Raw genomic sequence first — 129,566 nt, 5'->3', positions numbered from 1 at the left:
TTCTGCTAGAGGGGTGAAGATCACATTTTTGAACACAAACTTCTTAAAATACAGACAGAAGGTGATAGCTTCCTAAGAACGATGGTGTTCTTGGAGGTAGGGCACAGAGCGGCTTATGCAAGGATTGCTTCTCCAGACTGTACCTTCAGTCCATTCACCAAAGGTTTACTGCCATTTTGGAACACTTAAGATATTCTTGCTTACAAGGGTTTTCATATCGTTGAAGGACCATTTGGTTGACTTTACTATGTGTGATGGTTAGTTTTATATTTCAGTTTGACCAGGCTGTATTGTACTGTGTTATTTAAGTGAAGACGAATCTAGATGTCGTGGTGGTATTTTGAAGGTGTTGAAAACATGTGTAATCAATTGGCTCTACATAACGGCAGTTGCCATCAATGAGGGTGTGCCTCATACAAACAAGTTGAAGGCCTGTATTTCAAACTGAGGTGTCTCAAGCAGAAAAAACGTTCCTCCGCGCAGCATCGATTTCCATGTCCCCAGTCTGCAAATTGCCCTACTCGTGTCAAGTTGATAGCCCCCACAGTTGCATGAGCCAGTTCCTTAAAACCAATTCCTCTCTCTATCTGCCTGTCTATTTAGGTAAATAATAATATAGACTTCTAACAGATCTCCCTCCCTGTCTATTTATCTAAACATAGATACATCTAAAGATAGATAGATACGGGTATTTACATTTTGCCTGTGTCTGGAGAATTGTGTTTTCTTTTGTGTATGTTCTTGTTGTTAGTACCATTTCTTTTCAGTTTATAGAAGTTCCCTTAACATTTGTTAATTGCAAGACTTCTTTTTTTTCAAAGGTTTATTTTATTTTTTTATGCATATGTAGGAGCTGGGGTGTAGGCCAGCAGTGTGGGGATGGGGAGGGGGGGAGGTGAGAAGATTCACCAGAGACAGAGTGGGGAGCAGAACAGGCAGATTGACTGAAATACACTGCTGAGGGGAGCAGCGGGTGAGACAGGAGAGGACTTAACCCCTTGCACCACCAGGGAGGCCCCCAATTGCAAGACTCCTTTAATGGCAATGACCTCCTTTAGTTTTTGCTTATCTGGGAAACTCTTAATTGATTAAACCTTCAACTCTGAATTTTTACCCTTGCTGAGTAAAGAATTCCTGGTTGGAAGTTTTTTCCTTTCAGTGTTCAGAGTTTGTTATGCTATTTGCTTCTGGCCTGTAACGTTGTCTTATTGTGGACCTCTTCGGGTTACTGTTGCTGGGAGCTCTCAGAGCATCCCCAAATTAGAGATGTCTTTGGCCATCATTTTCTCAAATACTTTCCTGGATCTTTCTTTCTTCTCCTTTTGAGACCCCTGTAATGCAAATATTGTTCCTCCTGATACTGTCCCCACGGCTCCTTAAGGGTGTGTTTGCTTTTTAAAATTAATCATTTCATGTGCTGCTCTGTCTGCATGAGTTCTAGTCCTTTGTTTTCCAGCTCATTCGTCCACTCTTCTATCTGCTTCATTCGCTGTGCTGTTGGACCCCACTTCTGTCATTGTATTCTTTAACTCTGTGACTTCTGCTTTGACCTTAAATTTTCTAGTTCTCACCCATCCTTTTCCTGATTTTGTGATCATCTTTTTTAACCTTTATTCTGAAGTGTTCATCAGGTTGTTAGCTAGTATTTGTTTCTTTGCAGTCTTTTGGGTTTTTTGTTTGTTGGTTGGTTGGTTGCTTTGTTTGGTCTTGCTCTTTCATGTGAGATCTCTTCCAGTGTATCCCCATTTGCCTGATTCTCTGGCCTTGTTCTGTGTATTAGTCAATTCTGCTATGTCTTCTGCCCTTATAGCAATGGCCTTGTGCCCGTGCTGTCCCATGGGAGCCAAGAGCATAGTCCCCCATGACCAGCCAAGCTAGGACTCCAGGTTTGTCCCCGGTGCGGGCTGCACCCACCCTCCTGCTATGTTGATGTGGCACAGAGCCTAAGACTGTTGGACAAGCCTGGCTTTAGCGGGGTGTGTGGTCACAGCCAAGGCAGGTAATTGCGGTGTGCTCAGTGTGACAACCGTGGACCTGTGCTATCCAGAGTGTACGGCCCATGTGCAGTGGATTGGAGGAGCCACTGACCCTGATTTGTGTGCTCTGTGGTGTGCGACTGTGCCAAGGGAGCGTCAGTTGCTGGTCAGTGACCACAGTTACATTGCAGGAATGGGTAGAGCTCTCAGTAAAGCTCATCCACAGTCCTCGTAGGCTGGGGAGAGGTGAACCCCTAGATTTTGATCAGTCTCTTTTTGCCAGTAGAAGCAGTCTTCCCACCCACTTGAGGCAGTTATCCCTGTTTGGCCTGAAAAAGCTGTGATGGCCTTCCCCAAGGAAGTTTCCTGATTCTTTTCAGGAGCTGCCCTTTCCACCCTTCTTTGCTTCTAGACCTATAATTAGATCCCGTTCTAGCAGATCTTCAAGGGTGACCTACAAAGCGAGACCAATGATGAGGTAAGCTACGGTCTCAAAAAGCTGTGTGATTAAAAAAAAAAAAATATATATATATATATATATATATTTCCTACGGACAGTGTTGGCTTAAATAAATTGTGGCAAACAGAAATTAAGTGAGTTTATTGAAGACTCAAGACTGAGGACTTGAGTCTGGGAGCAGCCTTCGGGGAGCTCTGGGAAAGCTGCCTCAACTTTGAGCTCTTCAATGCCAGTTTTATCCAACTTGCAAGGAAAACATTTCAAGGACCCCAGTGGGTGCCCAGTTGGTCTATCTATTTGATGTTGTCTGAGCATTGAGGGCAACAAAGAGGGTTGTTAAAATTTACCCTAACTCCTTGGAGCCTTATCTTCTGGACCCTCACCTCTCTGAGGCGTCAGTCTTCTTTGAAGTTGCTGACTCTTCTGGAAGTGGTAGTTTCAAACATGCTTCTTTTCCTCAGAGACGACATTTTCCAGAGCCAGGTTTCTTTATAGGGTCAGACCAGCTGCATCCTGACCTTTTGCTTGTACCTTTTGTTGGGACCAGGGAGGGGGTACCCGCTTAATTACTCGCTTTGGTGAATCATAGAAATCTGGGGCATTTGTGTGAGAAATGGATATGAAGGGTGTGGGGCTAATGGTAGAAGGGACTTAATATTGGATCAGACCAAAGTTACTGATAGAGGATCACTGGAGATTCTAGATTCACTGCTTTAACTTGAGGGACTGAAAAGGACCAGCCATGTGGTTGGTGACTGAAACGTGAACCAAAATGTGGCAAGACTAAATGAAGGTGAAATGCCAGACTTGCCTTGGTACACTGTGGAGGAAGATACCCAGCAGTTGGGAAGAGGAGAGTAGATTGATTATGCAAGGCCAGCTCACCCACTCTGGCGTGGAACAAAGGGGATGGCTGTCTTTCACCAGGACCATGAGAAATAAATTTGTGAGGGAAGTCCCAGCATCTACAAAGAGCTCTCTGATCGCTCTTTTCTGTGGCTCAGAAACAACAGTGAAATTTCTGACTCTGAACCGGAGATCCTTCAATACAGTGAGGATAATTGGAAATCGGGCAGATATTCCAGACAGACCTATTTTCTAAAAGGCTGAAGAGAGCAGCCAGAAGAGAGGGCAGTTGAAGTGCAAGAAAGAGAATAGCGCTAGGAAAACACAGGGACAATGTGTTGGAAAGACTGAAGAGATCAGATCTGCAACACCAATAGAAGACTGCCCTTTGACTGGAAGGACAGATTATTTTTTGAAGGAGGAGTAAACAAATTCTGAGATGGGTGTGGATGAAGGTAACTCTGGAAGGGAGTGGTGGTGCTAAATTGAGAAAATTCACTCTTAATGAGTTCACTCATTTCAAAAGGGGGGAGAGCTTCATTTAATTATTTTTACCTTGAGCCGATATTTACTGAGCGCCTCCCGTGTGCCATCATCCCGCTTTTCTTCTAGGCTCCAGAATGCAGCAGTGAAGTAAACAGGAGAAGTGCCTGTTCACGTGGGAGCACAAGTAGTAAAATAAATATCTAAATAAATAAACAAAAAAAACACACAATCAAATAAATCAATAAGACAGAAGGCTAGAAGATCAACGCCATGGAGAAAAAAAGAAACAGCCAGTTTAGGAAGGTTGGCATGCCAGGAGGGAAGATTGGGGAGGATCAGGAGCAGTGTTGCAATTTTATTTTTTTATATTTTATTTAATTAATAATAAATTTTATTTTTATATTCCCCATACAATTTCAGCCCCCCCCCATTCTGACCCCAGTCCCTCCCCTCCTGCCCCCCACCCCCAAAAAGTGTCTCTGGTTCATAGTGTTTTGTTGATTTTGTTTTTCACTTTCTTACAGTTATTCATTTTCCTGGTCCCTTATTTGAGTTTTCTAGATTCCTGCTATGAGTGAGACCATCCGGTATTTTTCTTTTTCTTTCTGGCTTATTTCGCTGAGCATGATCCCTTCCAGCGCCATCCATGTTGCTGCAAATTGCATGTGTTTATCTTTTTTGAATGCTGAGTAATATTCCATGGTATATATGTACCACATCTTCTTGATCCAGTCATCTATTTTTGGGCATTTGTGTTGTTTCCATAGCTTAGCTATTGTAAATAGCGCTGCTAAAAACATAGGGGTGCAGGTGCTCTTTGGAATTGATGTTTCTGTGTCCTTTGGGTAAATACCTAGGAGTGGAAATGCTGGATCCTATGGAAACTCTATGTTTAGTAGGTCCAGAAATCTCCACACAGCTCTCCATAGTGGTTGGACCAGTTTGCACTCCCACCAACAGTGCAGGAGACTTCCTTTTTCTCCACACCCTCGCCAGCATTTGTTGTTGCTAGTTTTTTTAATATGTGCCATTCTCACTGGTGTAAGATGGTATCTCATGGTAGTTTTGATTTGCATTTCCCTGATTACAAGTGATGTTGAACATTTTTTCATATGCCTGTTGGCCATTTGCATTTCCTCTTCAGAGAAGTTTCTTTTTAGCGCTTCTGCCCATTTTTTGACTGGATTATTTCTTTGTTGTTGTTGAGTCTCATCAGCTCTTTGCAGATTTTTGTGAGCAGTCCATTATCATTAGTGTTGTGTACAAAAATTTTCTCCCAGTTGGTGGGGTTTCTCTTTGTTTTTGTTATTGTCTCTTTTGCTGTGCAGAAGCTCTTTAATTTGATGTAGTCCCAGCTGTTTATCTTTGCCTTCACTATCACTGCTTTGGGTGATGTGTCTGTAAAGATGTCTTTGATGTGCAAATCACGTAGTGTTTCGCCTATATTTCCTTCTATGTATTTTATGGTTTCAGGTCTTATGTCTAGTTCTTTAATCCATTTTGAGTTGATTTTTGTGTATGGTGTGAGGTAGTGGTCAAGCTTCATTCTTTTGCATGTAGCGACCCTGTCCCGACCCGCGGGATTCATAGGCACAAAAAGAGAAGGGCTGAGGATTGAAATGAGGGGCTTGAGACAACTTGACGCTAGCGTTTGCTTCTTTATTTTTCCTTTACCTTTCTTTTACTTTTCCCTGTCTTTCTACCTTCCCTGACCTTCTCTCTGCTCCTCTCGCGGTAACCTCTCGCAATAATAATAATCTCCTGACCTTCTCGTGGTTCTCTTCTTATATCCTAGTAGCTCCTCCCATCGTACCTCCCAGTCTCATTTGATTAATAGGAAAAACCTGTGGTTTCTCAGCAGGCGAAACGGTAAAGCGAAAACTAATTAATGGCACGTGTGTTGTGCAACACGGCGCATGCTCCAGGCGGCTCCGGACACGACCCAGTTTTCCCAGCACCACTTATTGAACAAACTTTCTTTGCTCCAATGCATAGTCTTTGCTCCTTTGTCAAAGATTAGTTGACCATAAATCTGTGGGTTTATTTCTGGATTTTCTATTCGATTCCATTGGTCTGTATGTCTGTTCTTGTTCCAATACCATGCAGTTTTGATGATTATGGCTTTGTAGTATAGTTTGAAGTCTGGGAGTGTGATGCCTCCATTCCCTTCTTTTTTTTTCAAGACAGCTTTGGCTATTCGGGGTTTTTGGTGATTCCATATGAATTTCATCAATAATTGTTCTATTTCTTTGAAGAATGACATTGAAATTTTGATTGGAATAGCATTGAATCTGTATATTGCTTTTGGTAGGATGGCCATTTTAATAATGTTTATTCTTCCAATCCATGAGCAGGGGATGTCTTTCCATTTCTTTGTGTCTTCTTCTATTTCTTTTAACAGTGTTTTATAGTTTTCTTTGTATAGGTCCTTTACCTCTTTTGTTAGATTTATGCCCAAATATTTGATTTTTTTTTTGTTTTGATAATAAAAGGGATTTTTTTTTTTATTTCTTCTTCTTCAGATTTATTGTTTGTGTATAGGAAGGCTACTGACTTTTGCGTGTTGATTTTGTATCCTGCCACTTTACTGAACTGATTGATGAGTTGAATAATTTTTTCTGTGGAGTTTTTGGGGTTCTCTATGTAAATTATCATATCATCTGCAAATAGTGATAGTTTGACTTCTTCTTTTCCTATTTGGATTCCTTGTATGTCTTTCTCTTGTCTTATTGCTCTGGCTAGGACTTCAGTATTATATTGAAAAGCAGTGGTGAGAGTGGACATCCTTGTCTTGTTCCAGATCTTAATGGAATTGCTTTCAGCTTTTCACCATTGAGAATGATACTGGCTGTTGGCTTGTCATAGATGGCCTTTATGATGTTGAGGTATGTTCCTTGTATCCCAAGAATTTCAAGGGCTTTTATCATGAATGGGTGTTGCACTTTGTCGAAAGCTTTCTCAGCATCGATTGATATTATCATATGGTTTTTATATTTCTTTTTGTTGATGTGTTGGATAACGTTGATTGATTTTCGGATGTTAAACCATCCTTGTGTCCCCGGAATGAATCCCACTTGGTCGTGGTGAATTATCTTATGGATACATTGTTGGATTCTGATAGCTAAACTTTTGTTGAGGATTTTTGCATCAGTGTTCATTAGGGAGATTGGCCTGTAGTTTTCCCTTTTTGTGTTGTCCTTATTCGGTTTTGGTATTAGTGTAATGTTGGCTTCATAGAATGTGTTTGGTATTGTCTCTTCCTTCTCAATTTCTTGGAAGAGTTTGTGAAGGATAGGCACTAATTCATCTCTGAATGTTTGGTAGAATTCATTTGTAAATCCATCAGGTCCTGGGCTTTTGTTTTTTGGGGAGCTTTTTGTTTACCATTTCAATTTCGCTGCTTGTAATTGGTCTGTTTAGGTGTTCTATTTCTTCTTTATCTAGCTTTGGGTGATTGTAGAGTTGTAGGAATTTGTCCATCTCCTCTGGATTGTTGAACTTGTTTCCATATAACTGTTCATAGTAGTTAGTGATTATTCTTTTCATTTCTGCTGTGTCCGTTGTGATTTCTCCTCTTTCATTGACGATCCTGTTTATTTGTGCTTTCTCCCTTTTTTCCTTTGTGAGCCTGGCTAGGGGTTTGTCTATTTTATTGATATTTTCGAAGAACCAGCTCTTGGTTTCATTAATCTTTTGGATTGTTTTTTTAGTTTCAATTTCATTTATTTCTGGTTTGTTTTTTATTATTTCTTTTCTTCTACTGGTTTTTTAGGTTTTTTGTTGTTGTTGTTCTTTTTCTAGATCTTTGAGCTTCGAGATTAGGTTGTTTCTTTGAGTTCTTTCTTGTTTCTTGATGTGAGCTTCTATTGCTATATATTTTCCTCTTATTATGCTTTTGCTGCGTCCCATACATTTAGGATATTGGTGTCCTCCTTGTCATTCAATTCAAAGAATTTTTTAATTTCCTCTTTGATTTCCTCATTAGTCCAGTGGTCTTCCAGTAGTGTGGTTTTTTAGTCTCCATGAGGTAGGAAAGTTCCTGGCCTTCTTTTTATGGTTTATTTCTAGCTTGATGCCTTCATGGTCAGAAAAGATGGTTGGTATGATTTCAATCTTGGTGTATCTGTTGATGTTTGTCTTGTGCCCCAGTATGTGATCGATCCTGGAGAATGATCCGTGTGCGCTTGAGAAAAATGTGTACTCCGTTTTTTGGGGGTTTAGTGTTCTATAGATGTCTGTTAAGCCCAAATGCTCTAGGTCCTTATTTAGAGCTTTAGTTTCTTTACTTATTTTTTGTCTTGTTGATCTATCCATTGTTGATAGTGGTGTGTTGAAGTCTCCCACTACATATGTGTTTTCTCTGATGTCTGTTTTCAGAGAGGACAACAGTTGTCTGATATATTTTGGTGCTCCTTCATTTGGTGAGTATATGTTAATGAGTGTTATTTCTTCTTGAAGTATTGTCCCCTTGATCATAATGTAGTGACCATTGGGGTCTCTTTTTATCTTTTTGAGTTTGAAATCTGTTTTATCTGATATAAGTATAGCTGTTCCTGCTTTCTTTTTTGGCCCATTTGCTTGTAGGATTGTTTTCCATCCTTTAACTTTGAGCCTATTTTTATCTTTTGTAGCTAAATGTGTTTCCTGGAGACAGCAAAAGGTTGGGTTTTGTTTCTTAATCCAGGCTGCAACTCTGTGTCTTTTTATTGAAGAGTTTAGTCCATTTACATTTAGAGTTAATATTGATATGTTAGTATCTGTATTTGCGATTGTGTTTGTCTTTCCTTTGATTTTATTTATTCTTTTAAGAACTTTTTTTTTTTTCCTTGCCTTCTTTCGTTGTTATTCGTCCCTCTGAGGTTTTGGCTTTAGGACTCCTTGTAGTATTTTTTGGAGTGGGGGTTTAGTCGTAATGAAATTCCAGAGTTTCTGTTTGTCTGGGAAGGTCCTTATTCTTTCTTCATAGAGGAAGGAGAGCTTTGCGGGATTGAGTATTCTTGGTTGACATCTGTTTTCTTGGAGTCTGTTGACTATGTCCCTCCACTCTCTTCTTGCCCGTAGTGTTCTTCAGAGAAGTCTGATGTCAGCCTGATTGGTTTTCCTTTGAATGTTATCTGTTTCTTCCCTCTTGTCAGCTTCATTATTTTTTCCTTGTCCTGGGTTCCTGGGAGCTTCACTATTATGTGTCTTGCTGTATTTTTCCTTTCGTCGTGGAAGTTTGGTGTTCTTCTTGCTTCTTGTATATCAATTTTCAGCTCCTTCTTCACATTTGGGAAGTTCTCTTCAATTATCTCTTTGAATATTTTCTCTGTTCCTACATCTCTCTCCTCTCCTTCTGGTATTCCTATAACTCTTATATTTCCTTTCCTCATGGAGTCAGATAGTTCCCGAAGTCTTTCTTCGTTCTTTTTCCTTCGTACTTCTCTTTCCTTTTCTGTTTTGGTTCTTTTTATTTCTGTGTCTTCAAGAGTACTTATTCGTTCTTCCATTTCATCTATTCTGCTTTCATTGCTTTTCCCAGAGTTCTTTAGTTCCTCCATTAATTCTTTGATCCCCTGCGTTTCTTTCGCTTCCCTCTTTAAGACTCAATTTCATTCTTCTGAGCATTGTTTTCCCTCTTTAGGGACTCAATTTCCTTCATGAGTTCTGTCATTTTTTTAATCATGGCAAATTTAAATTCTCTTTCTGGAAGGCTCAGAAGTTCTTCCAAGTTACTGTCGTTACAATCTGGGAGGTGGTTTTCTTTTTGTGGTGTGCTTTTTTCCTGAGGCGTTGTTAGGTTGCTTGTGGTTCTTCTACTGTCTGTTTTCTAATTTGTCGTATGCATTGGGATACTGTGTTGCTGGGACTGGCTGGCATCTTGGGTGAGCTTCTCCGCTCCCCTCTGGCTTCTCCAGGAGCCATCTGTCGGTTTCAAGCAGTCTTTATTGAAGAAGGGTCCCTGTTCTAAAATGCCGATGTGGGGACACACTCCCCTATGTGCTTGGTCTGCCCCGGCAGTGGGTTCCCGTTCCCCCTCTGGGTTTGGACTGCAGGCCAGACGGGGCCTGGCGTGGGCGAGCTTCCCCGCTCACCTCTGGCTCCTGAGGGAGCCTTCTGCGGGCAGTCTTTACTGAAGAAATGTCCCTGTTCTAAAATGGCGATGCGGGACGCACTCCCTGCGCGTCCGGTCTCAGGCACACTCTTCTGCGTGCCCGGTCTGCCCTGGCCGTGGGTGCCCGCTCCTCCTGTGGGCTCAGACTGCTGGTCTGAAGGGGCCTGGGGTGGGCTAACTTCCCTGCTGGCCACGGGCTCCGCCTTCTGCTGGTCAAGTGGTCTTTTCTGAAGAAAGGTGTCAGTGACTTTTTTTCTGGTCGCTAGGTGGCGCCAGAGATCTCAGCTAGAGCCCTTGGGGAGCTGTGTTTTTCACCCCGTGTGGCAGGGAACAGAGTGGGAATGGTAAGGAAAACCTCAACGGCTTTGGGGTGCTGTGTCTGCCGTGTGCCCCACCGTCGTGGAGAGCCCACGCCCCGATATTCGTGCCCCGGGTCTCAGTTCCAAAGCCCTCAGGTCCAGGATTCGGGCTGTAGCCCAGTTCAGTGGCCGCAGCAATGGCGCCTTTTGCACCCCGCTCCCGTGTCTGGGCGCCTGGTTTCTGATTACTCAGTGAAGGACTTTCACCTCAGTGAGGGACCCCCGCGCGTCTCCCCGCAAGCCTAGGTCTCAGGCGCGGGGTCCTGGGCAGCCGCGATCCCGATCCGTGTTTGCTTTTCCAGCGCGCAGCTTTTCCGCGCAAGCTTACCGGCCGGCCTGGGCTGTGTGTGCGGGTCTCCCGTGGTCTCTGCTGTTCTCTAATGGCGCCTGGAGCTCACCACAGCGCGAATCCTGCAGGGTTCTCCACAGCTCCCGTTCACGGGGTGTGGTGGCTGCAATAGTTCCTTTCCACTGCACAGTCCCGCTTGCCTTCATTTGAACTGACTTGGAGGAGGCAAAGGAGTAAGCAGTGCAGTTACCTAGAGATAGCCCGTTCCAAGCAGAGGGAAGAGCTCATGCAGATTTCCTAAAGCAGGAACTCTGTTGGCATGTTGGAGCAAAGTGAGCAGGAAGCCTGCAAGTAGGCAATGTATTCCGAGAGGGAATGGGGGCAGATTATGTAGGGCATTTTAGGCAATTGTAAATACTTAAGCTCTTACTCTAAGAGCTTATTGGAGCGTTTTAAACAGGGACACATGATCTAACGTATAGTTTATTTTACCCTCACCTGAAAGTAAAGTATATGTTAAAGTATAAGAACCTTGGGGAGACTGGGAAAGATGTGGAATGGAGTCTTTGAAAGGTTGGAAGAAGCTGATCAGAACTATTGTGGGTTGTCACACAGCATTCAGAGCCTTTCTGAGATAGAATGATAGATCGTCAGAGTTTGCTGGCGCTCAGTTACTCAGTTGCGTGGGTTTTGTTAGTGTCCAGCTACAGAGATGTTGTCGTTAAAACAAACAAACAAACAACAAAACTCTGCTCAAGATTAGGTTTTGTGGTCTGGGCTTTCAGAATGACAAAGATGTAATTCATAGCATCAACCCTGGATAAAGACTTCAGACCAAAACCAGGAGGACCTGTTAGATGTGAAGGATAAACAGGGAGCTAGTCTGGGGCAATGCCCTAGAACTAGAGTCCTGAGAATGGAAGAGCTTAGAGGCTGCAAGTAGACAAGGCTGCCAAGTTGGGGTAGTGATTTTCAGGCTTTCACTTGTAGAGCGGTATCAGGTGATGTCAAGGTCAAAGATAGGACCAGTGGAGTCAGTTGCAAAAGAAGCTGGGGTTTTGCGTGCCTCACCCAAATGGCTAACGTTTAGATGAAGGAAGAACGTGAGGTTGGTTTGACAAGGCCAGCAGATGAGAAGACAATAGGGAATATGAAGTGCTAGATACTCACATACTTAATCTCACCTAATCATCATAAATATCACATGATAGAAGTGTAATTATCCTGCTTTTGGTGATGAAAGAAAGAGCTAAGTACAGCGATGCCAGAAAGGATTAGACTTGGATCTTTTTGATTAAGAAGGCTGCATTCTTCCCATTTCAATTGCATGACTCCCGGCCAGTGAAAAGCAGGAACGGTGTGGAAGTAAAACCATGTGGATTCTGGACTAATGTTACCGTTACAGACCATTGTAATGTAGGTTATGTGAGAAGAGAGAATGGTAGAAACATATTGTGTAAATGAAGATATTTAACAAAGTAATTTTGGGAAAAGCATTGATTTTCTTTACAAGTGACACTTCTGAAGACTGCTCTGGAAATCAGTGAACTACTAATGGAAGCTCATGGAAGTTGACTGGGGGGGCATACTTTAACCTTCTAAAGATTGAGAATTTAACACTGGCCCCATCATTACCCACAGCTAGTTAATATGTCTTAATTCTTCGATGACAAAGAAAGCGCAGAAGGAGACCAGATGGCGGGAGATAGACTGTAGAGTAGAAATGAATTGAAGCCATCAGTTGTATCAGGGGGCAGGGAATTACAAAGAAATTGCATGCCTTTACTTTTTTTTCTAAGCAACAAACTAAATTTGAAATGATTAAGTGGAAATATTGATCTATTAGAAGAAGAAAGTATGAATTTCCTCCTATTTGCTGATAATTTACAGTGCGTATATCTAGAGGCAATCCTTTTCTTCACTTACCCCTTTCATTGTATTTCAACTGATGAGTACACTTCAAGGTAAATCATACTGTCATCCAAAGTGATAGTTCCCTCTTGTATTTCCACTAGGAGTGAATGAGAGTTCCTGTTGTTCCAGATATTAAGTGTATGAGATCTGTAGTTATGCCTCCTCTGTCATTTTTGATATTGGTGATTTGTGTTTTCTCTCTTTGTAGAGATTTATCATATATGCTGATTTTTCCCCCCAAAGAACCAGATTTTGTTGGTGTTATAATCTTAAATTCTTTCCCTTTCAGTTTCATTGATTTTTTGCTCTGACACTTTTTTCCCCTTTCTACTTGCTTTAGGTTTATATTGCTATTGTTTCTCTGATTTCTTAAGGTGGAAACTTAGCTTATTCAGTGTAGATCATTTTTTCTTTTCTAGAAATTCACACATTTAGAAGTTTCCCTGCAAAGGCTGCTTTGCTGCTTCCACAGATTTTGATAAGTGCTGCTTCCCACTTTCACTTTTTTTTACTCAAAATATTTCGAAATGTCTTTTTTAGACTTGTTGGCCTTGTGGAATAATTAGAAGTTTGTTCAGGGCCAGGTACTTAAGAGTTTTCCAGCTATCTTTTTGTCGATGTTAATGGTTTCTAGTTTAATTCCTTCGCTCTCTGAGAACAGCATTTACATGATTTCTATTCCTTTAAATTTCTTTAGGTGTATTTTATGTCTAAGAACATAATCGATTTTGTTGTGTGTTGTGTAAACTTGATTAGGTGGTGTGGTTGGAGTATTCTGTCAATATCAATTAGTTCAGGTTGACTAATGGTGGTATTTAGCTCCAGTACAGCTTACTGATTTTCTGTCTGCTGGATCTAAGTACTCAACAGAGAGATGTTGATGTCTGCAATTATAGGGGACACGTCAGTTTCTCCTTTCAGTGCTGTCAGTTTTCATCTCATATATTTGATCCTCTCTTTTAGGTTTTTAGGATTGTTGCGTTTTGCTTAGATTCTGTGACAAGAGATAAAGATAGAAACATAGAGATACATCATAACATTATTGTGAAATTACCCTCTTGTTCGCTAGCAGTTGAAGATTTTCTGTTATCCTCTGCCTGATACGAATAGAACTATTCCAGCCTTTGTGAAAAATACAGTGTTAATGTGGTATGTCTGTCTCTGTCCCTTGACTTGTAATTTATCCGAGTCGATATTTAAAGAGAGTGCTTTTTAGACAACATATAGTTGGCCCTGTTTGTTTAATCCATTCTTACCACCTTTCTTTCAGTTGACTCATTTATACCATTCACTTTCAAAGTTTTTACATTGTTGCATTAATATCCATCATGTTTGTAAATGTTTTCAAATAAATTTTCTTCTCATTGCCATTTGCCTTTCCCCGGTGTTTTCCTGCCTTCTATGGTTTTAACTGAGCATTTTGTGTGATTTGATTTGATTCCCCTTTCAGTGTGTCATTTACAGTTTTTAAGTACACATTTTAGTGTTTCCCTGGTGTACATAATATGTACATTTTTATCTAATTCAATTCTACCTTCAAATAATACTCCTCAGCTTAATGTGTACTTTTAAGTACTTCATAGGTTACAGTGCCCCCTCTCCTGTTTTTGTAACAAAACTGTTTCACTTATTCATGTGTTATTAATCACTTAATACATTGTTACCGTTGTACTTTAAAGTTATTTTTAAATTAACTAAGAATAGAAATAGTTTTTTTTTTTTTTTTTTTTTTTTTGGTGGGACCCTTACTGGTGGTGGGGGAATGAACAGGTGCTGCAGAGGCTGCGGGCTCTCAGCCCAGCACTCAACCACTGCGCCACCAGGGGAGGCCCAGAATAGAAATAGATTTAACTCTGCCTTTACTGATTTCTTCTCTGGTGTTCTTTCCTTTTTTATGTATCTCTAACTTTCTCCTGAGTTCCCTAAATTTTTTTGGTTTTTTGATGAATGTTTTTTAATTTTAATTTTCAGTGAGGTAGCATTGGTTTATAACCAACACAGCTAGATGAGACCAGCTTATAGAAATGTTTGCAATGCCTTTACAGATTTCTACCCTATATTCTTCCTTCCTTATGTAGAATTTATTTTCTTTATTGTCTTTCTAGGAATCCCTAAATTTTTTTGTTTCTTTGATAAATGCTTTTTTAATTTTTATTTTCAGTGAAGTAGCATTGGTTTATAACCTTATGTAAATATCAGGAGTATAGTATTATAATTCAATATCTACATATAGTGTACTATGATCACCACCAAAAGTCAAGGGTCTACCCACCACTGCACCAGTGACTCCCTTTATTCTATTTACCCACCCCTTCTCCCCTCACCCCTCTGTTTTAAGAATATAATGTATAATGTATTATACATTATATTCTTAAAATTCTTAAAATCTAAGAGTTTTTTTTTTTAACTTGTTTTTTTTTTTTTCCCCACATGAGTGAAATCACACATTGTGTTTCTCTGACTTATTTCACTTAGCATAATACCCTCTAGGTATATCTATGTTGTTGCAAATAGCATGGTTTCATCTTCTTTTGTGTTGAATAGTATTTGTATATGTGTGTTTGTACTCTACATCTTTGTTATGCAACCATCCCAGGCCATGTAGGTTCATTGTCAGTTCTCACAGACAGAAACAGAATTTGAGCTTTCAGTGGATTTTGCAGATCTTTGCTGCTGAAACAGGGGACCATATATATATATATATATATATATACATATATGTGTGTGTGTATATATATATATACACACACACACACACACGGGCAGTCAGAGATCCCAACTCAGAGAGCCAGAGTAGCCACTTAACTGCCTAGCCCCCTTTATATTATTCAGTGCCCATAGCCATGTAACTGATATATTATTGCAAATGTAAGGCCCGTCTGTTGTTTTTTTGATGTCAGAGTGGTGGAAAACAGCATTTCAAGGTATGTATTATCTGTTGTGTGAGAGGTGAAAAATAGCCTGATTTTAATTCACTTTCTTTATCCTCCACCCCATCAGGGATTTTTTTCACATTATAATCTGTGTCAATCTTTTGCAAGGTTCTCTTGGTGAGGAATACAGGACACTGTACTCATAACTTGGGAAAACAATAAAAACTGCAACAGAATGCAACTGAATACAACAGAATACAACTAACCCCAATCCACTTGTTTTCAGATGTGTCCAGTGGAGAAAGACAGCTTTTCCAAATCTACAAGTGTCATTCGTCAGTAAAATGTCATCATTATAATGGTAGAAGCACACTGATGATGGTCTCTCCCACCCAACCAAATCTGCTATCACCAGCCCATGCACAGAGTAGGACTATACAGGTATCCCTGCCTTCTCACATGAGGGCAAACTGGTCTTGACACTCTGGTGCTAGGGCAAAGGAAAAGAAAGCATTAGCTAGGTCAACTACACAGTGATACCTGCCCAGCTTGTGCCTCATACAGTGCATTAAGTATGCCACTGAAGACACTGCTGCACGCAAGTTGGCATCCACTTTATTCAACTCACAGTAATCCACTGGCATACACCAAGAGTCATCAGGCTTCTTCACTGGCTACATGGGCGAATTATAGCGGCTGTGGATAACATGTATAATACCCACATTTTCCAACTCTGCTATTGTGCCCATAATCACTTTGTGGCCACCTGGCAACCGATACTGTTTAGTTTTGGTCACTCACCTAAGGACTGGCAGTTGTATTGTTACAGAGCAACCGCAATATAAAACGGTTGCCTGACTGTGGGTCCTCACCCACACACTTAAAGGGGACTTATTGATGCTAAACTAAACTGCAGACACACACAAAAGGTTGATAAAAGGTTTATTTACAAGGGAAGGGGAAATGGAAAATGAATAACTCAGGTAGAAAAAGAGGGAGATAAGTTTGTAAACCTGCCGAGCTGGTGAAAAACCAAGTGTGCCCTGTGGCCACATGGCCTGTTAAATACTCACACAGAGAACATAGTTGCTTAACTTTGCCCTCAGGTCCTCGCAACCTTCCCTTTGGTGATCATGGGATTTGTAGTCCCCAATGTCTTGATGGAGTGGGGGTGGAGTCCACAAAGCCTGTATAGAGTTTGTTTGTTCAGGACATCCTTCCCCCCTAACAATATGAATGGATGCTCAGCATGTCCACGCAACACTGCCTTTATCACATGTACCCTAAGGTGAAACTCTCTGGCTGTGGTGTGCAGCCACTAGCCACTTTATACATCCACCCCTAGGACATACTCTGGGATTGGCAACACATACTTTGTATTCCGTTGGGGGTAATCACCCAATCCCCAGGGATACTCTCACTGTGGTCACCTTGACACTCTGGCCTCCTTTGCTGTCACTGTAACAAGCAGGCCCCTGAAATTTGTGTGGGTTCCCATATAACGGAGTATACTCTACCTTGTATCTGCTATGGCCAAAACCTCTTGGACCAGGGTCAGCAGCAGGTGTCAGGTGTAGGGCACATGCCTGGGGACTGGAGTGCCCAGTTTTTCCCTTCACAGCAGCCCATCTTCTCATGGAAGTGAACCTCTGAGGGTCCTCTTGCAATTGTTTCCATAACTTTTAACAAATATGCATTGGGTTGTGCATCTATTTTGGCACGATTTGCACCTGCTCTCAGTAGAGCCACTCACATTTGGGCATGGGTAACTTTAAGAGGCTCTCTGATCTTAAGAGGTTTACTTGCCTTTTTGGGTTAACTCCATCATCTGGTGGCCCTGTAGCCTGACTTCCTGGGGCTATGAGCTGCTGGTGATTTATCTTATTTGTCACCACTGGGTGAGCCTGGAGCTTGGGGCCAGCCGCCTCCTCTCCAAAGGAGGACTCTGGTGTCTCTGAAGTGGTAGGTTGGTCTCTCTGGATCTCTTCCTCCAGAAACCTCAAACATTTTTGCAAGGCCTGTGTCTCACTTTGATGTGTGCCTGCAGTTTTGCATTAAATAAGTCTCTTTCAAGCGCGGGTGAGGACCCACAGTCACGTAACCCTGTAACACTAGCAGTTGCCAGACCTTGGATTCTTTTCTCAACAAAGACTCTTAGAGCTGTGAGAAATACCCATCCCACTGTCCTGCACCTTGAGGACACTATATCTGTCCAAGGTCTCTTCTATTCTGCACAGGACCGGTTCCAACTGCCACAGGGATCCATCTACCTCTGGCCATTCATGGTGAGGTGCCCATTGGGAAGGAGGCTAACCACTGGGTACCATCTACTTGTGGCTGGCTACCCCTCAATTCTTCCCCAGGTCTTAGAGGGCTCCATATCCATCTGTGTGGGACTGTCCAACCGTCTACACCACTGGTGCAACCATCCCAGGCCGGGTAGGTTCATTATCAATTCTCACAGATGAAAGAGAATTTGGAGCCTTCGGTGGATTTTTCAAGCCTTTAATGCTCAAATTTGATCATACACACAGGCAGGTAAAGAGAGAGTCCAATTCTGACACAGCAAAATAGCAACTCAGCTGTCTACCCCCCTTTACATACTGTTAAGTGCCCTTAAGCCTGTATCTGATACATTGTTGCAAATGTATGGCCCATCTGTTTTTTAGCTTTCAAAATGGAGGAAAAGAGCATTTCAAGGCATGGACTGTCTGATGTGTGGGAGGCAAAAAGCCTGATTTTAACTCATTTTCCTTAAAATCTTATTTATCCATTCATCTATTGATGGGCACTTAAATTGTTTCCATATCTTGGCTATTGTAAGTAATGCGGTGATCATAGTGGTGCATATATCTTTTCAAACACATTTTTTTCGTATTCTTGAGATAAAAACCCAGAAGTGGAATTGCTGTATCATATGGTATTTCCAATGTTAATTTTTTGGGGGGAGTCCCTGTAATGTTTTCCACAGTGGCAGTATCAATTTACATTTTGCCCCCACAGTGCATGAAGGTTCCCTTTTGTCATCTCTTTTTGATAAAGCAATTTTCAGATGTGAGGTAGCACCTCATTGTGGTTTTGATTTACATTTCTTTAGTAATAGGTCATGTTACACATGTTTATTGGCCATTTGTATGTCTTGGGAGGGTGTGTTTAGCCCCTCTGCCCATTTTTTAACTGGGTTGGTCTTTTTTGTTGTTGAGCTGTATGAGTTCTTTATATATGTTGGATATCAACCCTTATCAGGTGTGTAATTGTGACTATCTTCTCCCATTCTAATAGTCATTATTTTCTTCCCTTTTTTCCCAAATATTTATTTTTTTATTTGTGCATACAAGAGCTGGGGTATGGGCCAGAGGTGCAGGGGGTGAGAGGATTCACCAGAGACAGAGTAGGGAACAGAACAGGCGATTGACAGATACACTGCTGAGGGGAGCAGTGGGCGAGACAGGAGAGTTCTGCTGCATCATGTGCAATAGCTCCCTGGCCAGGGATCAAATTTGTGTGGCAGTGACTGCTGATAGCTTCATAGTGCTGAGACTTAATCCCTTGCACCACCAGGGAGGCCCCTATTTTCTTCCACTTTTGATGGATGATATTGCTGGATATAAAATCCTTGCTTGGTGGTTCTTTAAACATTTTAAATACATTACTCTTCTTTGTCTAGATTCTGGTGAGAAGCCAATGCTAATCTTACTTTTCTTGTCCTGTAGATAAAGCATCTTTTCCTCTTCTGGTTTTATTCAAGATTTTCATTGTCTTAGGTATTTTGCAGCTTAAATGTGATATGCCTAGATATGGACTTAAGATTTTTATTCTTCTTGGTGTTCTTTGAGCTTTTTAGTCATGTGGCTTCATGTTTATAATTTTGGAAATTGTTTAGCTGTTATTCAGTTATTCTCCTTCTGGCATTCCTGTTATGTGTATGTATACCTTTAAAAATTATCCCATAGAGCATAAATATTTTGTCCTCTTGTTTTGTTTTGTTTTGTGTCGGGGTGGGGGGGAAGGGTTTGGGGACCGGTTTCCCCTCTTTGCATTTCAGTTTGAGAAGTTTCTATTGAATTCCTTTCAGGCATTCATTGATTCTGTCTTTGGCAGTGTGAAGTCTGTGTCCACCATGAGGTTATTGAAAACATTCTTCTTTTCTGTTAGAGTATATTAAGTTCCTAAAACTTCCCACACTGAAGATGGCATATCAATTTCATATCTATTGGAATTAATTTGAATGTTTTCAAAAGTGACTAGTTGTTGATGTTCACAGAACTGAATTTTATTGAGCACATATTTTTGCACATATCGTAAGGACAAACTGCCCTCCGTGACCATAGAGTTCACATAGACAAAGAAAAAGAAGATTCTTTTTATATTTTTATAAATATATTTGATATATTTGATATATTTTTAGTGGCATTGCCTATGTAGCTTGTGTGGCTCACTGGCTTCAGAAGGAATTAGTGCCTGAGTTGTGACTTGCAGAAAAACGGCAGTTAGATGAAGAAGGATCATTATCTACAAAGAATTTGTCAATGTTTTGATTTTGTTTTCATGGTTAGGGCTTCTGTGACTGTGCCACAGGAATTGGAGGGAGTGGGGACTCTTATTTTAACTTGAGCAACTTTGCTTTCATTTATTTTCTGTGTTGGACTTCCAAATAAGATTTTGTTTGACAAAATAGTATTTACTGCTAGTTAAACTTTGGCTTTTTTAAGATTTATTTTATTTATTTATGCATACAAGAACTTGGGTGTAGGCCAGCAGTGCAGGGGGTGAGAGGATTCACCAGAGACAGAGTGGGAAGCAGAACAGGGGGACTGACTGAAATACACTGCTAAGGGGAGCAGCGGGCAAGATAGGCGAGGTATGCTATACCACGTGGGTTAGCTCCCTGGCCTGGGATGGAACTCAGGCCAGATAGCTTGATAGTGCTGAGAATTTAACCCTTGCGCCACCATGGAGACCCCATTAGTAAAACTTTGAATTCATCCAACAGAGAACCAAACCTTGTTCTTTGTAATTTGTTGTTCTAACTCTCTATTTAGCCTACAGGTTTTTATTTCTTACATAATAATAGAGTATAAGTTAATCATACTCAATTGCACTCCATTGTAGTCCCAAGTGCTCGAGTAACTTAGACTTCCTTGTTGTGAGGAACAGACATTCTCATATAATCTTTAGCAATACATATTTGGTAAGGATATAGGGGGAAGAAAGGAATCATATGAATGGACTCATTTGGCTTAACGAAGCTGGAATTTTAGGACATAGCTGCTCTAGAGCAACGCTTGAATGAATGTGCTGCTTTCTTACTGCTTTTGTTCCTGTCCATTCTACCTTTCCCTCCATTCCTTTAACTCAACTTCTCTTTTTTTTTTTTTTTTTTTTTTTTTTTGGTTCCCACTGTTTTCTTGTTACTTTACTATTAATTGACCACTCTGTTCTCATCCTACTTTTGCAACTCAGGACTGCTACTTGAGACTCCTAACTTTCATACACGTGTATTACTACTACTTCATGCCTTGACCATGGTCTATCTCTAAGAGACTGGATATTATTGGATTGATTAGATATGTCAACTGATATAACCAATTTTCTGATGCAATTCAGAGAGAAATTTATTAAAGAGGTTATTCAGAGCAAACTGAGGATTTAAATCTAAGGAGGCAGCATCAGATGTCTGTTGAGTGCTGGTCCTGCCCTCCAGGTGTTTAGGTCTGTTGTGTACAGTTTGCAGGTGAACTATGGGCACGAAGGAGATACATAATTCTTAGCAGAGATAAAGGAGACCTCTGGCTACATTCTGTTTAATGAAAAAGGCACCCTGTTTTGATGTTATATGTAACATCAAAAACCATCTCTTAGTCGGGTTATAATGGGAGTAGCATGAGAACTGAGTCTTATGAAGATTCCTTTCTATCCTAGAGTGTGCTTCTGCATATGTGAAGGCCAGGCTCCATACCTTATCTCTAGTTCCTTCTTCCAGCTTCTCACAAAGTAACAAGGCAGGTGAGGTGTGGGGGTCACCTTGGTGTGTGTTATGGTGGCACAGCGTCTTCACAGCAAAGCTTTTTGGTTAGTTTTCCTTCTTTTTTGCTGACTTTACACCTTTGTAGCTGCCAACTCAGCAATTTCCCAGAACAGTGATGTCTCTAACAAGCAGTAGGAATTTTCTTTCACTCTTTTTTTTTTTTAATAGAGGCATGTTATTTATTTGTTTGTTTGTTTGTTTATACATGCACTGGGTACAGTCAGAAGCACGGGAGGGTGAGAGAATTCACCAGAGCCAGAGCAGGGAGCACAGCAGGCTGAAGGACCGAAGTACACTGCTGAGGGGAGCAGCGGGCGGCAGGAGAGGTCTGCGCGCCATGTGGGACCCTCCTCTGGTGGCTGGGGAGCAGCCGGGGATCGAACCGGCTCTGCAGAGGCCGCGGGCAGCTTTGCAACCCAGCGCTCAACCGCTGCACCACCTGGGAGGCCCTCTTTCACTCTTTCAGTAACAATTTCGTAGATTTTTTTCAGGAGTTGTGCTAGACCCATCCAAGGCAACTGTTTGTCCTATAGAATCTCCCTTTGGTTCATTACCTGATGTTCAGGCTGTTTTACTGGGAATAAGGGCAACAGACTACCATGCTTTCTCATAATAATAACATTTTCTGAAGATTTGCTATGTGGTAGAAATTTTACCTATATTTATCTTATCCTCACAACAGCCCTCTGAAGTAGGTGCTTTATTAACTCCATTTTACCAATTAGAAAGCAAGGTACGGGAAGGCTAATTTTCAAAGGTTACAGAGTTCATATATACTGTTTTCTGAACTGTAACCCTGCAGTCTGACCACCCAGATTTCAAGCTCTCTGTTATTAAACTGCACTACCTGTCCATGAAAATTAAGTCATGACAGAATTTGATTTTACTGAAGTTATTCATTATGTCCCTGCCATAGTGGGAAGGGTTATATACAGAGAATCAGCCATCATTAATAATTTGCCAGGTCCATACAGTGCTAAAAGGTTATAACTTAATTCTAATGTATAAAAGCATAGCCACAACAGCTGTGTAGTCCTTTTATCTGACTTGTGCCCAGTGATGCATTTTATCATTTGTAACTGAAATAATAAGCAATTTAAATATTACCTCATCTATGGATATGAAAATTTCATACTTTTGGGACAGAAAAATAGCAGGTGACTGGTGTAATATAAAAAACTAGTTACAGAAATTATTGTATTTCATTGAGGAGGGAAAAATCAAGATAAACTTTCTATCACTGCATATTTTCCATTTGTATGAGAGACATGTCAATGGCCTGTGAGTTCACAACTTCTTCAGGTTTACTCATCCTGTCTAGATACATTTGATTTGATCTGGGTAGGGTTTATGAGGCGTGGCTACTCAGTCATTAATCAGTAACCAAAACCTTTTATCTTTACTTGTTAAGATTAGCAGATTAGTAAAATAGAGAAATGGAAGCTGATTGGGGAGCTGAGGCCATTATACTTAGGTGCTTGCTGTGAGACAAGATAATTCTACCTTGACTTGGTTTTCTGTTATTCCTAAAGCCTATTTATTTCACAATACTTGTGCTACTACTCAGTTTGTACCCCACTCCTTTCAACTTGCACTCATCTAAAATAAGTTTATTCCTTGAAATCTAATGAGTCTTACTATGTATAACATCAGTATTATGATGAACTTTGGGAGCCCACAGCTGCCATTATCCATGTGTTGCCAGTTATTTTTTACTTTAAAATGTAAGACTCTTATTTTGGGCCCATTTGGGCCTTATGTGCTTTAAGTCTACTGAAAATTGGTGGTGTTTCTTCTTTCTAGAAGTGGCTATATATCAATAGATGAGTGACCCAGCATGGGCCTGGGATCAAACTAGATTTGAATCTCAGCTCTTCACTCACCAGTTGAATGACATTGGGCATGATATTTCTCTTTGTGCTTCAGTGTCCTCAAATATAAAATGGTCGTAATAACCCTCCTACATGAGATTGCTAGGAAAATAAGATGAATTAATACACCTGAAGTGTTTACAAAGCAGTCATCACAATCATTTCTCAACCTTTTGCCTATGAGGTTTAGCATCTGTTCTTAAGTTTAACAAAGCACTTACCCATATAGTAGGGACTAAAAACATCATTGTGATTATTGTGATGCTGATGTTTTGATGATAATAGAAGATATCTTTGCCACCAGGCTGCCTCCAGCCCTGAAACCATTTGCTAAGTCTAGAGAAGTGATCTCCAAATCCATATTGTCAGCTGTGACCTATCTGCTTGAGTTTTTGATTTATTAGTTCTAGATGGAGACAAGGAATTTGTATTTTCAGATATTGAAATATTATGCTAAATGAAAGAAGCTGGTCGCAGACTAATTCCACTTACATGAGATGTCCAGAACAGACAAATATAAAGAAACAGAATTTAGGTTAATTGTGAATGAGGGAATTGTGAGTGCTAGTGATATATGTTTCTTTTGGGAGTGATAAAAATGTTCTAAACTTAAAATTGTAGTGATGGTTACACAATTGTGAATATTCTAAAAATCATCAAATTCGGGCCTCTCCTGGTGGTGCAGGGATTGAGCGCTGGGCTGAGAAGCTGCCCGCAGCCTCTGCAGCGCCGGTTCGATCCCCGGCTGCTGGCGAGGGTCCCACAGGACATGCAGACCTCTCCTGCGCCCGCTGCTCCCTTCAGCAGTGTATTTTGTCAGTCTGCCTGTTCTGTTCCCCACTCTGGCTCTGGTGAATTCTCTTATCCTCCCACGCTTCTGGCTGTAACCAGTCCTAGTATAAATGAATAAACAAATCTTTTAAAAAAATCATCAAATTCTATACCTTAAATGAGTGAATTGAATATTGTGTGACTTATATCTCAATAAAGATGTTTTCTTAAGAGGCATTAAGAAATGGGAGGATGAAAATATTTTTTAAAAATTGGGCAGAATTAAGTAGAGAAGCTGAGACAAGGGTGCAAACTGGAAACTTAAAAAGAAATTTTCTTTAAAAAATGCTTTTATTCTCACACACAAACACATAATCTAATGATCTGAAAGTTAGATCTCTGGGAACTTCAACTCCTAGAAACTGCCCTTTATAGGAGATAGATTTTTTTTTAAAAAAGATTTATTTATGAATACAAGAGCCAGAGGTACGAAGAGGTGAGAGGATTCACCAAAGACAGAGTTGGGAATTAGAACAGGTGGACTGACTGAAATGCAGTGCTGAGGGGAGCAGTGGGCAAGACAGGAGAGGTCTGTTGTGCATGTGGGTCAGCTAGAACTCCTGCTGCAGTGGCTGCTGATAGCTTCATAGTTCTGAATCTTAACCCCTTGCACAAACAGGAAGGCCCCTATAGGAGATAGATTTAAAAGAAAAAACTAAAGCTTTTGAGTTCAGAAAACACTTGCGTTAAAATCGCAGACAGGAATTATTTTTTAACTCACAGATAATGGTGTTGGAAAAAAGCCTCAAAATAAATCCAATTAAAATAGAGACCAAAAATTAATAGTAAAAGAATCAAAACAAAAGAAACCTCTTTGTGAAAAATTAAGCTAAACTTTGTCTTTGACAAATTTTAGGTTATGGTTCCAACTTAGCTGGTTTTTAGTTTAAACAACCATTTGTGTTGTCTTACCCTCCCCACTCCCCACAAAAGGGAGCACATCATAGATTTATAAAGATACAATAGATTTATAAATTGTAGGAAAGCACAATTGGATAGCCTTTACATAATGCTCTACTTTCACAACTAATACATTAGTTTTGTAAAATTAACTAAGAACTTAATTTTTCTCTATGACCTTTCTTAGGCATTTAATATTGTAATCATTCTTTATTTGGATGCCTGTCATTATCTCTGTAGCTTTTTCTCTTTGGTTGTTACCTGGTCTGTTTCTTTGAATTGTTGCACTGGCTTTACTTTTGTTGGCAAGCAGTCTTTAGTGTGACTTTTAAAGGTTACTGGGTCCTATTTGTTTTGCAAGACTGGTGGCTTCATTTTGCAGCTGATTTGTACTGTGCTGTTGAATTATCTGTGAGAACCTGATAGGAACTGATATTAATTATTAGCAAGGGAGAAGTCAGGGGATTAACTTTATAGGTGAACAATTTATTGGTGGATATTTTTATTTGATGGTCAGCTTTGTACTCTAGATAATGAATATTCATGTAAAATGGAATATCTGTATTTGTTGGAGAGCTATTGTACTGGATGCTAAGTCAAATCTCGTTGACTCTTTAGTATAAAATTTTAAAAATAAGATCGCCTATATTCAGTGAACTAGAAGTAGTAAGGTAGCTAGTTCAAGGTGGGAATAAAGATTGAGGTTCAGGTGATACTGCCTGATGTTGAAAATAGGAAACTGATTTACTATATAGTAATGCAGACTATAATTCTGTTTTATCAGTGGTGAAATCTGACAGTTATGTGATACTCGTTACTGTACAAAAGCACTTTTACATTAGAAATTGCATGTAATTACTGTAGCAACCCTATAAAGTATTTCTCATTTTACTAATGAACTTGAGCTTGGGGTCTGAAAGGCAATAGAATTAATTCCTCAAAACATAAGAACCCAAGTCTTTTGCATTTATTTATTTATTTATTTTTAAAGATTTATTTATGTTTATAAGAACTGGGGTATAGGCCAGAGGTGTGGGAGGTAAGAGGGTTCACCAGACAGAGCGGGGAGCAGAACAGGCAGATAGCCAAAGTACACTGCTGAAGGGAGCAGCGGGCGAGTCAGGAGAGGTCTGCTGCACCATGTGTGTAGCTCCCTGGCCGGGGATCAAACTCACATTGCAGAGGCTAAGGACAGCTTCACAGTGCTGCGCTCAACCCCATGCGCCACCAGGGAGGCCCCAAGTCTTTTGCATTGAGACCTTATGATGTTTCCATTGTAATATGCTGCTTCTTTGTAGAAAAACAGAAACCCTACAAATATCTCTTTTGTACTAGTAAAGTAACCTCAAAACACTTCCTTCCTGGATGACTGCTATGCTGAATTACTATGTCATATTTAAGTGATGTTTTTTCATTCTCTAATGTTATGAAACAACCTAAGATAGCTTTGAAAATGAATAAAACTATATAAACAGTGTCATAATGTTAATTTTCAAATAATTACCATGACACATACCATGTCATACCATGTATCACATAGTGATATTTGAGAAAAATAAAGTAAGTTTGCGCTTTTTAAAAAATGATGTGTTTTAATGACATTTTAAAATTGTGGTATGCTAGAACTTAACATTAATTTTTGTGGATCTAATAGCTGTGTTTGTTCTTTTACTTACTAAGAGTGAATGAGTTTTTTTTAGTGAATTTGCTTAAAATAGAAATCCAAGTATAATTTAACTGTCTTTTACTCTAGTCTCTATAGAAGCCGAAATCCATCCATCTTCATTCTTCAAAATGCAATGGAATATGCCAAGGACTGTGTTCCACCTGGCACATAGGACATGCATGGAACCACATAAAGCTGGTCTTTTTGGACATTGTCAAAACATAAAGGGACCGTTATTTTTGTACAATGCTGAATCCAGAGTAGTTTTGGTTCAGGGCTCTCAAAAACAATGGTTGCATGTATCTGGTGTCCAATGTGTTACAAAGGAAAGGAAACCATATGATGCTCATCCATCCCTACCAGGGGTCCTTCACTGTAAAGAGTGGGAGCAAGACACTTTATCCAAGAGGGTTATATCGACCAATTCCACATCTTCAGGAACGGCTTCAGAAAAAAAGGAAGAACCTGATCCTTTACAAGACAAATCTATTAGTCTTTATCAGCGATTTAAAAAAACATTTAGACAGTATGGAAAAGTTTTGATTCCAGTGCATCTAATAACTTCGGGTGTTTGGTTTGGAACATTTTATTATGCAGCCATAAAGTAAGTTTTTCTTGTTTGTTATCTTTCTGTTTTATCAGAATGTAAATTTTCTTGATTGTGTTAATGAAAAGTTTTGATAGTTTTTTGTTTTAATGTCTTTAATTGATAAAGACTACTTTTCATAGCTGTTTTTCACATTTTATTAATAGGTGAGGTCTTTACCACTGAGTTAACTGAAGAAAGGATGACCATTTGCTTTGTGGTACCTAGAATGGCAGGAATACTGATTGTCAAAATGACAAAATGAGGGAAGTTTGTGAAGCATAGTTTGTCAGGCTGTGGAAGCTTTACAGTAAAAAGTAGATATTACTATTTGAATCAGACCCTCATTAACACTGTGTTGTTTTAATAGAATTATCTTCTTATCTAAGAGATTTAAGAACTAAAGGTGGAAGAAACAAGGTTGGACTTGTAGTTGATTTTTTAATTTAACCCTTGTGAAGGTTTCTTTAGTTATCGGTTTCCTCTTGTTTTAGATAGTAGGTAATTTTACTTGATGCTGAACAGCCATATCTCTTAATAATAGGTATTAATATTAGTTTAATATTAATAATTTTTAAGTTAAGAAATTTAATTTTTTGAATTTATAAATAAATTAGATGTTTGCAGTTACCACAATAATAATAGATTCAGGCAAGTTTCTTTCCTAATTACAAAGAGAAAGACTACATGTACAATGGAGCAACCTTGGACTGGCTTCAACCAAGTCAAACTCACTGACACCAATAATGGAAAAAGCTGACATTTATGAACCCTGTTGTGATTCACTGACACCAACACAGAATCAACTGTGCAGTTTTCCTGTTGAGAAATATTTAGCCTTAATCTATTATTGAAGTAATAATCAGATGAATCCATGTGGAGGGATATTCTACTGCACAGATGACCTGAAGAGTTCAAAAAATCTCAAAGACTAAAAAGACAATCTGGCCTTAACAAAAAATGGTAGGCTAGAAGAGCACTTCTAGAGATAAGGAGATAGACTTGACAAGATGTCAACAAGAGCATACCGGACAATTCAGAAAATTTCAATGTTACATAATATATTATTAACTATGTACTATTGTATATGTTAAATTTTTTCAATGTGATGATTACATTTTGTAAAGAAGAAGCACAGAACAATAGCCTTGTTCTTATTTAAGGATGAAGAGTTAGAGTCTGCAAAACTATGCACAGTAAGATAGAATGAACAAAAATAACTAATAACTCAATTTAGAGACTTTGTCTATCTTTTCATCCACCTCTAAACATTATTTGCAATTTATGGCAACTGCTTCTTCACTTATCTTTAATTCTGAGAATAGAATGCCCTGTTAGAATAATCAACATTTTCACTAAACCCATAGAATCATTTATTCTTTGCACAATAATGCAGTAAGTGGTGTTACATCACTTGTTTTTTACAATACTAGAGTTTGACATGCCATCTTAGAAGTTAAAGAAAAAAAAGTGCTAGTTAGGTCTTGAAGATTGAGTTGAAGTGTTGTAAGGAAATGGTGTTTAGTTGAGGAAAACTAAAATCATAAATGATTCTTATTCTTTTCTCATAGGTTACTTAAAGCTGTTAGTTTTGCTCTGATAAATGCCTCTATTTTTCAAAATTTGCTAGTTAGGGATAACTGTGTGTAAAAACAAAGCAGAAGTTGCAGAGTGTAAAGGCAGCACAACACAGTGATGTTTGTATATGTTGTTCTTTTAGAGTGAAAATAAGTACTTGATAATCCAGAATTGACTTTTAAACAAAATTTGGACTTGGTGTTTTCAGATATTCTTTTGAAAATATTTACCTCCAAAAGTTTGTGTATATATAAATTACTTTCTGTTTCTTTCTTAGAGGAATGAATGTCATTCCTTTTCTAGAACTCATTGGATTGCCTGACAGTGTAGTAAACATCCTGAAAAATTCCCAGAGTGGAAATGCACTAACAGCATACGCCTTGTTTAAGGTAGGTAAACTGTTATAAATTGTTCCTTACACTTCACCAATGAGCAGCTCAGTTCACCATAAAACTCCATGTTAGCTCCAATAGTTCTTTTATGACTTAAAATATTGTATTTTAATCTGATGACTACAGTTAATTTTTTTAAGTGGAAATAAAATTTTTTAGGAAGTATGTCTTGAATATAGGTAAATCATTTATAACGTGATCAGATGAATAAGACATGAATTTCTAGGGTAGTTACCTTTTTGACATTTCTTTTGATAATATATTAATTTTCTATATTCAGAGAGCCACACATTATCTGACTTGTCAGTGAAATTTAGCATTTTATTTATATGTTATACTATATATACATATATACATATATATTACTTATGTATTGTTTATACATTAAATGCATATTTTATTGATATCAATATATTTATAACAGTTCATCTTTTTAATTGGTAAAGTGGTAAAGTTCAATAAACTTTGACTTTGTTTTATATGATAAACCTTAATTTTGTATGTTTTGCAAAATGTAGGTTTCATTTTAGAAGTTTATAGTCTTTATAAAAACTGTTCTCTGAATTCAGATAATGACATCTTTTTAAGTAGTTTCTACACCTGTGGGTCTATATTTTGAAGAGGTAACTCATTAAAAATTGTGGAATTTAGCCATTAGTCTTGTTTTTCTCAGTTAACAGATTCTTAGGAGGGGCTATGAAGCTTATCTCCAGAAAAGAAACAGAAAGAATTTGGTAGCTAGATGTTATTTTTACTTATATTGTATAAGAATATTTAGAATTATAGTTTATAGTAAACATAACATTGTTTTATTGTCATCCTCATTAGTATTCTCTGTAAAGAGAATATTTATTATATTTATTATAGACTTTGACTAATGGCTAAAGCTTAATTGCTGGGTTTTTCAGCATTAAAACTTACAAAATTCATAAATTATCAAATTTCTAGCCATAGTGATTAAACTATTTTCTTAATTATACTTGCTCCTTAACCCACGTTCCCTAAACATATATGACACTTCAATTCATATCACAGTGTCTTAAATGCTCCTATTGATAGTTTTTTAATGTTTGTTTTCTTTATTTAAGTGTTGTTGGTTACCAATACTTAGAAACTCAGAATCATGCCTGATACTGTGATGTATAGGCAAATCAGTGCTCAGTTTGTGTTTGTTGAGTTACAACTGATATATAAAGCTGTATATGTAGCTACATTAGTATCAGCTAATGTAGCTTTTTTTCCTGTTTCCTGTTCCTCTGCGAGGTGGGAAATGTGGAGGGAATTCTCCTGGGCAATGAACTCTGAGATTTATTGCCTCAATAAGGCAAAGTCCCAAAATGAGGTGTGGCAAAAATTAGAATAACCTGTGAGTATGACTATGTGGCACTGGCTAGATTGTAATCATTAATTCCTACAGCTGTCTTTGATATACACCATTATTGAGTTGGCAAAAATTTGTTGAGCCCCTACTGTGCTCAACAGTGCTATTCTTGCTACTGGGAATAATATTAACTAAATAAAACAACACAAAATACCTGCCCTCATGGAACTTATATTCCATTCTGGTGGTGGGAGGCAGTCAGAGAGACAAGGTAAAGTTTTGTTTTTGTTTTTGTTTTTGTTTTGACAAGGTAAATTTTTAAAAACACACACACACAAATGGTATATTTAGATGACAGTAAATACTAGGAAAAAAAGAACAAACCAGCAGTGGGGATGTATTTATGGTATTATTTGGGCTTTTCTTTTTTTTCCAGAGGCAGGGCTGCAGTTTTAGAGGGAAGGTCTCACTGAGAAGGTGATAGAGTTTATCAGGTAGCTGTTTGGGAGAAGAGGCAGGGCTGCAGTTTTAGAGGGATGGTGTCACTGAGAAGGTGATAAGAGTTTATCAGGTAGTTGTTTGGGAGAAGAGCATTCCAAGCAGGAAAAACCCTAAGTCTGCATGATACCTGGGAAAGGTGTGACTGGAACGAGCAGGCAGCAGGTGACCATCTGGCCAGGTCAGGGCAAGCTTGAGGAGGTGGAAAGTCACTGGGCAGTTTTGGGCATCTGACTTGTTTTAACAAAATCACTTTGGCTGCTGTATAGAGAACAGTCTGTTACAGGGCCAGGAGGTCAGTCAGTGGTCTGGGTGACAACAGATAATCACAGGACCAAGGTGGTAGCAGGAGAGGTGGTAAGAAGTGGTTGGTTCTGGATACATTTGAAGGATGGGATTTTGTAATGTGTTGATTGGAAATTGCTTGAGAAAGCTGTTATCCAGGTTTTAACCAGAAGAAATGAAGAATAGATTTGCTGTTTTCTGAGATGCAGACAACTTTGAGAGGTAGCAGATTTGGTGTGGGGGCATTGGCTAAAAGGTTATTTTGAACAAATGATATTTTGAGATTCTTAGACATGCAAGTGGAAATGAGGAGGTGGTGGTTTATACAGAAAACCTTGGAAAAGGCTCAGTCTGGAAATTTAAATTTAAGAATCACCAGTGTATAGATAGCCCAAGACATGACTGGAAAAGACTGCCAATGAATGAGGGAGGTGGAGAAAAGAAGTGGTCCAGGGACTGAATGCTGTCCCACCAAAAGTTAGGTGACATAAGGAAGAATCAGCAAGAATGCCTGGGAAGGGGGCAGGCAGCCCAAGAGGTAGAGGGTACTAGGGACACAGAGACCTGGCTGCTTCATGGGAAAAGCTGGCCCAAATGTGTGATTCTTCAGAATCATACTTGTGGATTGGGGGTCCCTACAGTGACTGACAAGAGCAGGTTTTGTGGAATGGTGAGGATGAAAATTTGGATAGAGTAATCAATTCAAGAGAAAATGAGGGGGAAATTGGATATAGGAGCACAGAGAACTCTTGCTAAGAGTTTTGGTGTACTGCACACCTTCTATAGGACTGAATTTTAAAACAAAAAGCCTCAAAATGTGATGCAGCCCCTCTCTTTCCCTCCCTCCCTTTCGCCCTCCCCCCCCCCCTCAATTCTCTATGATCAGTCCATCTCCTGTTTAGTTTTGGTCCTTCAGTCTCTGGTCAGAGTTAAACCTGTACATATCTGCAACTATATACAGTCTCTTTGGTCCAATGGAAGTTCCTGATTAGGATTCCGTACGCAGAGTGGGAGTGGATAATATGAGAAGGTAACATAGGAAAAGTCAAAGGGAAGAGATTGGAAAGTGAAATTGAACTAAATTTAGTAAAAAATAAACATTTGGCCATCCTTCCCTTTCACCATCTGGTTCTGGTTTAGTTCTAGATATGCAGTGTTTGCAGGTTTGTGATGGAAGTGCTCCTGAGTGCTTCCTGATTCCCACTGAACCTACTGCAGGTTCACTAGCTCATGATGACAGACTTCAGTGCCACCATTGTGAATATTCTGCAACCTAAGGTTCAGTGTCTAAGTGACAAACATTTCTAGAAGGAGTTTATATACAGCATCCCTTTTAGGAGGAAAGCCATATAGGATAAAACTACTCAGCCTTGTGAAATAATAGTCATTTATACTGTTGGTAATAATCAAATAATAATTTGAAATTGTTTTTTGCTTAAGATGATAGTCATGATCAGGTGTTGATCTGCCCCTGTTTACTCTCTTTAGATTGCAACGCCTGCCCGATATACTGTGACTTTGGGAGGAACCTCTTTCACTGTGAAGTATTTACGTAGTCGTGGCTACATGTCAACACCACCTCCAGTTAAGGAGTATCTACAGGACAGGATGGAGGAGACAAAGGAGCTTCTCACAGAGAAAATGGAAGAAACAAAAGATAGGCTCACCGAAAAGTTACAAGAAACCAAAGGAAAAGTTTCTTTTAAGAAAAAAATAGAGTAGTGTGCCTTATTATATAACAGGTTATGAGAAATTCCTGCACTTTAACCCTTTAGAGACTACGGACAAAAATATATGTTTCTGAATTTTTTTTTTTTGGTTGTCCAAATTTATCAGTTGTCTGAGGGTTAAAGAACTACCTTTTAAAAGTTAAATATTACTAAAAAATCAGTGTTTTTTGGAAAGGAAGATATGAACCCATTGTCTTTCACATCAATAGCATCATTAAGCTTCAGAATCATACTTGTTTTATGTTTTATTGAAGCTATAATTTATGCAGACAAGGCAGTTGACTCCTTGAATAACCCATATGGCCCTAGACAAGATGTTAACACTAGGTTATTCATAGAGGTTTTAACTATATTCAGTTCTCAGTGTAGAGACAAACTTACCAAAACTGCCTGTGAATAAGAGATGAAAACAGTATGTAACAGTTATATACCACGTAAAATATAGACTTTATATGAAGATAGCTGAATAAAAATTTTCATATATATATAAATAAGATGTATTGGTTATATATTAATGAAAAAATTGATCCTTTTAAAATGATTTGTACCGGAAACTTGTCATAATTACATTTTTCAAAGCACACATATTTGGTCATAATACTTTTTCTCCTGGGACATAAACCCTCCTGTGAATCCTTTATATCCTCTTCAAGCTAATTATTTGGAGCAAAAGTGAAAAGAATATACTTTAACTTCATTGTTGAATTCGAATATTCTTAAGTAGCATCTTATGCTTGTGGTTCTCAGGTAGATACAGCTTTGGGAGGATGGAAAATGGTATCAGGTCATCACAGAGCTTGCTCAAGCTCCTGGGCACCTGGTGGGGCCTTCATCTTCACAAACTAGGGCTCCTTACCGACATCTTCATTTCAGAACTACTGAAGATTTCATTGTGGAATAAATTTAAAAATTGTAGCTACTGCATTTTCCCTTATATTGTAATCTCCTTGCATGAATATTGTATTTGAATTTTTAATAGCAAATTTGCTAGAAATTTAACAGCAAATTATCTGTTTAGAATGAGATTTTAGCCATTGTCAAGTATAAAAGCTGCTATGATTTGTATGTGTGTTTGAGGATCTACCCCTCTGTTTGCTTTTATTCTTAATTACTTTTTTTTATCAGTTCTAACCCTTGAAAAAAAGGCTATTTGGAAGAGAGAAGGGTCTCTTTCTAGATTGTAATTGCTTTGATTTATCTGATAGGCAAAAGGATGTCAGATGTCAGAGGGATTTGCAGAAACAATCCTGGGGGGATCGTGTCTGTTTGGCAGGATTTTTGTATGAAGTACTTAGTTTGCCCAAATTTAGAGAATACTTTAAAGGGAAAACATTTTATATTTGAATCACTATATTGGAACACTTTTTTAATTAATATGCTATAACTGGACTCTCTCGGGGAACGTGAAGTGGTGAGGGAGGGAGCAGGTGCTCTGCTGACTGGCAGGTTGGCTTGTCTTCTGACACAAGGGTGACTGTAATTAACAATAGATTTTAAATCTTAAACACAACATGTTTTAGCTTCTTTATTAAATAATTTACATTTTTGCAGAAATTAAATGCTAAAATATTTCCAATTTCTTTATTTTTTCCTTATTTTTTTAACCACTTGAGATTATGCCCAAGAAACTCTTCTAAAACAATTTCCCTTTACTTTTTGCATTGCATAGGGTATATTTTCCAATGGGGATCAATTGTAGGTTCTTACTCCTGAGACTAAAGTTGCTTATCCTGTGTATCCACCTTTTGTTCACTCCATTTTTGAGTTGTTGCCATCCAATTTCATAACTGTTGTGTTTCTCCAGTTATAGAAAGTGAGGCATTGATTGCTTTGAAATTCTCTAGTAAAAAATTCTCTAAAGGTGTGAGAAGTTTCTGTCATTATTTGGCATCAGGAATGATATTTGTATCATATATCAAATACTGTTGCTAGCACATTGCTAATCTACTCCTTAAAGCAAACTATAAATAGCTTGAAAGGGACACCTATAATATAGTAACAGGTAACAAGTGAAATAAATGATCAAGATTTGTTGTTATAGAATCTACCCCCATTTACTAATGAAAGCTATTACTATAGTTCTTCATACTCCATGATGAAGTGAAACTATTGGCTCTTATTTCAGTGATTTTAGAGAAAATTCAAGAAATCTTAAAAATAATAATAGTTTGAGCAGAAAAGGAGTTTGATGAAAAGAAAACTATATTAGACACATAGCTTTTTCCTGCATTCTTTCCACTGGGTTTAGGTCATCTTTAGGATTTCTTAACCAGTTCAAATATGATTAAAGCCACTATAAAATATGGTGACAGTAATGAAATAGATAGGTGATTTTAGCAAACAAGGCAGAAAAAGTATGCATTTTTCCTGATGTTTTTGAATTTTTCACAAATTTGTTGAGTCTCACATTTCTGAATTAATGATTCTTGGCAAAGTGTATGTTTATGGTAATAGCATATTCCTTTTGTTTGCTACAGTTGATTTTTTTTTTTAAATAGGGACCTTCATTTATTTCGGATTTTCAAAATCAAGTTTCCAAAGGCCTAAGTTAAAATATGTTAACCAGTGTTGGTTTGATGTATTTTTCACTATGAAATGCTTACTACCTAATTAACTTTATCTGTGCCCCAGAATTACAATGCATTAAATCATAATGGCCTAGCTGCCACAGCACAGGAGTAGTCAAGTAGCAAAGTGTAGACCTCTTTTTTGCCTTGGAATTTAACTACCTGAACCAGCAGTTACAGAACAGAGGGAGGTCAGTAATTTATCGTACACATTCTGCAAATATGAACTTGGTTCTGTCTCTCTTCGTCCATCTGTGAGGGTACAAACACACACACACACATACAGAAAACTGTATTATGTAGACTCAAGTTAGTATTAAATGGGATTCCAAAAGATTTTGCATTGTGTCTCTGAAGATACAGTGACTTCATTCTTCTCTTGGAGACTTGAATCATCTAGGGGACCCACTCCTTCAGTCAGGAATTTTGGCCTGGCTTTCTAATTCCTGAAAGATATTTTTCTTGTACTTTGGGCTTATATTTGAGAAATGCCAATTTTTATATTTTTGTATATATATTCCCTCTCTGAGGGTTTTTCCTTTGTGATTTCTGTGTCAAAATGGTTCATTTCAACTGATCAAAACAGGGAAATATGGTGGCAGAGTGAAGACACCAGACCCACCTCCAGACTTGCACAACAAAACTGATGCAAAACAAAGCTAACCGGCCCCTCCCCTCCTCCCCACCCCCTGCCCCTGCCTGGGGACAAACATTATCACTCCCAATAGGAGCATCAACCTGACTAAAAGAGGTAGAGAAAAACTAAGTGAACTTTGATTAAAGTAGTAATGGGCTACCACAACACACAAGATGGTGTTGTGGCTGTGGTACTACTGACTTACATGCCAACACTGGCACTCCCAAGACCTGGGACTGCAGAACAGAGGGTGCATTGCAGAAGAATTACAAAGTGAGGCCTACTGTCTTGAATCAGGTTCAGTACAGAACAGCTGTAACTGGAATCAGGTCAGAGCACCTGGTTCCTTATAGAAAAAAAGACTACTAGAGTCCAGACTGAGATACCTGCCACCTCCTATTACAGGCTTAGACATGCCATAAACCTCCTATCCTTTATTCCGTCTGGGATATCTAGAACACTTGCTGTCTTTCCCTCCCACCCTAAAAACACACAAAGAAATGCTTTACAACAGGAATCTCAAATTCCTGAGCCTACTGGTGGTAATCCTTTGATGCCTATTGCCCTGATCCTCATTTAAGCCACTTCCCCTCATTGGTACCAGGCCCACAAGTACTACAAGTACAGAAAACAGTTTAATATCCTTACTGACACAATGAGACAGAGGGACACAACACAAATGCCAGAATAAAAAATCCTTGAAGGCGTCCATGACTGAAGTTGCTGAGCATGACAGAAGGGAATTTCAGGGAAAGGGTTCTAGTAATGCTGATGGACTTAATAAAATAAAGGAGGATATAAAAAAAAAAACAAAGGTAATGAAAACAGGTGATTAGAAATATGGAGTTTAATGCTATAGTTGATTTTAAAAATACAATTAAGTGCCTTCATAGCAGGCAAACAAGTGAGGGACAGAATTAATGAACTTAATACTAGAGAACAAAAGGACAAAACAGTTTTCATTAAAAATGAAAATATAAGAGCTCTCTGGGACAACTTCAAGAGAAATTACATCTGCAACATGGGGATCTCAAAAGGAGAAGAAAAAGAAAGGCATAGAAAACTTATTCAGAAATAATCACTCCCTGGTGGTGCAAGGGGTCAAGTCTCAGCACTATGAAGCTATCGGCCACCACTGCAGCATAAGGTTGATTCCCAGCCATGGAGCTAACCCACATGGTGCAGCAGACCTCTCCTGTCTTGCCTGCTGCTCCCCTCAGATGTGTATTTCAGTCAATCCACCTCTTCTTCCCACTCTCAAGTGAATCTTCTCACCTCCCCCCCCACACACACACACACCTTGGCCTATACCCCAGCTCTTGTATACATAAATAAATAAAAATAAATCTTTTTTTAAAAAAACTAAAAAAAAGATCACTGAAAACCATCTCACCAGAAGTTAGGATGAACCAGAAGTTAGGATCCAAGAGGCCCAAAGAGTTACAAAGAAAATAATACCAGATAGACATACACAAAGACACAATAAAAAAGTTGCCAATCACCAATGCTAAAGACAAAATACTCAAAATATCAAGAGAAAAAAGGGCAACATATAAGAGAACAGCAATCGAACTATCAGCAGATTTTTCAACAGAAAAGGACTGCAAAGAGAGATTCAGAGAACTTAAAAAGACCTCCAATCCATAATCAACAAGATGGAGAGTAACGCATTTCACTGAAAAGCAAAATGTCAAAGATTTTATCAACACCAAATCACATTAAGAAAGAAATCCTAAAATATATACGGAAGGTGGTGATCAACATGGCGGCGAGGAAACGCTGCGAGTAAGATCTGCCATTAAAAAAAAGTTAATAGGAAGGAAAAGCGGCAGGTCCCAGTGAGAACTGGGACACGGAAGATAAACGGACGACTCCAGCAAACTACCCTAAGAAGAAAGTTGCCATAAAAGAGGACTAGAAGGGAGGGAAGCTCAGAACATTGGTACCCTCACCCACCCACAAAGTCGGCACTCTCTGACCAACAGAAAGGAAGAAAAAAACAAAAACAAAAAAATTAAAACAACCAACAAGAACAAACTACACATCAAGCAGGACTGTGAGTGGAAAGGAACTATTTCAACCACCACACCCCGTGAACGGGAGCTGTGGAGAACCCTGCAGGATTCCCCGCGGAGGTGAGCGAACAGCTCCAGGCGCCATTAGAGAAAAACAAAGACTCCCGGAGACCTACAAACAGCCCCAGTACAGCCGTAAGCTTGTGCAGAAAAGCAGCCCGCTTGAAAAGCAAGCGCGCATCACGGCTGCCCAGGTCCCCATGCCTGCAACCTAGGCTTGCAGGGAGACGCGCGGGGGCCCTCACTGAGGTGAATGTCCCTCACTGAGTAATCAGAAACCAGGCGCCCGGACACGGGAGCCGGGTGCAAAAGGCAGCATTTCTGCCGACACTGAACTGGGCTACAGCCCACGTCCTGGTCCTGAGGGCTTTGGAACTGAGACGCGGGGCATGTAATTTGGGGCATGGTTCCCCACGATGGTGGGGCACAAGGCAGACACAGCACCCCAAAGCCGTTGAGGCTTTCCGCACCACTGCCACCCTGTTTCCCGTCCCATGGGGTGAAAAAAATAGCTCCCCTGGACACAAGGAGGGATCTCTGGCGCCACCTAGCAAACAGAAAAAAAAATCACCAACACCCCATAGAACAGTCTTTCTTCAGAAAGACTGCTTGAAACCAGCAGAAGGCTCCCTGAGGAGCCAGAGGTGAGCTGGGAAGTTCGCCAACACCAGGCCCCTTCTGACCAGCAGTCCAAGCCCAGAAGGGGAGCGGGCACCCACGGCCGGGGCAGACCAGGCACGCAGGGAGTGCGTCCCGCATCGCCAGTTTAGAACAGGGACATTTCTTCAGTAAAGACTGCCTGAAACCAGCAGAAGGCTCCTGGAGGAGCCAGAGGTGAGTTGGGAAGTTTGCCCACGCCAGGCCCCTTCTAGCCTGCAGCCCAAGCCTGGAGAGGGAGCGGGAACCCACCGCTGGGGCAGACCAGACGTGCAGGGGAGTGAGTCCCCACATTGGCATTTTAGAACAGGGACCTTTCTACAGAAAAGACTGCTTGAAACCGACAGATGGCTCCCGGAGAAGCCAGAGGGGAGTGGAGTTCACCCAAGATGCCGGCCAGTCCCAGCAACACAGTGTCCCAATGCATACAGCAAATTAGAAAACAGACAGTAGAGAGTAGAAGAACCATACACAACCTAGCAACTCCTCAGGAAAAAAGCACACCACATAAAGAAAACCACCCCCCAAATTGCAACGACAGTAACTTGGAAGAACTTCTGAGCCTTCCAGAAAGAGAATTTAAAATTGCCATGATTTAAAAAATGGCAGAAGTCATAAAGGAAAACAATAATAAGGGAAAAATAATCAACAATCAGAAGAATGAAATTGAGTCCCTAAAGAGGGAAGTAAAAGAAATGCAGGAGATCAAAGAATTAATGGAGGCACTAAAGAAATCTGGGAAATGCAATGAAAGCAGAATAGATGAAATGGAAGAACAAATAAGCACTCCTGAAGACACAAAAATAAAAAGAACCAAAACAGAAAAGGAAAGAGAAGTACGAAGGAAAAAGACTGAAGAAAGACTTCAGGAACTATCTGACTCCATGAGGAAAGGAAATATAAGAGTTATAGGAATACCAGAAGGAGAGGAGAGAGATGTAGGAACACAGAAAATATTCAAGGAGATAATTGAAGAGAACTTCCCAAACGTGAAGAAGGAGCTGAAAATTGCTATATAAATAAATAAATAAAATCAAAGGAAAGACAAACACAATGGCAAATACAGATGCTAACATATCAATATTAACTCTAAATGTAAATGGACTAAATTCTTCAATAAAAAAACACAGAGTCACAGGCTGGATTAAGAAACAAAACCCAACCTTTTGCTGTTTTCAGGAAACACATTTAGCTACAAAAGATAAAAATAGACTCAAAGTTAAGGATGGAAAACAATCCTACAAGCAAATGGACCAAAAAAGAAAGCAGGAACAGCTATACTTATATCAGATAAAACAGATTTCAAACTAAAAAGATAAAAAGAGACCCCAACGGTCACTACATTAGATCAAGGGGACAATACTTCAAGAAGAAATAACACTCATTAACATATTCACCCAATGAAGGAGCACCAAAATATATCAGACAACTATTGTCATCTCTGAAAACAGACATCAGAGAAAACACACACGTAGTGGGAGACTTCAACACATCACTATCAACAATGGATAGATCAATGAGACAAAAAATAAGTAAAGACACTAAAGCTCTAAATAAGGACATAGAGGTCATGGGCTTAACAGACATCTATAGAACACTAAACCCAAAAAAAAAACGGAGTACACATTTTTCTCAAGCACACACGGATCATTCTCCAGGATCGATCACATACTGGGGCACAAGACAAACATCAACAGATACACCAAGTTTGAAATCATACCAACCATCTTTTCTGACCATGAAGGCATCAAACTAGAAATAAACCATAAATAGAAGACAAGGAACTTTCCTACCTCATGGAGATTGAAAACCACACTACTGGAAGACCACTGGACTAATGAGGAGATCAAAGAAGAAATTAAAAAATTCTATGAATTGAATGACAAGGAGGACACCAATTTCCTAAATGTATGGAATGCAGCAAAAGCAGTAATAAGAGGAAAATATATGTCAATAGAGGCTCACATCAAGAAACATGAAAGAACACAAAGAAACAATCTTATCTCAAAGCTCAAAGATCTAGAAAAAGAACAACAACAACAAAAAACCCAAACCCAGTAGAAGAAAAGAAATAATAAAATCCAAAGCAGAAATAAATGAAATTGAAACTAAAAAAAAAAAATCCAAGATATCAATGAAACCAAGAGCTGGTTCTTCAAAAAAATCAATAAAATAGACAAACCCCTAGCCAGGCTCACAAAGGAAAAAAGGGAGAAAGCACAAATATACAGGATCATAAATGAAAGAGGAGAAATCACAACCGACACAGCAGAAATCAAAAGAATAATCAGTAACTACTATGAACATTTATATGGAAACAAGCTCAACAATCTAGAGGAGATGGACAAATTCCTACAACTCTACAATCACCCATAGCTAGATAAAGAAGAAGTAGAACACCTAAACAGACCAATTACAAGCAGCAAAATTGAAATGGTAATCAAAACCTCCCCAAATACAAAAGCCCAGGACCTGATGGATTTACAAATGAATTCTACCAAACATTCAGAGACGAATTAGTACCTATCCTTCACAAACTCTTCCAAAAAATTGAGAAGGAAGGGACAATACCAAACACGTTCTATGAAGCCAACATTACACTAATACCAAAACTGAACAAGGACAACACAAAAAAGGAAAACTACAGGCCAGTCTCCCTAATGAACACTGATGCAAAAATCCTCAATAAAATTTTAGCTATCAGAATCCAACAATGTATCCATAAGATAATTCACCACGACCAAGTGATAGCTTTACGATGCTGTGCTTAACCCCTTGCACCACCAGGGAGGCCCAATTTTAAACATTTATATCTCAATGATCACCTTAAATGTAAATGGCTTGAAGGGTTGAATGGATTTCAAAACAAAGGGCAACCTGCTATTTACAAGACTCACTTTATCAACAAAAACAAATTCAAAGAAAGTTTGGAAAACAGTTATACAAGCTAATGGTAACCAAAAAATAAAAATCAGAACCAGCCATACTTTGATAAAATACTTTCATTAAAAGAGGTAAAAATAGGTAAAGGACACTATTATGATTAATGGTCTAATATAAGAAATAGCATAAATACACATGCACCCAATGATGGAGCACCAAGATAATAAAGAATAATAGAACTTAAGGGAGCTATTGATAATCATAATATTAGGGGACTTTAATATTCCACTTAGAACAATGAACAGAGCAATAAAATAAATTATAAATAAGGAAACAATAGCTTGCATGACCAAATAGGTCTAAAGACATCATTTGAACACTTAACCCTAAAACTGCTGCATGTAGATCTTTTTCTTTTAAAGATTGATTTATTTATGCATACAAGAACTGGGGTATAGGCCAGAGGTGTGGGGGGTGAGAGGATTCACCAGAGACAGTGGGGGAACAAAACAGGTGGATTGGCTGAAATACACTGCTGAGGGGAGGGGGGCAAGACAGGAGAAATCTGCTGAGTCATGTGGGTCAGCTCCCTGGCCAGGGATTGATCTGATGCTACAGTGGCTGGTGATAGCTTGATAGCACTGAGACTTTATTTAACCCCTGCACCACCAGGATGGCTCCCATGCAGATCTTTTTCAACTGCAAGAACAGACCTTATGTTGGAAACACATCAATTGTCAATAGAAACACAATGAAATCATACCTACATTCTTTAAAAAAAATCTAAAATATGTGTATGCAACTATTACTGAACCATCCTTTACATTCATTGGGCTATTGGTCATGAAATTTATATTCCTAAAACTTTGTAATAAGTAATGTGTGTTAGTACAAATTCTCCAACAATGCTTTTCAAGATAATATTGGATATTGTGATGTATTTATACCTTAATAAATTTTCAAATGAAAAAAAAAATCATACCTACAACTTTCTCTGACCACATGCCATAAAAATAGAAATAAAATACAAGGAAAACAAAATCAGGAAAAACTATGAATTATGAATACATAGAGATTAAAGAATGTGCTGCTTAAAAGATAAACACATGCAATTTGCAGCAACATGGATGGTGCTGGAAGGGACCATGCTCAGCGAAATAAGCCAGAAAGAAAAAGAAAAATACCAGATGGTCTCACTTATAGCAGGAATCTAGAAAACTTAAATAAAGGACCAGGAAAATGAGTAACTATAAGAAAGTGAAAATCAAAATCAACAAAACACTATGAACCAGAGACACTCTATGGGCAGTAGGTCGCGGGAGGGGAGGGATTGGGGTCAAAATAAGGGGGTTGCAATTGTATGTGGAATATAAAAATAAAATTTATTTAAAAAAAAAGAAATGGGTCAAGTTTTCAGCCATCTATACTTTGTTTACAAGAGACACATTTAAAACTGAGAGACAAAAACAAACTAAAAGTAAAAGTTGGAGCATGTTTAACAAGCTAATAATATACACAGAAAAGCAGGAACTGTTATTCTCATATCAGATAAACTATACTTTTAGGACAAAAATGGACACTGTAATGATCAAGGAAATGATTCACTAAGCAGACAGAACTGCTATTAATATTATGCACCTAGGGCCTCCCCTGGTGGCGCAGCGGTTGAGGGCTGGGCTCCAAAGCTGCCTGCAGCCTCTGCAGGCTGGTTCAATCCCCGGCCACCAGCGAGGGTCCCACATAGCGCGCAGACCTCTCCTGCCGTGCCCGCTGCTCCCCTCAGCAGTGTACTTCATCAGTCTGCCTGTTCTGCTCCCCTCTCTGGCCCTGGTGAATTCTCTCACCCTTCCGTGCTTCTGACTGTACCCAGTGCTTGTATAAATAAATAAATCTTTAAAAAAAAATAATGCACCTAAATCAGGAGAAGCTAGCTATATAAAGCAACTGGTAACAGACCTGAAACAACATATTGAGAAAAATACAATACCTCAAAACACCAATGTCATGAGGGACAGATAATCCAGACATAAAATCAACAAGAAAATAAAGTCTTTAAATGAAGTGTTGTATGAGATGGCTGTAATGGCCATTTTAGAGCTTTACATCCCAGAAAAAATGAATATACTTTCTTTTCGAGTGCACATGGAACATTCTCAAGAATAGATCATCTATTGGGATACAAAATATGTCTCAGAAGATACATGAAAATAGAAATTATATAAAGCAACTTCAGACATCACAGTGCTATAATGCTAAAAATTAACCACGGAAAGAATCCCAGAATAAATCAAAACACAAGGGGACTTTATGTTTCTGGGCCTCCCCGGTGGTGCAGCGGTTGAGCGCTGTGCTGCAAAGCTGCCCTCAGCCTCTGCAGCGCCGGTTTGTTCCCAGGCCTCCGGGCAAGGGTCCCACATGGCTCGCAGACCTCTCCTACTTTGCTGCTCCTCTCAGCAGTGTACTTCGTCAGCCTGCCTGTTCTGTTCCCCGCTCTAGCTCTGGTGAATTCTCTCACCCTCCCACACTTCTGGCTGTACCCAGTGCTTGCATAAATAAATAAATAAATCTTAAAAAAAAAATGTTTCTGAACAACTCTTGGGTCAAAGAAGAAATCAAAAACTATCTTTCCAGACTAAATCAGGATAAATAGACTGCTTAAGAAGTACAATCACAAGTGCAGAAATTGAAAGAATAATAAAAGTCTCCCTATGAAAAAAAGCCCAGGACTGGACAGCTTCTCCTGTGAATTCTATCAAACCTTCTAGGAGAACCCAATTCCTTTCCTTCTCAAACTCTTCAAAAAAATTGAAGAGGGTGGAAAACTCAACACATTCTATGAGGTCATTACTCCCAACTCCCAAAACCAGATAGTACAATAAAAAAAAGAAAGTTTTAGACTAATATCTGTAAGAAACATAGATAATCTTCAGCAAAACCTTAGCAAAGTGATTATGGAGATATATATATATATATATATATACACACACACACACATATATATATATTTATGTATATATATACACAATTTTTTACTTTTTACATCATTGTTCATTTTTTTCTGTTTTTTTATTTTTTAAATCTCTCATTTTTATTTATTTTTCATCATTGTTCATTTTTTTAAATAAATTTTATTTTTGTATTCCCCTACAATTGCAATCCCCTTATTTTGACCCCAATCCCTCCCCTCCCCACCCCCCACCCCCCCATAGAGTGTCTCTTGTTCATAGTTGTTTGTTGATTTTGATATTTTCTTTCTTATAGTTATTCTTTTTCCTGGTCCCTTATTTAAGTTTTCTAGATTCCTGCTATGAGTGAGACCATCCGGTATTTTTCTTTCTTTCTGGCTTATTTCACTGAGCATGATCCCTTCCACCATGGAATATTACTCAGCATTCAAAAAAGATAAACACATACAATTTGCAGCAACATGGATGGCACTGGAAGGGATCATCATTGTTCATTTTTAAACAATATTTGCTTCCCCCACCCTTTCAGGTGTAGTCCCCATAGAGTTTCCTTTACCAATGTACCCATGCACCATCATCAGTCCCCTGTGCGCCTCCCTCCCTCCCTCTAATCCCTTTCCCTCCTCCTCTCCTGCATTATGTCTCTGATTTAAAATTGTCCGTTTTTGCTTTGTTGTGTTTTGTGCTAGACCACTACCTTTCACCATGCACAAAAATAAACTCAAAATGGATAAAAGAACCAGACGTAAGACCTGAATCCATAAAATATATAGAAGAAAATATAGGTAAAACACTACAACACATACATTGCAATAACATCATTGTTCAGTTTTAAACAATATTTGCTTCCCCCCACCCCCCCAGGTGTAGTCCCCATAGAATTTCCTTCACCAATGCACCTGTGCATCATCACCGTAGTCCTGTGCTCCTCCCTCCCTCCCTCTGATCCCTCTCCCTCCACCTCCCCTGCAGTATATCTGATTTATAACTGTCTGTTTTTGCTTTGTTGTGTTTTGTATTGTTACTATTTTTTCATACTGAGTCTTATTTGGTTACCTATATTCCTGCTATAAGTGAAACCATAGAATATTTTTCTTTTTCCTTCTGACTTATTTCACTGAGCATAATACCTTCTAGCTCCATCCATGTTGTTGTGAATAGCATGAGTTTATCTTTTTTGGTTGCCGAATAATATTCCATTGTGTGTATATAACACATCTTCTTGATCCAGTCATCTATTTTTAGGCATTTGGGTTGTTTCCATTGCCAGTAAATAGTTCTGCAATAAACATAGGGTACAGGTGTTCTTTTAAATCATTAATTTTGTGTCCTTTGGGTAGATCCCTAGGAATAGAATTATGGAATATATTAAGAGAATCATTCACCATTATCAAGTAGGCTTCATCCCGGGGATGCAAGGCTGGTTTGACATATACAAATCAATGAATGCCATTCACCAGATCAACAAAATGCAAGACAAAAATCACATGATCATTTCAATAGATGCCAAAAAATGTTTAACAAGATTTCATACCCATTTATGATAAAAACACTCAATAAAATGGGAATATATATATCTAAACATCATAAAAGCTGTATGTGACAAATATACAGCCAACATCATACTGAATGGTGAAAAGCTGAAGGCATTTCCACTAAAATCAGAAAACAGATAACAATGTCCACTGTCACAATTATTGTTCAACATCATACTGGAAATCCTGGCCAAAGCAATTATGCAAGAAAAAGATATTAAAGTAATCCAAATTGGAAAAGAAGAAAATGACATGATCAGATACATGGAGAAACTAAAGGACTATACCAAAAAAACTAGTAGAAATAATAAATAAATTAATACAGTAATGTGGCAAGATACAAAATTAATACACAAAAATCAGTTGCATTTCTTTATGCAAACATGGTATCAGAATAAAGGGCATTAGGTAAACAATGCTATTCACAATCACTTCAAAAAGAATAAAGTACCTGGAAAAAACTTACCAAAGGAAGTAAAGGGCCTGTATATTGAAAAGTATAAGACTCTGTTAAAGGAAATGAAAGAAGACACAAAGAAACAGAAATGTATCTCATGCTCATGAATTGGAAGAAAAATATGATTAAAATGGCCATATTACCTAAAGTAGTTAGGTCAAAATTCCAATGACCATTTTCAAAGAAATTGAACAAACAATTATAAAATATATGTGGAACTACAAAAGGCCCTGAATAGCAATCCTTAGAGAAAAGAAGAAAAATGGAGGTATCATTTTTTAAACTGTACTGAATTAAAACTGTACTACATAGCAATAGTAATCAAAACAGTATCATATTGAACAATAACAAAAATTCATATCAGTGAATAGAAAAACCCGGAGATAAATCCACACAAATATGGACAATTAATCTTTGATAAAGGAGCCCAGGCATACAAAAAAAAAAAGCCTCTTTAACAAATGGTGTTAGGAAACATGGACAGCCACATGCAAAAAAAAAAAAAAGAAATAAGAATCATATTTAGCTCTATAACCCCAAATTAAAAATAGATTAAATATCTGGCTAAAGAACAGAGACTATAAAATACTTGAAAGAAAACCTAGCAGAAACACTACAGGACATCTACCATAAATATGTATTTGGGGATTCAACTCCAATGGCAAGGAAACCCAAGTCAAAAAGAAACTAAATAGCTTTTAAACCACAAAAGAAACCATCACAAAAACAAAAGGCAACCTACAGAATGTGCAAAAATATCTGCACATCACATATGTGACAAGAGACTGATTTCCAAAATTTACTAACTTTGGGAAGTAACAATACAAACCACCACCAACAAAAGACAGCCCAGTCAAAAAACTGGCAAAAGACCTAAACACACACTTTCCTAAAGAAGACATTCAGGTGCTCTACAACATATGAAAAACACAGCAAACATAAAAATCACTTATGAGAGAAAGGCAAATCTAGACTACAATGAGATATCACCTCACCCCTATGAATATGGCCCACATTAAAAAAAAAAATGTTGTCAAGAATGAGATAAAAAAGGGGCCTCCCTGGTGGTGCAGGTGGTTGAACGTGCACTGTGAAGCTATCCGCAGCCTCTGTAGTGTGGGTTTGATCCCAGCCGGCAGGTGAGAATCCCACGTGGTGCAGCAGACCTCTCCTGTCACACCTGCTGCCCCTCTCAGCAGTGTATTTCATCAGTCTGCCTGTTCTGTTCCCCACTCTGTCTCTGGTGAATCCTCTCACCCTCCCATGCATCTGGCCTGTGCCCCAGTTCTTGTATAAATAAACAAATCTTTTTTTTTTTTTTTAAAAAAAAGAATGAGTTAAAAAAAATTCTTATCCACTGTTGGGGGAATGCAAGTTTGTGTAGCTTCTATGGAAAACAGTATGGAGGTTTCTTAACAAAATAGAAATGGAGGGCCTCCCCTGGTGTCACAGCGATTAAGCACTGGGCTGCGAAGCTGCCTGCAGCCTCTGCAGCGCCAGTTTGATCCCTGGCACCTGGCGAGGGTCCCACATGGCACGCAGACCTCTCCTGCCGCACCTGCTGCTCCCCTCAGCAGTGTATTTTGTCAGTCTGCCTGTTCTGTTTCCCGCTCTGACTCTGGTGAATTTCCTCACCCTCCCGCGCTTCTGACTGTACCCAGTGCGTGTATAAATAAATAAATCTTTTAAAAAAACAAAATAGAAATGGAAATTCTGTATGATCCAGCAATATCTCTATTAGGTATATATGCTAAAAATGTGAAAACGGATACAAAAATACCTATGTATGCCTATGTTCATAGCAGCCCTTCCACAATTGCCAAGTCATAGAACCAACCTAAATGCCCTCCAACACACAATTAGATAAAGAAATGGTAGAACATATACTCAATGGAATACTATACAGCTGTGAAAAAGATGAAATAGTGCCTGTTGGGACAAAATGATGGCTGTTGAGGTAATTACATTAAGTGAAATAAGTCAGGAAATGAAATATGTTGGATTGTTACACTCATCTGAGGGATATAAATAACCAAAAAACATACACAGGAAAAATATAGCAGGAATAAATCTTTGACTTAGTGAAAGAGTTTAATGTTTATCAGAGGAAACAAGAGGGAGGGAGAAGTGAGTGAGGGTGGGAAACAGCTAGGATATTGGCATTGGTGATTTGGTGGATCATGTGTACATATGGAGGAGCAAAATGTAACCCCCAAATTAAAACAAACAAACAAAAGAAATAACCATTAGGTTTCACCAAAAGACATATCTTGGCATTTATGAATACCATGGAAATGGCCATCCTTAGCACCTGTATTTCACAAAGAGAATAAACAACTTTGTAGTAGTTCATGTGTTGAAGGAAAAGCAGCATCCTTCACAATGTCTTGCCACATGCTTTTTGAGCAGAGGCCAGTGACTGATGGACCCAACAGGCTGTTTCATTTTCCTGTGTCCCTCTACCCCCTCCTTTGTGGATAGCACATGTGCACAAAACACTGCACTAAGAGGGTGTCAGGAATTGCACGTGACCACTGTGTGAGTGTGCTGTCTCCCATCCTTTAACTGTTTGCTAGAAGCACTTGCCAGGAGAGTCTAGCAGATGTTGAAGGAAATGTCAGTGAGAGATGCTCAGCTGAGGTGTAAGTGAGGCTGTCAGCAGGCAAAGACTGAGTGCTTGCGAATGGAATTCACAGAAAAACAACTGCGCCATGGCAACAGAGAGAAGCAGACATGGGTCTGAATTCTGGATGCCGAAAGTTAGAGATGCCCTGAGACTTGGGCACTTGGAGCCTGAGATTCACCCTGGGTCTGTGGGAAGCCTACACTGGGCAGTGGAGAGAAGTAAGTAAGTAAGTAAGTAAGTAAGTAAGTAAGGACGTTCAAGCCAACACTAGTTCCCCAAGTCCTACACAGAAAGAAAGCCAGAAGGGAGGGAGGGCGAGAGGGAACACGGCAAGGAGGATAATCATCTTTTAAAACTATTTGTTCCCACTTTGAATTTTTATATTTTATTAATCATTAGGGTTTAAGAACCACTCCAACCCTGTCCCCACAATGTGGTTTATTAACTGAAACATCTTTATATGCTTAGAATAATGGGGCATGAAACAGAGGTACTTTGCTTACAACCCATGGAAAACAAGTGTTGGGCCTGTGATTTAGTGTTTATCTTGATTGGGTCCAATCCTACATTGTTGAAGCATTAAAATCAGGCCCCAGTTATTTCACTGGCATTTAAAGCTGCAGTTGCTCAGGTGGAGAGCATTCCAAATGCAGAGTACTGTTTACAGCCTGTAGCAACAGGGGGATGTGTTTTAAAAATTAAATCTAGAATAAGAAAGTTATTGCAGCTCCCTTTTTAAAAATTTTTTATTTTTATATTCCCCTTACAATTACACCACTCTTATTTTGACCCCAATCTCTCCTTCCCCCTGCCCCATAGTGTGTCCCGGGTTCATAGTTGTTTGTTGATTTTGATTTTTTCTTTCTTATAGTTATTCTTTTTCCTGGTCCCTTATTTAGGTTTTCAAGATTCCTGCTATGAGTGAGACCATCCGATATTTTTCTTTTTCTTTCTGGCTTATTTCGCTGAGCATGATCCCTTCCAGCGCCATCCATGTTGCTGCAAACTGCATGTGTTTATCTTTTTTGATTGCTGAGTAATATTCCATGGTGTATAGGTACCACATCTGCTTGATCCAGTCATGTATTTTTGGGCATTTGGGTTGTTTCCAAAGCTTAGCTATTGTAAATTGTGCTGCTATAAACATGGGGGTGCAGGTGCTCTTTGGAATTAATGTTTCTGTGGCCTTTGGATAAATACCTAGGAGTGGATCATATGGAGGCTCTATGTTTAGTAGGTCCAGAAATCTCCGCACAGCTCTCCATAGTGGTTGGACCAGTTTGCACTCCCTCCCACCAACAGTGCAGGAGAGTTCCTTTTTCTCCACAACCTCACCAACATTTGGTGTTGCTAGTTTTTTTAATATGTACAATTCTCACTGGTGTAAGATGGTATCTCATTGTAGTTTTGATTTGCATTTCCCTGATTACAAGTGATGGTGAACATTTTTTTCATATGCCTGTTGGCCAGTTGCATTTCCTCTTTGGAGAAATTTCTTTTTAGCTCTTCTGCCCATTTTTTGACTGGATTATTTTCTTAGTTTTTGTGGAGTCTCATCAGCTCCTTGTAGATTTTTGTGATCAGTCCTTTATCATTAGTATTGTGTGCAAAAATGTTCTCCCAGTCGGTGGGGTTTCTCTTTGTTTTTGTTATTGTCTATTTTGCTGTGTGCAGAAGCTCTTTAATTTGATGTAGTCCCAGCTCTTTATCTTTGCCTTCACTGTCACTGCTTTGGGAGATGTGTCTGTAATGATGTCTTTGAGGTGCATGTCATGTGTGTTTCACCTATATTTCCTTCTATATATTTTATGGTTTCAGGTCTTATGTCTAGTTCTTTAATCCATTTTGAGTTGGTTTATGTTCATGGTGTGAGGTAGTGGTCAAGCTTCATTCTTTTGCATGCAGCGACCCAGTTTTCCCAGCACAATTTATTGAACAAACTTTCTTTGCTCCAGTGTATATTCTTTGCTCCTTTGTCAAAGATTAGTTGACCATAAATTTGTGGGTTTATTTATGGGTTTTATATTCAGTTCCATTGGTCCATGTGTCTGTTCTGGTTCCAATACCATGCAGTTTTGATTATTATGGCTTTGTAATATAGTTTGAAGTCTGGGAGCGTGATGCCTCCATTCCCTTCTTTTTTTTTCAGGAGGGTTTTGGCTATTCTGGGTTTTTGGTGGCTCCATATGAATTTCAGCAATATTTTTTCTGTTTCTTTGAAGAATAACATTGAAATTTTAATTGGAATAGCATTGAATCTGCAGATTGCTTTTGGTAGGATGGCCATTTTGATAATGTTAATTCTTCCGATCCATGAGCAGGGGATATCTTTCCATTTCTTTGTATCTACTTCTATTTCTTTTAACAGTGTTTTATAGTTTTCTTTGTATAGGTCCTTTACTTCTTTTTTTAGGTTTATTCCCAAGTATTTGATTTTTTTTTTGTTTCAATAATAAAAGGAATGGTTTTCTTGATTTCTTCTTCTTCAGATTTATTGTTTGTGTATAGAAAGGCTACTGATTTTTTTCATTGATTTTGTATCCTGCCACTTTACTAAACTGATTGATTACATGAATTAGTTTTTCTGTGGAGTTTTGGGCTTCTCTATGTATATTATCATATCGTATCATCCACAAATAGTGATACTTTGACTTCTTCCTTGCCTATTTCGATTCCTTGTATGTCTTTCTCTTGTCTATTACTCTGGCTAGGACTTCCAGTATTATTTTGAAAAGCAGTGGTGAGAGTGGATATCCTTGTCTTGTTCCAGATCTTAATGGGAATGCTTTCAGCTTGTCACCATTGAGAATGATATTGGCTGTGGGCTTGTCATAGATGGCCGTTATGATGTTGAGGTATGTTCCTTGTATCCTGAGAATTTCAAAGGCCTTTATTATAAGTGGGTGTTGTACTTTGTCAAAGCTTTCTCAGCATCTATGGGTATTATTATATGGTTTTTATATTTTTTTTTGTTGATGTGTTGGATTACGTTGATTGATTTTCGGATGTTGAACCCTCCATGTGTCCCTGGAATAAATTCTACTTGGTCGTGGTGAATTATCTTGTGGATGCATTGTTGGATTCTGTTTGCAAGGATTTTGTTGAGGATTTTTGCATTATTGTCCATTAGGGAGATTGGCCTGTAATTTTCTTTTTTTGTGCTGTCTTTGTTGGGTTTTGGTATTAGTGTAATGTTTGCTTCGCAGAACGTATTTGGTAGTATTCCTTCTTTTTCAATTTTTTAAAAGAGTTTGTGTAGGATAGGCACTAATTCACTGCTGATTGTTTGGTAGAATTCATTTGTGAAGCCGTCTGGGCCTGGGATTTTGTTTTTGGGGAGTGCTTTGATTACTGCTTCAATTTCGCACAGCTCCCTTCTTGAGGTCCCTTCAGGGGAAGCACACTCCCTTTTCCAGTCTTCCCATCAATGTCCCTGTTGTATATTGACATTCAATGGCCATTACCCCTCAGGGACATTAACTTGAGGTGAAGCCTAATTCTTGAGTCACCTGGGTCTGTAGGCTTCAAAGTTTTCAACTCTAAGGGAGAAATAAAAAAGAAGTGGGATAGATGTTAAGTCACCTCAAAGTCCATGACAGAGTTGGGGGGTGACAAGCAGTGCCCGTTTGGATAGAAGCAGAGCAGATGAGGAGATGGGGTGGTGGGCAGCCACTGAGAGGAGCATTTGTATTTTGATTTCCAAGTGTGCCTGTTCTATTTGATGGGGCATTTTGTGCTTACAGTTGCCCTGTACCATTAGTGAAGTAGAGCAGTATATATGCAGATGGCTTTGTTAACTAGGTAAGTTATACAGGAGCTACTCTAAATACTGCAAATTTTTCAGGTTTGTAACTATGCAGGTACATGCACAGGTAGTACCCAGTGAGGCCTTTTGAAAAGGTGTATTTCAGTCACCACATGCTATGCTCAAATCATTGAAATTAGCTCTTACAGTTCTGATTTGATTTTTTAAAAAAGTGAGTGTAGGGCCTCCCTGGTGGCACAGTGGGTTGAGTTCAGCACTGTGAAGCTATCCCAGCCAGCCAGGGAGATACCACATGGTGTGGTAGAACTCTCCCGTCTTGCCCGCTGCTCCCCTCATCATTGTCTTTGGTCTGTCTGCCTGTTCTGTTCCCCACTCTGTCTCTGATGAATCCTCTCACCCTCCCATGCCTCTGACCTGTACCCCAGTTCTTGTATAAATAAAAATAAATCTTTAAAAAGTGAGTGTAAAGTTGGGTGAATAAAGCTTGCATTATTAAGGCAAAAGCTAAAGTCTGGACAGAAACATGACATTAAAACAGAACTATACAAATGCAGTTTTAATTTTCTGGCTGCCGTCTTAAAATGTGTATCTTAATTAGAATTCGCTCAGAGCAAAAACAGATCAAAATGGTGTAATGAAGAAATCTAATTATGTTCTAAATAATAGGCTCACTGTATTTTGTTCTAGACTATGTATGGGTTACTGGGAGATTCTGCTTCAGCGTTGGCAGCACTTTCACTGACAAGCTAACAGACAAAACAAGATGTTCAAAGAAAGGAGGGGTGGGGTTGCTTCTGACTGTACCCAGTGCTTGTATAAATAATAAATAAATAAATCTTAAAAAAAAAACCAACACAAATTAAAAAAAAAAGGAGGGGTGGGGTCTGCTGTGGATGAGTGGGTTAGCACTGAAGTTCAGTAGAGAGTCTCCTTTTCCCCACTCCTTCCAAGGTCAAGGTACAAAGATGCCCAGGCAGAATCCCACTGTCATCCTGGAGAGGTTGCTGGAATCTGTGTGCCTGGGCCTGTGTCAGCCTCTCTGGGAAATCAGTGGGATTAGAAGCTGGCAGTTCTCTCTCTGGCTTGTAGTTCCTGGAGCTTTAAGCATCCACCTGTGTGTGGGGGTGGGGGGCGAGGGGGGCACTGTCAAAAAAGCCTGAAAGCCAGCTCTATACTTATTTGTCACTGTCACTTCAGCCCAAGGGGGACAACCTCTAGTCACTCATGGTGTGTGTGTGCCTCAGGACTTTTGGTCTTCAGAGCTTGCTCTGTCCAATGCCTGGGGCTGGGATGATAATCCCAAAGGGTCCTCCCGACAGTGGAGAGGTGTTCTTGCCTCCTATCCTTCTGTTCTCACACCTGTGCCCCATGGCCCAGAATGGAGGCCAGTGCCCATGTACAGACTGTTGGCTCAGTCTTGTTTTCAGGGAACCTCACAATAAGGTAGCTACCATGGAATCCTTGGCGTAGACTCTTCATGGTGGGGGCCAGGAGGAAGATGCTGCTTGTTTTGACAAGTGGATCCTAGGGTTAACTAAATCAGCCATCAGTAGGAATCTAAAGCCCTGAGTCTGCTCATTTCTTTGGGCAGAACTTTATCTGTAAGATAAAGTTTAAAAAAGTTTGCTAATCTTCACTCAGAGATAGCAAATTTTGAGAATATGCAGTATTTCTTGAATGATGTGCTGCATAAGAGACTTTTTACAGAGCATAGTGTGATTTATCAGGGGCTATTTGCTGTTTTAAGGGAAAGAAATTCTTTTCTGATAGCTCTTTCACTCCTTACTAGCATTTTAATCCCCTTTCCAAAGTCTCAATTCAGAACCTAAATCAAGTGCTATGACTAGAATTTTGGGCCTATGCAATTATTTAGCTGGTATTTTTCAGACTTCATTTTCCAAAGTTCATTGGCTTCCATAGTCCATTGCTAAAACATAGAAATGCAAAAATAAATGGCATTTCTTACTACCATGCTAAAGATTGTATGAGGTTTTATACATATATATGTCATCTGTGAATCCATACACTAATTTGTAGCCTAGTGATATTATATTGATCTCTCAATGTAGGAGATTTAGAGTCCTTTTGCTACTTTTTATGGACTGAAAATCTCCAATGCCAAGGACTTTACCCTTTGAGGCTCTGTTGCATCACCCAGTAGTTCTCATTGTTGGGCCCTGATTATGTTGTGGGCTGAGTCTACTTCAGCTTCTTTGGGGCAGTCACTCAGAAACATGAAGACAACCACAAACTTCATGGAGCCTCAGCACAGGTGAGGCAGTTTTCAGTTCCTCCTCCCATAAGAACCAAAGATAAACCCTGCATGTCGTATAGAATGGAGAAAAGAATCCTATAATCTGACATGACCAGTGTTGTTCATAGCTAATATAATGATTTTCCAAAAGACCAGATGAATAAAAGTTGAATGGGAAAGCTAGCTAGGGAATCAAGGAGACATGTTTCTGTGAAATGCAGTTTAATAAACACATGAAATTCCCCCCAACCCAGGAGTGCTCTGTTTTTGAACCATTACCAAAACAAAACAAAACAAAACAAAAAACCCAAAAAACCAACCCAGGAGACAAAAATGTCATTCATTATTTTTAATGATTTTGAGCTATGGTTTGACCACAGCATTAAGAACAAGCCTAAAAAGCTGATTTCATAACTAACAAACAGCACTTAGAGCAACATCTTTCTTTAAAAGTATTGCAATTACAGACCTTAGGTCTAAGAACTACCTCACCATTGCTCAGTTAAAAGAGGCAGATACACAACAGTTGGAAAATCTTCTTCCGTATGTAACTGGGAATTATGTTGAAAAGTGAGCACAAATGGCTGTTAAAAAAACTTTAATGGTTTCTGATTATCATAGCTTACATGAATAATTATTGATAAGTTCAAATACAGTTTTTTTAAGTTAAGACTGCTTTATAATAAAAATTAAATGAACTAAATGCTGTGAATAGTATTGTAAATATTTTAAAATAGCTTTAAACAAGACAAGTATACAATTAGAGTGATTTTTGAAACATGAAACGAAAAATAGTAATATACACATTAAAATGAACCAGAATTATTAGTGGTAATTTAAGCCTCAGTTATTTCTATAGAGAAGAAGCAATGATGTAGTAAAATTTTAGTACCTCTGAGTCTAGAAATTCTGTGATGACAATTTTTCTCAACAATTCTTCCAAGAGATTGAACCTGGACAAATGGGAGTGTCATTTCTGACAGTAATGAGCCTTGGTTCTTAATGCTGAGCCACGAGGGAGCCCCTGCAACTTACAGTGGAGCAGACAGTGGAGATGGTTGGGCTGAGAACATACAAGACAATGGTCTCTTCATGGGTCTTCCAAAAACAGATAACAAAAGAAGGATTGACTTTTAGTTCATTCAGCATTAAGAGTTGCGCCAGTAGAGCCATTTTTAGCTTCAGAATAATCAGTAATCATTTGTTTTCTGGAGGATAGGGTTATGTTTCATCAGTATTTCATAGAGCAAGTAAAAACCATGGAATTTATTAGAATTAAAATCCTCTAGTGACAGAATGAATTTGAAATGCTGATCCATGGCAAAATTTCACTGATTGCCTTTGTGGACAATGCTGGAGAGGATGCCCACACCCATGATTCAAGAAAGATTTCAGTGAACATAGGCTTTTTTCTCCTTTTTAAAATTAGAATACTCAAAGGTAAATGCATAGGCCACAATTAGATATTAAAAAACCGAGTTGGAAGTAGATGCTGTGTGGGATATGTGACATAAAGTGCAACTGAAAATGGCAAAACCTTGTCTACTTTTTATGTCAAGGTCACCATAAGACACCAATAGTAACGATTTAAGATTTTCACTTGACTGGCTGATGGCCAATTCTCTTCTAAGATAGATAACCCAGAACAAAACATTTTTTTCTAAGAGTAGAGTCTTCTCTTAAGTGGATTTACATTTCCTGAGGTATTCTTTCCCTTAATAACTACTGTGAATTCACTGGCCCACCGTCATAACTTGTAAAGACAAAGGCACAGAGGAACTTGGGACACAGATGGTCATTAATGCCTCTGTATTGAACAAATTTCTCTGCTGCAGGTCAATTCACTTAATCTGACATACATTCTGTAATTTTAACAAAAATGTGCACTTTTCACTGGGGTCAGACATCATTATTCTACAAGAGATAATGTTTTCTCATAAAGCAAGCTGAAAAATCAACATTTTTTTCTGACTATAACTAACACTGGTCCAACTGTTACTACAGAGATTGAAATAAGAAGCATCTAGTGGCAACCAAAAAACTGTGGGATTTTTAAAAATTATTTTAAAAAAAGTTTTCCCAGCAAAAATGTAACTTTGAATTGCTATACATATGCTGGTCATAAACTGTGACTTGTTTATTCAGACTTCTTTCCCTTATGTTACAATATTGATATTTAATAGGAAAATAAACTACATAGACTTTCATCTGATGCATCCATTTGTAAATTTTCTTACAAAAGAGGACAAAGCACATAGGCATCCACAAATTCTATGCCATTTCTGTTAAAATTGATATCATCTATACATTATATTACAATATTAACAATTTGTTGTTCTACCCATTGGGTAGGATATGTGCATAATATATTCAAGTTATATACAGCACCTTACACATAAAAACATAAGAAAAGACAGACAACTGAAAAAGCACCATTGTAAGTGAGGCACAACAAAGGTGGGGAGCAGGGCATGGTGGTGGAGGTTCTGTCCTAGATCTGCTGACATCAGACAGGAGATGCCTTGGTTGCTTAAAACCTACTGACATGCAAGCTCTTGGAAATGATCTGGGTCTGGGTAATATACATGTATAGAGTATAGGTAATCTGTAGACTGCTAATCCCCTACCACACCACACAGAAACAAGCACATATCTCTGAAGGAAAGAGGAGGAAAGGAAGACAGGCAAGGCCTACCTGCTCAAAAATAATAGTTTCCAGAGGCAGCAACCTGTAAAGCAGAGCAGCAGCAGCAGCAGCAGCACATGACTGTCTAACCCTCATCGATATTTAAACTTTATGCAAAAGATGTTAACACTTAGGGTATTAAAGTAACCTAAGTTGAAATCCTGATTCCTAAACAATAGAGGTCAGGAGAGCACTCGTCATCCTCTGACCTGCCTCTTATCTCTGCTGAGTCGGGCTGTAGAACCAGCGAGTGAGAAGAGCAGGGTGACTATCAGCTGGGATCTGGAGTGAAAGCAAATTTCTTAATTTGTGACTTTGGTGTGCCACCATTAGACACAGGATTCCTCGTGCTATGGAGGGGAGACTTGCCAACTTGTCATCCAATCAGGTTATTTTATCTGAATTGGCCAAGGCCTAGTCATCGAGGCAAGGGTAAGCACCAGCTGAGGACACTGGCAGAGCTTGGGAACAATGTCATCTTACAAAGGGTTGGCACCAAGCACTAGTGTATTTCTGGTTTTAGTCGTGTAGATAACAACCAAAAAGTTAACAAAAAGGAAATAGCTTTCCTAGTTATTTTTCATTTATATACTGCTAAATTTTGGAAATTTTAAGGAAAATCAACATATACCAATTAACACAGAGTTAATGTTGCCTGCTGAGTAACAAGCACAAGCAGCAGCACCAGCTCAAACACTAGGGCATCGGGAAGGCCGGGAAGTGCATGGTGGGTTGGCAGCCCTGTGTCCTACTGCAGTGTGGCTCAGAACAGCATTAGCCAGGAGGAGAGGAACCTTCTTTTGAGGGGCAGGGTCCAGAAGTGTGTCTCTGTGCTATGAACCAGTTTAGGCCTGAGGATGGTGCTGCAGGGCATTATGCCAGGACTCTTCCAATGGAGAAGATGGGAGATACAGAACCATCCCTATCAAGGTTACAACTACTGGTAGTAGAAGTCAGGGTTTTGAGTGGATTCTTCTAGATCAGAGAAGCTTTCTAACAGTGCCTGCCTTCTGAGCCCTTCCTATTCTTAGGAAGATGAAATAAAGGTACAGAAGGTGTGCTCATGGCCCCCAGCTGACTTAGTGTTGGCCCTTATTTCCTCTCCCCAAAGTTTGAACTTTAGTGGATATATGGATAGATCACATGAGTCCTTCTAAGTTTGAAATATGCTCTGCTGTCATTAAATGTATTGTGGATTGTGTGTCATGTGTAAGTGTGGTGGGAATGGATGGAGGGTGTACTTGTCAAGCTGCTTTAACACTAAATCTTAGTCAGGGACATGAAGAGTAAGTCATCTTTTTAAATGCATAATTACTTTAGCAAAATATCTTTTGCACTAAGGACTGCTTCAGTGTTTTGACAAAAAACTATGTTTTCTGGAAAAGCAAACAAATGCTTGAACATTGTATTCCCCCAAATGGGACTCAACCTGCCTTGGGGTTCATACTCCTGGAAGTCCCTGGGACAGACAAAAATATTTGTAACACGACTAAGGAATTTAGAAGTTTCTGATCAGAGCTATTTTTTTTTGTAGCAGGTAAGGATTGTAAAACCATTTTGAGCTAGAGTTACAGAGTTGGGCTCACCTGCTTTATCAAAATTGCAGGCAATTGTGCAATAGATATGAGCTTGTTCTTTTGAGGACTAAATCTATAAGATTTGATGATGCATTGAAAATAAGGTAGGGGAAATAGATAAGGAAGCAATCAAAGCTTGTGCCCATGTTTCTGGCTAAAGGGAAAGGTAGATGACTAGAAAGGCTATAGTACAGAACTGATAATATAGTAGTATAGGACAACCAAAAAGGTTGCAGGCAAGGTTTGGAATGATGAAATAATTAGCTAACCTTCTCACAGCTGAGGGATCACCTGATCAGCAATTCACCTGAGTCCTGTTCTAGGATCAATTTATGCACTCCCTAATCTTGACTACATAGTGGCTGGGTGCCTTTTTTGGGGGCTGGGTGCCATGCTGTGGGGGCTGGGTGCCATGCTATGGAGGTCCCCAACTTCCTCCAATAGAGGTGCACAGGCTAGTTGCTAGCAGACCTGTCAGGAGGCCTCTGGGTAGTAGAAGGCAACTCTGGTTCCAAGTCAAGATTCAGGGCTGTGTCCCATTTGGAACCCCTACTGCAGTCTCAGCATATACACACACAATTCCACATAAGTTGTAAAGCAGGAGTGACAACTGCTGCCCCAATTTTTTTTCTTTTAACAGCTTGACTAGTTCTGTGGATGTTACTGTGTGAGACAGATGAATCTAAGACAATTCCCATCCTCAAAGCAAGATCAGAAAAACGACCTACTGACTAAAAGAATCAGGAGAAAGGAGCAGAGGGCACAGTGCATAGACAGGACTATGGTTCAGAACAGTCTCTCCAGCTCTCAGCCAACAGCACAGCCACCTCATCGATAAGCTGCTGCAGAGGCCCAAAGACACATCAGTGCATGCCTGCTAATTTGGGGTTAAACCACAGTCACTCCACCCTCCCACCCACAGCAACATGCAGAGGCCATGTGGAACTCACTGCACAGGGCAGGCCACTTGCTCAACAAGGCCTGTTTTGGGGCGGCATTGGACATACTGGCTGCTGCTGTTACAAAGTTAGATGCTTATGTCCAGGGAGGAAAGTGGTTTATTTTATGTAAGAATAAATGTTTGTAATTAGAAGGAATATTGAAACTATGACTAATTATAATTAGTTAGTTTTCTAGTTGCATTTGAACTGTATGTTGTGCTTTTTGTCCTGTGCTTTTAAAATCACTCCTGCCCTGCTTTTCACTAACCATCTGTTCTAGTCGCATCACCAAGGCTGAGCTTAGCTGGGTTTGGGGTAACACATTCCTCCAGGAACGTTGCACAAGCGAGTGCAATGGCTTATCTTCATGCAGAAGGCTTGGTGTGCCTCCCTCAGCACAAGGGCTTCCTGAGCAGGAAGAGCTGTTTTGCTTACACCCAGGAGCACAGGGCTGGGAGGAACCAAGAGCCTGATATGCCAAGCAGCATTCAGGACTGAAGTGAACTATCTTGGGAGGGAAAGAGACAATGGGATACATTGACAAGTCACATATCCCATTATTAAAAATAATCACCTTGCATTTTAAATGATTTATTGCACAAAGTTATATTTCATGCTATAATGAAAAAAATCAAAATTACTGAAGGAGTTACACTGTGGAGGCTAAGGGCAGCCTGGTGCTGTTGGGTTCATTTTAAGTAAAAATACAACCTAAGACTAGCAGAATAACAAATCAGAAATGCTGGAATTTAGTATTTCCTATCTCCCACCCAAATGTCCTCCAAATGCTTCAGTGATGCACTGCTATCTGCTGCAAATTCTTGCAACAAAAATGATTTTCTTGTTTTACGTAAGTCAGCCTATATTAGGCTACACCATCGAATGTCTTTTCTTGCATGATTACGGGGAACACTCCAGGGTATTCCTTGGGCCTAATAATAATCCACAGGTAAAAAGACATACAGAACATACAGAATTTCACTTAAAACATTTCCCTCATATATAAACATTTAGATAGTGCAACTTTTAAAAACACATCATCACAACACAAAGTAACTCCTTGCATTCATCTAGCTTCTCCACTTTATATCTTGGCACACAAAACAGGAATTCTGAATCATATTTTTAAAACAAAATAAAAGTTCCACACCTTGGGAGAAAAAGCAAACTGGCCTATTCTGCCCCATGATAATATATAAAAACTCTTTCTTCTTCATTCCAATAATTATAAAACAGGCCATTCTGGCCTCTATCTCTGCAAAGTCTCCTTTCATAATTAAATAAGTCAAATACCTGTATGGGTTTTATTTCATGATATTTTTAAAGCATCCCTTTTCAACATCCCCATGCCCACCCTCTGCCAAACCACCCTGTCCTAATGGCGATCCCCAAATTAACACTTTTTGCAGTCAGATCAGATCAAAGTTTGTGTTATTTCAGTCTTGTTTGCATGCAATTCCCCTAAAAGGAATCAGAAACAGACCATGTTTGCACATTTGGTTTTACTTGGCTATAGCACGTAAAACTGAGTAACATTGAGTGGAGCAGAGGGTCTTCTTCCCTCCTTATCTCCTTTCTCAGCTTGAATAAACACTGGGGTCAGACAAGGTTCCCAGGCTTCCTATCTTTGCCCTGGATAGGTGCCCCTGTGTCCCCAGGGCTGTCCTGCTGAAACGGCAGTCTGCTCCCCCTGTGTGCATGGCTGTGCTGGTGATGGAAGAAAGAAGAGCCTGGGTGGTGGCCCATCACCTCGCTGTATGTTGGGGGTGGCCCCTCCATCCTTCCGTTACTGCTGCAGGTGCTGGCACTGATGCCCGAGTTGCTGCTGGGTGGGCACGGGCCCCCACTGTACACAGAAATGTCGATCAAATCACTGTCAAATATGGTTCGGTTGGGAGGGGCCCTCACAGATTCTCTGTTGAGTTCCATCTGCTGTTCAGGGTCCCGGAGTTGTAGAGTGCAGGGCCCCTGGTAAGGAGGCGGCTCCTCCCCATCAGACAGGGAGATAGTAGGAGGAAGGTCAATCTCCTGCTGCACGTAGGGGTAGGTGGGCTGGAAGCGGCTGAACCGATCCCTCTGCATAAAGGAAGGGGCAGCAAACCTGTCCCTGGGCCGAGGGGTGTACATGGTCTGCAAAGAAAGGAGAGGTTCATGGTATAGTAATGACCACAAACTTAATAGTGCCAAGGAAATTCTTACCATATGACAATTTTCCCTGACAAAACAGAGAAGACTATTCTAAGAAAAAAAATGAAGTTTTGTTGTTCCTCCTATGATTCACCTGGCTGGGATGAATCTCCACAACCATAGAGAATTGTGGCTGACTAAAAATCTGGGTGTAATGGGAGTTATTGTGTGTGCTACCTATAAGTTTATCATTGAACAGTTTTCCAGTAGAACAGGAGTACTTTCCAGAGTGTAGTCAACAGCAACAGAGTGGAAGAGGCTCTGTGGATGCGCATGGCCTGGTCCAGGCTCCACTCCATTACCTACAAAGTAAGAGGGCTGAGGCCTGCCTCCTCGGTTGTGCCAGATCCCTACCTTATTAGAAGAATGGGAAGTGGTTCACAGTCTTCACTGTAAATATAAGCTACAACTGCCTATAATGGTATCTGTAGAAGACATGAAGTATTGGGTCAATTTATGGATATTTATTGAAGCTTGCTGCTCTAGCTTTAAAAAAAATATGGAACAAGTGCCTTTTTATTCTTTCTGATTTCTAGATTTTTCCAGGTTTTTTTTTTTTCTGGATAAAAGTTTCCTGTATTTTTTTTTAGTAACTGATATGAAAAAAGTTTTATATTTCATCCAAAGTAAATGTGATTATATATTTTTTTTCTAAAATGAATTGAAGTACTTCTTACATAATCTTCCATCTATTCCACTATCCAAGTTTCCTCAAGAGGAAATATATATTTTGTGAGTGTGTGTATGTATATATGTGTATCCACTGACATTATTCTTATTTTAAACTTAAAGGCAAACAGCTATTATTAAAAAAAATACTATTAAACTTGAAGATGTGGGACTGCATCATAGTGTGATATTTATAAACAATGATGCCAATCTGCCAGGCCTCATTATTATTAGCAGCTTATCGGATCATGTAAAGATCACTGATTCTCAACATGTTTTCTGTAAAGACCGCTAGCACAAATAATCCCTAGGAGATTCTAGGGAAAATCCCCCTCACCTTTTAAACCAGCTATAGCCATATGCCTTAATTTAAATGTGTCATTTCCTAACCTATGCTGTAATATCAATTTTGTTGAAGGGGTTTGTTTCCTTCCTTCCCTCTCCTACACAGGTGGGGTTCAGTAGTCAGCCCCTGCCACCCACACTTCACCTGCCCATCCCTTACCTCTGAAGCACCTGGTCGAGACCTCGAGCTGTCTGAAGGCCACAGATGCCCTTCCTGGAGTGGGTAGGAGTGCAAGAAACATCACAAGAAAATCATTAGTTTCAATCAGCAGCACCTGAAATCAAGGGATCTCATCCCTCTTTTACAGTAGCAGACCTGTTTAAAATACAGAACAAGAAGAACTGCTCTCTTTTTATACCTAAAATCTAAATGGAGAGTTGTGACTAATGGGGGAGTTAGAAAGTTCTGGTTCCAGCCATAACAGATTTTAAATAGATTGGATATGATATAGATCCGAAGTCAAATATTTTTCAATCTATATCATTCAAAATGGTCATCAGGCCATAGTCACTCACTACCTAGATATGGGGAGGGTAGCTTAAGCCCTCATGCAGAGGCCTCCCCTCCCCGCCAAGTGTGCACCCCCACCATGCACCAGCCAGTCCTGAGTTCAGCAGCAGCAGCAGAAAAGCACTGCTGAGGCATACTGAGCACTGCTCAGGCATAGCTTTCAAGGTGAATTTCCAAAACCTGAATGCCTTTCAAGTGTCTTCTAATGAATTTATTCTTCAGGCTGTATATTCACAGGCAGATGTGACTTGGGGGCATGTTCCTTAACACCACATCTAGTTCTTTAACACCTTTTTTCAAAAGTATTTGGCTAGACTGACAAGGTGACAGATACACTGTCAGCATCATCAAGGGTCATTTTTAATATCATAAACTTGTTTCTGAAGCACTTCAACATGTCACCTGGGAGACTGTGAATAGCTGACTACAAAGATGTGAGGTCCCCTTGTCTATATCCCTCAATACTTCATCCCCGAATGCCAGTGATTACATCTTCAGATTTCCTCAGGACCTTTCTCATAGGTGGGGAGCTGATTCTTAAACCACCATTCACCATAAGTCTCCTTACAGAAAGTTCTGCTCCTGGGCTCTTCACCATTTGATTTCAACAAAACCCCAGAGCTACACAGAACATAGACACACAGCTGCATAATGACTATGCTCTTAAATCATTAGCTCAGCCTAGCAATTAGCTGTCCACTTATGAAATCACCATGAGCACAAATATCAGCACAAGTTATCTAGACAATGCAGTGCTTCTTTTGATGTCATGGGTAGACAGGTTAAAAGAAACAGCTTTAGCACATTTGACTTTGTGATAAACTTTTGGGTCATCTCTCTCTCTCTTATTCTCAAATAAAATCTTTGTTGTGAAGGAGTACATTGTTATTTGTTGTCTGCTAATGTAGTTACTGTCATGTATGTTTGACCATTTCTGAGTAAGTTGCCACGTTTTTCTTCTGAATCTACAAGATGGTGGCAGAGCCTGGTCCACAGCAACATTACAAAGGAGAGGGTTCCTCTCTGATAGGGTCTCTAAGCCTAGATTTACCATAAAGCACATACACACATGCATGCACACATGTGTACATGTATACTCAGCATTCTCCAATGATTTGAATCAAAAAGTGTTACAGGGCAGGGTGAGGGGCATCCTGGGACCTCCAAATCTGTCTGCTCTAAATGAGTTTTGCTATCCACTGCATAAAGACAAACATACTCTTAGTGCATAAGAAGGAACTTTAACACAATTAGTATGCAATAGACAGAAGAGAAGGGAAAGAATAGATAAAATAGTTTTCACATGAAACATCCCAAGTTACTCATCCTCTCATGGGTAAATGCCCAGCCAAACAGGGTTGGCCACTGAGGCCCAAAAGCTTGCCACAAGTCTAAGGCACCTTCTGGTCGGGACCCATAGGAAAGGGGCATAAGGGTCCAGGCAAGTCTGGGAAGAAAAGGGTAAAATCAAAACCCAAGTCACAGTAAAGCCTGCCATTGTCAGCCTCCCCATGGGTCTCTCACTCATGTCTCTTCTAAGTGTCTCCTTCCATGTCCCCTAAATCCCTGGTACAAGTCCCAGGCCAAGAAGCAAACACAGCTTCTTCACATGTCTTGGCAACTTGTGTCTCCTCCAGGTCTTCTTCTTCATCTCCTCCCTTCGTTCTCCCTGTCTTCTTCAGTTTCTCCTCGCTGCTCAGTTCTACACTTCCTTGGGTGGGGCCGGGAACCTGGAACCTTCCCTTTCCTTGGGGATTACCTTGTTACAAAAGGATAGTGTGCTGGCCTCCCTAGCAGCCACTAGGATCCAGACCTATCAATGTCTTGGACCATCCAGAGGACCTAGCTGGTCATCCAGGAGCTCTACTGAAATCTACATCTTGTGGCAAAGGGATATAGGATGGCTCCAAATCTTCAGGCTTGAAGACATGTATTTTTAGACTCTTTTACCCTTAAGCATCTGCTTTGTATTTTCCTCTTTCTGAATGATCAATGAGAAGCCATATTGACAGAAAAATTTCTTGTAAGTTGAATCTGCTTTACACTAAAAACATCTGCATTAAAGATTTAAAAAAAAAGGATCTTAATAATAATTGTCTTTTTTTAAAAAAAGATTTATTTATTTATTTATGCACAGAAGAACTGGGGTGTCAGCCAGAGGTGCACGGGGTGAGAGAATTCACCAGAGACAGAGTGGGGAACAGAACAGGCAGACTGACCAAAGTACACTTCTGAGGAGCGCACCAGGCAAGACAGGAGAGGTCTGCTGTGCCATATGTGGGTGAGCTCCCTGGCTGTAACTGAACTCAGGCCACAGTGGTGATAGCACTGAGACTTAACCCCTAGGCCACCAGGGACTCACCCCCTCCAATGTTTGTCTATATGATGTCAACAATCACGATGTGTTAGATGGCCAGATTTTTTTCCCTTTCAATTTTGACCATGTGGAACTTTTGGAAGTGGGTGGGTAGTAGATGGGAAATAAAAACCGACACATTCTATTTTTTTTTATTGTGGTAAATATGTATAACATAAAATTCACCATTTTAAACATTGATAAACAGACTGTTCTATGGGTTTAAGGGCATTCGTGGTCTCATGCAATTATCACCACCATATATCGCAGGACTTTTTCATTTTCCCGTGCTAAAACACCCATTAAACTAAATTAAACTCCCAATTTCTTCCTTCCCTCAGCCATGGTAGTCACCATTGCACTTTCTGTGTCTATAAATTTAACTGTTTAAGGTATCTCATATAATTATATATTACATATAATTATATATTATTTGTTCTTTTGAGGACACATATATTATGTTTTACTTGACATACTGTGTCTAAGGTTGACCCACATTGTAGCATATGCCAGTATTTCACTCCATTTTAAGGCTGAGTAATATTCCATTATATATTCATTCATCGACTGGTAAGATATTTTGGTTGTTTCTACCTTTTGGCTATTGGGAATAATGTTGCTATAAACAGGAATGTATGACTACCTCTTCCAGTTTCTATTTTATGTAACTCTATGCTTATGTAACTCTATGCTTAATTTTTAAAATTTAATTAATTTATTTTTAACTGACGTAATATTGGGGTGCCCCATCAGGTATGACCACCACAGAGCACCCACCGCCAACTCACCCATATTTCACCACCACAGACCAATATGCCTTCCTCCCTCCCTGTTCTTCTCCTCTCCTAGCCTCTCCACCACTTGGTGTCTCAGCTCTGTAATCAGCTATCAAGGGTTTTTCAGCTTGTCTTTATCCATTAATTTATATTATATTATATTATTAATTTATATTCCACATATTAGTAACACCATCTACTATTTATCTTTCTCCTGACTTATTTCACTTAGCATTATTCTTTCAAGTTCCATCCATTACTACAACTGGCATGAGTTTACCTTTTTGATAACCGAGTAGTATTTCACCACATCTTCTTGATTCCCTCCTCTGTTTTGGGGCACTTAGATAGTTTCCATAGTTTAGCTATAGTAAATGTGCTGCAATAAACATAGGTGTACAAATTTCATTTTGAATTAGTGTTTTTAAATTTTTTGGATAGATGGGTAGGAATGAAATTACTGGTTGAATGGGAGATCCATTTATTGTTTTTTTCTCCCCCCCCCCATTTTTAATTTTTATATTTTTACAATGTTGTTTGCTTTTTGCAATGTTTGATTTCTCTTCTTGGCTGTTGTCCCCATAAAATTACCACCACCAAGACATCTTCTTGATCCAGTCATCTGTTTTTGGGTATTTAGGTTGTTTCCATATTTTAGTTATTGTAAAGAGTGCTGCAATGAAACATAGGAGTGCAGGTTTCCTTTTGAATTAAAGCTTTTGTGTCCTTTGGGTAGATTGCTAGGAGTGGAATTTCTGGGTCATACGGTAGATCCATTTTTAGTAATTTGAGGGTCTTTCACATAGCTTTTAATAGTGGTTGGACCACTTTGCATTTCAACCAGCAATGTAAAAGGGTTCCTTTTCCTCTACATCCTCTCCAGTAATTGTTGCTGTTAGTTTTTCTTAATGTAGGTCATTCTTACTGGTGTGACATGATATCTTATTGTGGTTTTGATTTGCATTTCCCTGATTATAAATGGTGCTGAGCATTTTTTTTCAAGTGCCTCTTGGAAATCTACATTTCCTCTTTGGAGAAGCGTCTTATCAGCCCTTCTGTCCAATTTTTTTTTAAGATTTATTTATTTTTATACAAGAGCTGGGGTACAGGCCAGAGGTGCTGGAGGGGAGAGGATTCATCAGTGACAGAGCGGGGAGCAGAACAGGCAGACAACTGAAATACACTGCTGAGGGGAGCAGTGGGTGTGACAGGAGAGGTCTGCCATGCCATATGGGAATCTCCCTGGCCAGACGGGAATTGAACCCACTCTTATGAGGCTGTGGACAGATTCACAGCACTGCGCTCAACCCACTGCGCCACCAGGGAGGCCCTCTTCCATCCAATTTTTGACTGCATTTTTTATTTTGTTTTTGTTGAGTTGTGTAAATCTTTTACATTAGTCCCTTAAAAGTTTTGTGGAGTGCAAATAATTTCTTATCATTTGTGGGGTGTCTGTTCATCTTGGTTATTGTCTCTTGTTGTACAGAAGCTTTTCAGTTTGATGTAGTCCCAGCTGTTTATCTTTTCTTTCATTTTCTTTGCTTAGGGGGATGAATCTTTAAAGATGTTTCTGAGATGTATGTCATGAAGTATTTTGCCTATCTTTTCTTCTATGTATTGTAAGGTTTCAGGTCTTACATACAGGTCCATTATCCATTTTGAGTTGATCTTTATGTATGGTGTGAGCTAGTAATCTAGTTTCATTCTTTTGCATGTAGTGGTCCAGCTCTCCCATCACCATTTACTGAAGAGACTGTCATTGTTGCAGTGCATATTCTTTGCTCCTTTGTCATAGGTTAGTTGTCCATACATGTGTGGCTTCATGTCTGGGTTTTCAATTTGTTTCTATAGGTCTGTGTGTCTATTTATTTTTCAGCACCATACTGTTTTAATTATTATGGCTTTGGAGTATAGTTTGAAGTCTGGGAGTGTAATGTCTCCATTCTTCCTTTTTCTTGTCAGGAGCACTTTGGCTATTCAAGGTTTTTTGTGGTTCCATATGAATTTCATCAACATTTGTTCTATCTTTGAAGCATGCCATTGAGATTTTTATTGCAATTGCACCAAATCTGTAAATTGTTTTTGATAGAATGACTATTTTGATCATGTTAATTTTGCCAATCCATGAGCAGGGAATGTCTTCCCATTTCTGTGTATCTTCTTCTATTTCTTTTGTCAATGTTTTGTAGTTTTCTTTGTATAGGCCTTTGTATAGGAGGTAAAATCCTTTGTGAGGTTTATTCCCAGGTATTTAATTTTTTTTGGTACAATTGTGAATGGGATGTTTTTCTTGATTTCTTCTTCTTCAGATATATTGTTTGCATATAAGAAGGCTACTGATTTTTGTGTGTTGATTTTGTTACTTGCTACTTCACTAAACTGGTTTATTGTTTTAATTAATTTTTCTACGGAGTTTTTAGGGTTCTCCATATATATTATTATATCATCTGTGAAAAGTAATAGTTTTACTTCTTCTTTCCCTATTTGGATTCCTTGTATGTCTTTCTCTTGCTTAATTGCTCTAGCGAGGACTTCAGTATTATATTGAAAAGCAGTGGTGAGAATGGACATATTTATCTTCTTTCTGATCTTAAAGGGAAGGCTTTTAGTTTCTCACCATTAAAATATTGGCTGTAGGTTTGTCATATATGGATTTTATTATGTTGAGCTATGTTCCTTCTATTCCAAAAATTTCAAGGACTTCCATCATAAATGGATATTGGACTTTATCAAATACTTTCTCAGCATCTATTGATATGAATACATTGATATGAATACCTGGTTTTGGTTTCTTCTTTATTCAGCCTTGGGTATAGTTTTAAAACTTTGTCCATCTCACCCAGATTGTTGAAATGGTTTGCATATAACTTCATAGTAATCTCTGATTATCCTCTGGATTTTTGCTGTGTCTATTGTAATTATTCCTCTTTCATTTGTGATTCTTTTTGAATTGTCCCCCTTTTTTATCTTTGTGAGCCTAACTAGTGTCTTGTCTGTTTTTTTCAAAGAACCACCTTTTGTTTTCATAAATATTTTGGATCATCTTTTTATATTTCTATTTATTTCTTTTGAATTTTTATTATTTCCTTTTATTTTACTGTTTTTTGGGTCTTTTGTTGTTCTTTTTCTAGTTTTTTGAGATGGGAGATTAGGTTTTATTTGGACTCTTGTTTCTTTATTTGGGTCTATTGCTATATACTTTCCTCTTATACTGCTTTTGCTGTGTCCCATATATTCTGGAAAATTGTATCTTCTTTGTCATTTGTCTTGATGTATTTATTAATTTCTTTTTTGATTTCTTCATTGATACAGTGGTCTTTCAGCAGCATGTTCTTTATTCTCCATGTAATGGGCGAGGTAGGGTCCTTGCTTTCTTTTCATTGTTGATTTCTAGTTTGATGCCTTTATGGTCAGAGAAGATGGTTTAGTATGTTTTTGATCTTCGTGTATTTGCTGATATTTGTCTGGCGTCCCAGTAGATGATCTATCCTGGAGAATGATACATGTGCACTTGAGAAGAATGTGTATTCAGTGCTTTTTTTTTTTTTTAAGATTTATTTATTTATTTATACAAGCACTGGGTGCAGTCAGAAGCGTGGGAGGGTGAGAGAATTCACCAGAGCGGGGAAGAGAACAGGCAGACTGACGAAATACACTGCTGAGGGGAGCAGCGGGCGAGGCAGGAGAGGTCTGAGCGCCATGTGGGACCCTCGCCCAGCGGCTGGGGATCAAACCAGCACTGCAGAGGCTGCGGGCAGCTTTGCAACCCAGCGCTCAACCGCTGTGCCACCAGGGGAGGCCCTATTCAGTGCTTTTTGAATGCAGTGTCCTATAGATGTCTTTTGGCCCATGTGTTCTATGTCTTTGTTTAAGGCTTTTCCTATATTTTGTCTAATTGATCTGTCCTTTGGTGACAGTGGGGTGTTGAAGTCTACCACGTACATATTTTCTCCAATGTCTTTTTTCAGATTTGAAAGTAATTGTCTAATATATTTTGGTGCTCCTTCATTGGGTGCATAGATATTGATTAGTATTATAACTTCCTGGTGTACTGTCCCCTTGATGATTATGTAGTGACTATCCGTGTCTCTTGTTACCTTTTTTAGTTTGAAGTCTATTTTATATGATATAAGTGTGGCTACCCCTTCCTTCTTTTGGGGGCCATTTGCTTGTAGAATTATTTTCTAGCCCTTTATTTTTAATCTATGCTTATCTTTGGCTCTTAGGTGTGTTTCCTGGAGACAGCACAAAGTTGGGTTCTGTTTTCTTATCCAATGAGGCTACTCTGTGTCTTTTAACTGATGAATTTAGTCCATTTACATTTAAGATCATTATTCATACATGAGTGTCTATAGTTGCCATTTTGTTTATAGTTTTATGTTTGTATTCCTTACCTTGTTCAGTTCTTCCAGTTCATTCTTCTGTTGGTTTATATTTTAAGGCTTCTTGTAATATTTCTTGGAGTGGGGGTTTAGTAGTAGCAAATTTCTGAATGTTTTATTTGTTTGAGAAGGTCCTTATTTTTCCTTCATATAGGAAGGAGAATTTTGCAGGATAAAGTATTCTTTTTTTTTCAAAGACTTATTTATTTATGCATACAAGAACTGGGGTATAGATCAGAGGTGTGGGGAGTGAGAGGATCCAAAGACAGTGGGGAACAGAACAGGCAGATCCACTGAAAGACACTGCTGAGGAGAGCAGTGGGTGAGGCAGGAGAGGTCTGCTGTGTCATGTGGGTCACCTCCCTGGTGGGGGATCGAACTTATGCTACAGAGGCTGTGGATGGCTTCATAGTGCTGTGTCTTAACCCCTTGTGCCACCAGGGAGGCCCCAGGATAAAGTATTCTTGGCTGGAATATTCTATCTTGGAGCTTTTTAAATATGTTGCTCCATTCTCTTCTTGCCCATGGTGATTCTTCAGAGAAGTCTCATGTCAGCCTAATTGTTTTTCCTTTATAAGTTATCTGTTTCTTGCCCCTTGTCATCTTCATTATTTTTCCTTTGTTTTGGATGTTTGGAGGCCTATTACGTGTCTTGTAGTTAGTTCTCCTATCATTGTGGTAATTCAGTGTTCTTCTAGCTTCCTCTATTTTCTGTTTTCATTTCCTTCTTCATATTCAGGAACCTCTCTTTAATTATTTCCTGGAATATGTTCTCAGTTCCTTTGTCTCTCTCTTCCCCTTCTATAATTCCTATAACTTATATTTTCTTTCCTCATGGTGTCAGATATTTCTCAAAATGTGTCTTCATTCTTTTTCCTTTGTCCATCATGTTCCTTTGCTTTTTTTGGTTCTTTTTTTATCTGTATCTTCGAGAGTATGATTCATTCTTCCATTTCATCACTTCTATTTTCATTGCTTTCTGCAGAATTCTCTGTCAGGCAGAGAAATTCTTCCATGTCAGTGTTGAGTTCTGGTGGCTGATTTTTTTTTTTTTGTGGTGTGTCATTCCCCAGAAGGCTTGCTTGACTTTGTATTTTTCATTTTCACTGTTGTTTGTTTTCGAATTTGTTCTGCACCGTGGGCCACTGTATCACTGGTGCTGGTGGACATCTCTTAGGGGTGCTTGTATTGGGATATTGGGGACTCGTGGCCTGGCCAAGTCTGGTTTTGTTACACCCGACTTTGCAAGGACTGTGATGCTGTGGATAGGCTGATGAGCGCTAGCCCTGAAGATAACTAGGTCTCTGTATGCTGCTGGTTTTTTCCTCAATGTGCACATCCTTTTTTTAAATTTAAATATTCCCCATACAATTGCAACCCCGATTTTGACCCCAATCTCTCCTCCCCCCACCAAAGAGTGTCTCTGGTTCATAGTTGTTTGTTGATTTTGATTTTTTTCTTTCTTATAGTTATTCTTTTTCCTGGTCCATATTTAGGTTTTCTAGATTCCTGTTATGAGTGAGACCATGTGGTATTTTTCTTTTTCTTTCTGGCTTATTTCGCAGAGCATGATTGCTTCCAGTTCCATCCATGTTGCTGCAAACTGCGTGTGTTTATCTTTTTTGATTGCTGAGTAATATTCCATTGTGTATATGGACCACATCTTCTTGATCCAGTTATCTATTTTTGGGCATTTGGGTTGTTTCCAAAGCTTAGCTATTATAAATTGTAATGCTCTAAACATAGGGGTGCAGGTGCTCTTTGGAATTGATGTTTCTGTGTCCTTTGGGTAAATACCTAGGAGTGGAATTGCTGGATCATATGGAAGCTCTATCTTTAGTAGGTTGAGGAATCTCCACACAGCTTTCCATAGTGGTTGGACCAGTTTGCACTCCCACTAGCAGTGCAGGAAAGTTCCTTTCTCTCCACATCCTTGCCAACATTTGTTGTTGCTAGTTTTTTTAATATGTGCCATTCTCACTGGTGTAAGATGGTATCTGATTGTAGTTTTGATTTGCATTTCCCTGATCGCAAGTTATGTTGAACATTTTTTCATATGCCTGTTGGCCATTTGTATTTCCTCTTCAGAGAAGTTTCTTTTTAGCTCTTCTGCCCATTTTTTGACTGGATTATGTTCTTTGTTTTTGTTGAGTCTCATCAGCTCTTCGTAGATTTTTGTTACCAGTCCTTTATCATTAGTGTTGTGTGCAAAAATGTTCTCCCAGTTGGTGGGGTTTCTCTTTGTTTTTGTTATTGTCTCTTTTGCTGTGCAGAAGCTCTTTAATTTGATGTAGTCCCAGCTGTTTATCTTTGCCTTCACTATCACTGCTTTGGGAGATGCATCTGTAAAGATGTCTTTGAGGTGCATGTCATGTAGTGTTTTGCCTATATTTCCTTCTATATATTTTATGGTTTCTGGTCTTATGTCTAGTTCTTTAATCCATTTTGAGTTGGTTTTGTGCATGGTGTGAGGTCAAGCTTCATTCTTTTGCATGCAGCGACCCAGTTTTCCCAGCACCATTTATTGAACAAACTTTCTTTGCTCCAGTGTATATTCTTTGCTCCTTTGTCAAAGATTAGTTGACCATAACTCTGTGGGTTTATTTCTGGGTTTTCTGTTCGGTTCCATTGGTCCATGTGTCTGTTCTGGTTCCAGTACCATGCAGTTTTGATTTTTATGGCTTGGTAGTATAGTTTGAAGTCTGGGAGAGTGATGTCTCCATTCCCTTCTTTTTTTTTTCAGGAGGGTTTTGGCTATTCGGGGTTTTTGGTGGCTCCATATGAATTTCATCAATATTTTTTCTGTTTCTTTGAAGAATAACATTGAAATTTTAATTGGAATAGCATTGAATCTGTAAATTACTTTTGGTAGGATGGCCATTTTGATAATGCTAATTCTTCTGATCCATGAGCAGGGGATGTCTTTCCATTGCTTTGTGTCTACTTCTATTTCTTTTAACAGTGTTTTATAGTTTTCTTTGTACAGGCCCTTTACTTCTTTTTTTGGGTTTGTTCCTAAGTATTTGATTTTTTTTTGTTTCAATAATAAAAGGAATGGTTTTCTTGATTTCTTCTTCTTCAGATTTACTGTTTGTGTATAGGAAGGCTACTGATTTTTTTCATTGATTTTGTATCCTGCCACTTTATTAAACTGATTGATTAGTTGAATTAGTTTTTCTGTGGAGTTTTTGGGGTTCTCTATATATAATATCATATCATCCGCAAATAGTGATAGTTTGACTTCTTCCTTGCCTATTTCGATTCCTTGTATATCTTTCTCTTGTCTTATTGCTCTGGCTAGGACTTCCAGTATTATGTTGAAAAGCAGTGGTGAGAGTGGACATCCTTGTCTTGTTCCAGATCTTAATGGGAATACTTTCAGTTTTTCACCATTGAGAATGATATTGGCTGTGGGCTTGTCATAGATGGCCGTTATGATGTTGAGGTATGTTCCTTGTATCCCGAGAATTTTAAAGGCCTTTATCATAAATGGTTATTGTACTTTGTCGAATGCTTTCTCAGCATCTATTGATATTATCATATGGTTTTTATATTTCTTTTTGTTTATGTGTTGGATTACATTGATTGATTTTCGGATGTTGAACCCTCCTTGTGTCCCTGGAATAAATCCTACTTGGTTGTAGTGAATTATCTTATGGATGCATTGTTGGATTCTGTTTGCAAGGATTTTGTTGAGGATTTTTGCATCATTGTCCATTAGGGAGATTGGCCTGTAATTTTCTTTTTTTGTGCTGTCTTTGTTGGGTTTTGGTATTAGTGTAATGTTTGCTTCGCAGAACGTATTTGGTAGTATTCCTTCTTTTTCAATTTTTTGAAAGAGTTTGTGTAGGATAGGCACTAATTCACTGCTGATTGTTTGGTAGAATTCATTTGTGAAGCTGTCTGGGCCTGGGCTTTTGTTTTGGGGGGAGTGCTTTGATTACTGCTTCAATTTCGCTTCTTATAATTGGTCTGTTTAGTTGTTCTCTTTCTTCTTTGTCCAGCTTTGGATGATTGCATCATTCTAGGAATTTGTCCTTTTCTTCTAGAGATGTTGTTAAATTTGTTTGCATATAAGTGTTCATAGTAATCTCTATTATTCTTTTGATTTTTACTGAGTCTGTTGTGATTTCTCTTCTTTCATTTATAATCCTATTTATACGTGTTTTCTCCTGTTTTTCTCTTTGTGAGCCTGGCTAGAGGTTTGTCTATTTTGTTTACTTTTTCAAAGAACCAACTTTAAGTTTCATTGATCTTTTGGATTGTTTTTTTAATTTCTAATTCATTTATTTCTGCTTTGATTTTTATTATTTCCTTACTTCTATTGGCTTTTGGGTTTTTTTGGTTGTTCTTTCTCTAGTTCTTTGAGATGTGAGGTTAGATTGTTTCTTTGAGTTCTTTCTTGTTTGTTGATGTGAGCCTGCATTGCTATATATTTTCCTCTTATTTCTGCTTTTGCTGCATCCCATACATTCTGGAAAGTGGTGTCCTCCTTGTCATTCAACTCAAAGTATTTTTTAATTTTCTTTGATATCCTCATTAGTCCAGTGGTCTTCCAGCAGTGTGGATTTCAATCTCCATAAAGTGGGAAGGTTCCTTGTTTTTTTTCCATGATTTATTTCTAGCTTGATGCCTTTATGATTTGAGACGATATTTGGAATGATTTTGATTTTCATGTATCTGTTGATGTTTGTCTTGTGGCCCAATATTTGATCAATTCTGGAGAATGATCCATGCGCACTTGAAAAAAATGTGTACTCAGATTTTTTTGGGTGCAGTGTCCTATAGATGTCTTTTATTTATTTATTTATTTATTTTTTCAACTTTTACAAACTGTTTATTTTCCATTAACCTTATTTCCACTTTCTGTTCAAGTCTCTGGAAGAACAGCTTAAGACCACTCAGTGGTTGTTCCCACCCATTCAGTGGCTTGAGCAGTGGGAGCTGCAGACCAGTTTTCAGTGGCAGGCTGGACGCTCCAGTCTTCAGTAGGGAACTACTGGATAGGTACAGAGGGCACCTGCACGCCTTCAGACCAGTCTGCCCCTTCAGTCTGAGTAGCAGTAAACTCAGGAGCTGGAGCCATCCATTTGCCCTGAAATTCCTCCTTGGTCACAGCCTTTTCAGCAGCAGCCTCATCTTCCTTTTCAATCTCTTCAGGATCTCTGTAGAAGTAGAGATCAGGCCTGACCTCCCAAGGGTGTTCACGGGAGATGGTGCCATGCATGCGTAGAACTTCCCGGGCCAGCATCCACCACATGAAACCCACTGAGTGAGCTCCCTTATTGTTGCAGGGGATGGCAATGTCCACATAACGCAGAGGAGAGTGTGTTACACAGAGCAATGGTAGGCAGGTTAACATAGGATGCCTCTGTGAGAGGCTGGTGGTCAGCCCTGGGATCGGTAACCACCAAAAGTCTTGGCTCCCGGAAAGCTACCTGGATCTGGTTAGTGAAGGTCCCAGGAGTGAAGCGGACAGCAATAGGATTGGCTCCAGTGGCAGCAGCAAACTTTAGCACAGCTCACTGGCCAGTGTTCCTGGACGATATGACACTGACATCAGCCGGATTTTCAATGGCAACAATGGCACGAACTGCCAGCAGGAGCTTCTCCCAGGTTCTCTTCAAATTTATGATATAGATGCCATCACTTTTCCTTTTGTAGATGTACTGTTCCATCTGGAAGTCAAGGTTGGTGCCACCTAAGTAGGTTCCTGTTGCAAGGAATTTGAGGACATCCTCCTCCTTCATTTGCAGGACATCGAGGACTCCGGACATTGTGAAAGTTTCCCTTTTAAGTTACAATGGGAGCCCAGAACAACTCCATATGGACCCCTCTCTTGGCAGCGCAGAAAGGTATAGATGTCTTTTAAGTCCATGAGTTCTATATCTTTATTTAGGGCTCTAGTGTCTTTGTTTATTTTTTGTCTCGTTGACCTGTCCATTGGTGAGAGTGGGGTGTTGATGTCTCCCACTATATATGTATTTTCTTTAATATCTGTTTTCAGAGCTGATAATAATCGTCTAATATATTTTGGTGCCCCTTATTTGGTGAGTATATGTTGATGAGTGTTATATCTTCCTGATGTATTATCCCCCTTGATCATAATGTAGTGTCCATCTATGTCTCTTTTTACTTTTTTTTAATTTGAAGTCTAAGTCTATTTCATCTGATATAAGTATGGCTGTTCCTGCCTTCTTTTTTGGTTCATTTGATTGTAGGATTGTTTTCCACCCTTTTACTTTCAGTCTGTGTTTATCTTTTGTGGTTAAATGTGTTTCCTGGAGACAGCAGAAGATTGGATTTTGTTTTTTAATCCAGTCTGCTACTCTCTGTCTTTTTACTGATGAGTTTAATACATTTACATTTAGAGTTAATATTGATATATTGGCATCTGTGTTTGCCATTTTGTTTGTCTTTTTTGTGATTTTATTCCTTGCTTTATTCTGTTCTTCTTGTTCATTCCTCTGTTTGTTTTGGCTTTAGGACTTCTGTAGAATTTTTTGGAGTGGGGGTTTAGTTGTAATGAATTTCTGGAGCTTCTGTTTGTCTGAGAAGGTCCATGTTTTTTCTTCATAGAAGAAGGAGAGCTTTGCAGGGTAAAGTATTCTTGGTTGGCATTTGCTGTCTTGAAGTTTGCTGAATATGTTATTCCATTCTCTTCTTGCCTGTAATGTTTCTCTGGAGCAATCAGAAGTTAACCTGATTGGTTTTCCCTTATAAATTATCTGTTTCTTCCCCCTTGTCAGCGCCATTATTTTTTCCTTGTCTTGGACTCTTGCAAGCTTTACTATTAGGTGTCTTGATGTAGCTTTCTTTTTATTATGGTAATTGGGAGTTCTTCTCACTTCTTTTATGTCGATATTCATCTCCTTTATCATGCTTGGGAAGTTTTCTTCAATTATCTCCTTGAATAATTTCTCAGTTCCTTTGTCTCTCTCCTCACCTTCTGGAATGCCTATAACTCTTACATTTCCTCTCTTTATGGAGTCTGATAATTGCCTAAGAGTCTCCTTATACTGCTTCCTTTGCACTTCTCTCTCCATTTCTCTTTTGGCTCTTTTTATTTCTGTATTTTCTATAGTACTGATTCATTCTTCCATTTCATCGATCCTGTTTTCATTGCTTTTCCCAGAGTTCTTTATCTCTTCTAGTAATCTTTTAAAAAGCATTTCTTTTCTTTCCTTTCTTAAGGTCTCAATTTCATTCTTCTGTTCAGTGATTATTTGTCTCAACTCATTTTTTTCCTTTTTGTTTTCTTTCTTTCTTTCAGGATCATTATTAATTGTCTATCTGACAGGCCGAGAAGTTCTTCCATGTCATTGTTGAGCTCTGGTGACAGTGTTTCTTTTTATGGTGTGTCCTCCTGCTGGCTTGCTTGGTTATTTATATTTTTTCTTCTCCCTGTTATTTGCTTTCTAATTAGTTCTATGCGTTGGGACATTGTGCCACTGGTGTTGGCGGGCATCTCTTTGGAGTGCTCCTTTAGGGGTGTTGGAAACTGTTTACCAGATTGAGACCAGCACTGGTAGGCCAAAACTCCACCAGGGTATTGATGCTGTGATGCTGGGCTCTGTCCTTTACAGTTCCCTCCCTCTGTATTTTTCAGTTCTAACAGGGAATCAGCTAGTTGGTGATTTAGTTATGGTCACGAGGTGGCACCAGAGATCCATACTTGCTGACCTGTGCTTTTTCCCAGTGGTTCTCTGAGTGGTGGAGGGGGTACGCAGGGGAGAACCTCAACACAGGGGCTCTTATTCAAGCCAGGTGCTGTGTCTGCCCTGTGTTCACCAGGGGGGTGTGCCTGCAGCTGTATGCATCCCACACCCTGAAGTCTGCACTCTAGTTTTCAGTTCCAGGGCTATGAGATCCAAAACGCTGGCTGTCACCCTGTACAGTGCCCGCTGCTATGGCACATCCCACGCCCTGGATCCTGTGCCTAGCTCTCAGTTCGAGGATGGTGAAAGGTCCATGCAGGAAGCCAGAATGCAGGAGCCAACCAGGAAGCCCACCTGGGGGGCAGGAATGGGGATACCTGCCTGGAGGACTCAGACAATGAGCCTCCCCCCTCCCACTACGAGTCTCATCTCAGACAAAGAACCTCTACCTGCCCTACAAACTTTTCCCACCACACGAGCCCAACTACCCACCTGACCTCTCCTCACCCTATAAAACCCTGCTTCCCCCTAACAATGTGCGCGACTCCACTGACCCCCGCCTTGGGTCTGTGAGATCCGCCCGGGAGCAATAAACTTTCCCTTCCCCCCCCCCAAGGAAACTTGGCCTGGCTCTTCTTTACCACGCCGAACCTTTCAGATGGGGTCTTGCTCCACGCCTTATTTCCCTCCTTACCCCCGTTTGCGTGGCCCACCCTCTCTCAGTGCCTGAGGGTGTTCTTGTGATCCCTGGTAGTGTTGGTGATTTTTTTCCTGGTCACTAGGTGGCGACAGAGATCTTTCCTAGTGTCCTTTGGGAACTGTTTTTAAGCCCGTGGGTCCCGGGGAACAGAGTGGGAGTGGCATGGAGAGCCTCAACTGCGTGGGGGTGCTGTGTCTGCCTTGTGCCCCACCATCGCGGGGAACCCACGCCCTGAATTTTGTGCCCCGGGTCTCAGTTCCCAAAGCCCTCAGGTCTAGGATGCAGGTTGTAGCTCAGTTCAGTGTTCGCAGAAATGGCGCCTTTTGCACTCCACTCCTGTGTCCGGGCGCCTGGTTTCTGATTACTCAGTGAGGGACATTCACCTCAGTGAGGGCCCCCACGCATCTCCCTGCAAGCCTAGGTCACAGGCGTGGGACCTGGGCAGCCCCGATCTGCATATGCTTTTCAAGTGCACCCCTTTTCCGCACAAGCTTACTGGCTGGCCTTGGGCTATTTGTAGGTCTCCTGGGAGTCTTTATTTTTCTCCAATGGCTCCTGGAGCTGTTCGCTCACCTCGGGGAATCCTGCCTAGCAGCTAATCTGCTACTTGCACATCTTAATTTACAATGCTGGGCGGAGTTGGTGCAGGAGCATAGGGGTTCACACAGACTCTAACACTGTGTGTGAGCTAAAAGACACTCTCCCAAGTGGTTGCTGCTCCCTGTGGGGGCTGGGCTCTCCTTCTGTCTTCCTGGCTTTACTCACTTTTCCAAACAGGGTGTGTGGGTGCACAGGGGTCGCTGTCCTCCAACAGCTGTGTGTAGGAAGGTGGGCGCTCTCCTGGTCTTGCTGCTCACCTTTGCTTGCTGACCCTTCTAAGGCTACACCTTTGTGTGAATCCCAATCACCCAGCACAGTGCCCAAACCTTAGTGCATGCTCTGGGTTCATCAATGTCTGGTTAACAAAGCTTTTCCTGGGGAGCAGATACTGGTGTTGCAAGATGTCCAGCAGCTGCCTTGCTAGATTACTCTCTTCACTGAACTGAGAGCCACCTTCCATTTTTAATGTTTTGAGACATCTTCACACTGCTTTCCATAAGGGCCTGAGCAGTTTGCATTCCCACAGCAGTGCAGGAAGGTTCCTTTTTTTCCACATCCTTGCCAGCCTTTGTTGTTTCTGGTCTTTTTGATATGGGGCCATTCTCACAGGTGTGAGATACTATCTCTCACTGTGGTCTTGATTTGCATAAGTGATTGTGAACTTTTTTTTATGTATCTGCTGGTCTTTTGAATGTTTTCATTGGAGAAGTGTCTGTTTAGTTCTTTTGCCCATTTTTGATTGGATTATTTTCTTTGTTTTTGTAGAGTTTTAAGAGTTCTTTGTATATCTTTTATATCAGTCCTTTGTCAGATATATGGTATGAAAATATATTCTCTTATTCAGTAGGATTTTTTTTTTGTTTAAGTTATGTTTCTTTCACTATATAGTAATTTTTCTGTTTGATGTAGTCCCAGCTGTTTATATTCTGTTCTGTTTTCCTTGCTGTTGGGGATGAATCCCTAAAGGTATCACTAAAGTTTATGTCATGAAATGTTTTACCTGTGTTTTATTCTATGTATTTTATGATTACAGGTCTTACATTCAAATCTTTGATCCATGTTAAGTTGACTTTAGCGGATGGTGTGAGATTGTGGTCTAGTTTGATTCTTTTGCATTCAGTTGTCCAGTTTACCCAACACTATTTATTGAAGAGGTTATCTTGTTCCGGTATATATTTCAATGCCTATCTCAAAGATTAACTGCATGCCTATCTCAAATATTAACTGTATATATATACACACACACACACACACACTCTTATATATATATGGGTTTATTTCTGGGCTCTCAATTCTATTCCATTGGTCTATGTGTTTTTGTTCCAGTACCAGGCTGTTTTAATTATTATGGCTTTATATTATAGCTTAAGGTATGGAATGATACCTCCATTCTCTTTCCCCTTTGTCAAGATTGATGTTGCTATTCAGGGTCTTTTGTAATTCCATATGAATTTCAATAGTGTTTGCTCCAGTGCTTTGAAACAAGCCACTGATATTTTTATTGTAATTGCATTGAATCTGTATATTTCTTTGGGTAGAATTGTTATAGAGCAACCCCGATATTAAACGGGTTCCTGGCTGTGGGTCCTCACCTGCGCGCTTTAAAGGGACTTATGAATACTCTACTACAGACACACGCAAAAGGGTTAATAAAAGGTTTATTTACAAGAGAAAAAGAAATAAGGAAAATGTACAACTCAGGGAGAAAATAGGGAAATAAAGTCTTTAATGCGTCCTACCCGATCCGACGACCTGGAAACCCAAAGTCACTCTCAGAGCTGGCCGGACACTGCGAGCTGGCTGAGAGCCCAAAAATGGAGAGACCCCCCAAAGCCCACGTGTCTGCCTTTTTGTATCCACCTGGCTGCTTAACCCCACCCTCAGGTCCCAGCCACCTTCCCTTTGATGGTGATGGGATTTGGAGTTCCCAGTGTCTTTGGCTTTGACCTGGGGTGGGGGTGGAGTCCACAAAGCCTATATGGAATTTGCTTTGGGACATCCTTTTCCCCCTAACAGAATGGCCATTATGACAATGTCCATGAGCAGGGAATATTTTTCCATTTCGTTGTGTCTTCTATTTCTTTCAACAATGTCTTACTGTTTTCTTTGTATAGATCTTTTACCTCCTATGTTAGGTTTACTCCTAGGTATTTATTTTTTTTAATTGGTGTAATTGTAAATGTGATAATTTTCTTAATTTCTTCCTCTTTTATTTCATTTTTGTGTATTGGAATTAACTGAAATATGTGTGTTGATTATCTACCCTGCTGCTTTGCTAAAGTGATTGTTTAAATTAGTTTTTCCATGTAGTCTTGGGGGTTCTCTATGTATATTATCATGTCATCTGCAAATAATGACAGCATTACTTCTTTCCCAATCTGGATTCCTTTTATATTTTTCTCTCATCTAATCACTCTAGCTAGAACTTCCAATGCTATGTTGAATAGCACTGGTTAGAGTGGATATCTTTTGTCTTTTTTATACCAGATTTTAGTGGAAAAGTTTTCATTTTTTTAACACCATTGAGAATGACATTTAACTATGGGTTTGTAGTAAATAACTTTAAAAAAATTACATTAAGGTATGATTTGTTTATTGCCAGTTTTTAAAAAGGGTTTTCAACATAAATGGATGAATCTCATTAAATGCTTTCTCAGCATCTATTGATATGGTATTTATCTTTCTTTTTGATGATGTGGTGAATTATGTTGATTGATTTTCAGATGTTAAACCATTCTTATGTACCTGGTGTCAATCCCATTTGGTCATGGTGTATTATCCTTTTAATGCACTGATGGATTTGGTTTGTTAGGATTTTATTCAGAATTTTAATGCCTGTGTTTGTTAGGGAGATTGGTCTGCAATTTTCTTTTTTGTGTTGTCTATGGTTTTGGTACTAGAGTAATGTTGGGGTCATAACAAGTATTTGGAAGAATTTCTTTTTGGGGGAAGAGTTTGAGCACAATTGAAGGTTTGGTAGAATTCATTTGTGAAACCATCTGGTCCAGGACTCTTGTTTTTTGGGGAGTTTTGATTAGTATTTCATTTTCCTTACTTGTGATTGGTTTGTTCATGTTTTCTATTTCTGCCCTATTCAATCTTGAATGACTGTATAATTCTAAGAATTTGTCCATCTACCCTAGGTTATGGTATTTGTTAGCACATAGATGTTCACAGTAATTTCTAATTTTCCTCTGAATTTGTACAGCATCTGTTATGATTTCTTGGTTTTTGTTTTTGAATTTACTTATTTGAAATTTCTCCCTTATTCTCTTGGTGAGCTTTGCCAGAGGCTTGTATATTTTATTTACATTTTTTCAAAGAATAAGGTTTTGGTTTTGATGATCTTTTAGACTGTCTTTTAAATTTCTATTTCATTTGCTTCTGCTTTGATTTTTGTTAGTTCTGTTCTTCTATTGGCTTTTGGATTTGTTCGTTTTTCTTTTTCTAAATCCTCAAGTTGAAAGAGAAGGTTATTTATTTGAGCTCTTATTTCTTGATGTGGGGCTATATTGCTATATAGTTTCCTCTTAGTATTGCTTTTGCTGCATCCCATAAGTTTTGGATGGTTGTGTGCTTGTTTTCATTTGTTTTAAGGTATTTTATAATTTCCTCCTTGTTTTCCTCATTAACCTAGTGGTCTTTCAGTGGTGTGTTGTCCAGTCTCCATATATTAAAAGATTTCCATGCTTTCTTTTGATACCTTTGTGATTGGAGAAGATGTTGGGATTTCAATCTTCATGAATTTATTGATCTTTGTTTTGTGTTCCAGAACATGGCCTATCCTGGAGAATATGCCATGTGCACTTGAGAAAAATGTATATTCTACTTTTTGGGGGGTGATACTCTGTATATGTCTACGAGGTCAAAGAGATCTAATCTCTATTTAAGGCTTTTTTTTTTATAGATGCATGTTTTATTTATTTGTTTGTTTGTTTGTTTGTTTGTTTGTTTATACATGCACTGGGTACAGTCAGAAGCGCGGGAGGGTGACAGAATTCACCAGAACCAGAGCGGGGAGCAGAGCAGGTAGAAGAACCAAAGTACACTGCTGAGGGGAGCAGTGGGTGGCAGGAGAGGTCTGCACACCATGTGGGACCCTCCTCCAGTGGCCGGGGTGCAGCCGGGGATTGAACCGGTGCCGCAGAGGCCGCGGGCAGCTTCGCAACCCAGAGCTCAACCACTGCGCCACCGGGGAGGCCCTATTTAAGGCTCTTTTATCCCTCTTTATTTTCTGTCTAATTGATCTGTCCATTGCTGAGAGAGGGGTGTTGAAACTCCTACCACAAATTTGTTTTTTCCAATGTTTATTTTCAGAGTTGATGGTAGTCGCCTAATGTATTTTGGTTTTGATGATCTTTTAGACTGTCTTTTAAATTTCTATTTCATTTGCTTCTGCTTTGATTTTTGTTAGTTCTGTTCTTCTATTGGCTTTTGGATTTGTTCGTTTTTCTTTTTGTTCATTTGGTGTATATATGTATCAATATCTTCTTGATGTATTGTTCCCTTTATCACTATAGAGTGTCCCTCCCTGTTTCTTTTTATCTTTTTTTAAAAAGATGTATTTTGTCTGATGTAAGTATGGCTGTCCCTGTCTTTTTCAGGGTCCCACTGGTTTGTAGGATTGTTTTCCAGCCCTTTACTTTGAGCCTAATTTTGTTTTTGGAGTTTAGGTGTGTCTTCTGGAGACAGCAGAAGGTTGGATTACATTTGCTGATTTAACTAGATACACTGTGTCTTTTAATTGGTGTGTTCAGCCTATTTACATTTAAAGAGATTATTGATATGTGATAGTTTGTTCTGCCATTTTATTCTCAATTTTTGTGGGTTAATTTGTTTCCTTATTTAGTTATGTGTAGGTTTTTTGGTTTCAATGTGCCTATTCCTGTCAATATTTATTGGAGGAGTGATTTAGTGTTTCCAAACTCCTTGAGCTTCTGTATGTCTGAAAGGCCTTTATTCCTCCTTCACATATGAAGGAGAGTCTTACAGGACAGAGTATTTTTTCTCACTATTCAAATGCCAATCCATTTTCTCCTAGCTCATAGTATTTTTTCAGAGAAGTCTGATGGCTGCCTATCGGGGGTACCTTTATAGGTTATCTGCTTACCCCCCTTGCCAGTATTCTTCAGTATTCTTTCTTTGCCCTGAATTTTTGGAATTTTCACTAGTATATATCTTGCTGTCAAGGCTGGGGTTCTTTTAGCTTCCTGGATTTGCAGATTTATTCCCTTCTTTAGGCTCAGGAAGTTTTCCTCCATTATTTCTTTTTCTTTTTCTTTTTTTTTCCTTCAAGATTTATTTATACAAGCACTGGGTACAGTCAGAAGCATGGGAGGGTGAGAGAATTCACCAGAGCCAGAGCGGGGAACAGAACAGGCAGACCGACAAAATACACTGCTGAGGGGAGCAGCAGACACTGCAGGAGAGGTCTCTTGTGCCATGTGGGACCCTTGCCGTTGGCCAGGGATCGAACTGGTGCTGCAGAGGCTGCAGGCAGCTTCGCAGCCCAAAGCTCAACCGCTGCACCACCAGGCTAGGCACCTTCATTATTTCTCTAAATACATTTCTGTTCCTTTCTCTCCTCTGCCTCTGGTATAGCTATTACTCTTATTCTGCCTTTTCTCATGGACTTGGATGGCTCTTAGAGTGTTTCTTCATCTTTTAAAATTTCATTTTTCTTGTTCTTTCTCTACCAGGATTCTTTGTACATTTGCATCTTCAGTTACACTGACTCATTGTTCCACTTCATCTATTCTTCCACAACTTTCTCTTGAGTTTTTCATTTCCTGTATTTCTCTTTTGAAATCCTGAAACTGCATTTTAATAATAGCTCAAGCCTCATTTTCTGTCTTCAGGTTATTGATTTCATTTCTAAGAACGTTCATTTCTTTGAATTCCTTATCACTACAATTCTAAACTCTGTATCTGATAGGGAGAACACAGCTTCCATGTCTGTGAATTGGTTATTTATTCTTTCTCTGTGTTGTACTTTTCTCTTGGGGACTTATGTTGCTGTTTTTTGTTTTTGTTTTTGTTTTTGCTTTTTTGTTTTTTTCTTCTGCCCATTATTAGCTTTGGATCCCAGATGCTGTGTGTGGGGCTTCCTCTGGGTACGGCTCCTCCCCCCTTACTTTCAGGGTTCTCACCTATCTGCTGAATTGCTGGTCGAGGTCTCATATGTGGTTGTGAAGCCTTTGGCCACTCTGGCTCACTCCTTGATGTGGGTGTGAGGGTGTGAGGTCTCACCTTTTTGTGTAGATTCTGGTGGGGATGTCATGGGAAGTCACAAGGTCTTTCTAGGTGCAAGTGGGTGCAGGGTAAGGTCCCAAAGAGTGGTGCAAAGTGTATGCTGGTCTGGCAGGTGCCAGCTGGATCCTCTGGGAGGTTGTAAAAAAGCCTCTGGGTGCTCTGATACCCTCCCTGATATGGTTCTGGGGCTTCATGGGCCCAAGAAGGCACTGGTAGCCTCTCACAGTAAGTCATAGAGCCTCTGCATTTCTAGGTGAGGACTGGTGGGATCTTGCATAAGGTTGCAAGGTCTCTGGCCACTCTGGTACCCTCCTGATGGGGCTCCAGGGTCTTACTGTTGTATGCTTAACTTTTTAAGGAATAAATCTTATTCTTTATCTTGTTTTCCACAGTGACTGTACCATTTTACATTCTCACCAGCAATACACAAGTGTTCCACTTGTTCTACAATGTAGCTAACACTTGCTATTTTCTTTTTTTTTTTTTTATAATAGTCATCCTAGTGGGTATATTGTATTATCTAATTATGGTTTTGATTTGCATTTCCTTAATAGTATATTAAATCAGCATACTCCAGATAACAGAATCAGTAGGTTTTGTGCTGTTTGCACACATCCAGAAATAATGTTTTATCAGTCCTCTGTGCATCCCTTAGTAGAATCAAGTTGACACAAAAAAACTAGTTACTACAATTAGTGATACTGGGTTCTTCTCATGTGCTTATTGGTCCTTTATGCATCTTTTTTGGATAAATGTCTATTCAAGTCTATTGCCTGTTTTTTTTTTTTAATTAGGTTATTTTACATCTGTAGGAGTTCCTTATATATTCTGGACATTACTCCTTATCAGATATATGATTTACAAATATTTTCTCATTCCATGAGTTCCCTTTTAATTCTCTTGGTAGTGTCTTTTGACAAGCAAATGTTTTTAATTTTGATGAAGTCCAATTAATCTTTTCCTTTTGCTGCCTTTTTTGTTGTTATATCCAATCATTGCCAAATTCAGTGTCACTAAATCCCTCCCCCCCACTATTTTCTTCTAAGAGTTGATAGTTTTAGCTTTTACATTTAAGTTTTTGATCTCTTTTTTTTATAAATTTTAATTTTTTTAAAACAATATTTGCTTCCCCCCATCCCCTCAGGTTGAGTCCCCATGGAATTTCCTTCCCCAAGGCACCTGTGTACCACCACCACAGTCTCCTGCTCTCCCCCTCCCTCCCTCTGATCCATCTCCCTCCCCCTACCCCACAGCCTGTCTTTGATTCATAATTGTCTGTTTTTGCTTTGCTGTGTTTTGTACTGTTACTACCTTTTTTTACACTGATGTTTTATTTGGTTCCCCCATATTCCTGTTATAAGTGAAACCATCCGATAATTTTCTTTTTCCTTCTGGTTTATTTCACTGAGCATAATTCCTTCTAGCTGTAAGACATACATTGCAATAACATGTTTAAAGACTCACCACCCAAAGCAGTGATAGTGAAGGCAAAGATAAACCCTGGGATTACATCAAACCGAAAAGCTTCTGTACAGCCAAAGAGACATTAACCAAACAGAGAGACACCCCATTGATTGGGAAAAAATCTTTGCACTCCATTCAAGTGATCTCTTTTTTGAGTTAATCTTTTTGTATATGACACAGATAAGTGTTTGAAGTCATTATTTAACATATGGATTCCCAGTTTTCTCAACAACATTTTAAAAAAGACTACCCTTTCTCCTTGAACGGTCTTGACACCCTTGCTGAAAATCATTTGACCATGTATAAGAGAGTTAATTTCTGTGCTCTATTCTATTCCATCATTCTATTTTCTTTCCTTAAGCTAATATACACTGGTTTGTTACTGTAGCTTACAGTAAGTCTTGAAATAAAAACTTTGAACTTCCAAACTTGCTTTTTCAATTTATTTTGGCTATTTAGGTGTCCCCTTTAGACAGCATATGAATTTTAAGATGGACTTTCCTATTTCTGTAAAATTCACCATTAAGATTTTGATAAGGAGTGCACTGTAGCTGTAGATTGCTTGAGTAGTGTTAAATTTTTGGCAATATTCCAATCCATGAACACAATAAATCTTTCCATTTATTTATGTCTACTTAAATTTTTTTCAGCAACATTGTAGACACTTGTACATATAAGTCTCTCTCTCTTTGGTTATGTTTAGTCCTCAAGATTTTACTATTTTCGATAAATTCTTCTGTCTTGACTAATTGTTTTCTTAATTTCCCTTTTTTTGGATTGTTCATTGTTATTGTAAAGAAATGCAACTGACTTCTGCCTGTTGATTTTGTATCCTGCAACTCTGAATTTGTTTATTAGTTCTAACAGTTTTTGTCTTATTTTTTGCTTGTGGTGGAGCAATTAGAGTTTCCCACATATAAAATTGTGCCATCTGTGAACAGATATAATTTTACTATTCCTATTTAAAGGATAACCTTCCTACTGATTTTGAGAACAGACCTTAGCACAACATGCCACTTTTGCAATCTGGATTATTTTGAGCTTAGATCAATGAAAGCCTTGCAGGCTCATAAGAAAGTTTTACCACTCCTTTATATACCTGAAGAATGAAAACTGGAGCTCCTACTCTGAGTTAGGTTTATCACTAGAAATAACCCATCAGAGAAGCCTTTCTATATGGCAGGACAAATATTTAATTACAAAGCATCTGGTCTTTGTCATAAGAGTCACTACCTCCTTGTCATGAGACTCATTTTTCACTCCTTGAAGCCCCAGGCATCTGCCCCACTTCGTAACTCAGGATATATACCCTCATTATTCCTCACTGACCTTGGAATAAGACCTTATGTCTATGTAGACTTCATGTGTATATATAATTAAATTTGTTTACTAATTTGTCTGATTTAATTTGATCACACAAACAACACAAGAAAAACTCAGAGAGATAGAGAGAAATTATCAAAAATCAAAAATAAAGGAAAAAATTTGCAGGAAGCAAGGAAAAAATAACCTAAAAAGTCTCTTAAATTATGCTCTCCCTGGACTTCAGCCCATACACTCTCTAGGCAAAAAAGAGCATATTCACAATGCTAGAAGACAAGAACTCCCAACCAAGAATGCTCTCTATTCTGTATAACTATCATTCATGTATGAAGGTGAAATATAGGCTTTCCCAAACCAACAGAAAGTAATGGAGTTCATCTCCACCACACCAGCTCTTCAAGAAAAGAAAAAAAAAAAGGAAAAAGAAAATTAAAAAATTGCAACATAAATTCCTGAGCAAAATAACAACAGGAATAGAAAATCAGAAGCATGAACACCAACAAACCACTAAAGGGGAAGAAGAAATGGATAGAACCTGAGTAGTTAAATGTTGGAGAGCAAACATGAGCTCATAAAGGACTTAAGACATAGTAATTTAAGTAAAACCCCCCTGGTAATTACTAACCCAAAACCCAGAATAGAGGCCCACGGACAAAGAAACAAGAACATTGATAGAAATACTAAAGAAATTCATCCACAAATAGCAGAGAGAAACAAGTGGAAAAAGAAACAACAGAAAAATAATCAAATTTCAAAAAAGCAAAATAAATTGTTTATATCAATAATCATCCTAAATATGAACTGTCTGAATTAACAAATCAAAAGACAGACTAGTAATGTGGATGAAAAGATTTCAGTAATCTATACTTTGTTTGCAAGAGACCCATTTACAACTGGAAGAAAAAAAAAAGCTATAAATAAAGTGTTGGGACATGGTTTTACAAACTAATATTATACACAGAAAAGCTATTCACATATCAAATAAACTAGACTTTCAGCTAAAAAAAGGTTAACAGGGACAAAAATGGACACTACATAATGATCAAGGAAACAATTCAATAGGAAGAGATAGCTGTTAATAACATTATGAATGTAATACAGAATCACCTAGTTATATAAAGCAGGCATTAACAGACTAAAACAACATATTGGCAAAAGTACAATCATTGTTGGAGACCTCAACACACCACTGACATGAATGGATAGATCATACAGAGACAGAAAATTAACAAAGAAATAAAGGCTTGAAATAAAGTGTTAGAACAGATGGATTTACTGGGCATTTATAGAGCATTCCATCCCAAAAGAAATGAGTATACTTTTTTCCTAGTGCAATGGAATATTATCAAGAATAGATCAGATACTTGGGCAAAAACATGTCTCAGAATACATACAAAGAAAGAAATTATATCGAGTATCTGCACAGACCACAATGGTATAAAACTAGAAATCAACCAAAAAAACAATTGCCAAGGGCCCCCCGGTGGCGCAAGGGGTTGAGCGCTGCACTGTGAAGCTGGTCCGCAGTCTCTGCATGCTGGTTGGATTCCCAGCTGGCCAGGGAGAGACCTACATGGTGCAGCAGACCTCTCCTGTCATGCCTGCTGCTCCCCTCAGCAGGACTTTCGGTCAGTCTGCCTGTTTTGCTCCCCGCTCTGTCTCTGGTGAATCCTCTCGTCCTCCCACATCTCTGGCCTGTACTCAGTTTCTTGTATAAATAAATAAATAAAATCACCATATAGATCAAAGCTTGGGAGACCTTCAGAACAACTCCTGGATAAATGAAAAAATTGAAGAGTTAAAAAAAGTATCTAGAACCTAATGAAAATTGAGAGATAAGCTACTAGACTCTATGGGCTACTCTAAACAGTCTACATGGGGAGTTCATATAATACAGGCCCACGTTAAAAAAAAAACAAAAAAAAAAACAAGGAATATCTCAAATAACCAATTTACTCTTCAGCTGAAGGAACTAGAGAAAGAACAGTGAAGACATCCAAAATCAGTAGGAGGAAAGAAATAATAACAATTCTAGCAGAAATAAATTAAATGGAAAACATATAAATACAGTCCCAAAGATCAGTGAAAAGTTGGTTCTCCGAAAAAATAAACAAAATCGGGCATTTATAGCGCATTAGCTAGGTTTATGAAGAAAAGAGGAGAGAAAACCCAAATCAATAAAATCTGAAATAAAAGTGGTGAAATGACAACAGATACTGCAGAAATACACAGGAAAAAAAGAATCTATTACAAGTCTCTATGCAAACAACTGGACAACCTAGAAAAAAATGGACAAATTTATAGATACATACAATCTCTTAAGAATGAATCAGGATTAAATAGCCCCCTTAAACAGTCCAGTCACAAAGTGCAGAAATGGAAAGGGTAATAGAGTCTTCCTATGAAAAAATAGCCCAGTACCAGAATGCTCTTCTAGGAATTCTACCAACCTTCACAGAGGAACTAATCCTAACCTACTCAAACTCTTCAAAAGGATTGAAGAAGGCAGAAACATATCATGAGGTCAAAGTTACCTTATTTACAAAATCAAAGACAGAACAAAAAAGAAAATTTTAGACTAATATCCCTGATGAATATAGATGCAAATATCTACCACAAACCCTAACAAACTGAATACAGCAACAGATTGGGAATATATTGGTAGAGGATGAATGGAACATGTGCACATATGACAAAGCAAAATTGTAACCCCAAAATTAAAATAAAATTTTTAAAAAAGTAACTGTTTTAGTATACTGCTGAATTCAGTTTGCCAGTATTATTTGAGGATCTTTGCATTTTAATATTCATATAGGATGCCGGTCTCTGTTTTTCTATGTGTCTTTGTCTGGCTTTGGCATCTGGGTAATGCTGTTCTTTATAGAATGAGTTAGAAAGTGTTCCCTCTTCTTCAGTTCTTTGAAAGAGTCTGAAGTTAGTGTCAATTCTTTAAATGTTTGGTGGGATTATTTTATATGTCAGAAGTTTTAGATTATTGATTCAATAACCTTACTAGTTACAGATCTTTTAAGATTTTCTATTTCTTCATGATTCAGTCTTAGTAGGGTGTGTTTCTGGGAATCTGTCCATTTCATGTAGTTTATTCAATTTGAGGATATATAATTGTTCAGTCTCTCACAATCATTTCAATTTCATTATCTCTTGGATCTTTTTCTACCCAAGGGGTATAATGCTTATTACATTAAATCAAGTAATACCATGACCATGATTTACTGGGGCTTCTGTTGTGAGTTGTACTTGGAAACTGCTGTTGTGTGTCTATGTGCATTGTGACCATAGATGAGGCCCCAAAACTTCTTGGTTTTATACCCTTCACTAACCTCCATTTTCACATATACAAAGGACAAGAGAAACCATCAGATCTGGGGACTGGAAACAGCTCTCTCTTTATGGGACCAGAAACACCTAATACAATGGCATTCATATCATGAGTTGCAACTTCTTAGGGAGCTAGAAAGACAATTTGCATCACAGCCAGCATTCCAAAAAATGAAACAAAATATCTGAGTACAGTATAAATATTGTTTTGTAAAATTTCTGCCTCAGTTGTGTATATGAATATTGCGGATTGTAATATAAAATGTTCTTACCTTTTTCACGGTAAGAGACAATCTAAAGACTTCTGGTCTAAATCAATTATGCCTCACTTTAATGGGAGGAAACTTAGACTCACAGAGGATATATTACTCATTGGAGGTGACACAGTAAGTGGGAAAAGCAGGGTCAGTGCTTGGCAATTGAGCTTTAACTCGAGGCATCCCTCTTGGTGAATGAATGTATTATATGACCTAAAATATTTTATTTTTCTCCCTGAACCAGGGCAAGAATTTCAAAGTATAGGTAACACTGATCTTTGGATATTCAGCAACACCTTTATCTTTTGATAAAATAAATTTTTTTTCATTTTTCCCCCTTTTTTTTTTACATAACTTCCCAATCATCCAAACACTTTAGTACTATTATTGCTTTTTTTCCACCCTAGAGCTAAAATAAAAACACTGCCTTTAGATACCAATGGCAGTTCTGTTGAGCATTTCCCCCTTTATTTCTTCTTGGAACTTTATCATCATATTTCTCAAGATCCCCTATTTCCCTCCCAACTCTATGTGATGTAGGGCATAGCCTCTAAGAGAAAGTCATATCATCCTGGGTAGCGGAGAGGAAAAAGGGAAGTCTTTTATCTTTCCAGAACAACACACATATGAGTGAGGCTGTAAGGAGGAAGCAGAAAAGGCCCTGCCGGGGCACCTCTCCTGAACCTGGTACTGAGGGAGAGTAAACAGTTAAGAATCCAGAGAAAGCAGCCTGGAATTAGAAAGCTCAGGGCAACAGGGAAATGTGAAGCACACACTATTAGCTGAGGCAAGCACAATCACCTCTAATGTGGGAGGGGAAGTCAAGGCACAGTGGGGAATGTTCACCCAATAACCCTGGGCTGTCCACAGGGCTGGTCCCACAGCACTAGGCTAATGGCCACACAGCTTCCCCTAGCTGTGGCAAGAGAGGTGAGCCCCCACAAAACTGGTAGGGGATTAACACAGTCAGAACCCAGCTATCTTCCTGTCTTTTGACAGCTGTGCTTTGACAGCTTTTGGGAGCCTCCTAACATTGAGAATAATTTGGAGAGATTTTCCCCCTAAAATAAACCATGGGCCTTCCTGGTGGCCTAGGGGTTAAGTCTCAGCACTATCACCACTAAGGCCTGAGTTCGATCCCTGGCCAGGGAGCTAACCAACATATGGCGCAGCAGACCTCTCCTGTCTTGCTTGCTGCTCCCCTGAGTAATGTATTTCAGTAAATCTGCCTATTTTGCTCACCACTCTGTCTCTGGTGAATCTTCTCACCTCCCCACACTTCTGTTTTCTGTGCATAAATAAATAAATAAAAACAAACAAACAAACAAACAAACAAACAAATAAATAAATAAATAAAATAAGCCATACCCACTTTCAAGGACTACGTAAAAATAAAACAAACCTTACCATTGGATCATTAATGTCAATGTCTTTTATACTTAAAAGGTTACTAACATTTGTTTATAAAATTTTTCATCAATATTATTTAACAATCTGGTTTAGTATGTTTATGTCACAATACAAACCACATTCAAATTCATTGCCTTGGGAGCCTACAGATGCTCACAGTCTTAGTGAATATGTGGGGAGGATTTCTTTTAATCACAAAGGTAATACATGAGTACTTTTTTACCATAAAAGTCTGAACAACAGAGACCAGACTTCCTTTGTCTACCTCCTGGCTCCTCCCCAGAGGCAGCTGTCGTTTGTTTTGGGTCCTTCCTGACCTTTCTCTACAGTATCAATTTGGAACTCAGACAACATCAGTCTTACTAATCAAGTCACACTTGGCTTTGCACCAAAATCATATCATTTAGCTCCAGCAGCCACATAATTAATAAGATTTAATGCTAAATGGATTTTGCTTGGTACCAAAAATGTAATCCATTCTCCAAGAATAAATACGAAAAGGAAGACCTGTTGTTACTGAAAATTAAAAAAGAAACGTTCCCCTCGAAAAATTTCCAAAAAATACCCTGCAAGTTCTGAAGGTAATTTCAAAACTCTTAAGCGGTGGCAGTATCAGCCAAAGGACTATTTGAGCTATTCACATAGCATTAATGACAAATACTATCTATTACAAAGATCTACTTTTTTTGTCCCTTCCTCAAGATCTATCTACTTTTGTTCAGCTGAGAATCTATGGTGTAACAGCAACTTGGCTTCCTGTTTCTCTTACTTGAAGGGACAGTCTCATTTTGAAGCTTTTAGAATTAGCTATGTTCTAATGCTCTGATTACATCAAGGAATAAAGCATTTTAAATAATCAGTCTGGCAGCTTGACTATATGAACATACTTGTTCATTCAGAAAGAGAAATAGTATGGCTGATGGTAGGAAACCTGTGCTTGGGGTTTGCAGTCGGTGCTGACCTGCCCCTTGAAGGCCTTTTGATACTTGATAATGCGGTTCTAGCAGCTCATTAAGAATGGAGAATTGTTATTGGATAAAACTGAAAACAAATACTCTTGGTTTTATGGTTTAGCAAGAATCTGCCTCACTGACAAGGAAAACTTCCCTGCCATTTTTTACACCAAATGAATGACTCTATATGAATCTTTATAGTCTGGAATATCGAAAACACACCTAGTAAAACCATATCATTTTTTCCCACACCTTACTAAAAATAGTTAATTTATATTGCTTTATAAGTGCTTTCTAAACAGGCTGGAGTATATAGAAATTAGAAAAGGCAGTTCCAGCTCCTCAGTTGCAGGGGGAATGTGCTGTGTGCCAATTCACTGGACCCTAAGATACAGGCTGAGGAGTTTTCAGATACTGTTGAGTTCTGAGCCCCAAATAGTGGGTTCCTGAGCCTGGAGGTCAGCCACCTGCCTGAACCTGCCTATCTTCAGGCCAGACTAACTTCCATAGTCCACAAAGAGGAGCCCATTGTCACTGCTACCCTCCTGGACACAGACTCCAGTCATGAAGAGGTGGGCTCTACCTCAGGAAGATGACAAACCAGCTGGTCCAGGAACAGACACAGCAGCTCAGGCACAGGAAACACTACACTCCGTTGGTGCACACACACTTGGGGTGAATGCCCAATCTCATAGAGGGAACGTCTCAACTTACATAAGGATGTTCTCTCCCATCTTTTTTATTAGAAATCAGTGGCCCTCTCAATATATCTCTGTTTTTAACCCTTGAGGTAGAGGCATGAGTACAGAAGAATATTTTCTCTAACAATCACCACTGTGAAAGCAATCAATGGCCATGCATCCCACCCATTGTTGAGGTTCCAATGAAGATGAGACTTCAGCCAAAAGGTGAGCATGCTCACCCAGTGGCTTCTACTTCCTGGCCCTCGCCTAGGAGTGCTAGTCATGAACAGAGATTAGTATGGCCTCACATGCTGACTTCCAAAAGAAATAAATTCTAATTTTAATGTGAGATCTGACACTTTTTACAAGTTGTCTTGCTTTGTCTAAACACCCTGTGTGGGCAAACCGCACATAATGATCACACCCCAGGACAAGTCTGCAACTTCTTCAGGGAGGGCCTCGGGGTGCGAACATGTACTTATGGATATTGGGATTCCAGGAACCCAAGTTTCTGCACCAACAAAGGGGATTGCGGCTCTCCCTGTCCTTTTCAACAACCAGGGAACTAAACAAGTAGCTTCATGGCCCAAGCCCCACTGGTGTCTGTAATCTCTGCACCCCCATAGACCTTGTGTAGCACAGGTGGCACTGAGCACCAGCCTGGTGTGGCTCCGAATCCATGGGGAGACCATGGTACTGTGTTTCCATGGTTGTTTTTTTTTTTTATTAAAAAAAAAGGGTATTCTTTAAAAAAAAAAAAAGAATATTAGTTAAATTTGCTTTGCTGATATGAATATAATGCCTGAGTTGGCCTTACCAAGAAAGACATGGAGATTTTAATCCCTACTTCACAGATAAAACCAAAGCATGGAGTAGTTTGGTAACTTTGAAATCACATAGATGTTTAAATGTTCATACTTACTATTTCTATTTTTAACTAAATTTAGGTTTTGGTCTCAATTTGCTGCTGTCCAAGAGAAGAAGGAGTAGGTAGTTGCCACAGCCACGGTTTCCTTGCTCAGTGTTGGGTGGCAGAGCAAACTAGAACTTATTTTCAGAACCTTTCCAGTTTCCACACTCCTTCCTGCTAGATCATGTAGCATTTAGCAACTCAGTGATTTCAACCAGACTCCAAAATGCACCAGCATATGGATATTAGCCTATCATTCTTGGCTACTGGGACTGTCAACATATAATTGATTTTTGAAATGAAAACCAGAAGTCTACAGATCCACATATAAAGTGGCAAAGCAGAGTCTAATAGGTTTAAAGAGGACTGATTCACCAGGGTGCTATTAAAAGAAGATAAGTAAGGCAAAAGCTAAAACATTGATCTTGAATTCTTGAGCAAGTCTTCACAGATATATTATTCCTTTATTTGTGCTTTCATTCATTCATCAAATATTTTTTGAGTGTCTATAACAAACTAGATACAGATTGAGTGAGTAAGAAAATAACTAGGAATAACTAGGAAGAACCTGATCTCTCAAAGATGGATCATCTTTTTATTAGTCTGCTATCTTTCCAACCTCCAACATTCCAAGAAAATTCTATTCAACCCCCAAACAGGGGCCGCCTAGAATACAAGCATCTTATAAACTGAAACATCTAGGGACAGTTAATAGATTTGAGGAGTGTATATATTTTCCCTTAACGGATTAACTTTAATTTGTTAATTGCTAGAGTTTAGTTCTGTAAGTTATTAATAAGATTTATATTTATTTTTTTTCAAATTCTTATCATTTATTTATTTTTTTTTAATAATAAATTTTATTTTTATATTCCCCATACAATTGTAGCCCCCCCATTCTGACCCCAATCCCTCCCCTCCCACCCCCGCCCCCCTAAAAGTGTCTCTGGTTCGTAGTTTATTGTTGATTTTGATTTTCACTTTCTTATAGTTATTCGTTTTCCTGGTCCCTTATTTAAGTTTTCTAGATTCCTGCTATGAGTGAGACCATCCGGTATTTTTCTTTTTCTTTTTGGCTTATTTCGCTGAGCATGATCCCTTCCACTGCCATCCATGTTGCTGCAAATTGCATGTGCTTATCTTTTTTGAATGCTGAGTAATATTCCATGGTATATATGTACCACATCTTCTTGATCCAGTCATCTATTTTTGGGCATTTGGGTTGTTTCCAAAGCTTAGCTATTGTAAACAGTGCTGCTATAAACATAGGGGTGCAGGTGTTCTTTGGAATTGATGTTTCTGTGTCCTTTGGGTAAATACCTAGGAGTGGAATTGCTGGATCATATGGAAGCTCTATGTTTAGTAGGTCCAGAAATCTCCACACAGCTCTCCACAGTGGTTGGACCAGTTTGCACTCCCACCAACAGTGCAGAAGAGTTCCTTTTTCTCCACACCCTTGCCAACATTTGTTGTTGCTAGTTTTTTTAATATGTGCCATTCTCACTGGTGTGAGATGGTATCTCATGGTAGTTTTGATTTGCATTTCCCTGATGACAAGTGATGTTGAACATTTTTTCATATGCCTGTTGGCCATTTGCATTTCCTCTTCAGAGAAGTTTCTTTTTAGCTCTTCTGCCCATTTTTTGACAAGATTATTTTCTTTGTTGTTGTTGAGTCTCATCAGCTCTTTGCAGATTTTTGTGATCAGTCCTTTATCATTAGTGTTGGGTGCAAAAATGTTCTCCCAGTTGGTGGGGTTTCTCTTTGTTTTTGTTATTGTCTCTTTTGCTGTGCAGAAGCTCTTTAATTTGATGTAGTCCCAGCTGTTTATCTTTGCCTTCACTATCACTGCTTTGGGTGATGTGTCTGTAAAGATGTCTTTGATGTGCAAATCACGTAGTGTTTCGCCTATATTTCCTTCTATATATTTTATGGTTTCAGGTCTTATGTCTAGTTCTTTAATCCATTTTGAGTTGATTTTTGTGTATGGTGTGAGGTAGTGGTCAAGCTTCATTCTTTTGCATGTAGTGACCCAGTTTTCCCAGCACCATTTATTGAACAAACTTTCTTTGCTCCAATGCATAGTCTTTGCTCCTTTGTCAAAGATTAGTTGACCATAAATCTGTGGGTTTATTTCTGGATTTTCTATTCGATTCCATTGGTCTGTATGTCTGTTCTTGTTCCAATACCATGCAGTTTTGATGATTATGGCTTTGTAGTAGAGTTTGAAGTCTGGGAGTGTGATGCCTCCATTCCCTTCTTTTTTTTTCAGGAGAGCTTTGGCTATTTGGGGTTTTTTGTGATTCCATATGAATTTCATCAATAATTGTTCTATTTCTTTGAAGAATGACATTGAAATTTTGATTGGAATAGCATTGAATCTGTATATTGCTTTTGGAAGGATGGCCATTTTAATAATGTTTATTCTTCCAATCCATGAGCAGGGGATGTCTTTCCATTTCTTTGTGTCTTCTTCTATTTCTTTTAACAGTGTTTTATAGTTTTCTTTGTATAGGTCCTTTACCTCTTTTGTTAGATTTATTCCCAAATATTTGATTTTTTTTGTTTCAATTAAAAAAGGGATTTTTTTTTTTGATTTCTTCTTCTTCAGATTTATTGTTTGTGTATAGGAAGGCTACTGACTTTTGCGTGTTGATTTTGTATCCTGCCAATTTACTGAACTGATTGATGAGTTGAATTAGTTTTTCTGTGGACTTTTTGGGGTTCTCTATGTATATTATCATATCATCTGCAAATAGTGATAGTTTGACTTCTTGTTTTCCTATTTGGATTCCTTGGATGTCTTTCTCTTGTCTTATTGCTCTGGCTAGGACTTCCAGTATTATATTGAAAAGCAGTGGTGAGAGTGGACATCCTTGTCTTGTTCCAGATCTTAATGGAATTGCTTTCAGCTTTTCACCATTGAGAATGATACTGGCTGTTGGCTTGTCATAGATGGCCTTTATGATGTTGAGGTATGTTCCTTGTATCCCAAGAATTTCAAGGGCTTTTATCATGAATGGGTGTTGCACTTTGTCAAAAGCTTTCTCAGCATCTATTGATATTATCATATGGTTTTTATATTTCTTTTTGTTGATGTGTTGGATAACGTTGATTGATTTTCGTATTTTAAACCATCCTTGTGTCCCTGGAATGAATCCTACTTGGTCGTGGTGAATTATCTTATGGATACATTGTTGGATTCTGATAGCTAAAATTTTATTGAGGATTTTTGCATCAGTGTTCATTAGCGAGATTGGCCTGTAGTTTTCCTTTTTTGTGTTGTCCTTGTTCGGTTTTGGTATTAGTGTAATGTTGGCTTCATAGAACGTGTTTGGTATTGCCCCTTCCTTCTCAATTTTTTGGAAGAGTTTGTGAAGGATAGGCACTAATTCGTCTCTGAATGTTTGGTAGAATTCATTTGTAAATCCATCAGGTCCTGGGCTTTTGTTTTTGGGGAGGTTTTTGATTACCATTTCAATTTCGCTAATTGTAATTGGTCTGTTTAGGTGTTCTATTTCTTCTTTATCTAGCTTTGGGTGATTGTAGAGTTGTAGGAATTTGTCCATCTCCTCTAGATTGTTAAACTTGTTTCCATATAACTGTTCATAGTAGTTAGTGATTATTCTTTTCATTTCTGCTGTGTCCGTTGTGATTTCTCCTCTTTCATTGATGATACTGTTTATTTGTGCTTTCTCCCTTTTTCCTTTGTGAGCCTGGCTAGGGGTTTGTCTATTTTATTGATTTTTTAAGAACCAGCTCTTGGTTTCATTGATCTTTTGGATTGTTTTTTTAGTTTCAATTTCATTTATTTCTGCTTTGGTTTATATTATTTCTTTTCTTCTACTGGTTTTGGGGTTTTTTTGTTCTTTTTCTAGATCTTTGAGCTTCAAGATTAGGTTGTTTCTTTGAGTTCTTTCTTGTTTCTTGATGTGAGCTTCTATTGCTATATATTTTCCTCTTATTACTGCTTTTGCTGCATCCCATACATTTAGGATATTGGTGTCCTCCTTGTCGTTCAATTCAAAGAATTTTTTAATTTCTTCTTTGATCTCCTCATTAGTCCAGTGGTCTTCCAGTAGTGTGGTTTTTAATCTCCATGAGGTTGGAAAGTTCCTTGCCTTCTTTTTATGGTTTATTTCTAGTTTGATGCCTTCGTGGTCAGAAAAGATGGTTGGTATGATTTCAATCTTGGTGTATCTGTTGATGTTTGTCTTGTGCCCCAGTATGTGATCGATCCTGGAGAATGATCCGTGTGCGCTTGAGAAAAATGTGTACTCCGTTTTTTTTGGGTTTAGTGTTCTATAGATGTCTGTTAAGCCCAAATGCTCTAGGTCCTTATTTAGAGCTTTAGTTTCTTTACTTATTTTTTGTCTTGTTGATCTATCCATTGTTGATAGTGGTGTGTTGAAGTCTCCCACTACGTATGTGTTTTCTCTGATGTCTGTTTTCAGAGAGGACAACAGTTGTCTGATATATTTTGGTGCTCCTTCGTTTGGTGAGTATATGTTAATGAGTGTTATTTCTTCTTGAAGTATTGTCCCCTTGATCATAATGTAGTGACCATTGGGGTCTCTTTTTATCTTTTTGAGTTTGAAGTCTGTTTTATCTATATAAGTATAGCTGTTCCTGCTTTCTTTTTTGGTCCATTTGCTTGTAGGATTGTTTTCCATCCTTTAACTTTGAGCCTATTTTTATCTTTTGTAGCTAAATGTGTTTCCTGGAGACAGCAAAAGGTTGGGTTTTGTTTCTTAATCCAGGCTGCAACTCTGTGTCTTTTTATTGAAGAGTTTAGTCCATTTACATTTAGAGTTAATATTGATATGTTAGCATCTGTATTTGCCATTGTGTTTGTCTTTCCTTTGATTTTATTTATTTATTCTTTTAATAACTTTTTTTTTTTGGCCTTCTTTCATTGTTATTCGTCCCTCTGAGGTTCTGGCTTTAGGACTTCTTGTAGTATTTTTTGGAGTGGGGGTTTAGTTGTAATGAAATTCTGGAGTTTCTGTTTGTCTGGGAAGGTCCATATTCTTTCTTCAAAGAGGAAGGAGAGCTTTGCGGGATAGAGTATTGACAGAGGTTGCGGGATAGAGTAAAACAGAGGTTGACATCTGTTTTCTTGGAGTCTGTTGACTATGTCCCTCCACTCTCTCCTTGCCCGTAGTGTTTCTTCGGAGAAATCTGATGTCAGCCTGATTGGCTTTCCTTTGAATGTTATCTGTTTCTTCCCTCTTGCCAGCTTCATTATTTTTTCCTTGTCCTGGATTCTTGGGAGCTTTACTATTATGTGTCTTGCTGTATTTTTCCTTTCGTCGTAGAAGTTTGATGTTCTTCTTGCTTCTTGTATATCAATTTTCAGCTCCTTCTTCACATTTGGGAAGTTCTCTTCAATTATCTCTTTGAATATTTTCTGTGTTCCTATATCTCTCTCCTCTCCTTCTGGTATTCCTATAACACTTATATTTCCTTTCCTCATGGAGTCAGATAGTTCCCGAAGTCTTTCTTCGTTCTTTTTCCTTCGTACTTCTCTTTCCTTTTCTGTTTTGGTTCTTTTTATTTCTGTGTCTTCAAGAGTACTTATTCGTTCTTCCATTTCATCTATTCTGCTTTCATTGCTTTTCCCAGAATTCTTTAGTTCTCCCATTAATTCTTTGATCTCCTGCATTTCTTTTACTTCCCTCTTTAGGGACTCAATTTCATTCTTCTGACCATTGTTTTCCCTCTTTAGGGACTCAATTGCATTCTTCTGATCATTGATTATTTTTCCCTTATCATTGTTTTCCTTTATGACTTCTGTCAGTTTTTTAATCACGGCAATTTTAAATTCTCTTTCTGGAAGTCTCAGAAGTTCTTCCAAGTTTCTGTCGTTGCAATCTGGGGGCTGGTTTTCTTTTTGTGGTGTGCTTTTTCCCTGGGGAGTTGCTAGGTTGCGTGTGGTTCTTCTCCTCCCTACTGTCTGTTTTCTAATTTGCCGTATGCGTTGGGACACTGTGTAGTTGGGACTGGCTGGCATCTTGGGTGATCTTCTCTGCTCTCCTCTGGTTCCTCCAGGAGTCATCTGTCAGTTTCAAGCAGTCTTTACTGGAGAAAGGTCCCTGCTCTAAAATGCCGATGTGGGGACACACTCCCCTGTGTGCCTGGTCTGCCCCGGCGGTGGGTTCCTGCTCCCCCTCTGGGCTTGGACTGCAGGCCAGAGGGGGTCTGGCGTGGGCGAACTTCCCCCGCTCACCTCTGGCTCCTGAGGAAGCCTTCTGCAGGTAGTCTTTACTGAAGAAATGTCCCTGTTCTAAGATGGTGATGTGGGACACATTCCCTGCGCGTCCGGTCTCAGGCACACTCTTCTGCGCGCCTGGTATGCCCCGGCTGTGGGTGCTCGCTCCCCCTGTGGGCTCAGACTACTGGTCGGAAGGGGCCCGGCGTGGGCTAACTCCCCAGATGGCCACTGGCTCCTCTAGGTGCCTCTGCTGGCTTCAAGTCACTAGGTGGCGCCAGAGATCTCTCCTGGAGCCCTTGGGGAGCTGATTTTCCACCCCGTGGGACAGGGAATAGAGCGGGAATGGTAGGGTACACCTCAACGGCTTTGGGGTGCTGTGTCTGCCTTGTTTCCCACCGTCATGGGGAACCCACGCCCTGATTTTCATGCCCCGGGTCTCAGTTCCAAAGCCCTCAGTTCCAGGACTCAGGCTGTAGCCCAGTTCAGTGGCGCGGGAATGGCGCCTTTTGAATCCCGCTCCCATGCCTGGGCGCCTGGTTCCTGCTCACTCAGTGAGGGCCTCCGCGCGTCTCCCCGCAAGCCTAGGTCGCAGGCGCAGGGACCTGGGCAGCTGCGATCTGGATCCGTGTCTGCTTTTCAACTGCACTGCTTTTCTGCGCGCGATCCCGATTCCGATCCGCACTTGGTTTTCCAGCGCGCCGCTTTTCCGCGCAATCCTGATACCGATCCGCGCCTGCTTTTCCAGCGCGCCGCTTTTCCGTGCAAGCTTACCGGGTGGCCCGGGGCTGTGTGCTGGTGCTGGTCTCCTCCTGGGCGGGGTCTCTCTTTAATGGCGCCCAGAGCTCACCTCCACGGTGGATCCTGCAGGGTTCTCCACAGCTCCCATTCACGGGGTGTGGTGGCTGAAATAGTTCCTTTCCACTCACAGTCCCGCTTGCTGTGTAGTTTGTTCTTGTTGGTCGTTTTCGTTTGTTGTTTCCCTCCTCTCTGCTGGTGGGAGAGTGCCGCCTCTGTGGGCGGGGGAGGGGAGCAGGGTTCTGCGCTTTCCTCCCTTCTGGTCCTCTTTTATGGCCACTTTCTTCTTCGGGCAGTTTGCTGGCGTCACCCGTTTATCTTCCGTGTCCCGGTTCTCACTGGGACCTGCCGCTTTTCCTCCCTATTAACTTTTTTTAATGGGAGATCTTACTCGCAGTGTCTCCTCGCCGCCATGTTGCTCCGCCCCCCTCCATGGTTGTTTTAATCCCTACAGGCAATGAAGAAATGCCTGATGTGTCTCCTTTTGTTAATTTTAAAATTGAAATTGCTGCTTTTATAGGTCAAAGTGGATGGATAGCCATTTGGTTCATATGATTCAAACTAAGTAAAATGGTTTTGTCCCTCAGCAGTCCCACCCATTGTTCACCGAACCCTGGGCTGTCCACAGGGCTGGTCCCACAGGGCTAGGCTAATGGGCACACAGCTCCCCCTAGCTGTGGCAAGAGAGGTGAGCCCTGGCAACTTGTGCAAACATCTAGCAGAGCTGTGTCTGGCATACTTATGCCCCTCTTTTGGTTTTCCTATTACTTGGTGGTCCAAGATAATGAAAAGAAATATAGACATTCTCAAAACTCTGAAATCACATAGATCAGGCTCTAAAAACATGCTAAAGCTACCTCACAATGAATGTATATAGATTTATATCATAGACTTGCTGCTTTTTGCTCTTATTTAAGCATTTACTTTCCATGTAATTTAACTTAAGCTTGGGTTGCTTTTTTTCATTTTGTCCCAAATGGCTGCTTCCACCAAATTTGGGGCCAATACCCATCCCACTCCCCAACTCCCCTGGAAGTGTCTCAAAGACACTGTGGTAATGAAGGCTGTCGGCATTGGAGGGCACAGACCCCATCCATGCTCCCTTGGAAGAGGAGAGCTGGCACAGGAAGTGTGTGCTCTCAACATGTGCTGTTGGAGCAGAAAGGGAGGAGACCAAGGAGGGGGTGCCACTTGGTGGAGTTTGTGTGAGGGTGCTATCCTGACAAGGGAAGGTGCTTTTGACTGCACAAAGCAAACCTCTCAGAACCAGAGCAAACCTAGTATTTAGTCCAAAGAAGGAACTGGTCCAACTTTCCATTTTCTAGAAGACTCTCCCTGAGAACAACCTATATCAGAGTTACTAAGACCCTATTTTACTAACTTCAGTCTTGCTTTTTTCTTTTGATTGAAAGGAAAGCCCATTTGTAAGGAAAAGTCCACACCAGTCAAGTTTCCTCAACTAAGTCAGAACATTTATGTTTATCCTCTTCCTGGAAAACAAAATCCAACCACTGTTCTTTATTTTCCCATTTCTTCTCTTTTTCTTGACATGAACAGGTTTTCTGTACTTGCTGACACAGATCATGGATTTTACATAAATATATTGGGAGGGAGCAATAATGTGTAAATATATGCTCCAAAAGTTAAAAAATGACCAATTTGGGGTTTTTTACAAGTATGATTTTTTACTTTTCCATCATGGCTATCAAGTCTTCCAACATATAAAAAAATAAAATTAACCAACAGTGTTAGATTAAGTCATCTAGAAGTTGATAGCCCATACTTTCTCACATCAGTTAAAAATAAAACACATTTTACTAATAAGCTTTTGGAGACCTCACATGGTTCTACAACAAACTGGCCTTTGGCTGGGAGAATTGCAAGGGTCCCAGCAGTGCGAAGATCAGAACCAGGAGCTGCTTGCCCATAGTGAGGGCAGCAGAGGGCGCCCTGCACCCACCGCTGCCGCTCAGCTCCCAGGCAGACAGGGCTCAGATGCCCACAAATGGCAAGGCTCTTCGGGAGCTCTCTGGTGTTCTGACCACAGAAATAAAGCCATGTACACAGTGGTAACCTCAAATACATATCCATCTTTCCTAGCAACATGATTCCCAAGAAATACCTATCCACACAATTCCGCAGGGAAGGCAGAGGGGAAGAGAGTCAACAACATACCGTCAGAGTACAGCCTCCCTCCACAGCACGCTTGCCATGCACCTACCTAGCTCCTTTTAAGTCCCTCAGGGGAGAAGGAGGTTGGTTGGCACAGGCATTTGCTTTAGGGTACTGAAGGCGGTCCACTGGAAGGGCAACTTGAAGCTGCCTCATGCTGAGTACATGTGGGCGGGGAAACCTGGGGTGGAGGGACCCAAAGTTCCTTGTGTTCCATCAAAAATCCCTTCTCCTGCCACATCACACATACTAATAGCCACAGAAGACCCTGGTCTCTTCCAATAAGACCAAGAAAATGCTAAATAGCATTAGTCAGATGGATACTGATAAAGGGTAGGGGAGCAAAAGGGCCAAGCATGACCAGGATATGGTAAGGTCTTTCTATTCTTTATTGTCCTGCTCATCCCCTGGCTCACATCCAGCCAATGGCTGTACAAACAAAGGAAAGAAAATATTGCTGGGCTGGGGGAACTGTTCCCAAGGCAGAGCGTCCCAGACTCTGATCACACAAGTTCCCTGTGGGTTCCCAACACTTTAACCAGTGCTGGTGGGAAGTATTCTCTTACTCTGTCGATGTCTCATTGTAGCAGTCAGGAGACACCTCTGGGATGGTGGGTGCTAGGACTCTGTTGAGGTCAAGAGTTGGGCATCACCAGTATCTGGGCTCTGATCATTCTTTGTCATGGGGGCTGCCCTGTGTGTCACAGGATGTTTACAGCATCCCTGTAGCATCCCCCTCTGAACTGTAACAACCCAAAAAACATCTCAACATTGTCAAATGTCCCCTAGAGTGCAAAATTGCACCGGGTTGGGGGGCATGAGTGTAAATTAATCATACTCTTCCACTATTGTATTAATGGAACTAGCACTACTTAAAAGGAGGTAGGGGAGAGAAATGGCTATTAGGAGGGAAGAAGCCTGACAGGATGGACATTCTTGGGAAGACAGGGGGACCAGGAGGACCTTCGATGGGGAGAGAAGTAGCCCCACATGTGAATATGTAGCCTCAACACAAGGTCATGGATTTGTGTCAGTATTCCCCCTCATGCCCTCTCTTTCCCTTTTGGACTATAAACTAGACTGACAGTCCTTGTCATGACTGGACTTTATAGTCTGGGCCTGACTTGTCTCTGTTCACATGTCAGAATTAATGGTGAGTCCATTCATCAGAGTCCATTGCTAGGCTGTGCAAATTTACACTCTCACTTCATCCAGGAGGAAAATCCAAGTAGTAAGCAGCAGCACCTAGTACTGGGTCATTCAAAAAAACCAAAAGTGCATAATATTGGCTTAAAAAAGTAGAAAAAGTGCATAAAATTGGACTAAAACCCTTTCTTGTGTGCAAGCTGCTTCACTACAACCCCAGAACTATGATCTAAATCTGAGGGGGGAAAACCCTCAGCATTTATTAACAAATTTAGCTACAGACCGTGATGAGACCTCTCTGGACATGATCACTAGCTATTGATTGTCTTCACTTGCCATGCAGAGTGTCACCCTGAAGGAATCCTTTAAAGTCACTTAATTACCATCTCAGAAAGGAAGACCCTATGTCCAGCAGCCCCTGGAGCAGGGCAAACTGCTGCCCTCTGAAGAGGGCATCACCACAAACCCACTTCCAAATGAAACACATTCCAAGTAAAAATACTCATATTTTTGTATTTTACCTTTGTAAACTGCCTTCCTGCTGTGTCTTTTTGCCGGTGGGTGCCCATCTACTCACCTGACAATGGTGGTGCTTAGGTAACAATGGATGGGGCAATGACAGTAAGGGTAGCAGGGTCTGCACTGAGGAGTGTAGGAAGGAGGCCCCTTACCCATTCAAGGGGAGCTGGAGTGGAAAAGAGATGCCTCCAAGGCAAGAAAGGGGTGGGTGGGGATCCAGGCAAGGCAATGGGTAGGCAGCCTGAGCCTTCTATGTGCAGCAACTTTAAGCACTTTGTGGTTTGGAGAAGAAAGCGTAAGATGGAGAACTTAGGTAAATTCATGGCAGGGGCTTTGTAGAAACTAGAATGCTGCCTGCTGATGCTGAGTGATAATTTTATCTAGTTTTAGGGGTCAACACTCAAAATCCTTAGATTAAAGTTTAGGCAAAGCAGTGATCATAGATTCTTCTGTGGTTCTCAGACTGCTAATGTGACAAGATTTTTCTCCCTGTCCTCCCCAACAAATTAGGAGAATTACATGTATTTTGTGTTCAGAACTTCAGAGGAATTAGTTCCCTCCTTCAGGTAACACGTCTGTCCTATACCTAGTGGAGAATCTCAGACAACAGGGCACCAATGAGTGCCCTGTTCAATGAGTGTGGACAGGGCACCAAACTGCTGAGGTGACAACAACCCCTTGAGGGGTTCTAGATATTCTAGTATGTCTGAGCCAAAGTGGCCTGACATGGAGGCTGCCCTGCTTTGAGACCCTTGCCAGCACTGGCCCCACCTTTGGAGCCAGGACAGAATCCTATGCAGAACCTGGCACACACTTACCGACTGCAGAACGTCCTCTTGTCTCCTGCTCTGACTCGGGCGGTTGATGAAAGACCGTGTGGAGACTTTGTAGTGATTCAGAAGGCAGACTATGACCACGACCATCACCGTGACCACCACAACAATGATGATGATCTGGGCAAACTCCAGCTCCGCTGTGATAAAAGAGGAAAGGTCTTAGCCACATGCCCCTGTTCTAAAGATACTCATCATCTCAAGGTGCTCACTCCACTCTTACAATCCCAGGTACTGAAGACATTTTGCCTGCCTCTTGTTCTCACAAGGACTTCGTCAGGGAGATGATTTTTCCCCAGGTCTGCTGTCCAAGATCACTGCTAGACTCGATAGTCTATACTATTTGCTGGAAGGGAGATCCAGGCATGGGGCTCTATCCAATAGACCTCTGATCCTCAGCCTTTTTTGGTGCTCAGACAAACCTTGCTTGTGCTGCAATTTTATAATGAGAAGGGTTTTGGGGAAAAGTATTGCATTGGTTCAAAGAGAACTCTAGAGATGTTGTGCTGTAACGGCTCCATTTCTTACATGGAACTCAACACCCTGCCCAGTGGTCATTCCAGAGGCTGGCTGCAGCTTGGCTACCCCTACCCACCAAGAAGACAGTTCTCAAGTGCTTCAGTGTCTTGGGAGTAAAGCTCAGTGCTCTCCCCTGCCTATACTCCCTTTATGCCAGATAGCATCCTCCATATCCCTTAGTAAAGTCTAACAAAATTAAGGCAGTTTTTCCCAGTGCAATTTCTGTAGGAAAGTTAAATCCATCTTTCTTGTTGAGTCAGGTTTCCCAAAGTACATCATCACACCATGTACACAGTCATAAATTCCCTTTCAGGTTAAATCAAGCCCTGGAAATGATAATTTTTTTCTTTCCACAGGAATAACTTCATTGCTTTATGAATATGAAAAGGGAGGAAAGTGGTGATTAGAGTGAGGAATCCTATACAAAGTCTTCATGGGCCAATTTCTTAACATGGAGAATGTTTTTCTACGTCATCTTTTTGTAAATATGGAAAGAAATGCAGATAACTTTATATCACAGCAATTAAATTATATTTTCAAAACTTGGGCCTCCCTGGTGGTGCAGGGGGTTGAGCACAGCACTGTGAAGCTATCTTCAGCCACTGTAGCACGAGTTTGATCCCCATCCAGCCAGGGAGCTACCCACATGGTGTAGCAGTGTATCTCGCTCACTGCTCCCCTCAGCAGTGTATTTCAGTGGATCTACTCCTCACTCTGTCTCTGGCGAGTCCTGTCATCCCCCGCACCTCTGGCCTGCACCCAAGTTCTTGTATGCATAAATAAATAAATCTTTAAAAAATTATATTTTCATAACTCTATGCACTTTGGGGTATGTTTATATTTCATTTAAAAAATATTATTAAAAGTGTTTAAGAATATCTGCAGATTTTTTTCTATTATTTTATTTTGAGAATATAATCTGATTTTTATTCCAGAGTATCATGAATTATGAAAACTGACTACCTGTTAGTCATAGAATTATTACCATATATGGATCTCACAAACCCTGAAAAGCAGCCTGCAAGAAGACCCACAGTCACAAGGCTCTATCCAGCAGCCAGCAACCCCAAGCCCCCAAGCAGAAGGGGATGCATAATAAGCACCACTCAAAGCAGCATGGCCCTGAAGGCAAAGAATAAGGAAAAGGAAAAACTTCTACAAATGACAACATGAGTCCTCAGGGAAACACTACATCACAGAAAGAGAACAAATCTTCAGAATACAACTTTAAATACAGGTTTCTCCTATCAGATACAGAATTTAAATTTGCCATTATAAGGAAATTTGAAGAACACAGAGAAAACACTGAAAATGAGATCAAAGATATGCAGGAAAATTCAGAAAAGACAAACAAATATCCTGAAAAATGGAAACAAGAACAGAAGTTTGAAAAGGACAAGAAAACAGAATTGTAGGATGTAAAAAGATCAGTAGTAGAGTTGAAAAATACTACATAAAGCTATGAAAGTAGAATAAACCAAATAGAAGAGCAAATCAGTGAACTTGAAGATGCAAATACACAAATAGGTAAGGTAGAAGAAGAAAAAAAGAAATGAAGCAAAGAAAAATGAATAAACACTTCAAGAACTGTCCAACTCCATGAGGAAAGGTAACATAAAAAAATGGTCTCCCAAAGGGGATGAAAGAGAGGAACAGAATACTTATTTAAATAATAATGGAAAACTTCCTGAACCCAGGGAAAGAAAGTAATATACAAATCCAGGAAGATGAAAGAACCCCTGGGTATAAAAACAAAATGAGACACATACCTAGACATATAGTAGTAAAACTTCCAAGAGGTCAAGCAAAGGAAGAACACTAAAGTTGGCAAGGGAGGAGAAATAGATAACCTACAAAGGAATCCTGATTAGGTTAACACTGAACTTCTCTCAATAAACACCATGGGCAAGGAAAGAATGGAACAAAGTGATAGAAAAGCTTAGAGATAAAAATTTCAGCCAAGAATGCTCTATTCTGCAAGGCTCAACATGAGCTATGATGAAGAAATAAAAGACTTCTCCTTCAATTTAAAAACTGAAGGAGTTTTCAAACAATATAACTCCTCTCCAATACATATTTAAAAAGAGAGTAATATCCACAAAGAACAGAACAAGGAAATAGGACCACAAGATTAAAGACTCTCATTTATCAACAATCACTCTAGATGTAAATGGACTAAACCAACCAACTAAAAGATATGATATCTCCTTGGATTAGGAAAGAGAATTAAACCTTTTGCTATCTCCATGAGATACACACCTCTAGGCTCCAAAGATAAACACAGACTTAAAATAAAGGATTGGAAAGCAATTCAACAAGTGAATGAAATCCAAAGAAAGGTGGAGACAGCCATAAACTTGTATCAGACAAAATAGACTCCAGTTAAATAAGGTAACAAGAGACAGGGATCAATACTATATAGTGATTAAGGGAGCAATACCACAGGAAGACATAACACTTATTGTAAACTCACCAGATGAAGGAACACCAAAATATATTAGGCAATTACTATCAATTCTGAAAACAAACATTTGGAAAATACATTTGTGGTAGAAGCCTTCACATCCAACACTCACCAATGGACACATCAATGAGACAGAGAATGAATAGTGACACAATATACTTAAACAAACAATTAGATCACATGGGCCTAACAGACATCTGTAGATTTAAAAAAAAAAAGCAGAATATATAATTTTCTCAAGCATACCTGGATATTCTACAGGATTGGTCACATATTGAATCACAAGACAAGTATCAATAAAGTCATGAAGACTGATAATATACCAAGTATCTTCTCTGACTATAAATATATCACATTAGAACTCCACTAAAAAAGAGAGCAGGGAAAATATCTAATATGTGGTGACTGAAAGATACATTACTGAAAGACTACTGGGTTAATAAAGAAATAAAAGAAGAAAAAATGCCTTAAGACAAATGACAATAACCTTCTAGAATTTATGGAACACAGCGAAAGCACTACCAAGAGGGAATATATATGCCCATATCAAGAAACAAAAAAAGAACTCAAGTAAATAATTTTAACTCTCTACCTGAGGGACTAGAAAAAGAACAAACAAAACCAAAGCCAGCAGGAAAAAGGTAATAATAAAAATCAGAGCAGAGATAAATGAGATAGAAATTAAAAGACAGTCAAAAACATTAATGAAATAAAAAACTGGTTCTTTGAAAATATAGGCAAAATTGCCAAAACTGTAGCTAGGCTCACTAAGAAAAAAGGGAGAAAACAACTAGAAAACTAAATAGCATCACAAATGAAAGAGAAGATGTTACAATAGACACTGCAAAAATGCAGAGGATAATGAGTCTACCATGAATGTTCATATGCTAACAAGTTCAATAATCTAGAAGAGATGGGCAAATTCTTAGAATTATACAATCACCAAAACCTGAACAGGGAAAAAACAGAGAATCTGAATAAACCAATAATGAGCAAGGAAATTGAAACAGTAATTAAAACTCTCCCAAAAAACAAAAGTCCAAGGCCACATGATTTTGCAAGTGAATTCCACCCAACTTCTAAAGATGAACTAAATATGTATCCTGATCAAACTCTTCCAAAAAATTAAGGACGAAGGAATACCTCTAAACACATTTTATAAGGCCAACATTACCCTAATACCAAAACAAAACAATGACAACACCCAAAAAAGAAATTTATAGATTAATTTCCCTAAAGAACACAGATGCAAAACTCCTCAATAATCGCAGGGACACAAGGATGTTTCAACATCTGAAAATCAGTCCACATAATTTAATAAATCAACAAAAAGAAAGATATGGTAATATCAATACATGCCAAAAAAGCATTTCGTAAGACTCAACATCCATTTATGATGAAAACCCTAAAAAATCCTGGGGATAAAAGGGACATATATTAATATAATAAAAGCCATATATTACAAACCTACATCTAGCATCATTCTCAATGGTGAAAAACTGAATGCCTTTCTACTGAAACCCAGTACAAGAGTAGGATGTCCATTCTCAACACTACTACTCAACATAATATTAGAAATCCTAGTTAGAGCAACTAAGCAAGAGAAAGATATAAAAAGGAATCCAAATTGGAAAAGAAGTAAAGCTATGATTATTAGCAGACAACATGATAACATATATAGAGAACCCTAACTCTTTTGAAAAATTAGTTAAAACAATAAATCAGTTCATCAAAGTGACATTACAAAATCAATACACAAAATCAGTTGCCTTCCTATATGAAAATGCTGGAGTGGTAGGTGAGCTATGGTGACCACCTGAGGGGGGCGATGCTGTATTTCCAGAATACTAGAAGAGGATGAAATTAAGAAAATGATCCTATCTACAATCATACCACACACACACTAACACAAAATACCTAGGAATAAACCTAACAGAGGTTGTGAAAGACCTAAACAAAGAAAACCATAACACATTGTTAAAATAATAGAGGAAGACACAAAGGATATTTGCTGCTCATGGACTGGAAGAATAAATATAGTCAAAATGGCCACCCTATCAATCCTATCAATATAGATTGAATGCACTGAAACAATATAGATTCAATGCATTCCCAATAAAAATCTCAATGACATTCTTCAAAAAAAAAAATGGAACAAACATTACTGAAATTCACTAGCAGCAATGAAAATAAAAGAAATTATAAACAATTTGGACTATATCAAACTAAAAAGCTTCTGCACAGCAAATCAAACTATAACTAAAACAAAGAGGCACCCTACTGAGTGGGCAAAAATATTTGCATACCATACATCTGACAAGGGACTGATACTGAATATCTACAAAGAACTCATACAGGGCTTCCCTGGTGGCACAGGTGGTTGAGTGCAGCGCTGTGAAACTGTCTGCAACCTCTGCAGTGCTGGTTCGATCTCCACTGGTGGCCACAGAGCAACCCACATGGCGTGGCAGACCTCTCCTGTCTCACCAGCTGCTCCCCTCAGCAGTGTATTTTGGTCATTCTGCCTGTTCTGTTTCCCACTCTGTCTCTGGTGAATCCTCTCACTCTCCCACGCATCTGGCCTGTACCCTGGTTCTTGTATAAATAAAATAAATCTTTAAAAAAAAAAAGAACTCATACAATTCAACAAAAAGAAAACCAATAACCCAATTAAAAAAAATGGGCAGAAGAGCTACAGATCATCAGTCAACAGGCACATGAAAGACAAATACAGATGGTGTCACTTGTGTGTGGAATATAGTGAAACCAAACAAAGGGTCAGACAAAGAAAAACTTAAAAACCAACACTTTAACGCTGGTCATAGAACTGAGGGAGTCAAAGTGGGAGTGTGTGTGGTTGGGGGGTTGACAACAGTATGGGAAGATAGCATACGTACTGTGGTTGAAGACATAGGTGCTGAAGTGGTAGGTGAGCTACGGTAACCACACCTGAGGGGGGAGATGCTGTATTTCCAAAATACTAAGGATGATGTAAACCAATGTTATTTCAATTAAAATAAAAAAAAATTCCATATTAGAGAGTAAAAAAAAAATCTCAAGGAGTAGAGACATTTCAGATAATTTGCTCTTTTTTTTAAATCTGAGGTTCCCCCCCCCCAAAGGTTTATTTATTTATTTATTTATACAAGCACTGGGTACAGTCAGAGCACGGGAAGGTGAGAGAATTCACCAGAGCCAGAGCGGGGAGCAGAGGAGGCAGAAGGACCGAAGTACACTGCTGAGGGGAGCAGCGGGCGGCAGGAGAGGTCTGTGCGCCGTGTGGGACCCTCCTAAGGGGGCCGGGAGCAGCCGGGGATCGAACTGGCGCTGCAGAGGCCATGGGCAGCTTCGCAACCCAGCGCTCAACCGCTGCACCACTGGGGAGACCCTTAAATCTGAGTTTTTGACACGTGTATATGATGTGTGTGGAGATATATATATGTACATGTATATACATACATACATACTAATCAAAATTTTATTACAAAAATGAAGCCTTCTTAAGAATTTAAACAGTATAGAAGAAAATAGTGTATTATGTATAAGTTTCAGTTGGTAGGCCTGGAGCACTTCCTGACCCCTACCAGCCCCAAACAATCCTGGAAAAAGGAGGCCATAGTTCATGCAGGTGTATCTCTATATTTGCCCATTGAATAAGAGTTTTTGTCTTCTTAGTGAATGAAATTATTGCATAAATATATTGTTCTACTTTTCATTTCACTAAAACATCATAGACCTCTTTAAAGAATGCATTATTTACAGTGGTTATCTGCTTTAGAGTATGGATACACTGGAGCTTACATTATCCAGGTGATTGATTTCAGGTAGTTTGTTTATCTTTTCTATTTTCTAATATAACCAAGATCGTATGTGCATGTGGATGCATGTGTGGGAGTGTCTATGTTTATGCTGACCCACATTTGTAAGCATTCCTATAGAAAATTGAAATTGAAATTTCTGGGTCCAGGACATATCCTTTTAAATGCTAATAGCTACTGAGAATTTACCTTATGAATGGCTCATTCTCATTAATATTGGGCACTCAACTTTTTCATTCCTATCAGTTCAATGGAGGAGAAAAAGTATCTTGTTTTAACTTAAATTTCCTCAATTGTTTTAGGTCTTTCCTATGGTTTGGTAATAATTTTCTTTTTTTTTTTTTCATTTTTTATAGAGGCATGCTTTATTTATTTATTTATTTGTTTGTTTGTTTTGTTTATACATGCACTGGGTACAGTCAGAAGCGCGGGAGGGTGAGAGAATTCACCAGAGCCAGAGCGGGGAGCAGAGCAGGCAGAAGGACCGAAGTACACTGCTGAGGGGAGCAGTGGGCGGCAGGAGAGGTCTGCGCGCCATGTGGGACCCTCCTCCAGTGGCCGGGGAGCAGCCGGGGATTGAACCGGTGCCGCAGAGGCTGTGGGCAGCTTCGCAACCCAGCGCTCAACCGCTGCGCCACCGGGGAGGCCCAATAATTTTCTTTTTGATAATTATATTAATTCATTAGTACATTTGTAATTTTCTCACTTACTTGCAAGCAGTTTTTACATATAATGGCTACAAATCTTTTCTGTTACATGTGTTGTAAATATTTTCTCCTAGCTTGTCAGTTCTTTAAACTTTCTTGTGAGAGTCTCTATAGAAGACAGAAATTTTATGCCATCAGATGCTAAAACTAGTCAATGAAAACAGATGACTGAATTTTTCAAACATTTAGCTATTGGAAAATAGAAAGGATTCACTCTTTGGAACTACAAATACATTCCTAAGAGTGGTTCAGAGGGTTCTGAGAGTAAAAATTATAGTAAGCAGATAAGAGTGCTCTTGGGGCAAAGCATGATGATTTCCAGACCCCAATTCCTGTGCTACCAATTAACCTTTCCCTTGAAATAAGGGGGTTGCAATTGTATAGGGAATATAAAAATGAAATAAAAAAAAGTCACTCTAAGGCTGACAATGGGGCATGAGCAGTGACAGTGATGATGGTGATGATGGCATCTTTCTATTTTTATAGAAAATCTTCAAGAAATGCCAAGTTGGGCAGTAGAGTATTACAGAAAAAGAAGAAATTGTATGAGGTCTGTTGGTCTATTCCTTGATTCAATGAAGATTTGAACAGATTCATATTAAAGGCATGAAAATATGTACTATTTTTAAAGAACTCTCATGAAGTGTGGTTCTAACACCTTAGGTTCCCAATAGAACATTCATTTCTACTTGTGAAATACCATCCTCCATTTGGTCTTTCCTCCAGTAATATATCATTCTTCATAGAAACCCTATTTTCTAAACATTTGTTATTTTTAAGTTTCAGACATATGATTTAAACCCTTACAGACTTTATAATAGGGGGCAAGGGTTAAAGTCTAGGCCTATATATCAAGTCAAGTAAACACCTCGATGGCATTCAGAAAAGTTCCTATGCAGACTATTAGGATGTCACTGAAAGGGCTGAAGGCTGTTCACAAAACTCTGACATCACCTGAGTGGTTCATCTCCTCCCATAACCAGTGGCTGCACCTCCACCTCATGCCCTCAGTGCTATAATCTGCTGGGGCCACTGGAAACCACAGGCTCACCCTGTAGGCATCCTCTAACCTGAGTTGCTCCATTGGTTCAAGGGCAGTGAACTCAAGGCTGCATTTCCATGTTCTCTGTCCTCCTGAGCAGATATGGAAAATGTATGGGGACTATAATCAAGATGAAAATGCATACATTGTGCAAAAATGAAAAATGATATAAAAATGTATAAAATAAAATTAAAGAATCACATTGAAATAAAGTAAAAAAAAAAAGAAAATGATAGCCTTGCGGTATCTTACTCTTAATTTACTGCTCAGGGATACTTTTAAGGTGTTGAATATTCTTTAAAGACTGGTAAATTCTTTCCCAATCCTACAGAGGCCAAGAAGTGGGGGTTAAAATGGGTAGGGGTAGGAGATGGAATCTACATAGGCTGTAATTGCTTCAAGTTTTTGAACTGTTAGCATAAAAATACTCTTGGAGACATCACTGGTTGAATGAAAATTCACACTCCTTAAACACTATGTCAAGAGGGAAAATTCAGTGTGTGATACAAGAATGATTGCACAGCTTTATATTCAAAATACTAACCGGTAAGAGTTGTAAAAATTATGTATTTTGGATATTTTTCCCTTGGGGCGTATCGACTATTTCAAAATACCCTACAAAAAGTAGAGCAACAGAAGGAAAGAATCACCCCACAGAAATACCTAGATTTGGTATCACCTCCTGCTTTATCTTTCATTAAAAGCTCTTTGATGGTGGTCACTAGTTGGGGTGAGGGAGGCCCCTTCTGTGAATCTGAACCCTGTTAGTGCTCATTTTCTGCTTTGTTGATATAGTTCTAGAACAATGTCTTATTCTTCTATAGTATCCACAGCAGGTAGTACATGCCTGGCACAAAGTCAGTGTTCGTTTAGATAAATTGATGAAGAAATCCCTCTAAGGAGTTCCAATTGCCTAAAGAGTTTTAAATAGTGTTTAGAGTTTTACTAGAGAGTTTCATAATCTGTAACAATTATTTAACAATTATAACTGTAAGGCAGTGAGAACCATTGGTGGAAAAAAGAACTTCATGGTTACTGTAAGTTACCTTTATTCAGAATCCTATTCACATTCATATATTTACATACAACTTTTTTTTTTTTAATTTATAGAGGCATGTTTTATTTATTTATTTGTTTGTTTGTTTGTTTTTGTTTTATACATGCACTGGGTACAGTCAGAAGCGCGGGAGGGTGAGAGAATTCACAAGAGCCAGAGCGGGGAGCAGAGCAGGCAGAAGGACCAAAGTACACTGCTGAGGGGAGCAGCGGGCGGCAGGAGAGGTCTGCGCGCCATGTGGGACCCTCCTCCGGTGGCCGGGGAGCAGCCGGGATCGAACCGGCGCCGCAGAGGTCGCCGGCAGCTTCGCAACCCAGCGCTCAACCGCTGCGCCACCGGGGAGGCCCTACATACAACTTTTTGCATGAAAATAAAAATGGGAGATGATATCTATGATCTATGGGAGGAGAAGTAAAAGCAGAGAGCAGTCAGGACCCTCTGAGGATAAGAACCCCCAAACCCCGTTCCGCCCCCAGGGCACGCATGCTGACCTGAGTCCAAAGTCAGGTGCCTTTGATGGTACTGGTGGGCGAGACAATTAGATTGATTACGGTATCCCTATAGGTAAACACCATGAGTTCATGCAGCTAGAGTGACATCTTCTTAGTTTATCAAGGTCTAAGCCCAATACAACTTTTCACCATGCATTTTAGAACCCAGAGTTTCATGATCTTTTCAGAAAGAAAATTTAGCTAAATATAATCTGATCAAGGATGATTGAGCAGATTTTCTGGAAATACAACAGAGGAATAAGACCAATTACAAACCTTGAAAAAGTGTCTCCTTCTGCCATACTCTGTGGAAATACATATACATAAAACCATAAATCCCTTTACTGGATTCATTTAAAATCCACCTCACCCCACATTATTCCTTTAGGAAAGTGTATCAGAAAACAAATACAGCTGCACAAGTCTTATTCACAAGTTAAAAGCAGTGGTTTCAGAGTACTTCAAATTTGGCTGTCAGTCTGTCCATCTGTCTCACTTTGGTAACTCTCTCTGTATCCCTCGCAGTCACAGCTTTTCTTCCTAATGTCTACTCTTACTGCACTGGTGAGAACCAATAAACTACCCACATCCTGAGAAATACTTCTTTTCTTTAGGATGCTATTTTCAGTGACTTAATGGTGAAAAAATAGTACTCATGAGTTTAATAACAAGAGAATTTGGGGGGGAGGCTTTAGCTTCATGTATATTTGAGTCTTTGGAAAAATAAATCTTAAAGCAACAAACTTGTGTATTTATATAACATCTCCAACAGAAACAGACTGAAGATGAGAAGATGAAAAAGCCTAAAGTATATCTTCCTATAGAGGCCTCAGACCCTCCCTCCCAGGTAGACATAAATTCCTTCAGAGTTTTTAGTCTCAACTGTGCCCCCAAACAAAACTCTAAGAACAACCACAACAAACCTCAGAGAGCAGGCATCGCCCACTGCTGGGCTTCGGAAGTGTACCTTTTCTCAAGAACAGGTCTTTAAATGGGGCCTCCGTCAGTGTGCTGTTGCTTAGGTGCTCACGGAACATAATCAAATCCTCGGCAAGGGGAGTCCAGCCGTGACACAGTTCGCCCCCCTTCCCTGGTTCAAAGCATCCCTTTAGGTTCCACGATCTCCTCTCCAAGCAGCTCACAGCTGCGGCTACAGCCAGTGTAGAGTGTGACAGAAACTCCCACCGCCCCCTTACTATCTTCCCCCGTTCCCTCCCTCCCTCTCTCCTGTATCAGGGGGGCCCAACCCAGGTGCTAGACTCAAATGTGTGGTTCTGACCACAGATGCACAGACTTTGGCTCCCAATTACCAACTACTATCCACAGAAATCAGCAGCTCCCTGGCAGGACGCTGGTGGTGTCACAGAGCAGATACTATGTCCAAGTTCTTAAATTCTGTGAACAGCTGAACGCCTGGTGTCGTATATATGGCAATATACTGCCACGTTCGTTTACTCTGCATTTCTTGTGCTTGCCCTCCCAAGGGGCACAGGCAAACGGAATGCAGCAAGATCCATCACCTTGTTCTACCACATTCAGTAATCTTTTTAACAGGCAAATATCAAACCAGACAAGACAGAAAGGGGGAATCTGCAAATCTTACCACAGTATTCTTCCCTTGATTTCCACTGGAAGCTTTCAGAGTTGACGGAGAGAGAGCTTACCAGGCAGCTCCAGCAGGCAGGAGCGCTTAGCTGCTCCTGCTTTTCTACAGAGGGTCAGCTTCGAGAGAGTGTCCGGTTTGGAGTGCCCACAGCATCCGTCATGCCAGGAGCCAGGCAACTGGGTTGTCCTCTGGGCTCTCCTCTCCCCAAAATCTTTAACTGATGGGAGCAGCTCCCACAGTTCTTGCAGCTAAGCTCTGTTCTGGCAATTGGTAAACTCATAACCGCAGCAGGAAATACTCACACTTTCCTCCCTCCCACTCTCCCTCCCTGACAGCTCTTCCCCTTTCTCTCTCTCACCTCTTCTCTCTTCCTCTCTTCCTCTCCCCTCACCTCTTTCGTTATTATTTCTCAATGCTAAATAGCGCAAATATACCACAGAGACTCCTGAAAAGTAGGACTCAAGATCTTACTGTGCAGGTTTATTTTGCAAGGTTCAGAAATGAAAAAAGATTTCTTAGGTAATAAGATAAGGTAATTCAAAGGCAGAGACATCTCTCAGGAGGGAGCTTTTTCCTGTTTAATTTTGTGCAAACACAGTCTCTTTCTCCCCTGAGGTCTAAACAGTTTGTTTGGAATGTATGTAAGATATCTCCAGTGCATTCCAACGCCCTGGGGCTATGTAAAGAGACTTAAGATCAGGCTGCCTCAGTGCTTTTCAGAAAAAATCACTGCGTGGCCACAGTGAGAGGGGCAATGTGTAATGATAATCTTGCAAATAACCTGCCCCATGCACTGCTCTGTACCCAGAATAGCCGTTGTTTTCCCTTATTTAGGGTAAACAGCAATGACACATGGGCCATAATAATAGTTTTGGCTGTAGGAGGAGTTGTCAAAGCAAAACTAAATGCTGTTGGTTACTACCAGCATTAGCAAGGAGTACAGTTACATCAGCAGCCAGGCCCCACGCATCACCTGGGGCCAACAGCAGTGTCTGGGCTTGATGTCATCATTACCTCATGCTCTAATTATTGGCAGTGGGGTCAGGAAAGGAAGAAAAGAATTGCCAAGAATTTTCAGAGATTTCATGTGGAGAAAAGAAACAGGAATTTTCAGCAAGAAAATTAGCAGTTGTGTGCGTTAGCAAGTGCTAATCAAGGCAACATTTTTTTTTTTCTTCCAGTAATTCCCCAAATGTAACTCTCCCCTTTTGTTTTATACTTTCCTCTGATTTTTTCTCAGATTCGCAGGGCTTGGTGTAGAGGGCGATTCTCAGGTGACTGGGTGGGCTGGAGCACAACCATATGCACTGGTGTCTCCCAGAGGAGAGTGGTTTCAGAAAGCAGTAGTTAGACTCCCTCTCCTGCTAGCCAGCAGGTCTTCAGCTCTGTCTCTGCAGCCCTGGCAGGGTGCTTGCCATCTGGGGAGGGCACTTTCTAGTCAGTTTATTCAGGATGACAGGATCCTCTGAAATCAAATCCTTAAAGAATATTTACAAGATTGCATATGATTGTCATGTAAGTCTGTTTTTGAAAATCAGGGATTTAAATTCTTTTTAAAAAAAAGATTTATTTATTTATTTATACAAGCACTGGGTACAGTCAGAGGGCAGGAGGGTGAGAGAATTCACCAGAGCCAGAGCAGGGAGCAGAGCAGGCAAAAGGACCGAAGTACACTGCTGAGGGGAGCAGTGGGCCGCAGGAGAAGTCTGGCGCCATGTGGGACTCTCCTCCGGTGGCCAGGGAGCAGCCGGGAATTGAACCAGTGCTGCTTCGCAACCCAGCGCTCAACCCCTGTGCCACCGGGGAGGAAAATCAGGGATTTAGTTAACATTGTGAGACCTAAAAGTCTGTTCTGTCATTTGTTAATACTTTCACTTTGAAATAGTTGCATATAATATACTCTTGGGCTTTGCCATTACTTAAAATGCATATTTAATGTACAAAAAAAAAATCACTATTTTTAATTTTTCATGGTTGCAGGGCATTCTACTCCACCTGTTGTGTGGCCAACTTTTATCACAAGTGACCCAAATAATCTCCTTGCTCATTCTGTTTATTCATTCTCACTGCTTAATCTCTTTAAAAATCACTTCAAAAACCTTTGACTTTACAGATGACAATTATTTTTAAAACACTGCCCACATCTTGCACAGGCACATCTGCTGTGCGTTCCTGGAGTGTGTGCTATGCTCCTGGTCCACAAGAGTGTCTGCCACAGCCCCTGACTTGTCTGGCGTGTGCTCTCAGGCTGCCTGGCTGACAGGGCAATGTCACCACTCTTCAGCACTCACTGAAGGGTTGTTGAGGCTCAGCCACCAGGTGGTGGTCTTAACTTTGAGCTTATTTCCTTTTAAGTACCATCTTGGTTTGAGGAGGATGCTTCAGGAAGAAAGAACAGGGGTCAGATGGTGGCCCAAGAGTTCATACACTGAAGACTTCTCATTGTAGTTGACCCTGATGGTATGCGGAATTCTGGGGCTTTTCTTTTCATTTATTTCAGAGAAAATGGCATCACACACAGCAGAAAGATGTGGGAAGAGACCTGTCTACTGAACAGAACAGAAAGTGGATAAAACATTTGCATTCAAGAGCTTTTTTTTTTTTCCATGTCAGTAATTATGCATACTCAAAATGAGTGTTCTAATGAGCTGATTTTACTAACAGGGATTTTGTGTAGTAATAAAATATCTCAAAGGTGTACAAAATTTTTCTGTCTATAGCATAAGGCTTGGAAATGGTGCAAGGCAGGGTGGTCCAAAACAGATATCTTTTTAAATTTTTAAAATTTTTTTTATTTTTTACATCATTGTTCACTTTTTAATTTATTTATTTATTTATTTTTAAAAAAGATTTGTTTATTTATTTATACAAGCACTGGGTACAGTCAGAAGCGCGGGAGGGTGAGAGAATTCACCAGAGCCAGAGCGGGGAGCAGAGCAGGCAGAAGGACTGAAGTGCACTGCTGAGGGGAGGAGCGGGAGGCAGGAGAGGTCTGCGCGCCATGGGGGACCCTCCCCTGGTGGCCGTGGAGCAGCCGGGGATCGAACCGGTGTGCAGAGGCTGCGGGCAGCTTCACAACCCAGCGCTCAACCACTGCACCACTGGGGAGGTCCCATTGTTCATTTTTAAACAATATTTGCTTCCTCCCACCCCCTCAGGTGTAGTCCCCATAGAGTTTCACCAATGCACCCATGTACCATCACCTCAGTCCCCCGTGTTCCTCCCTCCCTACCTCTGATCCCGCTCCCTCCTCCTCCCCTGCAGTATGTCTCTGCTTTATAATTACAAGACAGATATCTTACAAGGGTCTGTTGAGAGCAGCAAGCTCATGGAGGGTCTCTGCCTTCACAAACTCCCTCTATCAATATCTTCAAAGTTTCCTCTTTAAATGCTTCAGTTCATTAATTCACTTGACAAATACTTAACAAAGTAGTTAAAGTTCCTAGGAGGAAATACACTGGACCATCAATGTAACTCAATGCATTCACTGCAGAGTTGAACTGGTCATAGGCTCCATGTGTAGGTAGTTGTTTATTAAGGAACTGAGCAACAAGGATGGCTTCTAATCAAGATTTGAATATGACAAGCTAAGGCCATTGGGAGTGTCAATGACATGAAAGGCCATAAGAGACCACAGGACAGGGATTTTAGCTCAGGGTTACTCAGAGTTCATAAACTTAAGAAACAATCTCCTGGTGCTCTGCTATACCAGAATGTCTTTCTATCACATATAACTTGGGTTATCTTTTAGCCTGGGCCAAACCTTGATTTGATCACCATGGGCTTTTCTATCTGTCCTGCCTCTTCCTCCACATGCACATGTCCTCAAAAGGTATCTCACTCATAACACACATTTTCACAGGTAAAGGCCACTTGGAGAGTTGGGAATATTTTTACCATGGTTACCCTGAAGAAAACCAGCATTTGTAAGACTATTAAAACTGCCTAGACATTGTAGGCAGTTTTAAGCATTTTAATCTTCATACCAAACCTTTGAGGTACATTTTTTTTTTTTATCCCACTTTACAGAGGAGGGAGCTGAGGCTCAGAGAGCGTGAACATTTTGTCAGAGGTAGGATTGTTACCAGAACCCAGCCACCTCAGTGGCAGGGGTCTGCAGCAGCAGTGGTGTTCTCTCACCCTGCTGCTCCACCACAAGTCAGTTAAGGCAGTTGCTCCTCAGAGCCCAACAACTGCCCTTTTGTCAGTTGTGGCAGTTGCTTCTCAGAGCCCTTCTATGCAGCTGAGTACTCCCTGTATTGTAGAATGGACCAATCAGATGTAAACTATGAGCTGATTGGTGCTAAATGGTCTAGTCAGCCACAGGATTGAAGATGGTCCAATCAGACTTGTGGACGGGGCACCCTGAAAGAGGATATAAGCCAAGATTGGAGGGACAGACTGTTCTAGCTGCTGAAGATTGAAAGAAGATGGTTCCAGCCTGCACAAGAAAGAGGGACAGATAGTTCCATTCTCTGAAGAAAAAGGGACAGATGGATCCAGCCTCCGAAGGAAGAAGAAAGAAGGGGAAGACTTCCTGTTCCCCAAAGAAAGAAGAAAAGAAGCATCCAGCAGCGACCTCTGAGGAAGGAAGAGAGCCAAAGACCTATGCAGAGATGGCCTCTGGTCCTGTCTCTCCAAACAGGCCCTCGGCCTGGTATCTCAAAGAGCTGTTTGTTGTTGGTGTAGCCCAATAACTCACAAAGAGCTGTTAACATTTGGTGTCTCTGACACTGCGTTTGGGGGACCAGCAATGACCATCACTACTGGCCAGTGCTGTCCAGTACTCCTGGTAACTGGTGGCGACCATCACTGACACTAATCTGGGTGAGATAGCCAGCCACTTGTGGCTACAGTAAGCTCTTTGTAAAATAAACCCCATGGTTGTTCCTGGAGCTTGAGATCTCTTGCCATTGTGCAACACAGGTGAGAAACCACAAACAGTGGCCCATCCTCTTCTTGGGCACTGTCTTTCATTTGGTTATAGCCCATAGGCCCCTACTGTGTGGGTATTGTATTGTTATAGCCTGTGGTTTTGGTTTTTGGCCTTGAGGGGCTTTTTGGCACCTCTCCTATCTGAGAGCCTGGGCAGGTGGATAGGGCATTCTGGTCTATCCAGGTATCCCATCTTACCATCTTCCCTGCCTTGACTGCCCCTGTTTCAAAATGGCTGCAAAGAGGCAGGCTGGAAGTTAGGACAATGGGCAGTCTGATCTGGAAGCGCCTGTCCATCCACCTTACATTCTGCTCAACAGGAAGCAAACTCAGAATTATCCAAGAACCAATTAACTATAGAGTCCCCTGAAACTAACCAAAGGTTGTCAGCAAATTAACAAGGATGTAGTTTGCATTTTTTTTTAGCCTGATTGTCAGATTCCCTTTGGACACTAACTCACCTTAAAGATTCTGTATCTCTGCATGTTTCCAGAGGCTTTTGAGGCCATTTTACATGCTTCCCATGCCATGAATGCAACTCCTGTGAAGAACTGATGTCCCTGTCCATTATACAGTCCCATCCACTGAGGTTTTTGACTATGTTGTAGAATTCAAATTTGAGATGAGATTTTCCACATAAAAATTAAGCCCTAGAATTTGGCCTTTAGAAAACAAAATAGGACATTTTGTTTGCTATGCTCAAAGTCATGAATGAATGTTTTAAAAGAATACAAGCTTTTATGTTCCTGCAGACTTAAAACAGTAATAGTTTGATATTTGTGGATATCAGCCTACTGCATGAATTAATTTACTAATATATTCTTAGTGCTTAATAAATGGCAACACAGGGCCTCTGTGGTGGCGCAGGGGTTAAATACACAGAGGTATCAAGCTATTGCCAGCCACTGCTGCACAAGCTTGATTCCCAGCCGGCCAGGGAGCAACACACATGGCACAGCAGATCTCTCCTGACTCGCCCACTGCTCCCCTCAGCAGTGTATTTCAGTCAGTCTGCCTGTTCTGCTCCCCATTCTCTGGTGAATCCTCTCACAACTCTGCAACTCTGGCCTACACCTCTGGCCTACACCCCAGTTCTTGTATGCATAAATAAATCTTTAAAAAAATGGCAACACAGGGCCTCCCCGGTGGCGCAGCGATTGAGCGCTGGGTTGCGAAGCTGCCCGCGGCCTCTGTGGCGCCGGTTCGATCCCCGGCTGCTCCCCGGCCACCGGAGGAGGGTCCCACATGGCGCGCAGACCTCTCCTGCCGCCCGCTGCTCCCCTCAGCAGTGTACTTCGGTCCTTCTGCCTGCTCTGCTCCCCGCTCTGGCTCTGGTGAATTCTCTCACCCTCCCACGCTTCTGACTGTGCCCAGTGCATGTATAAACAACAAAACAAACAAACAAACAAACAAATAAATAAAACATGCCTCTATAAAAAAAAAAAAAAAAAATCTAAAAAAAAAAAAAAAAATGGCAACACAGATTGCTATGTAAAAATATATTCTGCATATTCTTCGACCATAGTGCTTGCTACCCCATGGTTTGGAAGAAATGTCAGAAAACATAATTTTTCTTCTACTGTCTTTTGTATTTTTTGTTGTTCTTCTTTTTCTAGTTCCTCAAGATGAGAGAGAAGGTTTTTATTTGGGCTCTTTCTAGAGCTTGATATGGGCCTGTATTACTATATATTTCCTTCTTTGTAGTGCTTTTGCTAAGGCCCATGTGTTCTGTAATGTTACATCATTGTCATTTGTATTGAGGATTTTTTTGTTTCCTCCTTGATTCCTTTCTGAACCTGTAGTCTTTCAGTAGTGTGTTGTTCAGTCTCCATGTATTAGAGGGTCTCCATGAATTAGAGGTTTTCTATGCTTTTCTTTGGTAGCTGATTTCTAGTTTGACACTTTTCATGGTTGAGAAGAGACTTGGTAAGATTTCAGTACTCGTGAAATTGTTGATATTCATCTTGTGGCCCAATATATGTTCAATCCTAGAAAATGACCCATGTGTACTTGAAAAAAATGTATATTCTGTTTTTTTTTTGGGGGGGGCAGTGCAGGGTCCTATAGATATCTATTAGGTCCATGTGGTCATATTTCTTCTGTAAAGCTTATGTCCCTGCTCATTTTTTTTTTTTTATAGAGGCATGTTTTATTATTTATTTATTTGTTTGTTTGTTTGTTTTGTTTATACATGCACTGGGTACAGTCAGAAGTGCGGGAGGGTGAGAGAATTCATCAGAGCCAGATGTCCCTGCTCATTTTTTGTCTTGTTGATTTGTCAACTGGTGAGGGTCAGGTATTCAAGTTTCCTACAACAAATATGTTTTTTCCCCAATGTCTATTTTCTGAGTTGATAGTAGTTGCCTAATGTATTTTGGTGCATCTTCATTTGGTGAGTATATATTGATGTTTGCTATGTTCTCCTGGTGCCTTGTTTGCTTAATCATAGTGTCCATGTACGTCTATCCCTGTTACTTTTTTTTTGTTTTAAATCTGATATTAGCATGGCTGTCCCTGCCTTCCTTTGGGTTGCATTCATTTGTAAAATTGTTTTCCAATCCTTTATTTTGAGTCTATGTTTGTCTTTGGTGCTCAGGTGTGTCTCATGGACATAGAAGAAGGTTGAAAAGTGTTTCCTTATCAAACAGATATTATTTATCTTTTAATTAGTTAGTTTAGTTTCATTTACATTAGGAGTGATTATTGATATATGAAAGTCCTTAGTTTTGTGGTTCTGTTTCCTTGTTCTGTTCTCTGTTGGGTGTTTCTCTCTTTTAATATTTCTTGAAGAGGAGTTCTATTGTTTGAAAACTCCTCAGTTTCTGCTTGTTTGAGAAGACCTTATTTCTTCTTCATATCTCATATTGAGCCTTGCAATAGAGTATTCTTGATTAGAAGTTTTTATCTGCAAGTTTTTCTATTACATTGTTCCATTATCTTCTTCTTCTTCTTCTTTTTTTTTTTTTTAAAGATTTATTTCTTTATTTATACAAGCACTGGGTACAGTCAGAAGCACGGGAGGGTGAGAGAATTCACCAGAGCCAGAGCAGGAAACAGAACAGGCAGACTGACGAAATACACTGCTGAGGGGAGCAGCGGGCACGGCAGGAGAGGTCTGTCATGCCATGTGGGACCCTCACTGGTGGCCAGGGATCGAATCAGCACTGCAGAGGCTGTAGGCAGCTTCTCAGCCCAGCGCTCAACCGCTGCACCACCAGGAGAGGCCCCCATTATCTTCTTGGCAGCAGTGTTTCTTCAGGGAAGTCTGTCAGGTAGGGCCCTGTATTGCCCAGTCTGGGGATTGTGCCTGTTTCTGAGGCACTGATAGGTTGTCCAGTGGTTTAGAGTGCTTTGAAGAGGGTGGATCAGTGTTGCTGATGTTGGATGAGAACTGTGCAGCCCAGATTGGGTTGTCCAGTGGCTCCTGAGGTTCTGCTGTCTGGGCCCAGGGTTGAGTGGGCTTCCCAGTGGGTGGTCAAGGGTCACTGGTGATGGGTGGGTCCTTGTGTGGCCCAGCCTAGAGCATTCACAGGCTCCCAAACTCCTCGTTTGGATTAAATGAGTAAAATGAAGCTTTGAGAATTGGTGACTTGTGCATACTACATATAGGAAATGAGAATTGGATCTAGTTCTGGGCCTAAGCAATTGCTACTCAACAGTGATTTTTTTTAACAATTTTAGTCAGTATGCAAGCATTTTGTCTGTAAAATCAGATGTTGCCCACTTGTGTTAAGGGAAGGGTTGAGCACCATAGGGCAGGTGCTCCCTATTATATTCCCACACGTGCTGAAGAGCTATTACAGACTCATCCATACTCTTCAGGAGAAACAGTAGGGGCTGACAATGTTGCCAGGACTCACAAG

At 39.7% G+C, this 129,566-nt stretch overlaps 2 protein-coding genes and 1 pseudogene across 5 annotated transcripts; 1 reads left to right on the top strand and 2 right to left on the bottom strand.

Annotated features, from left to right (window-relative positions):
- Positions 1-26,721: 26,721 nt before the first annotated feature.
- Positions 26,722-32,975, top strand: LOC311187964 (protein FAM210A; the record flags this gene model as incomplete). Its single annotated transcript, XM_084259743.1, has 3 exons — positions 26,722-27,197; positions 29,035-29,146; positions 32,742-32,975. 3 exons carry the CDS (start codon positions 26,722-26,724, stop codon positions 32,973-32,975), a joined length of 822 nt encoding a protein of 273 aa, XP_084115869.1.
- A 29,234-nt stretch (positions 32,976-62,209) lies between these two features.
- On the bottom strand, positions 62,210-120,199 carry LOC311187966 (low-density lipoprotein receptor class A domain-containing protein 4-like; the record flags this gene model as incomplete). 3 transcript variants are annotated; one of them, XM_084259744.1, is made up of 4 exons in its annotated part: positions 62,210-62,740; positions 63,972-64,025; positions 109,050-109,204; positions 120,130-120,199. In XM_084259744.1, the coding sequence occupies 4 exons, from the start codon at positions 120,197-120,199 to the stop codon at positions 62,210-62,212; spliced, it is 810 nt and encodes a 269-aa protein (XP_084115870.1). The 3 variants fall into 3 exon arrangements, with proteins under 3 accessions (XP_084115870.1, XP_084115871.1, XP_084115872.1); XM_084259745.1 differs by lacking the exon at positions 63,972-64,025; XM_084259746.1 differs by lacking the exon at positions 120,130-120,199 and having other exon boundaries at positions 109,044-109,196.
- Positions 76,400-77,613, bottom strand: LOC311187965 (small ribosomal subunit protein uS2-like; annotated as a pseudogene). The gene has a single exon. The product of its transcript is annotated as a small ribosomal subunit protein uS2-like (transcript).
- Positions 120,200-129,566: the final 9,367 nt, after the last annotated feature.

This window comes from Talpa europaea, assembly GCF_964194135.1.
Source record: "Talpa europaea genome assembly, contig: HAP1_SCAFFOLD_86, whole genome shotgun sequence".
NCBI classification, from domain to species: Eukaryota; Metazoa; Chordata; class Mammalia; order Eulipotyphla; family Talpidae; genus Talpa; species Talpa europaea.
The sequence above is the reverse complement of the archived record's forward strand: the minus strand, read 5'-3'. Positions and strand labels throughout refer to the sequence as shown.